Genomic DNA, 121,896 nt, shown 5'->3' with positions numbered 1-121,896 from the left:
GACATTCGGAATGCGTATGCGAACCCAGAATATTTGGTTGTCACTTAAGCAGCCATAAAAGTAGACGGATACTTTCAAAAGCAATGAAATTGGGACGTTGAAAGACGATTGTTATGTCAGTACTGCTGTTTGAACAGTATAAAAAGAAGTCGTTTTTGCATCGGATTGTGATTGGCGATGAAAAATGGATCTATTACTCTAAACACAAAAAAATATATGTGAAAACTGGCAAATCTGCCAAATCAACGGCATATTGGGGATTAGATTGAGTTATAATATCAGTTCGTCCGTCTGTGAAGGTGATATATTTTGGTGCACCTGTTTTTTTTGGCACCTTGACCCGGTTGGTATTGCAGACGCCAAATTATTCAAAATTAAGATACAAAACTGAAGTTTGGTACAAGGTATCGAAGTGGGAGGGGCGTCTATGAAGTATTTTGAAGAGTGGGCGTGGTCCTTCTCTCTTACAAATCACCAAATCTATATCAACCAAACTCGCTGAGGACAAGTTATCCCATCCACCCCTCGGAAAACAGCTGTTTAAATATCACAATTTTAAGATACTTATTGTTGACCTTTTACCTTAAATATTAGTCAAAGCGTCTTCTTCGGATAACAATGTATTCTGATGGCAAAAATTGAAAAAACCAGGCAATACCTGTCCTAGCCCCAATATACTTAATAAAAGAATTTCAAACTCATTTGTCCTTGGTTGAGTTTATATCCCATACATATATTTTATTTAAGTTAATTAGGTTGAATTTAATTTAAGCATCGCGGACACGAACAAAATGTTGCAATGAAATTTTATAAGTATTTATGACCTATGGTATAAGTTAATAAGATACCAAATATGATTTATTCGAATATTGTATTTCGACCACATTTGCAACATTTCTATACCCGACCTTATCTCTTCCCTACTTTTTTTTGTTTGCTATTACAAAATTCTATTAAATTAATTAAAATTCAATTAGTTTTTTAAGGAATTGTTATCAATCAAGAAACTTTTAAAACAGCAAATGTGAAAATGAAGACCAATTTACTTGTTTAACATTTTTAGTAGATAAAGAATATTGAAAACATTAATCCAGTTGTAATTGACACCCATATACATAAGTCAAAATGAAATATAAATAAGTTTGTGTAAAATAGTAAAATGTTAAATAATAATAATGCAAAACCTTTTAATCTCACTACTACATCTCTTACGCAACAAGCGATTGATTTTATATTTTACTTATAAATTGCCGTAAAAATTACTCTGCTTGCCATATTTGAGAAACCTCAATAACTGTGGAACTTAAGGTTTCGGTTTGAAATTGCATTGGCTTTTATTTCATATTTTCCATAATCTCCATAAATCGGATAATGTGAAAGTTAAATTGTGGCGAACATAAATAAAATATCAAGTATTTATTTTGTAAAAATTTATCTTAAGCAATTTTTTATTCGCTATCAACTATACAATAGTAAATAAACATAATATGTTATTTACAAGAAATATAAATAATTTTTGTTCTCCAGTTGATGTTAAAATTATTTAATACTCGTAAATACACTTTTAATCATTTTATAAAGCGATATTCATACATGTAAATATAATTTACTATAGAATGGGGTGTTTTTTTTTGGAATTTAGCTATAAATATTATTGGTTAGTGCGCAACAGTATAATAGAAGGAACTAAATACAAAAATTTGGCCACAGTACATATGACCAGACTTCAAACTCTTTTAGCAATTATTTGCATTACATATCAAAAAAAAAAAGTAATAATAATAAATACCTACATATGTATATAAAGATACTGGTAATTGATTTTATTTCGTAAAGTATACAACTTATGGAAATTAATTTCTTATTGACTAGTAAGAAGTGTTTATTTAAAATCACTATATATGTATGTATATGTATACACACGGCCATGTGTGTCTGCGTGTTAATCATGCACATGGTCTATAATGGATGTACTCTTATTTAAAAAGCCAAAGAAAGGGTAAAATATTATAGGTATACTAAGGCTGTGGCCAAACAGTAGAAAATGAAAATTCTGACAGATGAATGTGAAATTTTGACGTTTTTCGTTGTGAATCCGCAGCTCCCGAGCTCGGTAAAATTTTGAAAACTTACAAATATGAATACAGCTATGCATTCAGTTATGTTATAGAATATGTTATAAATTCTTAACTATTAATTTGTTCATATTTCTATTTATTCCATTCAATACAGAAATGATACTCTAAATGAGGAAAGTTCTTGACTCTCTTTAGCCGAAATATTGCAAACTTAAATTAGGATCAAAGAATTAAGTAAAAATATTATTTTTGTAGTTTATTAAAAGATGTAAATGTATTTAAGTATATATAAAGACATAATTATGTATGTACATATGTGTACCGAATGCAAGAAGCGTGGTAATAGCCTAGCACGTTGCCTAAAATTTTCTATCAAAACAAGTTCAAATTAATGAAGTTTTTTTTAGTTTCATTAATATTGTTATTAGCAAGCAACGTATTTGCTTTACATTTAATTCATTTTACGTATAAATTTAATAATTTAAATAACAAGCAAAAATTTGAACGAGGCAATTGCGTTTGCTTTAAACTTCAGATATCAAAATTTTCCTTTCCATTTGGCACAGCAAAATGTGGAATTTGTTTACACCATAGAAACTTTTTTCACCCCAACTCCAAAATGTTAACGTTTGGCACACAGCCTAAGTAATATATATGTATGTATTTAACGGCCAGCCTTTTCTAAATAAATTGATTTGTAACTTCGCTGAACAGAAATGATTATAGTGAAACGACTAGGTATTACTTTTATTAAAAAATTCAATTATTAACGACCGTAAAATCATTCAAAATTATGTGAGCTTCAAATAATAATGTTTTTCTGCATTAAAAAGTTGGAAGGAACTCAAATGAATGTGGAACACTGCTTTTTATTACTTCCAAAAAGTTCCAGCATTTCTGACTTAATCGAAATTGGAGTAGAGTTTTCTATAAATGAGTAACTATTTTTGAAATCACAAAGGCAGAATTAAGTAGAATAGTTTATGTAGACCCGAAAACTTTCATCTGATTAATTGAAGTGATACTGACGTCAAATAAAAATATTAATTATTTGTTTGCTTCTATTAAAACTACATTATAATACAATATCCACAAAAAAGTATAGGAATTTTGAGATAATTTTTCGGTACAACATTAAAAAAATTCATTATGAACTGCCGACCTCCTTTTATCGTTACCTTTGTAAGTATATACATCAATGGCAAATATACATATATGTATGGTTATAGTTAAGGTATACCACGTGATAAAATGGTATATGTTTATAACCGTGTGCTTATGTCTTCCTACATATGTACATTCCCATCGCCTAATAAAATATAAATTTTTAATAATATTAATCTACAATTTGAATATTTAATCTATTAGTAAGAAAGAGGTCGAAATAGACAAAACCGCACCAAAGGAAATATAGTTAGGTTCACCCTGTTTCGCTCGCAGTTACATATGGTGGGTACATGTATTTACAAAAATACAATCAAAATGTTGCTATATAAAAAAATCGAAACTATTTTAATCGTAATTAATTGTAAGCACTTTTATGATCTAACTTTGTTTATGGATATATAAAAGTACATAAAGAAGTATTATATCTTATAACATATTTAAATATATGAACCATTAAGTGCCAAAGGTGCCAGAAGTAACAAGTTCGGATTTAGGCGTTATGTTTAAATTATATCTTCTATGGTATATGATTATATCTAAATACATTTACAAAAATATTATACTCGTATTAGCCCATGCGCATAAGATAGGCTGTTTCGGTTGTGTAACGGTTTAATATATTTTCAATATGGCTATTGGCCGGTTGAGGTTGTGTTTTGATGTGTACATACAGTATAAACTTGATACTCATACTTAGTCCAGTTTTTGACATTTTTTTAAGTTCAACTGTATATACTTGTAGTAGTGTACTATACATATGTACGTATGTTCATAGGGATGTGCGTACTAGCATGAATGCATACAAATGTAGGCGGTAAATTCCCTGCCGTGGTTTTTGCATTGGACTGGTGCGCGTGCGCAAAAGCGGATGCTCTAGATTCTAGACTACAACTACTGCTATAGAAACGGTTGTAATATCTATAAAGCAACAACATATATATGGGTACTGATTAGCTCAAAGCTCTCTATGTGGAAACAGTAATGGATATATCTGCTACTCTATGGTATGTTGAGGTGAGCCATTGCCGCCGCCCATTATGAAGGAAGTAGGACTATGTGCAGATATGCTATCTAAATCCAGAGATCCTTCGCCTTTTTCTAGAACATTGGAACCATCTTGTTTCATCATCATACGCCTCCATTTTGCTCTAGCATTTTGAAACCATACCTACAAACAAATAAGAATTGGAATTAATAAATTAGTACAGTACTTATACCAGAATTAATAAATAAGAATATATTTTTTTATAAAAATATTGCGTTTATTTTATAAATCTCTAATTTTTATTTCTATATTAACTCAATAGTTAATATTTAATTACATATAGATAATTTATATTAAGATAATATTGACCTTTAAAATAAATTTTAAGTAGTTTAACTAACCTATAAATTTCCACCGAAGGTATAGTGGCCTTAAAGAAGCGATACAGCTAAATTTCGAATTCCGATTATACTCATGCCAGGCCAAAAGGCGATCAAGAGTATGCTCAAATCCTTCAGAAATGGGAAGGACCCGTCTTAGCAGTTTCATAATATAAAAAACTGCTGATAAATGTAAAAAAGGGTTCCTAACAAGCAGTCTTGGGGTGCAGACTTATCTTTGCCAAATTCAAAACGCCCAAAAATATACTTTTTTGGTCGATTTGATTTTGTGTTTCTAATGCGCTAAAACATATTTCACAAGATAAAATAAGGATGAAAATATCATGCATATCAACTTTAAATCATTTATCTCACGAAAAACAACATGTCGCGGGATATCCGTAAATATTTTACTTGATATTTTGCATAAGATATGTCATGAGTCATGACTCTATTCGCTTGACTTTATCTATAACATTATCGATATCATTTCTATGGAATTGGTATATAATGTAAATTCGAAAATATCGAGGCAAACAAATCGAAATTCATTGTTTATTTCTCCCCTCAAAAACCTTTTTCTGGAGCTGGAAAATTTTAATTTTAGGCCAGAAATATATAAAGTGTTGACAGTTTTTCTTGGCTCATCCTTCATTTTCCCATGACGTTACTATCAAGCACTTTGCGAAATTTTGGTTGGTTAGTAAAAAAGATAATATTTTACTTAGCATTATGTGCTCGCTATTAAAAATATAAAACGAGATATAAGGAATGAAAAAGAATTGAACAGGTTTGAGAAGTTCTGATATTTGATCTTTTCCTTTGTTTCTCAAAAGGAATATTGATTAATTTTAACAACCTTTTGATAATTAGAAAATTGAGCAATACTAAGCATCATATGGCTTATAACTACTGTAGCCAGATATCCTTATTTTGCTTTTCTCGCGACATGTTGCACATTGGGTTGGTGTTTTACGTGAGTACCTGCCGGCGACGGCCTTACCTCACGGTGCTCCAAAGCACAACGTTTCAAAATAATGCGTTGATTAGCGCCCAAAGCGAGCTATTTACAAGTATTACAGTTGCTTGTGCAACTTCTTTTTTTGAACAGCCACCACGAATCTCCCCAAAGGGCCAAACCCAAGGAGCAGATTGGACCGAAGTACAAGGGCATTCTGCTCCCCGTGGTACTAGAGTGTAGCCGAAGCTACTGCCAGTTGAGCTACCCATTACTCAATGACTGGTGATATTTGTCGCTTGAACTTCAAATGTCTCTTTATTTGGAATCTCATTTAAAGTCTATAATATCATTTCAAGCTGAGTATTATAGCTCTATTTCTGACATCATTACTATGCTGATATTTCTAGGCAAAGTAAAATAACAGTCATAGTGCATTTGGCTTTTAGTCGCCTTTTACGACAGGCATGCCTTACCGCGGGTAAATTCTTACCCCTACCAGCAGGAGGAACATTGGGCAAAATCAGACTACAACACCGATTACTTTCCGTATGACATTTTATTTAATTATATAAAAGTATTTAATCTTATAATACAAAAATCAAGCGCCCATGAAGATATAGGAATAAAACTTTGCACTGCGAGTGTGGCATCTCTCATCTAAAAATGGAATATATTAGACCATAATAATGACTCTGAGAGCAGCTTTTTCTGATAATAGTATGTCGTGATGTCAAACATTTTTAAAATCGGGTCAATACGAGGGACGCGAGGGGCGCAATCCGCATACGTGCGGAATTAGCCGAGTCAGAAAAGGCAAAAAAGTTTTTTAGGTGCTGAGATCTAAAACTGCTCAGCTACAGAAACAACAATTTTCAACAGCTAAGATTTATAGTGACGATATAATAAATTTTTACCTTTTTATTTATTAAGAGAAAACAACAAAGTTTTTTAGTTTTGAAAAGTGAGTCAGATAAGTCAAATGTGCTGGAATGTGAATTAAAATAATGATATATACGGCGGAATGGATTTAGTAGTAGTAGTAGTAGTCCATACAACAGAGCCATATACAAATATAGGTCTAAAAAAAGTTGTATAAAGTGTTTTAGTAATATACGGATCTCTAAATTCTTTAGACCAACGTTTAACAAAACTGAGGACAGCTTTTGCTTTCAAGACCATGCTATCAATGTGAATTGGTTAGGGTCCATATTAACTCCCAAATCAACATAGTTAAAAACTTGCTCTAGAATATGGTGCTGTATTACATAAGGAGAGGGGTGCAGAGATCTACGGGAAAAGCACATCGTCTTACATTTATTGAGATTCAATGGCAAATCATTTCTGAAACAGATACCTTTCCTCAGTTGAAGTATATGCTTTAAAAAGCTTTACGTCGTCAGCGTATAATAAAATTTTTGAGAATTCTATTACTGAAGATTGTTAATAAACAACAAGAACAGAATCGTGCCAAGATGACTACCTCGCGGAACACCTGAAGAGACATTAATTGTATCTAAAGGAGTATCCTCAAATATTACTCGTTGTGTTCTATTATAAAGATAATAAGCTACCCATTTAAGAAATCTTGGCTGAAAGCCCAGTAGATAAAGTTTATTAACGGAGAAATCGAAAGGGTTATATGGTCAGTGATGATAGCTTCAAAATATTTAGGTATAACTGAAGCCACTTTTATGCAAAGGAATTGTAAATGACGGTTTCCATGTTGAAGGATATACCGTGTTTAAGAGAGGAATTAAATATCCTTGTCAAAGGCAAGTAAATATACTTGTATTTGGCACTATTTTTTAGGAAGCATGAGGGTATCATGTCTGGGCCGTAACTAAAAGATGGTCTTAACTTATTTAAATTAAGTAGGATGTCTTCTTCAGAAATAATTGGAGCGTTAATTAAAAGATTTCCTATACAGCACGTGCTGATAGGAAAACGTTTTAAAAGAATTATTACAGTAGTTTGACCTGAAAAATTCTGCAATTGGATATAATATCATTTTCACTTGAAATTATAGATTTATATTTCATCGCTGACGGAAATTTGAAAATCCTGCGTTTGGAGTTGACGAAATCATAAAACGATTTTGGATTAGTTACAATATTCTTTTTTACTTTATTTAAGTAATTATTATAACATTTTTTGTTTAGGTCAAAATATTTTCAACGCAATACAGAATATTTAGAATAGTCGACAAGTGAACCGTTTTTTTCTGTTTTTCAATTTATATAACCCTTTCGAAAACCAGAAGACCTAGAAGTTTGATGATTACTATTCCGTGTATTGCCTATGATTATGACAGATATTTCCAAAGCAGGATGATACAAGTCCTCTGGTAGAATAGCAATTAGCAATTTAGCAATTTTTTCCTCAGTATGATTTCTAAGTTTAGGTTTAAATTCGCGTACAAAAGTCCCAGGTGGCCAGAATGAGCTATCTAAAATCTTTTCGAATGTTTCAAGAGATACGTCTATTTTAAGCGATGATATACTTCTATCATAATTCAAGTTGAATTTACGGATATTGATATCATCAATTTTTAAACGAGACGAAATGTAAGACTTAATGTCCTCCACCAAGGTACCTTTGAAAAGTCTAGAAATAAATATAGATTTTTAAGGTGGAACAACTACCAAATCCTACTAAGTTATAAGGGGGAGAGTCTGGAATTGTGAGACACTTATTACTATTAGATAGAGCTTTTGGGGAATTGAGCTCTTTGCTTATCACCTTGAGGGCAAAGAGAAGAGAGATTTATTAGGTAATTTGAAGGAGACGTAGTCTTCTGTACAGAAGAACTAAGTGTTACTTCATCAGAAGGACGTTTACACTTGGGAGCAGGTTTAGAGGATTCGTAAGAATTATTCAGGCACTTAAAAGATTTGAACAATTTTTCGTAGTGCCTAAATTTTTCGGTGAGGGTTTCAAGATCTCGACCGATTTCGTTAAAGCCATTGAGTGTCTGCCTATAAACTTTAAATAGATCGATTTCAATAGATCTACAATTTACACAGGACCAACGCAATCCCTTACAGTCGAGAATAGAATCTAAGATTCTACCTGTCAGTCCAGCATATTTAATATGGGCAAGCCCATCACAAAGCCAGCATGAAACGTAGCGATCTGACTCGCCTTTAATGTTACAGTTGGGGAAGTTTCACGACATAATAAACAACAAAGAAGATTAAATGAAGATCAATTAAAAGAGTAAGTAAAACAAAATCTAATAGATATATAATAAATTAGTGTGTTAATAAAATATTAATAATAATAAATACAATTAAGAACAAACTCAAAAGTAATAACAATTTTTTTTATCAAAGTTCAAAACCAAGACAGGTGTGAATAAAGAAGTAGATGAGATAAATAAAGAAAGAAAATAAAATAATATAAAACAAAATGAAATAAAAGCTGACTCGGCACCAAAAATACGAACATTTAAACTTTATGATAATGCACAAAACTTAAGAACATTTATACTTATCTTGCAACTCGGAATCAAATCACTAAATATTCAATTAAATCACTAATAAAAATCAAATAAAATTGAAGATTTTTGTTAAATAAAAGACACATAAGTTCAATAGATCAATATGTAAGATATCTTAACAAAATTAGCCTAATATTGGATATGCCATAGTTTAATGCTGAAAATGTCTGAAATTAGACCAGGTGTATATATATTAGGCCAAGTAAAAAGTTCGTTCGGTTTTTATTTAAGAGATGGCGTTATTGTCCATAGTACTAGTGTTACGTGTCATGTCATACTATACGGCGCTGAAATCGTGTTTATTCGCGCTAAAAGTTTGTCCTTGACAGTTTTTCGATTGATTGACTCAGTACGTTGTGAGCGCTTGTCAAAGATGGACACCAACAAAGAAAAAATTCGCTATATTTTACAATTTTTCTTCGATCAAGGCGAAATTAATTTAGTTTATGGGAACGATACTGTAAACGAACGTGTAGCACAAAAGTGATTTGCTAGGTTCCGTTCCGGTAATTTCGATGTCAAAGATGCACCACGCGTCGAGAGACCTGTCGTGGAAAATTGCGATAAAATCATGGAAATAGTGGAAACAGACCGTCACGTGACCACTTATTTAATTGCTGAGGAAATAAAGATAAGCCAGAAAACCGTTTGGAACCATTTGCATAACCTTGGATTCAAAAAGAAGCTCGATGTTTGGGTGCCACACGAACTAACTCAAAAAACATGATGGACCGAATTTCCATCTGCGAATCGCTGCTGAATCGCAACAAAATCGACCCGTTTCTGAAGCGGATTGAAAAATAGATCACTTACGACAATATCGAGCGCAAACGGTCGTGCACAAAGCTCGGGGAAGCAGCCCAGACAGTGGCCAAGACCGGATTGACGGCCAGGAAGGTTTTGCTGCGTGTTTGGTGGGATTCGCAAGAAATCATTTACTACAAGCTGCTCCCCTATGGCCAAACGCTCAATTGAGCCATCTACTGCCAACAACTAAACCGCTTGAAGGCAGCACTCATCCAGAAGAGGCCATCTATGATCAACAGCGGCCGAATTGTGTTCCATCAGAACAATGCCAGGCCACACACGTCTTTGGTGACGCGCCAGAAGCTCCGGGAGCTCGGATGGGAGGTCCTAATGCACCCACCTTATAGTCCGGACCTGGCACCAAGCCATTACCATATTCCTGTCCATGGCGAACGGGCTTAATGGTGAGAAGTTGGCCTCGAGAGAGGCCTGTGAAAATTAGCTCTCCGAGTTTTTTGCCAATAGGGACGCAGCCTTCTACGAGAGGGGTATAATGAGGTTGGCATCTCGTTGGCAACAAGTTTACGAACAAAACGGCCATATTTGACTTAAATCGGACAAATGTACACAAAGTTATCATCTTTTGAAAAATCAATAAAAAACCGAACGAACTTTTTACTTTACCTAATATAATATATACTACATATACGGGTACATATAATTATTGTCGTTGTTCTGGCCGAATATATCAGTCAGTGTGTGAGTTGTCTTCCTAAAAAAGCGTTAGTAATGTAATATTAATAAATTGGTATAAGGCGTGGTTTAAACTTCCTTAATATAGATTTTTCCGATTCTCTGGTTGATGTGTTCCACAAATTTAAAATTGAGTCCTTATGCAACATTTTTATACTCTTGCAACAGCTACAAAGTATAATAGTTCTGTTCATCTAACGGTTGTGCGTAACACCTAAAATAAATCGAGATAGATATATTATATATATAAATTTATATATATATAAATGATCAGGATGACTAGACGAGTTGAAATCCGGGAAACTGTCTATCCATCTGACCGCGCAAGAGATAAATTGATTGACTTGGGATATGTTGATGAAACTTGGTAAATTTGTTCCTTGGCATCTAAGGGTGGTTGACAGCAGATGATACAAAAGTCCTGAATAGACCATATTGTAAAAATTAGACAGGGGGCGTGGCACCACCTACTTATAGATGAAATTTCATATCTGTAGTGCATAACATTATCCCAACATCCTTATATTACGCAGTGAAAATACGTCCACGAAATTGGTTCCTCGCCTACTTACTGAAACAAATTTTAAATTCCATATGATTCTTTCACTTAGCAGTATACAAGGTGCGTTCCAAAGTAAACAGGACTTTTAAAAAAAAGACAGAACAAATGGTTTTATCGGCAAAATCAATTAATTTTATTCAAAATAGTCTCCTTCTGCTTAAATACAGCTTTTTGCACGGGTAAAAAGCATGTCGCATGTATTGATTTTTGGTCAAATAATCGGCCACAAGCGTCGATCGATGAGACGGCGCATTATCGTGCAACAAACGCCAACTTCCATCTTCGTGATATTCGGGCCGAACACGTCGAATACGGCGCACCAAACGCTTCAAAACTACAAGGTAGAATACCGCATTAACGTTTTGGCCGGGTGGAACAAATTCTTTGTGGACCCTTGGAATCATAAAAACAAATCAGCATTGTCTTCACTTTTGACTTCTCCAGGCGCGATTTTTTGGGTTTCGGCTCATTTCTCATTTATGTCCTCACGACCACTTTGAAAACGTTGAAACCACTCGTGCACTCTGCTATGGGATAGGCAATCAATTCATTAAATTTGTTTCATCAATTGAAACGTTTCGGTAAAAGTTTTACCAATTTTAAAACAAAATTTAATGTTGGCTCTTTGCTCAAAGCTCATTTTCGCACCGATGACAAAAACATACTGACACTTAAAGCGCAATAACTTCACTTCCAATAAATGAAATGTCATGAAATTTTTACTGGAAATGGATGGCGCCACTAGAGTTTACTTTGTTACTTTTTTACTGTTTACTTTGGAACGCATCTTGTATAAATAAAGCAACAATACAGATATTAGGATAAAATTTTGCAAATATTTCGGTCAATCTTTGCGATATTTTAATGAACACTAACTGAATATTGATTAAATTGGTTCAAACTCAAACCCCTAGTATGTGGTAAACGTATCCGCGCCTCCAGTTACTTTTCCGTTATATATACGTTATTTTAAATTTTGTCCCTTTAATTGAGTTTATATTTCATATACCTTAGTTGAAGATATCTGAACTAAAGTAAGCAATAATACCTAAATTAGTTGGCTTTTTGCCATACTGTAACAAAATTATGGATATCGGTACGTACCTCCCCCCACCACTAATATAATGAATATAGACATTGTGTTAGTAGAAAATTTGTCATTGGCTTTGATCTTGGCAAATTGCTAGAGTATAAAAGCTTCGGTTACACCCGAACATAGCTCTTTCTTATTTGTTTAATATAAAGTTTTGCCAACGCTGAAAAGTATTCCTTGCCCATGATGATTTCTAAATGCAAAATGTCGTTTCTAACTTAACTGAAGAATTACAACCCAGTGGGCATCCAAATGACGTTGTTACGAACAATATCATCCAAAAATCCAGAAAGAGATTTGGGATAACCGTCATACATTCAAATCCAAAACATTAACAGGCAATAAAGTAATGACGTCTACATTTTATCCATTAGCAGCAACTGTTTTAATTTGGGGTAATGGAACGGTTGAAGGACGAAATCGCGGAAAACGGTCCCAATTGAAAAATAATAAAGTGATGATTCATCAAGAAATGCATCGTGTCCACGACGGCAGAATTGCATTAAACTTATTTGCATGTTAAATTCCTTGCTTAGAGAATATGACGAGGTTATGCATGAAAATAGTAGGGAGAAAAAACAATGTTTTTTACCAGTGTTATTAGACGTCAAGAGTACGAGTATACCTGATGCAAAGAAATTTAGCGACAATGAACAGGAAATGGTCGAGACATACAAAATCGATCTCATTCATTGAAAGTGTTTACCTAAAGTGATATTATAGGTATATACGAGTACATACATATATTTCACAGATATAATTTATTGGCACCTTGATGGTATTTTGAAGCTTTTCCATCCTGTCGTAAAAAACACGTTTCTACATATAATGTTGCTTTTGCCGATTTGAACTCACGACTAGTCTATTTTTATACTCTCGCAACATGTTGCTACAGAGTATAATAGTTTTGTTCACTTAACGGTTGATTGTATCACCTAAAACTAATCGAGTTAGATATAGGGTTATATCAGGAAGATGAGACGAGTTTAAATCCGGGTGACTGTCTGTCCGTCCGTGCAAGCAGTAACTTGAGTAAAAATTGAGATATCTTTATAAGACGGTTGGTACTGCGCGTATGGGCGTAATCGGACCACTGCCATGTTCACAAAATGCCATCAATAAAAAACAAATTATTTGCCATAACTTAGCTCCACAATAAGATACAAGACCGTTGATTGGTATACAGGATCACATTAGGGAGGGGCATCTGCAGTTTCAAATTTTTTAAAAAAGGGGGTGTGGTCCCGCCCCCTAATAGGTTTAATGTGTATATATTCTAAACCACTAAAGCTATAATAAAAAAATTCACTATGAACAAATGTTTTTAGCACCTCTATCCACAGTGTGAAATCGGGTGACAACAACACCCACTCCCCAGACAACGGTGCTGTTAAAAACTACTAAAAACGCGATAAAGCAAGCACTAAACATGCCAGAGACATTGAATTTTATCTCTGGGATGGTATGAGAAGAATTTATAGGAACCGCGTTTAAAATTAGACAGTGGGCGTGGCACCGCCCTCCTTTAGGTGGAAACCCATTTCTTGGGATCTGCTTAACCGCTTTCAACCAACTTCGGTACATAACATTATTCTCATATTGCTATGTTATAGTGAGAAAATGGACGAAATCGGATTACAACCACGCCTATTTCCCATATAACTCCATTTCAAATTCCATCTGATTCTTTCACTTACCACTATGCAAATCAAGCAACAATGACTCTTTATGCCACCCACTCTGTATGCCACCTTGTGACCAAAATTTGTCTAAATCGAACCAAAACTGTTCCAGTGTGAGGTACATAATTGAAATTCATATAATAAAATAAATAAATGAAACTTTCGATAATAGTATGTTTTTGTGTCAAAAATGGGTTGAATGGTATCAATACTTCTTTTAGTATAAAATTTTGCCAACACCTGAAGTAATTTCCCGGGCTTTGATCCTTGCAAGTTGCGAGAGTATAAAATGTTCGGTTAAACCCGAACTTAGAACTTCCTTACTTGTTGCTTACTATTTATGTGGATAATAAAAGTATTATAAATTTACTTGTAAAACTCTCTTTGGCAGCCCTGTTTTTTGAGAAAGTTGTTTCAAATCCTTAGCATCCGGATTGTGGTTTATATTAAAGTAAGACTTCATCGTACGCAATTGGTGATGCTTAAAAGAGGTTCGCATCCGTTTCGTCCGGGAAGCAGTCATTTGAGATCCACGTCCAAAGTCTAAATATTCCGTATTTAAATCTATCGAAAATGAATGCGAAAGCTTATTAAATCTCGAGGAAATCTTCATTTCAATTAATAGTACTATTTAAAATTCAACCTTGTATGCAATAATAAAAAAGTTTACTTTTATCAATATACCTATGTGATTAACTCTCTCGTAATAATGTACAAACATATGTGTTATATATATATGCATTAGGGTGGGCCAAAAAAACTATAGTAATACTCTGAAAAATAAGTTCTTAGACACCTCTTAGATAGTCTCTCCAAATATGATCTCTTAATTGTAACGGGAATGTCCTCCGACTTACAGTTTTCTATATTTTTCTTATTATCAGATAGAAAAATTTAAATCTTGTTTCCAACTACTTAAAGAATATCTCGCTTCATAGATTTTGAAGGAAATTGAATGTTCAACAAAAAGGTCTCTTACAACTTTACTTTTTTCTTAAACTGAACCTTCTGAAAGATACTAACGATCGAAGTTTGATTATTTTAAGGTAAATATATTTCTTGTGAATAACTCAATGAAATAAAAATCATTAGAAATCGAAAAACTCATACATGAATACTGTGGGAAATTTACTGCTCTACAAAAGCGGTCCCCTAAAGCTCTGCCCTCCTATCCTGGCTGTGAAATTTAATGCTCGTGGCTCTTTTATTCAGTGAGTTATCGCACTTTTAGTAAATTTCAACATGGCCGTTATATAGAGAGTGGGCGTGGATATTATTTAATTTCCTCCATTTTCGCAGTGTATAAAGAGATGCTAAAAAGACGTCTTCTCAGCAAGTTTGGTTGAGATAGCTTCAGTGGTTTAGAAGATATGTATATTTAACCATTTAGAGGGTAGGGCCACACCCACTTTAAATTTTTTTTAAGCCCACAAGTGCCCTTTAACACCTGCACCAAAATTCAGATTTGTATCTTCATTTAGTGCTTAATTAAGAGACTTTATAGGTTTTCGTTTATTGGTGTATTATAGGAGTGGCAGTGGTCCGATTACGCCACTGCAATACCGACTCCTCATGGGTGACTAGGAATACGTGTGCCAAGTTTCATCAAGATATTTTAATTTTTACCAAAGCTATCGCTTGCACGAACAGACGCACGGACAGATAGTCACTCGGATTTCAAGTCGTCTCATCACCCTGATCATTATTCTATATACAAGGTGCGTTCCAAAGTAAACAGGACTTTAAAAAAAAAGACAGAACAAATGGTTTTATCGGCAAAATCAATTAATTTTATTCAAAATAGTCTCCTTCTGCTTTAAGACAACTTTTTGCACGGTCAAAAAGCATGTCGAACGAGTGTTTTAGCTCGTTGCCCGGTATGTCCGCTAGTATGCCGGTGCAAGCCTTTTGAATGGCCTCCACGTCTGCATAACGCTTTCCTTTCATCGGAAAATGCATTTTTCCGAAAAGGTAGAAGTCGCACGATGCCATATTAGGTGAATACGGGGAGTGGTTGATTGTTAAATGTGATTTTTGGCCAAATAATCGGTCACAAGCGTCGATCGACGAGATGGCGCATTATTGTGCAACAAACGCCAACTACCATCTTCGTGATATTCGGGCCGAACACGTCGAATACGGCTCACCAAACGCTTCAAAATCCCAAGGTAGAATACCGCATGAACGTTTTTGACGGGTGGAACAAATTCTTTGTGGACCCTTGGAATCATAAAAACAAATCAGCATTGTCTTCAGGCGAGCTTTTTTGGGTTTCGGCTCATTTCTCATTTATGTCCTCACGACCACTTTGAAAACGTTGAAACCACTCGTGCACTCTGCTACGGGATAGGCAATCCTCAATTTTTTTCATCAATTGAAACGTTTCGGTAAAAGTTTTACCAATTTTAAAACAAAATTTAATGTTGGCTCTTTGCTCGAAGTTCATTTTCGCACCGATGACAAAACATACTGACACTTAAAACGCAATAACTTCACTTCCAATAAATGAAATGTCATGAAATTTTTACTGGAAGTCGATAAAATGTAGCAGATTCTAACGCACTAGTCGACATATTGATGGTGCCACTAGAGTTTATTTGTTACTTTTTTACTGTTTACTTTGGAACGCACTTTGTATATATCCATATCTCCATATCAATCTTGATTAGTATTAAGAGATACAAACAACTTGTGGACTTTTTCGTTACAATTAAGAGCTCTTACTTGGAGAGAATTTTTAGAGGTGTTTAAGATCCTATTTTTCAGAGTACCAAGCGAAAAAAAGTTGAATTTTTTTTAGCCACCCTAATATATATATATATGTATATATATATACATATGAATGCATGCACATTTAAACTTAAAAACATTTCCATTAGTATTTTGCTATTTAATAGGTTAGAAGTATGAAACGTAAAAGCTTTAATTTGTTAGATATCGAAAATCGGTAATATAAATTATTCTTTCAGTATGTTTTACAAAGTCAAAAAATTTAAATTTGAGTACGAAGCACGACTCTTTAGTTGTACAACAAAATATTTAAATCGTAAACAGTAGAGTAAAAAGTGAGCAACGTGTGTCTAAACTGTTTTAATTTTTTGTATTACGTATATATTTTACTTTTATTTACCCATATTGGCAGTGAGTCCATCAATATCTTTAGGTTTGCGTTTCCGAGGTCTGCCTTTTTGCCGCGGCGCTTGCGTTAGTCCTGAGATTACATGTGAAGTTGGCATATATATGCCACTAGGAACAATACGAGAGGGATCTGAATGTGGACTGGAGGACTCATTTTGAGGAGAATCGAAGTCCGCGCAATATGCGAATGAACCTCCAAGTCTTGTTGACGCTGAATCGCCTTCGCGAGCGATGCTGTAATGAGTTCTGTAGAATTGATATATGTAAATGTTGGGCGTTATATCTTTATGTGTACATAATACCCCGAATATAAAACTTTACCTGCAGTATATAAGAGCATCTATAATTCCATATTGATCACCTTTGGTAAGTGGCGCATTACAAATCGTGCAACAGAAGCAATTTACGTGAAACACTAAGTTTCTGGCTCTCATTACTAATTCGGTCGAACTAATCGATGCTCGACATTTTGAACATCGCTTCGTCCCAAAGAAACTGCAAAAAAATAATTGAAAATTTGAATAACTCACAAACAATTTGTACTACAACCGTTGATGATATTAAGCTTTTGATTAAAACCAAAAATTAAAAGCTTCAATAAACGAATAATTTATGACGTTAACGCACATATTCCCATAGTGTTCTTATACTCTTAGTAACTCTCTAAAACCTTCCTAACATAATATGTTGTTGCCAATGGGTTTGTTTAATTATAATATTTAATCAGGATAGAATAGCTGTTGTTTATTCAGAATAGAAGGAAAAAATAAGCGCTGTTGCAGCGATCTGGAAGCTACTCAGAAATCAATAGTTAATCAGTAGAAATATTTTGACAATTTCGAATAAACAATTTAATATACAAGTATGTACCTCTAACTTTTGGATTGCTGAATATTAGCTGTAAACAATTTTGGTCTTATTAATATTTCATATAACTTGCAATATATTCTTAAATTTTGTAAAACAATATGCAAAACCATAAACTTTTTATATATTTTGCTTTTGTACTAACGTACGAGTATATGCATAAATATTTGACTGACAAAACATTTCGGTGATTGACTCAGAAAATAAAAGAATGGTTGTGGATTAATCGGTATCGTGTTATCCGGAATATTCTAACGAAAAAAACTGCTTACCAAACGTGTGGAATGTATACACAAACATGAATATACAAACATATCCATACATAACACATAGCACAATCCTTACAATACATTTAATATTAGTGCCCGCACGAACTTAGTCTTGTTTAAGTTGATTATTTAGAATGATACTTCCAAATCAATCACAGTAATTTTCGCACGTACAATGGCTATTATTCTCAGTTTGCCATTCATTTGTCTGCTACTAAATTATAGTTAAGTAAACTTATAACTTTTTTATCGGTCGACCATCAATATTTACTTATACACATATGTGGTATATATAATCTTCGGTATACACTCCTGTATTATTGAAAGCAATTTAGTGCATGCTACTGTATTTAACTCGCAACTCAAAAAGAAGCCCCATAAAGTTTACATATGCTATTATATAGCTATAAGTAACTGAAAATGTCCCTGTTGAATGATATTCGTATGATTATGATTTAATGTGGTAGTCTAAGCAGAATTTTAAGATGAAAGAAAAATCGTTTGCATATGAATACAGACTAAAATTGACTTTAGCTTGAAAATCGATATATTGTATAATGTATAGTAAAAATAAATCCATTAATTTTCCAATCGATGTATTAGTAATCTGCATTTCGCGTTGTATAAGTGCGGTTACGCTATATGGTGTTAGAAAATTAAGATTTCGTACTAAAAAATGTCTGCATGCGTCAAAGATGGACACCATTAAAAAGAAAATTGGCCATATTTTACAACTTTTCTTCGATATCGACGAGTCCGACCGTCGTGTAAATACTATTTCGGATATTCAGGAACTAAAAATTGGTTAACAAACAATTTGCAACCTAATAAAACATTTAAATTAGACTGGATATAAAAAGATGTATGAGTAGTCACATAGTGTCTTTCAAAAACTTCATGGACCGAATTTCCATCTGTGAATAGGTCATAGGGGAAGCATTTAGGTTCTTCAAAAGTGCGTCTACCGAGATATTTCAATCTCAGCCTGGCAAAGGCCGGGCAATAGAGAAGAAAGTGACTAGATGATTCCATCTCGTCTTCCTTCATACAGCTTTGACAAAGAGGGTCCAACATATCGCCTGAGTGCACCTCTTGGACAGTGCCCAGTCAGAACCCCTACCATAGCTGCGAGAGTGGCATTAAGTGCAAGTAGTTCGAAAGATCTCTTACAATTCACCTTGATCCAGAAGGATCTCGCAGTCCCACAAGTTCTGGTTGTTGACCAGCGCCTGCTTAGCCCACTGGAGATCCATAGGTCCAGCGCTAGACCGCAAGAGGACAATTTTCCGTCGAATCCGCTGTGATCGGGCACCCATACAAGTCTAATATGGAAAAAACTTGATGCTGTTACTAATAAGGTCATGCACTCCTTAACAAGTTTTGAGTGCACAGTTAGCGAGCTTAAAGCCAGTATAGCCGCTCGGCTATCAAAGTGAATACACACCTTTCTGAAGAAGGCGGTACTTTAGGAAGTATATTTCAATGTGTACCTGCCCGAAGTCCCTCATATACCCAGCTTCCCTAAGTCTAATAGTACATTTCGCTGTCAAGCACCAACCAACTATGTCTACAGGTGCGACGTGATATATGGCATTGAGTACAATTGTTGGTGTTAGCCTTAGTGCACCCCAAATGCCGATTAGGACCGCTCTTTGAACACGCATCAGCTGCTTAGATAGTGTAGTGTAGCCCTTCACCATACAACGACACCGTAAAACATTTTTTGCTTAGTTACGGTTTCATAGAGTCAGAACACTACTTTTAGTGAAAGGGGTCTCTCACTTCTTCCCAATTGCTCCTCCACAAATATATAAAGCGACCGATGCCTTCCTCACACCCTCTCCGATGTTTGACTTCCATGAGAGCTTCCTATCCAGGATAGTCCCCAAGTCGAAAATCGAATTCGACTTGGGGACTATCCTGGATAGGAATTCACTTCCGATGCAGTCGAAACGCTGAGCTGCCATGAGCGGTAACCAAGACATTCATTTAATACGAGCTGCTCCCATACGGCCAAGCTCTTAATTCAAACCTGTATTATCAACAATTGGAGCGTCTGAAGGTAGCAGCCGCCAGAAACGGCCAGCTTTGGCCAATAGGAGGAAATTTGTGTTCTATCACGACACCGCCACGGCGCACACTTCGATAGTGACTCATCAGAAGCTGCGAGAGCTTTGTTAACAGGTTCTTATGCATCCACCTTATAGTTGGATTTGGCCCCAAGTGATTACTATCTGTTCCAGTGTATAAATAATGATCTGGTCTAAAATTCCCATGGAGAGAAGCTTGTCCCAGTTTGTTGCCAATATGGACGTGGGTTTCTATAATAATTCTTTATTTTATTTATATACATTATATTATATTATAATATTTCATAGAAACTTACTGCTCACAATTAAAAAAATTTTGAACATTTTATTTTTTTAAAAATAGTAGTTTGAAACATAAGCGTTATGTGGGAGGAGGGTTCGGATATCATCAGAATTTAATATATTATATATATATATATACATCGCTTCGCTTGTTCCAAAGAAGCTATAAAAATTAATTAAATAATTAAATAACTCACAAGCATTTTGTACTACACAGAAAAAATTATATTCAGTTTTTTATTAATACCAAAAAATAAAAGCTCCAGAAAACTATTAATTTATGACGGAAACAAAGGAAAAATGAAGCGGATTGTTGCAGTGATCTGAAAGCTACTAAGTATAAGAAACAAGAAGAAAAATCAGAAAAGAAATAGTTAATCATTGATAACCATTTCGACATTTTTGAATAAACAAACTAATATGTTCTTAACTTTTGGATTGTATACAACAACAATAATAACCCTAAGTTTTTATATATTCAACTATCAATAGCCTAATTCGCTGTAATAAATGAGTATTTAAAAAGGACAGATTTAAAAGATAAGAATTTTATACGAAGATTTTTTTTTTTGCAATTTTATTTTTTTGATATGTAGATGCTTTAAATAAGTAAAAAATCAACACTTTGCTCGAATATGAACTGCCTATGTTGTCCGACAACTATGACTCTGCAATAAATAAACAAATAATTTATGAGATTTGTCATTGTGAATGCTCCTGAAAACAGGGCTACAGTAAAAGCTCTTGCTAAGATAGTGTGTGTTTATTAATTATACCACAATGTTTGTAACTTTCAAAAGAAAAAAAGCAGAGTGAATTTAGCCATGTCCGTCTGTATATACGATAACTAGTCTCTCAGTTTTTGAGATATCGGTCTGAAATTTTTAACACATTCTTTTCTTACCAACAGGCTGCTCATTTGTCGGGATCGCCGATATCAGACAGCTATAACATATAGCTGTCATACAAACTGGACGCTCCCAATAATGTCTTTGAATGGAACACTTTTTTATTTCACAAGTTATCTCTATGAAATTTGGCGTAGAGTATTATCCAAGGCAAAGCTACAATCACAAACATATTGTTCAAAATGGACCACTAGCTTATATCTGCTACTTAAATTGACTGATCAAAATCAGATCCCCCTGCGGGTAGGTATAAGAATTTACCCGCGGTAACCTAAATGCTGGAAGGACTGAATTTCAGTTCGAAAAAGAATTTTTTCAATTGTTTTAAAGTTACTGTACAAAATTATTAGGGATTTTAATATATTTTAGGAAGATAGCATAGAACCGTTAGCCACGTATATAATGCGAAACATGGACATAAAGAAATATAAAATATGCATGTAACCATACATAGTGGCACATGTACATTTAATCTGCATACATGCAAATGTTTGAAAATATAAATACTTTATACAAAAAATATGATGTTAGTTCCTACCAAGTTTCCTCTAGCGCCAAAAAAAAACTCCCTACCAATCTGCTTGTCCGGTTGTTCGCCACATCCCCACCCGAGAAAAATGAATTATTATTATTGCCATGTAAAAGAGCAGGCAAGATGTCAAAGTGACATCTTTTAATATATGATTATGCCTTTGAGTGCTCGAAATCTGATATGTGCGCTCGCTCGTGATGTCGCTACCCTCACAATTCACAATGAAATTCCCACACAAGCATGTGCATATGGACGGCTATATTGTACAGATTTATGTACATGTTTTATTTATATGTATATACATACATACATACACATGTGTAAATATATACATATTTGTATGAATTATAGAACTGGCAAATTCTGCTCTTGAAACTGTTGCTGTAGCTGCAGTTGTGTGGTTGCTGCTGTTTCTGGTGACATCGAATCGCCCGCCAAGCGTGAAAACAGCAATGAAGCAACAAAGCATTACGGAGATGGTGAATGAGTCTAATCTTGTCTGGCCTGATGTGTCTACGATTTCAGTGTGGAGCTTCTGTAGTGGTCGTGTACAAGTGCCTGTTTGACTTTTCTGTTCTACTTGGTGCGGAACGAAGAGGCGGGAAGATATCTGATGCAAAATATGTAGCTGATGTGTTGCGTTTGGAAACAGTAAAACGCAAATTCATCTTTGTGCGATTCGGCAATAACAGCACCAGGTATTCAGTTGGATACTTCGCTGTGGGCACTAAGGCAGGCCAATCGGATGCTTTCATATTACACGATATTATTATTATTTTATATACATAAGGGGTTCTAAGTTCAGTGCAGTGCTTGTGTACTCCTTCAGCAGGTGTTTGAATTGCTTGCTTCATTAAGATACATATCTCATATATAGACTGGTATATGCGGTATAAAGTTGACCGGAATGATTATTTTGGGAGTTTTCAATCAAAATTGGAGCAGTATTTATATCAAATTGTGTTTTGATAGTTTTGTTGATGCTTTCTACTGTAAAGTCAAGTAAGCTTTAAATTGTGTCGAGCGGACGCGATGAAAATTTTATGAAGTTAATCTGGGTCTGGCCCTTTTTTAAGGGGTTCACATGGAAATTTCTTCTGTCCCAATTTATTGATAATTTTAATATTTTTGCAGTTATTACTTAGAAATTTATTCAATCGGACCACGCCTGCGAAGACATATATGTATAACCAAACAGAATTTCTTCAGCTTATTTGATTTTGCTATGTTTAACCAAAATAATTTTTGGTAAATGGTCTGAGGTAAAATAAACACGGTGCAATTGCCTTTATGAAACCGTGCTATCTTTTTCATTAACTGAGGCAGTTTTTCATTAAATAAGAAGAAGTACGGATACGGATTTTCTTTTTCCAAATAGTCGATTGTACTAAGTTGATGTATATTCCAAAATATAGATGACATAACTTTTTCAGTTGTTAATGCTTTAGATTCGATCCACCGCGTACAGTCGTTGTTACGATTAAACTCCAAACATAGCTTAGAAAATCAATACGTTGTTATGCTTGGTCGATTGTGAGTTTGAAAAGCACTAATAATATATCTTTTTGCTCTATAATAATCCAGCAACTGTGAAACTACAGGTAGCCTTAAAAAGTTAGTTCCATTTTTATAGTAAATGAATTAAATTCTAACAGCGTTCATTCATCAGCATGCTGGAATTTTTTTCCTTGATATTTTTCTTTTAATATGAATATTTAAAGCCGTGAGATTACAAAAGATATCTGGTCAAAGGTGAATAAACTCATTACATTTTTAAAATTTGCTAGTTTATCTAATTTTACACACAAATTAGATAGATTTGAAAGCAAAATCATATTTATTCTATATCCTTATATAATTTTGGGATGCACCAATTCGATTCGGTCTCCATTTTATTTAGTTGCTCACTATTAATAAATTGTGGACTCAATTTAAGTCCATTCGCTGATTTTTACGATAGTTTTAACGCAAATATTGCTAACTCATTTTCGTTATCATATTTATTTATTTTAACATCATAAATAATTCAGATGCATATGGCCAACTAATTCACTATTTCGTTTTTGCTTTTACGCTTCAAATAACTAATCGCTTCATGATGAGTTGAGGAACGAAGACACGACAATTTCTTTTATTTGTTCTTTATTACTTTTTAATACTTTTCAGAATTACTTAGACCCGTTTAGTTTACGAAAGTATCATCTACATATTTTTCTAGTTGCGTGATCGACACTATTTTACCATACTTCGAAACAATATTTCGTACTCATATCCTTAGATCCAAACAGCTGCACTAAGATCAATGCCATATACTATAAAACTAAAAGTATTATTTTCTGTAGTATTTAAATATTATATGTACCTACAAAATGCAAATGACTACTTATAGTATGATCGTATAACTTGTTAAGCGGATCAGCAAGCTTTGCTTCCTGACTTACGCTATCAATCGTAAGATGAGATATTTGTGGCAAGCGTCACAGGATTTAGCAAGGATTCGATGTGATTGCACACACGCATATGCTTAACACACGTGCAACCACAAAACCAGTGACAGTATATCCCACTGAGCAGCACAGTTACAAGCGACAAAACAACTCACCGCTTCATAGCCTCTTGACAAGAGTCCACTGTTTAACGCAAACAAAAACTATTTTTTATGATTTCCCTTCCCCATTTCTGAGCATTTATACATATTTTCGTATATAAGTAGAAAGGTAAGTACGGATTTGGAAGCAAAAACTAGTAAAGGTGATGAAACGTTATAAAACTATTTCATGTGTTTTCTCAATGTCCCGTGGTGATAATTTTTAGCTATATGTATTTGCCGTTTACTGAATATTTTAATTATACAGGCTCCTGGCATATTTACACATCGTTTAAATTTACACAGGCGTGGAAATGTGTGTAGAAGTATATTATTTTTTACACATATACTCATCATACAAACGCATTCACAGAAATATGGGATATCCTGCAGAGAAGCAGCAAACTGGTTAGAAATTTTACCTCTCTACAATTAGAAGCTCTTGTCTGAAAGATCACTATAGTGAAAACTATCAGCTTTATAACAATTATAAAACTATTTTCTGATGTACTATTTCATTAGTCATCTACACATTTTTTGCCTAAAAAATATCTGGCATTTGTATGGTAAAACTGCAGTCGGCTGACCAGTTAGGCTTTTAACATATAAATAACAAGTGAGGAAGGGCTAAGCTCGGATGTAAACGAACATTTTATACCTTCGCAAAGTCAAACGGTATACTCGTTTGAGATTACTTTATATATTTTGCTTGATTTGCATAGTGGAAAGTGAAAGAATCAGATGGAATTTGAAATGGTGTTATATGGGAAATAGGCGTGGTCGTAATCCGATTTCGTCCATTTTCGCACTATAGCATAGCCATATGAGAATAATGTTATGCAGATCCCAAGATATGGATTTTCACCTAAAAGTGGGCGGTACCACGCCCACTGTCTAATTTTGAGCGTGGTTTCTATAAAGTCATCTCATACCATCCCAGGGATAATATTTAATGTCTCTGGCGCGTTTGGTGCTTGATTTATCGCGTTTTAGTAGTTTTTAACAGTATCGTTACATGGAGAGTGGGCGGAGTTGTCGCCCGATTTCAACTATTTTCACACTGTCGATAGAAGCATATGCACATTAAGCATATAAGCTGGCGGGACCAAGCCCACTTTTAAACATTTTTTTAAACTGCAGATGCCCCTCCCTAATGTGATCCTGTGTATCTATTGTAGAGCTTACTTATGGCAATTTATTTATTTTTGATTACATTCGTTATGTGGGCGTGGCAGTGGTCCGATTACACCCATCTGCAATACCAACCGTCTTACGGTACTAAGAAACATGTGTACCAAGTTAGATAAAGATATCGCAATTTTTACTCAAAGCAACAGGTTGCGAGAGTATAAAAATATATATTAAACTAGATTTAAAGTAATTGTAACTAGTTTATTTAAATGATGGGATGTATATGTACAAATACGAGTATACATACGAGGTCTGTTCAGAATATAACGTCAATTTTTATATTAGTAGCCGCTAAGGTTAGACGTGTTTTTATGTTTTTGGCAATTTTCGTTTGTTAAAATCTTACACTTCGTTGCTTGTTCGTGAATTCTTGGCCAAAAGGAATACTGTAACTATGCACAAGCTTCCATATTCACCAGACATGGCTCCGTGTGACTTTCTCCCTTTCCAAAAATAAAGAGATCCTTAAAGGGCCTTCGTTTTAGAAAATAGATGAAAATCGCCAAAGGAGCTAAAAGTTATCTCAAAATTCCAGTTTGACAACTGTTTCGACGATTGGAAGAAGCGCTGGCATATATACATAATATCGAATGGGGACTTTTTTTAAAGCGATAACATTAATATAGACGAATAAACAAAAATTCTCATTATTTTTTTGAACACACCTCCTATGTATTGATATAGGTAAATTTCGACCATAGCTGCATGAAACTATAAAAGAGGTTATATTTAGATTTCTAGGCTTGATAGTATATTTGAGTGAATATGGAGCAGACTTCAGCTAAGACCATATGACTACCAATATGTCAAATATCTACATATTATATAACAAAGGATGAGCAACACGGAACTTTAGTAAAGCTAGTCTGCTATACAACTGTACCATATGTATATATCTAATCGGATAGGACTATTCTGCCTTCAGTGACCGATTTTCTAGGCTTCCGAAATTTTGTACGTTTTTGTAAAACTAAAAGAAAATGTGCAAGATTATTTAGACATCAAGAAATTGAAAACAAAAAAAGCATGTTTACCTAATGTACTCATATTAAAATTTATGAATACACAAAAATTAATGGCCTCTTCCATAAAGGGCCTGTGGTTGCCTGAGAATTAACGTTCACTCTTACAGAGGAAACAATTAAATTTAAAAATTTATAAATGTCCATCTATATGCGGTAGTGTGTGCATAAAAACTGTCGTAAAATATTTAAAGCCAAAATTTTTGTTGCTTTTAATATTAAGTGGACATGGTTGAGTGGCTTTTACAACATTTTACACAGGTAAAAGAGTTCTAGATAAGCCACAAGTTTAATTAATATTATATAATATATGCACATAGAACGGAGTGCAGAGTTTAAAAATTTTTGTTTCGACGTGTGTGTATGTACTTACATCGAAAGAAGAAAATGTCTTAATTTTAATTAGAAATCGTAGCCACAGCTGTGACTTTTTTCAAACGCGCGATTTCTTCCCCCAATGTTGCGAATTAAAATGTAGTGGGTCTAAATAAATGCGATACTTGGTTTCCAAATAACCAAAACGTAATCAAGAATAAAAATAATTTGAGCTAAATACTTTTGATCATTGCTTCATAAATGTTAGAATACCTTCGACCAATGTTGAGGGTTCAACGTGATACTAAGATCTACAAAAATGTATACACATACCTTCATTTATTACGTACGAGACAGGCTGAACAGTTTTTCGTAACATATGCATGTATTATATAATATTTTTTAAGGGCTAAAAGTGTCAGATTAACTTTATACATGACATATAATGCTAAAGTTCACAATCTAACTAGATTTTATCTATTTAATATTTTGTGACATTGTAGATTAGAAAAGCCTTTTTTTGTCAAAATAATAAATACCAAATTTCATGGATATGTTTGCTATTAATCAATTACAGATAAAATAAATACATATTTATTATACTTGTTAAAAATTAAAACAAAATTTCCTTTGATCTTATGTACAATTATATGTCATGGATCGTAGCTAAAATTAGCAACTAAATTTTATTTTTATTTTAGTAATAGTATTTAAATTATCATCTTACTATATGCATAGAAATATATAATACGAATGCGCTTATAATTGACAATTTATTTATCGTGAACATTGGGCGTATTTGGTATGGAAAGTGCTCCAGTTCTACACATTTCATATAACAGAGTCATATAAGTCAGAAAACTCATAAGAGTGATGTTTTATTTTTATACTCTCGCAACCTGTTGCTACAGAGTATAATAGTTTTGTTCACCTAACGGTTGTTTGTATCACCTAAAACTAATCGAGTTAGATATAGGGTTATATATATATAAATGATCAGGATGAAGAGACGAGTTGAAATCCGGGTGACTGTCTGTCCGTCCGTGCAAGCTCTAACTTGAGTAAAAATTGAGATATCTTTATGAAACTTGGTAGACATGTTTCTTGGTACCGTGAGACGGTTGGTATAGCAGATGGGCGTAATCGGACCACTGCCACGCCCACAAAACGCCTTTAATCAAAAACAAATAACTTGCCATAACTAAGCTCCGCAATAAGATACAAGACTGTTATTTGGTACACAGGATCACATTAGGGAGGGGCATCTGCAGTTAGAACTTTTTTTTAAAAAGTGGGCGTGGTCCCGCCTCTAATAGGTTTAATGTGCATATCTCCTAAACCGCTAATGCTATAATAACAAAATTCGCTAGAAGCAAATGTTTTTAGCACTTCTATTGACGGTGTGAAAATAGTTGAAATCGGGTGGCAACTCCGCCCACTCCCCATATAACGGTACTGTTAAAAACTACTAAAAGCGCGATAAATCAAGCACTAAACACACCAGAGACGTTAAATTTTATCTCTGAGATGGTATAAATTGGCTTTATAGGAACCGCGTTCAAAATTAGTCAGTGGGCGTGGCACAGCCCACTTTTAGGTGAAAACCCATATCTTGAGATCTGCTTAACCGATTTGTCATAGTGCGAAAATGGGCGAAATCGGACTACAACCACGCTTACTTCCCATGTAACACTATTTTCAATTCCATCTGATTCTTTCACTTTCCACTATGCAAATCAGGTAACAATGATTATATCGGGGTAAAACTTTGCTTGAATAATGCAATTAATAAATGCCACCTTGCGGCCAAAAATTGTCTAAATCGAACCAAAACTGTTCAAACCCCTAAGTACTAAATATATGGACCCCATTGCCTATAGTTGACCTTCTACCGAAAATATCAGTCAATCCACAAAGAAATCTCAAACGAGTATACCATTTGACTTTGCGAGAGTATAAAATGTTCGGTTACATCCGAACTTAGCCCTTCCTTACTTGTTAAACAAAAGTTTCAATCGTGTTTTAAAATTTTGTATTACTATTTTGATCAAGGTTGTGAAACTGATGTTAGTAGCTGGGCACATTGTCCTTATACATACCTGTTGATTGTTTACTTACACACATATGAGTCTTTATGAACAGATCACGCTAACAGTTGGGGAGACAATGAGGGGTTGTAATTATCTTTTATGATTATTTCATCAAAACAACTGAATCAAAAAAAGGTTACTTAAGTTGCACCGAAGCTAAAACACCCTTTAAGACTTCAAGATTCCATAAAAGAACTTTAATTTGATCGGCCAATAATCCGTGCTAAATTTTGTGAAGATATTTTTTTGATCATTCAGTTTAATGGAAGCAATATGCTATAGTGGTCCGATCTAAACAATTTTTCCCAAGATTTAATTGTTGCTTTGAGTAGTAATTCATTTCTAATTTCGTGAACTTATGGCATCTCGTTAAATAAAAAAGTTTTATATACAAGGACATGATTTTGATCGTTCAGTTTGTATGACAGTCAGGGCCGGCCCTGGACAATTTACCGCTCTAGGCAAAATATAAAATTCGCCACCCTTACCTTAAGAAAAAAAGTTATAATTTTTGAAAATTATACAGCTCATTTAATAAAAAAATGTGGCACTCGGGGACTGCCAGGGTAAGGCTAATGCATAGCATTTTTTATCAACTTATGCAATTATAATTATTTATTTTTTTTATGCAGTTTTTTTCTTTAATATAATTTCAAGTTTTTTCTTTAATATTAATTCAAGTTACACTTTTTGAGCGTGGTGATCGATAAGAAAAAAATATTTTTCTTTTATTAAATAAATGAGAAGTTAATATTGTTTTTATTATTATTGTATACTATTTTTATTATCTTACAGTACATGTAGTCATATACTATCAGCGAAGATAATTTTGAAATCGCCAGCCAAGATAAGTGGATATTTATTACCATTGATAATCCGATTGAAATAACTAATTTCAATTGTATTGTTCAAGTCAAACGAGATACTGTTCCACAAGGTGGGGTAGCTATTTACCAAAATAATAATAATGTTACTAATATAATATTATGACTCCGAATATTGAATAATTTATTTGTTATTAAATAAATTCCATATTTTAACTTTTGATTAAAAAAATTGTATCTTAAATATTATTATTTTTGAATCACCCTGCTCTCCAATTGATTTGTTCCACTTGAGATATGCGAAAATACACCTACAAGTATGCAAACATTTTGCGCATACCTTGTGATCGGGGTAGGTTTATTTCCGTTACGGAATTTCTTGATTCGGTCGCCGCGCTCAAAGCCCGCGATAAAAGCTATGCAATAGCTTAATAAAATTTATGTATATAGAGTACCTACTCATTTTCACTATTTTTTTAAAATTTTCTTCATTAATAAATGCACTTTGTTTCTTTATATTCAAAACACTTTATATAGAAATTTTACACGTACTCCCTGAACATGCGTTTGCCTACAAGCGTCTTTTCTCGACGATAGCAAAAGCTAAAAATCATAAATTGAACAACTTTCTGATGTTACTTCTGGAAGGTAAAAGTGTCAACCCCGCAAACCCGCAAACACAGAAAAAAGTCAAAAACTGCGAGACTCGTTCATAAACAAACAGACGGACATGGCTAAGGCGACTCAGCATGTCATGCTGATCACTTACCATATATACATATATATAAGTATGTATTGTATGTTAAGAAATAAATAAAACCCCAATCAGTATAGGCAAATACTAGACACTGGACCGTACACTACTGCGGAGCTTTGCTTTACCATTTATATTGCGGTGAAAAGGTAGTAAACAACTTTATGTACATACATATATATGATATAAATACGAATATACATTATATTATATATATACTTGTACAGTCGAGCTTTTATATTACGAACTTCTGTATAACAAAGTTTTCTTTATAACGAATTAATTTTCAGTACACTGCCGTTTCATTAAATGTTCAGTAGGTTTCGCTCTATTTTCGCTTCTATACTACGATTTTTTTCACCCCCATAACCCGACTTTTTCTTGGTTTTCAATCTCCCTGTTACGAATTTCGCTAAGGTCGTCCAAAATCAGTTGTTGTTCGGAAACTCTTTATGCTGTGCGCAAACTGATATTGCAAGGTCGTAATGTGACCTATTGTGAAATTGAGACAACCATAGGCATTAGTGGGACCAGCATACATTTATTTATGCATGAACATTTGACTGTTAAACAAATTTGTTCACGTTGGATGCCACACAATTTGTCAGTCTTTAAAAAAAATGCTCGTATCGATTGGTTGAGAAAAAATACGATAGCGGTGCTTCGAAACACATCTATAACATCGTGTCAAGTGATGAATCGTGGATTTACGCGTATGCGCCCGAAAGTAAATAGCGGTCGATTGTATGGGTGGTTCTAGATGAGCCGAATCTAACAAAAGTTAATCGCGCACGAATCACTTGTAAGCAAATGGTTGCCTCTTTTTTGGAAAAACTGGATATGTCGTAACCATACGACTAGAACAACACAGAATTCCCACAACAGCCGGTTCTGCGGTACCGGAATTGACCTGGATTTTATCCGGCCAAGGGCTGTTATTTCGGCGATCTAACCCTGTTTGGATCGGTGAGTTTTAGATTAAGTTTGTCGTCATTGGAGAAACGCCTAGTAGCAGGGTTGCTCCGTATCCTCCTGACCCGTGCTGGCATCGAGTCCAACCCGGGCCCCGAGAAATTTTACTGCTGCGTTTGCGCTAAAAGGCTCCATCCAAACTCCACCTCGGTTAGGTGCAATACATGCAATGGATGGAGCCATCTTAAGACCTGTTCAGGCCTTAAGACACACAGGGAGTGGACCACAAGTTACGTGGCCCCATGCTGTCAACGCAATAATGCGACATCTGCCTCAACGGCTGTGCAACCCGCACCATGTTCACGCACTGCGCTGCCACTCCAGTCGAGTGGCCAAGATAGGACCTCCACGGCCCTAAGGAGCTCACACAGACAGCATGACTCCCAGTCTGACCAACCTCCTTATCACCCAAACGGGGACTAGGTAGCCGTTACAACAACAACAACACAGAATGCAAAATTCTCAGGGGTACACAACCATTTGTTTGCCAGTTGTCTTCCAAGAAGTCAGGAAAACCAACCGCCGAAGACGAATCATTCTTCACCACGACAATGCGAGCTCTCACTGCTTGACTAAAACAACTGCATTTTTGAGCACCCAAAATATCGTTTTGATGTATTATTCTTCGTATAGTAATGACTTGTCACTGAATGGCTTTTTTTTATTCCTGTACGTAAAAAATAAACTACGAGGTTAACGTATTTTTACACCTCAACCGATAGAGCGATTTCGACCGTATATAAGAAAATTAATACCGCCGAACAGTTAAATGACGAACAATGTTTACGGTTTTTCCAAAAGAAAATTTTGGATAAGCCAAAAAGTGACAGCACACATTTCTATAGGAGTTTCGGGAAGAAGTGAAATACGAAGAATTGCTCTTATTCTTTGCGATAAATCAAGCGTGTTGAATTCTTTTTTAAAACATCTCTTTTGTGTATAAATTTAACTTAATGTGTTTAGGTTTCAAATAAAACTTTATTTTTAGTTAATTTTAGTTTTTCGATTATAAAATATCCATGAATTAGAGAAAGACGCACGCAGAGCTATTGAGGGGAGCCGGCATGATATCAAGTGAAATTTTGTGTCCATAATCCATTATATTTTTTGCTGCACTCCTTTTCTTATATTTTTCCATATTATTATAAATTATTTTCATTGAAAGTTTCACATTTATTAAAGAAACAAAAATTATATTATCTACTGCGCAAAATAATTTTTCATTTGTGATAGATTTACAGTCATAACAGAGAATTTCAGCTTTGATAGTAAAGAAATATAATTAATCAATTGCAAATACCGAAATGTTAAAGAGAGATACAAACTCATACGTTTGTTTAAATCAGGTTTCGTACACTACTTTTGAAGAAATGAAAAAATGATTGTCGCTGTTCTTGTAGGGTTTGCCCCATATTGAACCGGTAAAGTTTTGAAAACACCCCTGCCAGCCACGAGAAAATACTTTTCTCTTAAGTTTCAACATAATTACAACATAATTTTATAATTATGTAAATTTATTATTTTGTCGCACGTAAAACACGTAAAATACCCAAAGCGGTCACGGGCTCTCAACTTTATACGGTTTCACACGAAGTTGAAACGACATTGGAGCAAATTAGCAGTCTGAAGATGTTGATGGCCTTTGTGTCAAAGAACTGCTCGAGTTTATAGAGGGAGTCAAGGTGGAATGTCATCATCTGGTAGAGCTGCAAAACTATCGATAGCCGGACCACTCGATAGTTGCGCTAGTTAAAAAAAATACTATCAATGAAATCTATAATATCTGGTATAAATTAAGAGACCTTGCCTTTGTACATTTCATTTTTATGAAATAAGCTTTGAATTTATTTATAAAACAAAACGTAAACAATAACGGAAAAACAAAAGAATTAATAAAGTTACATATACAATTTTTCATGTTACTATATAAACTGCTCTGAGAACTGACGAGTTGTAAAAATATAAATTTTCACTTATTCAATGTAATATAAGAGCAATAAATTTGTACTCATAATACGTAACTAAAATACAGGAAAATCATGACGCCAAATTCTGATTCTGTATGAATAAGTGAGGTTATGTACAGCGGCATTTCAGAATATTAGACTGACACTCCTTCTAATGCATCCAAAACCTAATTAAAGTGTAAAAAATTGTTACATTTAATAAGATGGTCTTTAGTGCTACCATGTTATTCAAATTAGAATTCACTTTTGGTATTACCAGACAATTTTAATGTCTAGCTATATTACGAGAAGTTTTGCCATTTTATGAAAATTGTTGGTAAGTCTAGTAATTTATGTCTTAACCATCGATAGTGAGACAAAAGTAAAACTATTGATAGTCCCATTGATTGTTTTGCAGCACTATCATCTGGTACAAATTATGGGAGAGGTGCATTAGTTGAAACGTGACGTCATCGATACGCTTTTAAATGTGTCAGCAGACATATCGCTTAAGAAAGACAACGAATAGCAGGTCACGCAAAATTAAAAAACATGTGGAGAGGGTTGTAAAGGGCCGCATACGTATAAGGGCTGGAAATAATATGTAAGACGAAATTATTTCTATTATTTCAAGTACTTATAGATAAGTATAGGAATTAAGATTTAGAAATTTAAGGTTTAACCCTTTCACTACCGTACTATAAGCAGTAGGTTTAGAAAAAAAGAATACTTTTTTTTGGATAGGTATAATGTCTAGAAACCGATAATTTTATACTCTCGACACTTGCAAGGATTAAAGCCGGGAAATTACTTCAGGTGTTGGCAAAATTTTAGATTAAAGGAAGTATTGACCCGATTCAACCCATTTTTGACACAAAACATACTATTATCGAAGGTTTCATTTATTTATTTTATTATATGAAATATATATCCTTCACATTGACCAATATTTTCGGTAAAAAGTTAACTATAGGCATTGGGGTCCTCATATTCAGTACCTAGGGGTTTGAACAGATTTAGTTCGATTTAGACAATTTATGGGCACAAGGTGGCATACTTTAAACGCATTATTCAAGCAAAGTTTTACTCCGATATAGTTATTGTTGCTTGATTTGCATAATGGAAAGTGAAAGAATCAGATGGAATTCAAAATGGTGCTATATGGGAAATAGGCGTGGTTGTAATCCGATTTCGCCCATTTTCGCACTATAACATAAAAATATGAGAAGAATGTTATGCGCCGAATTTCACCTAAAAGTTGGCGGTGCCACGCCCACTGTATAATTTTGATCGTGGTTCCTATAAAGTCATCTCTTACCATCCCAGGGATAAAATGGCGTATTTAGTGCTTGATTTATCGCGCTTTTAGTAGTTTTGAACAGTACCGTTATTGGGAAGTGGGTGGGCTTATCACTCGATTTCACCTATTTTCACACTATCGATGAAAGGGCTAAAAGCATTTGTTCTTAGTAAATTTTGTAATTATAGCCTTAGCGGTTTAGGATATATGCAGATTTAACCTATTAGGAGGCGAGACCACGCCCACTTTTTAACAAAAATTTAACTGTAGCCCCTCCCTAATGTGATAATGTATACCAAATAACAGTCTTGTATCTTATAATGGAGCATGGGGATGGCAAATTATTTGTTTTTGATTAATGGTGTTTTGTGGGCGTGGCAGTGGTCCGATTACACCCACCTGCAATAGCAACCGTCTTACGGTACCAAGAAACATGTGTACTAAGCTTCATAAAGATATCTCAATTTTTACTCAAGTTGCAGACGGACAGACAGTCCCCGGATTTCAACTCGTCTCTTAATCCTGATCATTTATATATATATAGATACAAACAACCGTTAGGTGAACAAAACTTTTATATTCTGTAGCAACGGGTTGCGAGTGTATAAAAAAATCGAGTGTCCTTGAAAAGGAAGATATCTCCTGGGATAATATGTTCTCTTGGGTTATTTACATCGTGTAATGGGACTAAATATCCCATCAGTAGTAATTATTCTAAAATAAGAAAAAACATGTTTTATTTTTAACTCGGTTTTTTTATATTTTATTTATAAAATTTAGCAACGACCCTTTCACCCAAAGTTGCAGATGCGGCTGGGGAGTTATCTTTACTAGTGTAAATATACGGTTGCCTTTTACTTTTAGGAGAGCCAAGTGCTCATTTGTGCACTGTACAATGAAAATAAACAACGATTCTGGCAATTGGGGCCAATATGATGGGTTTAATCTCTTTAATAATACAAAATCGATAACAAAATAAGCCTTATCTTCACCAGAGAGTGGTAGATGGAAACCCTCACTCCCCAAGATTTGTGAATTATTTCAATTCTCTGTATCATTATCAGAGTTGCTAGAGGGTTTATGCATTTCTTCATCTGAATTTGGAATATACTCGAAATCGGACGCACTAAAATCGCTGAGGACAGAGGCGCTGTATCTAGCATCGCAGCCATTTCGTTTGCGTCCAAACTTCCATCAAAGCTTCTTCTATTTATTCTAAAAAATTGTTAAACATAAAAATAGATTGACTATTTATATTATATTATATTATACTACTGTGCACCAGTGGGATAATATAAGGTTGGCCGTTATTTCCCTTCCGCTTTTTTGTCTTTTGAATTTCGCAGCTATGTACAAAGCGCTACAGAGCTCGTATCTGGCAACACTATACATAATTTGAATGGTCTTGACATAACTTACAAAACAACGCTATGCATGATTAGTTTGGATATTGCGTTCAACAGTTATAGACGTGTAAACATGGAGTTCACTAACGCCGAAATTCGCGCTATTTTAAAGTTTTTCTTCGTTAAAGGCAAAGCCGCTAGAGAAACGTTCCGTGAGATTAATGGTGTTTTGGGGGATGGTACTCTATCACTTCGAACCGCGGAGGAATGGTTTCGACGATTCAGAGCCGGTGAAAACGACACCATGGATAAGCCAGCCGGCGGGAGACCTGTGACGACAAATACCGATCAAATCATGGAATACATCGAGTTAGACCGGCATATGGCATCTCGTGACATCGCCCAGGAGATGGGAGTTAGTCACCAAACCATTTTGAACCATCTGCAGAAGGCTGGATACAAAAAAAAGTTTGATGTTTGGGTGCCGCATAATTTGACGCAAAAAAACCTTCTGGACCGAATCAACGCCTGCGATATGCTGCTGAAACGGAACGAACTCGTCCCATTCTTGAAGCGGATGGTGACTGGCGACGAAAAATGGATCACATACGACAATATCAAGCGAAAACGGTCATGGTCGAAGGCCGGTGAATCGTCCCAAACAGTGGCCAAGCCGGGATTGACGGCCAGGAAGGTTAAGGAAGTGATTACCACCTGTTCCTGTCCATGGCGAATGCCCTTGGTGGTGTGAAGTTGAACTCAAAAGAGGCCTGTGAAAAGTGGCTGTCCGAATTCTTCGCAAATAAGGAGGGGGGCTTCTACGAGGAAGGTATTATAATGTTGCCGTCTAGATGGAAAAAGATCATCGAACAAAACGGCGCATATTTTAACTAAATCCGATCACTGTAACACTTTTTATAAAGCATTGAATGAAGAGCAAAAAAGCGGACCGTAAATATGACTTGAACCGAAGAACATATTATCACGATTCAAAAAAAAAATATATATATATTTATTTTGGAACATTTTGTTGCTCACGTACTTAATTTTTATATTGTACAAAACACTTTCATATTCACGCAAAATGCCGTTCAACACTATAAGCACTTATTTTCATCCAAAAATCCACGAACTTTATAAAAACTCGTGTTCAGTAAATAGATGATTCTGGCAACTAATTGCTACAAAAAACAAGGCACCATCATTAAACAAATCAAAGAGAGACGACTAGTCACAGAAAGTTCTTATAACCAAGGGAACCTTTTCTTAGTCAAATAGAGTACAAACTGAATTTTTGTCCGTTTTTTAAATTTCTGCTGCAATGTAATAAAGTAGTGCAAAGGTTAAACCACGCATTTGTGGACCAAAATGTATGCAGTTATAACTGTAACAAGCTTAGTTGCCACTTTTATTTAAATTATTTGCTATTTAAATTTATTAAAAATAAAAAATAGATTAATAAATCAAATTTTAAATATGTGCTTAAAATTTTAAGAACTTTTTAAAGTACAATTTCGAATATTCCGAATCCTGCGTCAGTTGAAGATAATCAGTTCAGCTATATTTTTTGTGTATGACATTGCGATTTAATTCCATTTGTTGGCGTATAATAATATTTTAAGTTACAGTAAAAAACGCAAAAAGCGCTCGTATGTCAAAACTTTCTGAGTAAGTATCAGCTAAATTTACATTACAGCTAAATGGCCGAGGTTCATGGCCAGATGAAGCAGTAGAATTCGGGTGTGTCATTTGACCGAATTACCTTGAATGTATATGGTCCATTTCCAACCAATAATGTTTATAGAAATATATATGTTTTGGTAGTCAATGACTATTTATAGTCATACAGAGGTATATCCAATTCCTAATCAAAAGGCTGCACCAGTAGCGGACGTATTCATCAACAAGTGGGTAACGAGATATGGTTTTCCAAAGGAATTGTTGTGATCAAGGATGGAATTTCGGATCAGCTCTCTTCAGGAGATGTGAATGAAAGTGAATATCCGGAAAACATGTACAACTGCATTACATAAATAGTCCGATGGTATGGTAGAGGGATTCAATTGAACATTTCGGGAAAGTGGTAGACAAATATCAAAAAAATTGGGACTTCCATATATCCTTGTTCCTGATGGCTTATCAGTACACAGCGAAATTCGTAGTTGCCAGAATGTTTGAGTGGTAAAGTTTTGGTAATGAACTACAATAGAATGCTGCCGTGTTAAGAATAAATGAGATATAATTAAGAAGTTGTAAACTCAGCTAAAAATTCAGATCGATATTTTAAAAACTGACGGACTAGTTTGCATATAGCAGACGTACAACTCAGCTCATCACACTGAGCATTTCCTCCTGGGTGTTACTAACATCGTTGCAAACTTAATATACCCTATTCAGGGAATAAGGAGAATATTTTTTTAACAAAACAAGGAGACTTTTACTTACTAAATTAAATTTTTCAAGTTTTTCAGCCCTGGTTTTCCAATTTCAGCCTTATGATTGAAACAAATACATAAGGATATCTTCAGTTTCATTCAAGAGATTATAGAGGCATACTAGAAAATTTCCTGACTAGTTTGTTGTTTCACTTGATTGATAATACCATATAACACACACTTGCCATGTTGCATCAAGTGGAGCGAAGCGAAATGGTGAACCAGATCATGGATATGCCCCAAAGTGATATTTGCATAATATAATATATACCATACATAAATATGTTGTACGTACCTTAACATGTATACATATACATGTACGAGTACATACTCACATGTTGTGTTTGGGCAGATTCGATTTTGAATAAGTACGAGTATACATACGTACTAATATAAATAGATCTTTGTATGTATACATATACGTGTGTGCAAGTATGAATATGCTTGGAATTATCGCTGTTCACAGTTGGGTATTTTTGAATTATGGAGCGGTAATAAATGTCACGAGAATCATTTAGGAGGAAACACGAGTGATGAGCATGACTTGCCAAATTTATTACTCCATTGAAGAAACAGAAACGTTTGGATGATAAACATTTTGATTTACGTTACCGCTAAGTCCATCAATCCGTAGCGAGGGTGATACGCCTATGCTTTTGATTGAGCGTTGTGAAACATAAAATCGAATGAAAAGATTCTCACATTATAAGCGAGCTACCACCTACTAGATCTAAATATGTATGCATTATATTGTTATGATGATTCTTCATTACTGTACTCTTTCCAAAAATAGTAAATAAAAATCTATAGTGTCATAGTGAAACACGTCTCTATAAGAAATGGTATTTAAGATGATGCGCTGTCATGAGTACCATATACGCTCCCTGATATCATACAAGTATTTACTAATAATAAGAGCTTATTTGTCTATGAAAAAATTTCGCGTGTGTTGTGTAAATTATAATTTTTCTTCGTGGAAAAATAGGACCTGTTTGGTTTTTCAAAGCCAGGCTGTTAGCATTGGTCACAAATGCGACTATGCCGATGAACTTGTGAAACTCAGACGGTTGCAAGGCGGGGCAAAGCGCTTGACAGAATGCACACGCATCAGTTGCCGGGCAAATTAATGTCTTCGTCGCGCTCTGCTTGGCGCACCGCTGCCGAAACAAATGTAAACAAAATTTTACTTCATTACTGCATATGCATACCTACTATGTACATACACATGTACTATTGGGCGCTGTTGTTAAAAGCTGCGCTTGCATTGCTTGCGAATGTATTCATACTTTTGGCATAGAAATTTATTTCGCGTGTTTGAGAACAATTTCATAGATGTTGTGTTGGCATGTAGTTCCACTGTTTATCAGCAATTCATCAAGAAAGCGGCAAGAAAAATAAATGCAAAGGTTTGGAAATATATAAGGCATGCGCTTCTGAATAGTTGCTTGCAATATTTCAGAAGCGCATGCCATTATCTTTTCTGGTATAAAAAAGTTGCGATACGAGAAGAAAATTATTGTATAACCATTTATTTATATACAAAATTTTTTTTGATATTTTAATGGTTTGCAATAAGATCGGGTAGATTCCATTATATAATATAATAGCCTCTGTACGAAGCATTCTTTTTATTTTATAATAATTGGTCATGTAAGAGTTATATTTTAAGATTCCAATTACACAATGCATACAATCTCGATTTATTCCCTTACTGATCATCATCTATCACTATTTAATAACTTAATGTTTTCATTGTAAAAATCAACTTAGAATTAATGAAATACGAGTATATTATACTAATTTGAAATCTTCCCGATATATTTTAAATCAGTGCCTTTGATAATGGTAAAAGTGAAGTGAAGTGAAAGAAAAAGAAAGAAATTCATAGTGTTTTGAAACCTTTTTATTATATCAATTTCCGGCAAAACACCTATAGGTAAAAGTTATAAATATAGCAAAGTTGTAGGTAATAAGAAGATCTAAAACTTTTATATTTACACCTTCTTCCCATAACCTCAAAATTTATGTGATGTTTTTATCTAGTAGATCGAAAAAATTATAAAATTTTCCCTTCAAATTATCAGATTTTTTAGAAAGTACGCAACCGTTATATTTGATAAAATCTCTACTGTCTGGTGGTATAAAAAATATGTACATATATACTACGGCAAACTTTTTGAGGAAATGCAAAACAAGACCCCACTAAACAGCTTCTACTACGAAATAATAGGTAGATCAAATAAAAAAATAGCTTTGAATAGTATATTGGATAACGATTTTGAGATTTTTTCCTTCGTTTCTCACATTTTTATTTTAATATTTTGCGCGTAAAAATACACATTAAAGTTATCATGATTTTTAATAATAATATTCATATTTTTTGATTATTAATTATACGTGTATTATATAGTCACTTATTTAACTATTTCATTCGAAGTCGAAATATTTTATACATTTCAGAAAGTTAATTCTTCGTAGTCACTTTTCGTATGAAGTACAAAAATAGGAAGACATCGATGATATTCACCCAGACTGTGTGATATTCATATGCATTTTGGTTCAGTAATTAGAAAATTCTCTAATAAACTCACCTATAATAATCATTCTTGCAGTAAATGTTTCCATCTCGCGAATAACACGATGATTCTCGGTCTAACGGTTGTCGGCAAGCGTGACATTGTAAGCAATTTACATGCCATCGTTTATCAACTGCAGAGAGGTAGAAACGATCCTGTAAAGATATTCGATATTTAAAGATAGAAGATACATATATAATAACTGTTTTTCAAGCACAACACAGTGTATTCGCATTAATTCATATTCAATGTAAATTTGTATTTAATGTAATGTAATGTGATGCATTTGCATTACATAAAAAAGTTCTTTTATTATAACATAGGTATAATTGTATTAAATATTGTAATTTCAACGCTTTGATGTTATTTGCTGTATTAATCAAACTGTAGGTATATAATAACATACCATTTATGCATATACATTAGCGTATAACATACGTGTGTAGTGGTATCACCTGTATGAATCGACCGCAACCAGCGCAATCTTCTAGGCTTCGAGGCAGATTTGGTGTTTCATTCGTGGAGTCTGGACTACTTGGTGGACCATATGGCTCCGTTTTAAAGGATATTCTCGAGGTAGTTTCCTCATTCACTTCCAAACAGTTAGGCCGCGCTCGACTTATTGCGTATTTTAGTGCAGATTCGCTGAATAGTGTTCGGTCTGCGATTTCATAACTATCAGAAAAAAAATTAATTTATACGTATGTACATATCTACATACTTAAATGATGGCCCGCTAATAACTATTTATTTGCGAGTAATTACAAACCTTTTAAATGGCTCATTAAATGTCGAACTATAAGGCTTGGTATTGTGGTCACAAAGTTCGGGACAGGAAGAGCAAGATCTATAAAGAAGACGATTGTTATTTACACCTGCAGCACTGCCGCAATGAGTGCTCCCTTGATGTGCTACAGGTGGGGTTGGACTTTTTTCTCTCGCACCTGGCCCAAGAAATCTTGCGCTCTGCTGCTGCAATTTTAAAATACATATACTCAAACTATTAATATTTTAAGAAAATAATTAAAAGAATATTTCATAATTTTGTAATAATTTATAAAACATTATATCTGGAATAATAACAATATTAAATGAGACCCCAAGTTTACCGTCTTATTCTCTAATATCTGTATACATTCCCAATAAGGGTTGAACATTTTTTGGGTTAACTGTGTGATCATGCTAAGCAATAGTAGTGCTTAGAATACTACTACTTATAGTACTTAGAATACTATCAACTTTTGTGAAAAAACGGGTATAACTAAACATTTCAAACTCTCGCAATGTGCAAGGAGTAAAGCCAGGTAATTATTTTCAGGTAAAGGTGGGCAGGAACAAATTCCTACGAAACCCTTAAGTACCAACGGACACGTGTACCAATCTTTAACGCGATATCTCAATTTTTACTCATGTTATCACTTGCACGGACAGATGGACATAAAAGCTTTCCGTCGGCCAACTGATCATCTTCTAACCACGCGCTTGAAGCAAATTTCCAAAAACGTAAAAAGGTTATTCCAAGGGTTCAACGTGGTCACCATCCAACTGCTGTAATGGTTTGGTAGGGAGTCTCCTCGCCACTTCTGTGAAAAAGGGGTTAAAACTATGGCAAAAGTGTACCAGGGATGTTTTAGAAGGTGTGGTAGAGCAGTTAAGCAATACTTTCTTCGATGGAGAGCATTGCATCTTCCAGCTAGATTCAGCTCCAGTCTTCAACGGAAAAAAACCACCCGGCAGTGGCATAAAAGTAATATTTCTGGTTTCATAGCTGCAGGTGATTGGTCGTCTGAAAGTCCAGATTTGAATCCATTGTACTAGTTTATGGTGAGAATTGGGAAACATGGCCTCGACAGGAATTGCCACAGAAATTTGGGAAAAATGTGTGGTTCGGGCAGCATTGGCAGTATAAATAGAACTATGCATGATGCTATTGATTGAGGGCTTGTGTGAAAGCAAAAGGTGACCATTTCGAATAAAATTTTGTACTTCGCTCATTTAATATATGCATTATTAAATAAAATTAACTTTATTAAAACATGTGTTATAGCTTCATTTTTGTAACAGCCTGTCTGTTTTATAACTTATTGCAGGACTAAGTATCTCTATATCTATTTCGATTGATTTTAGAGGTAACAATCAATTATTAGGTGAACAATACGGTTATACTATGTGCAACATGTTACGAGCATATAATATGTAAGGAAGGGCTAAGTTCGGGTGCAATCGAACATTTTATTCTCTCGCAACTTGCAAAGATCAAAGCCGAGAAAATAAGTTCAGGCGTTGGCAAAAATTTACATAAAACAAGCAAACGCGTTAACTTCGGTTGCACCGAAGCTATAATACCCTTCACAGGTGCGTTTTTTATAGCAAAAATGAGTTTAAAGAGATTTTTATCATGATTTTGCATCTGTTTATATGGCAACTATATTATGTGTTATTGTGTTTTAATCTGAAAAATTTCTTCGAAAATTGCATTGTTGCCTTAGACAATAATCCAAGCCTAATTTCGTGAAGATATCTCGTCAAATGAAAAAGTTTTCGATGCAAGTAGTTGATTCCGATCGTTCAGTTTATATGTCAACTATATACTATAGTGGTCCGATATCGGCAGTTCCGACAAATGACCAATATTCGTGAGAAAAGAACGTATGCAAAATTTCAGGTCGATATCTCAAAAACTGAGGGAATAGTTCGCAAATATACAGACGGACGGACATGGCTAAATCGACTTAGCTCGTCACGCTGATCAATTGTGTATATTCTTATACTTTGTACGGCTTCCAACTTTTCCTTTGGGTGTTTCGTGGCAAACTTAATATACCCTGTTAAGGGAATAGAAATATTGCGAAAGAATTAAACATTCATTGTTCAACGAAATCGTTAATGGAATACAATCAATTTTGGTATCTTATCAACTTATATTGAAGGTCATAGACTCCCTTAGTTTATTACTATATTTTACTTCACATCTTTAAATGAGAAATATATGATATAAACTCAAGCTGCGAGTAAATTTTGTAAAATTTCAAGTTGATGTGGAGAAATCAACCAGAGGATCGCAATTCATCATATTAGGCATATAAGGTTTAGACCATATTAGGCGCCAAACAACATCAATTTTTAAGAAAATTTGTTCATTTAATATTATATTATTAAAGTATACCATATTTTATCAGGTGGAAAGTTGAAAATTTTTATATAAGTTATATTGGGGGCAGATAAAGGGATGGGGTGTTTGTATTTATTTTGATGACATTGCTGAGGTATACTTGTGAACATATTTTCAAGCAATTTTATAAATATATTACTCAAACACTGAACGAAATGTTAGAAAAACGAAAATTAATATATGTATTATATAGGGGTTCAGATAATTCCTTTGCCAATTTCACATATTTTCGGCATTAAACTATAGTATATCCAATATTATACGTTCAATTAATTTTTTAAAGATATTTATGGGGTAAGGTCAACTGGAAATTGGAATATAGGAGTAGTATTCACACATTTTAACAGAGTAAAATGCTTCCTGAGCTTCATTAAGTTACCAAAAATCATCAACAATATATGCCGAGTAAGGTCAACCGGATGGCTGGGGCAAGTTTTCGCCCGATTTTACTCATACACAAATATGTACTCATATAAGACACAAAGATGTTAATATAAAAACCCACCCAGTTAACTTTATTAGGATAGCTAACAAGTTCGAAAATATTTCGATTAGGTATATGGGGCTAGGGGAAATATTGACCCGATTCAATCCATTTTTGAAATACAAGTATACTATTATCAGAAAGCGACTGTCTCCGAATTGGAATCATATATCAGATTGACCGTTGTTTCCGGTGAAAAGTTAGCATCAGGCACTGGGGTCCCCATATTCGGTAACTGGGGGCTTAAGCAGTTATGATCCGATTTTGACATTTTATAGACTTGAGATGGTATTTCTCAAAGGCACTATTTGCGCAAAGTATTATCCCAGTATATTCATTGGTTCTTGATTTGTATACTGGAAATGGAAAGAGTCAGATGAAATATAAAATTGTGTTATATGGGAAGTAGGCGTGGATGTAGTCCGATTTCGCCCATTTTTACACCTAACCATTGAAGCTTACAAATTATGCTATGTACCGAATGGTTGAAATTGGTCGAGCAGCTTCGGAGATATGTGATTTCCCCTAAAGGTGGGCGGTGCCACGCTTATCATTCAATTTTGGCATCGGATCCTATACCATCCCGGATATAAAATTTAATATCTCTGACGAATTTAGTTATTTATCGCACTTTTAGCAGTTTTCAATAAAGTCGTTATATGGGAATTAGGGGGGGTTATCATCCGATTTCTCGTATTTTCACACTGTTATAAGAGGGGTCGAAAATATTTACCCTGTGCAAATTTGGATCACATGGCTCGAATGGTTGGGAGATATACACAGTAAACCTATTAGGGGGCGGAACCCCGCCAACTTTTTAAAGATTTTTAAACAGTAAGTGCCCCTCTTTAATGTGATTCGTTGTACCAAATTACAGTTTTGTATTTTAATTTGCTGCTTAGTTATTTCAATTTTTAGGTTTTCCAATAACGGCGTTTTGTGGGCGTGGCAGTGGGGCTGAATATGCCCATATACAATATCAAACTTCTTATGGAACACATGTACTATGTTTGAACAAGATATCTTAATTTTACTTAAGTTACAGGACGGACAGACAGACAGTCACCCGGATTTCAACTCATCTCGTCATCCTGATCATTAATGTACAAGTATATATATATAACCCTATACCTATCTCGATTAGCTTTAGGTTATACATACAATCGTTAGGTGAACCAAACTATTATACTCTGAAGTAACATGCTGCAAGAGTATAAAAATGTTAAATTCTACTGATGATCGGAAATGAATTCGTCCCATCTTCTTGAACTGCATCAGAAATACATATGTATATCATAAATATATAAGAGAAGTAAGTGCTATATATTTTTATAGTATAGAGGAGATGAGAAATACAAAATAAGTTTTAGCGAGTTGTAAAAGAAAGAAGGAAAGTGTCGAATGTGTGTTATGTATAGTTTATGTATTCTTTATCAATAGAGAAAGTTAATATAAAGTTAGCTGCCAAATCGATGAAACCGTATCGTTGTTGAAGAACATTAACAAGTAGCTTCGAAGAAAGTCACAAGAGTATGCCTTTTACAATGCCAATGATTTGAAGTTAACTTCAGAATCATAAAATGTATTATTAATTCTGCGTAACATCAACATGAGGATTCTCGAACAAATTAAAAATAAAATACAGGTTGGTTGAAAAGTTGGTTAGTCTCACAAAGAAATAGCACTAATAGCTCCAATTTTTTTTCTCAAGTTCGTATATCTGTCGTGAGAGCACATGCAAAGTTACAAGTCATTCTGTCAATTTATTATTTGTTTACAGGCCTTTTGAAGTTCACGTGTCCGAGTATTTTTGTTTTTATTTAGAAAAAATTTAATATCGCGCAGTGATAAGATTCTTTGTTTTGAAAGGTTTAAAGCAAAGGAAATTTATGAATAAATTTAGAAGTATATAATGTGTCCTCACCTTGAAAACGCACCGTTGAATTTTAGGCTGGTGAATTAAAACGTGGTCGTACTAGGCTTGAAGACGATCCACGCGAAGGACGAACAAAAATCGCAACCACACCAGAAATCATTGAGCAAGTTCATAACATTGTAAGTGAAAATCCAAGTTTGACTAAGAGTGAAATTTCTAATGCCATAGGCATCTCAGACGAACAATACTTCATATTTTACATTGAGAATTACGTATGAAAAAGCTGTTTGGAAAGTTAGTGCCGCGATTGAAAACTAATTTCTCAGCATAATTTTGAGTGTTTTAAACAGAATAAAACCGATTTCTTGCGTCGTTTTATAACTATGGATGAGATTTGGATCTACCACCATGATCCTAAATTGAAACAAGAACGTTTACAGTGGACTGAAGCTGGTTGCTTGAGCTGTATTTACCAGATTTGGCCCAAAGGGACTACTACCATTTTACTTACTTACTACCTTTATTTTGCAGAGCTGCCGCAAAGTCATTATGAAGATGGCTTAACATCGCATCTTTAAAGAGACCAACCCCTGCTTATGAAGGCACTTTACTACCAGTTCCACGTTAAAATAACTCTGTTCAAAGTGACAATACTTTCTGCAACCACTACACATAAAGTCGGAAATCATAAAAAGCCTTGTGAAAGCTATGAAGAAGGAAGGCGCAGGCTTTCAGTATCCCGAAAAAAAAATTCTCCGAATCAGTGGCGGAAAATTAAAAGAAGGAATTTCGTCCCCAAATATGCAAGCTTATCACGGATAAAGTTTTTAATTCAAAGTTGAATAAAGCAGAAAAAAGAGAGCGAGAGCTGAAAACTACTTTCTGCTTATTTACCACTTAAAAGTAATTATTTGGACTCACACGTAGATTTCTTTCCTGAACATCTTGGAGCGGACGCTCATCTGATGGATGATGAAATGCTTCATCAGGATAATCGGACTTCTGCCACGCCCACAAAACGCCACTAATCAAAAAAAAAAAATACATTGCCAAAACAAAGCTACACAATAAGATACAAGACTGTTATTTGCTATACATTATCACATTAGGGAGGGTCATCTGCTGTTAATTTTTTTTTAAATAAGTGGGCATGGTCTCGCATCCTAATAGGTTAAATGTGCATATAAACCGCTAAAGCTATAATTACAAAATTCACTGCGAACAAATTCTTTTAGCACTTTTATCGACAGTGTGAAAATAGGTGAAATCAAGTGACAAGCCCGCCGACTCCCCATATAATGGTACTGTTAAAAACTACTAAAAGCGCGATAAATCAAGCACTAAACACGCAAGAGACATTAAATTTTATCCCTGGGATGATATGAGATGACTTTATAGGAACCACGTTCAAAACTAGACAGTGGGTGTGGAACCGCCCAATTTTAGGTGAAAATCCATATCATGGGATCTGCTTAACCGACTTCAAGCAAATTCGGTGCATAACACTCTTCTCATATTTTTATGTTATAGTGCAAAAATTGGCGAAATCGGATTACAATCACGCCTATTTCCCATATAACACCATTTCAAATTCCATCTGATTCTTTCACTTTCCACTATGCAAATCAAGCAACAATGACTGTATCGGGGTAAAACTTTGCGTGCATAATGCGTTTAAAGTATGCCAGCTTGTGACCATAAATGGTCTAAATCGAACTAAAACTGTCCAAGCCCCTAGGTACTGAATATGTGGACCCCAATGTCTATAGTTGCCTTTTAACGAAAATATCGGTCAATGTGTAGATTTAAGATTGAAATTCATATAATAAAACTACTAATTACTAAGTCTTTATGAAGTACAGACTTTTAACTCGTTTATTTCCCAATGATACAAACAATCGCAATGACATCTTTATGAGCAGAGTTATTTCAGAAATTACATAATATTATTTTTCACAATAAAAAGTCAGTACAAAGATATGTAAATAGTATGATTACAGTAGAAGGACACTTTGAGTTGGCAATGATCATCCGGTGTGCTGTAAGGTACCTTAAAAAAAAAATAGTTACTGAAACATGTAAGGAAGGGCAAATTGTCCATTTCATTCAACCAATTTGAGCAATAAATACGGTATAAAGTCATCTAGAAAGTCGGAAACCTTTATTTAAGTATATTGGGACTAGATGAGTTTTGAGCTGATTACATTTACTTTAAACGGTATATGCAGCATAAATTCAACTAAAAGTTTTAAAATATTTATATTAGGTACGTAGAGCTAGTGAGATTATTCATTCGATTTGATCCATCTTTTAAACCTGGGCACAATGTTATAAGATATTCACCTTCTCTGTATTGCATTAAGATATGTCACAGCATTACCGATATATTCTCATCTCATATGAATTTGCCTTGGTTTGCAAATTTGCAAATACATATTCTATATATGTGTGTTGGTAACACCATACCATATGTATGTGTATGTACGAAAAAACCAAGCTAAATTGTTGGGAATTAGAAAGCGCGCCAGCCGTATTATAAAGGTAGTGCAATTAACACTGGAAAAATAAGATTAGCCCAGACAGGAGAATTCTAAATTTGGAGGTGTCACATCATCGCAGTCATTCTGACATTTTTGCTTATTTCGTGTACGAACCTACGTATTTTTGAGTAATTAATTTGAAAATATCCTAGTATAGTATTCAAGCTTTGTACGGAAAGTTGTTATACTCTCGCAACCTGTTACTATTAGACTATAATTGTTTTGTTAACCTAACGGTTGTTTGTATCACCTAAAGCTAATCGAGTTAGATATAGGGTTATACATATAAATATAAATGATCAGGATGAAGAGACGAGTTGAAATCTCTTGACTGTCTGTCCATCCGTCCGTGCAAGCTGTAACTTGAGTAAAAATTGAGATATCTTTATGAAACTTGGTACACGTGTTTATTGGTACCGTAAGATAGTTGGTATTGCAGATGGGCGTAATCGGACCACTGCCACTCCCACAAAACGCCATTAATCAAAAACAAATAAATTGCCATAACTAAGCTACACAATAAGATACAAAACTGTTATTTGGTTGGATCACATTAGGGAGGGGCATCTGCAGTTTAATTTTGTTTTTAAAAGTGGCCGGGGTCTCGCCTCCTAATAGATTTAATATGCATATCCTAAACCGCTTAAATTATAATAACGAAATTTACTGAGAACAAATACTTTTAGCACCTCTATCGACAGTGTGAAAATGGGTTAAATCGGCCGACAACTCCTCCCACTCTCCATGTAACGGTACTGTTAAAAACTACTAAAAGCGCGATATGTCAAGCACTAAACACGCCAGAGACATTAAATATTATCCCTGGGATGGTATGAGATGACTTTATAGGAAACACGTTAAAAATTAGACAGTGGGCGTGGCACCGCCCACTTTTAGGTGAAAATCCATATCTGCTTAACCGATTTCAACCAAATTCGGTGCATAACATTATTCTCATATTGCTATGTTATAGTGCGAAAATGGACGAAATCGGATTACAACCACGCCTATTACCCATATAACACCATTTCAAATTCCATCTGATTCTTTCACTTTCCACTATGCAAATCAAGCAAAATACAATATATAAAGTAATCTCAAACGAGTATACCGCTTGACTATGCGAGAGTATAAAATGTTCGGTTACATCCGAACTTGGAAGGGCTTGTTTTTCATTTATATTTTCAAGGGGATGTTTAAATACTTGTAGATACATATGTATGTATCAACAAATAAGATTTATGCGTGACAGGAAATAATAATTTTTAAATTTTAATTTCGAAGTTTAGATGTCCATTTTTGGTAATCTCCCAATTTATTTCTGGGTCCACATCAATGTTAGATAGAACGCTGTTATTAAAGACGTGAATTTGTGTAATAATACCTGTCTTGTTTTCTATTAACTTTTCTACTAATTCCAATAATTGTCACATTTAACGATTATTGATCTCTTGTGTTTAATTTGAAATATGTGAATTTGATACGATACATTTGATTCAATGTTGGGAAGCGCCCATATTTTATAAATATTAATTGTACTATTTTAAATGTTTTCAAATGCTTCACATGATTTCATTTGTATAGTTATACTCCTAACAAGAATATTTACGATTTTATATCCTAAAATAGCATAGTTTCTGACTATACTAAGAGTTATGTGTGAAACATTTTTTGGGCAAAGAATTCTGCCTATGAATTTAACATTCTTGAGTTGACGAAATTATAAACTGGAGTGAACCAAATTAATACGTTAATATCTCTTCAAGGTGTTCCGTTATTCAGAATAATCCTCTTATCAAACTTCTAGCTTCTGTACTCGGTTTAACTTTGCAAAAGTTAATTTTAACAAGAAAAAACGTTAACTTCGGTTGCGCCGAAGCTATAATACCCTTCACAAATACAAAGGCCCCTTACAAGAACTTGATTCCGAACGTTCAATTTGTATGGCAGCTATATGATATAGTGATCTGATCTGGCCAATTCCTGTGGAGAATAATCTGTTGCCTTAAGCAATAACTCGTGCCTAATTTCGTGAAGATCGTTAAGTTAATATGGCAGCTATATGCTATAGTCATCCGATCTATGCAATTTCTTCGGAGATTAGATTAATGCTTTAAATAATAATACATGCCAAATTTCGTGAAGATACCTCTTCAAATGAAAGAGTTTCCCATACAAGCACTTGATTCCGATTGTTCAGTTTGTATGGCAGCTATATGCTATAGTCATCCGATCTATACAATTTCTTCGGAGATTAGATGAATGCTTTAAATAATAACACACGCCAAATTTCATGAAGATACCTCGTCAAATGAGAGAGTTTTCCATACAAACACTTGATTCCGATTGTTCAGTTTGTATGGCAGCTATATGCTATAGTCATCCGATCTATACAATTTCTTCGGAGATTAGATGAATGCTTTAAATAATAACACACGCCAAATTTCATGAAGATACCTCGTCAAATGAGAGAGTTTTCCATACAAACACTTGATTCCGATTGTTCAGTTTGTATGGCAGCTATATTCTATAGTGGTTCGATATCGGTCGTTCCGACAAATGAGCAGCTTCTTGGTAAGAAAAAGACTTGTTATAAATTTCAGATCGATATCTCAAAAACTGAGGGACTAGTTCGCGTATATACAGACGGACGGACGGACGGACAGACGGACATGGCTAAATCAACTCAGCTCATCATGCTGATCATTTATATGTATATTTTATAGGGTCTCCTCCGTTTCCTTCTAGGTGTTACAAACTTCGTGGCAAACTTAATATACCCTGTTCAGGGTATAAAAAGTTAATAACATGGCCTAATTATAATGGTGATATTGAATTGCGTGTCTCGCATATTAATAATATTATCACGAAATTAATTGAAAAGTATGTTTCAATAGTAATTGTTAATAAAAGTAAAAGCCCGTGGTCTTCGAAAAATAAATTATATAAATTGAAAAACAGAAAAACTCGAGCTTTTAAACATTTTAAAAAAACCGGTTCACTTATCGACTATTCTAAATATTCTGTATTGCGTCGGCAGTATTTTGACCTAAACAAAAAATGTTATAATAATTACTTAAAAAAGTAAAAAAGAATATTGAACGTATCCAAAAATCGTTTAATGATTTTCAAATGAAGGATTTCCATATTTCCGTCCGATGAAATACAAATCTTTCATTTCAAGTTATAATGACATTATATCCAATATGTTTGCAGAATTTTTTAAGTCAAACTAATGTAATAATTTGTCTAAAACAGCAACCTGTCAGCACGTGCTATGACCGAATACTTTAATTAACGCTCCAATTATTTTTGAAGAAGACGTCCTACTTAATTTAAATATGTTAAAACCATCTTTTAGTTACGGCCCAGATATGATACTTTCAGCATGTAGTGCCAAATATATTTACTTGCCTTTGACAAGGATATTTAATTCCTCTCTTAAACACGGTATATTTCCTTCAATATGGAAACAGTCATTTTTAATACCTTTGCAAAAAAGTGGACTTAGGTAAAACAATGAAAACTATAGTGGTATCACAAAACTATCAGTTATAATTAAACATTTTGAAGCTATCGTCGCTGACCATATAAAGCTTTTTAAATCATACTCTTCAACTGATGAAAGGTGTCTGGTTGCATGGTGTGATAGAAATGATTTGCCATTGAATCTCAATAAATGTAAGACGATGTGCTTTTCCCGTAGATCTGTGCACCCCTCTTCTTATGTAATAAAACCACATAGTCTAGCGCAAGTTTTTAACTATGTAGATTTGGGAGTTAATATGGACCCTAAGTTTAATTTTAGTCTTCATATTACTACCATGGTCTTGAAAGCAAAAGCTGTCCTCAGTTTTGTTAAACGTTGGTCTAAAGAATTTAGAGATCCGTATATTACTAAAACACTTTTTACAGCTTTGGTTAGACCTATATTGGAATATGGCTCAGTTGTATGGAACCCTTCGAACTAAACGAACCATTCCGCCGTATATATCATGATTTTAATTCTCATTCCAGCACATTTGACTTATCTGACTCACTTTTCAAAATTAAAAAGACTTTATTGTTTTCTCTTAATAAATGAAATTTTTACCTTTATATTATCGTAGCCTTAAATCTTAGCTGCTGAAAATTTTTGTTTCTGTAGCTGAGCAGTTTTCGAACTAAACACTTAAAAAACTCTATTGCCATTTCTAACTCGGCTAATTCCGCAATCATCGTAATCGTTGGGTTATTATTATTATTATTACCCTTATTATTCATAGTTTATTAATTTTCATCCAAAGTAAGGGGCTCCCTTAATTTCATTACTATACATCATTGATAATAAAATGTTAATTTAAAGGTCAATATCAGTATCAGACCTCACTTTATTCGCCTACTACTTATCAGTAGTCCTGCCATAAGCTCCAATACAAGTTCAGGCTGTTATAAAATAGAAACTTGATGAAACTTTTAATAAAGATAACTCTGGTCTACATTGATTTTGTTACCCTAGATATAAAACCAACCAACCAACCATCCAACTTTAAAATTTTCCATACTAAGCTTCGGAAATTTTCTACAATTGTAACTTAAACAATATCCTTTCACGTTCAACACATTGACACATTTTTTTATCATTACCAAGGCCGCCGAAAGAAAAACCGGGTCCAGGGGTAAAAATTCTTCCCTACAAGAATATTTCTAATGCTTGATACATTTTATTAACTATCTTCCCGCTTACTACATCAAAATTTTTGAATAATAAGTAAAATACCAAGAGTGTTTTATTCTCTCATCACATCTTAAATTTGCTTTTTGTTGATATTGGGTAGAACAAATTTGTTTTGTATGATTTTGAAAATCAATCATTTATATATCAGTTCATACATAGACCTTTAGTCAAGAATATTTTTTCAAATTATTCTGAAATATATAAATATAGTTATGAAAAGACTTTAAATTCAGTTCATTCGAACATTTATTTATCAATCTAATTAATGAAAAAATGGTTATTTTTACTTCTATTGAATATCAGGATTAAGTTTTTATACATGCAGTTTAAAATCCTCCAATCTTCAATTATTTGGAATTTGGAAGTGAGCTTTTCCAGCTTTGGCGGCAGCGAATGTCGATAATAGTCGGGAATCTAACTTCTTAGCTAATTCTGCCTCTAGGCAGAGTGTAGCTGTGACGAGCATGATCGATAAAAACTTTTAGTCCTTGCTAAAGCAATAAACATACGTTGGCCATTTGAAACAGAAACGGGTAAAGGGACAAATATTATCAAAGCGATGCACATATTTGGGAAAAAAAAATTGAAGACATTCAATAAGTTGTTCAATAGTTCAATAAGTATGGAGTAGGACGGATTTCAAAATTTGCATCGTAACCGTGTCTGAAGTTAATAGCTTCATTGTACAACTTATCATATACATCAACGAAATACTTTTTTGCAAAATTTTTTGTAGCTGCGTTGAGTTCATCTTCTTTCATATCAAGGAACTGTCATAGGAATTCAATTTCTTCTTTACTGCAATTTTCATCCACTTCTTCATTTAGGTCGTTTCCGTGTTTTGCTTTTCTTGCTTATGTTAAAATCGTCTCGACATGTAATTTCTCTGCAACAATTTTGCATTCATTATAAATTGCTTTCCACTGGTCGGGCAGTAATTGTAAATCCACTATTTCTATCTTCAACGTCGATGCACCATTGATTCAAGGATTTTAAACCATATGGAGGCTATTAAAACGCACTCGGCTCGACGAGTTTCTGCCGTAAGGTTGAGGTTTTTAACTTCTTTCAAAGCGTTTAGGGAAAGCCCGGGAAAATTTTTCGCAAATGGCTTGACGGCATCGATTCTGGCAGATCCCCTTGTATTAGAAAGACAGTGAAGTGACTTGGCTATTTTGGATTTCAGAATTTCCCAACGTTGTGTGCTGCCACTGAAAGTATTGAAACATTTAGAGAACTTCGGGCTCGGGCGGAATTAGATATGCCGTTATCTTAAAAATTGGAGCACATTCAATATTTTCATGAATCGTAATCTGGATACTTGAATGCATCAAAATTTGCTAAAATATTCAGGGCAACAAAAAATTTTCATTTTGTAGAGTTGTGTAATTTGTATTAAATAATGCATATATAAAATGAGCGATGTACTAAATGGTGAATGGTGAACCCTTGGAATAACATTTTTGTGCCTTTAGAAGCTTTTGAGTACATTTTATTTTTTACTAAGGTATATCACACATTGCCCGATATTTTCAGTAAAAAATAACCCATAGGAAATAAGGTCCTCATATTTGGCTCCTGGGATGTTGAGTTATAAGTTATGGTCCGAATTTATTTATGGTTCAGTTTAGTTTAGCAGAAAGGTGCCTGACCCTCCCGCCACTATTTTGCAAAATTGGGTTCCAATATCCGGAATTTAAAATCGTGTTATATACGGAGCAAGCGGTGTTGTAGTCCGATTTCACCTAATTTCAAATTGCAACATATTGATGTAAAAGGAATATTAAAGTTAATGTTTAATGTCGATTATTTTGGTATACCTAGCTATAACAAGTCTATCCTCCTTTATAAATTATTTTGTTAACATTAAAAAAACTAAGATAAAAAATTTTTAAAATTAAATTTGGTTTCAGGCACATCACTTGATGATTTTAAAATTACAAATTATGTGAGCAGGTTTAATAAAACATTTAATTTTGATCAAGTAATTCTGAAATAATCTGTGCTCACAAAAAAAGGAATATTAATAAAAATAACTTAAATATTCTAATAATGAGTGGGTCTTCGGTCTTTTCGGTTTTGAATCAACCATCTTTTCAGTCTACTCAACAGTAATTTTTCCCCATTCATCTATTATGATTTCTTTTAGCCTAGATTTGCTCGTAATTGTGTGTTTCTTTCTGTTATAGTTTCTTTAGTTTTTTAACTGGTGTTATCGTGAAGATGTTGACAGTTGTTTTTGAACGTTATAAAAAAGTCACAACCTTAAAATTTACGAGGAATTATTGTCTTACTGAACTCAAAAATCGTTCTCTAGAACCGATTTTTTGCACTTTGTCCTATCCATAGTGGATTCAATACATATCAATACATAGCTGTCCATAGTGGACCCGATTTTCAACCTTTGATGCCAAAAATACAAATCTAACACTTGTCAGAGGATAAAACTTTCTCCCAAAACTCTAGTGGCATATTACCACAATTTTGGTACTTGTATATCTCGGGTTTTTATGAGAAACACGCCATGTGTTTGCTTAGAAGGACGAAAAAAAGGCAGGAGGAAATCTTGGCTTCGAACAGATTTTTCCAATAATTTATAAATTATTATTTTAATTTGTTTTTTATGTAAAAACGCGTTTTTGTTTAAATTTGTCGTGTTTTCGATACAATAACTTTAATTTCAGAAGAGAGTATACATTTAACACATGCATCTCTTTAGTGCAGCAACAAAAGTTGTTAGCCTCTTAGCTTACTGATACCCAAAATAAAATTTGAAAAATTTCAGTAATTTAAGCAATGAATTCTGAGATTTAAAACTGCAAAACGGTTGTTTTGCAAAGGAGCCTCCGCCCCTGGCTAGTATACAAGTATAAGTATATAAAGTAAATCTGAATCTATCTTTATTACAGTGCGTTCAAAAAATAAGGTTTTCGTTTTCTAAAGTGTATGTAGCGTTTATTGGTAAAATGTTGTAATTATAGAAAATTCATTGTTTTGTTATAGCTGACGTTTATTCAATTCCTTCTCCAGTCACCCGCGTTATTTATTATAGCCTGACATTTTTGCAACTTGCAGCTAAACTTCCCGCATATTCTACCGAAGCGACCTCCAGGTATGTTGGAGTAGCCGTATGAAATATTTTGTTGACGTTTAATGTTTTCTTGATACTTTAGCTTTCATTAAATCCCAAAAATCCTCTATTGGATTGGCGTCTGGTGACTGTGATAGCCAATCTAAAGTAACAATTTGGTTTTCTTGTTTTCATTGAGCACAGAATCATAGAAGCAGACAGTTTCGGATCATTGGCTTCTTGCAGTATCCTATCAAGGTTATTTTTGCCCTTTAATACAATTTTATCATTTTAACGCTTTTCTGTAAAGCACCTCAAGGCCTCACATCCATTTAGGATGCTTTGAAACGTTTCTTATATTGAGCCCTCATTTTTATACCCTGAACAGGGTATATTAAGTTTGCCACGAAATTTGTAACACCCAGAAGGAAACGTCGATACCCTATAAAATATATACATAAATTATCAGTATGATAAGCTGAGTTGATTTAGCCATGTCCGTCTGTCCGTCTGTTTGTATATATACAAGCTAGTCCCTCAGTTTTTAAGCTATCGAAAATTTTGCACCTGTCCTTTTCTCACTAAGAAGCTGCTCATTTGTCGGAACGGCCGATATCGGACCACTATAGCATATAGCTGCCATACAAACTGAACAATCGGAATTAAGTACTTGTTTGGGAAACTTTTTTATTTGACGTAATATCTTCACGAAATTTGGCATGAGTTAATTTCAAAGGTAAAAATATAATTCCCGAAGAAATTGTTTTGATCGGATGACTATAGCATATGGCTGCCATACAAACTGAACAATTGGAATCTAGTGCTTGTATGGGAAACTCTTTCATTTGACGAGGTATCTTCACGAAATTTGGCATGGATTATTATTTAAGGCAACAATTTAATCTCCGAAGAAATTATTCAGATCGGGTGACTATAGCATATAGCTGCCATATTAACTGAACGATCGGAGTAAAGTGCTTGCATGAAAAACTCTTTCATTTCACAAGATATCTTCACGAAATTTGGCACAGAACATTATTTAAAGCAATAGTGCCGGCTCCGAAGAAATTGTACAGATCGGATGACTATAACATATAGCTGCCATATTAACTGAACGATCGGAGTAAAGTGCTAGCATGAAATAAGGCAAGAATATAATCTCCGGAAAAATTGTTTTGATCGGATTGCTATGTCAAACAGCTATCATATAAACTGATCGATCGGAGTAAAGTGCCTGCTTAAAAAAAATTATTTTTTATTGCCGATTCACGAAATTAGATCTGAATCAAGTTATTGTAAGGAACCTTTGTACCTGTGAAGGGTATTATAGCTCGGTGCAACCGAAGTTAACTTTTTTTCTTGTTATTATTTCACGGTTCGCCATGACACATTAAGAATATCGAAAAAAAAAACAGACCGAAATGTAGGCATCAGTGAGCGTATTTGAACACGTGTTAATTTACAAAATATAAAAACAGTTTTCGGCGAATTGATCGCGGAAAAAAAAGCGCAGCGGTGAAGGAGTTACAAACAACATACAGGTATATTATTCAATAGATCTGGACAAAGTTTTTCAATTTTTATAATAAATTCCAAAAAGGGCGATTTTTTAAGTTATTTCCAATGTCAATTTTAACATTCGTGTATATAGCATAATAGAAATCTGACCATGAATTATTCCAGCCTCATTATTCTAGCCAACTTTATGCCGAATATGTCGCATAATATGTGAGTTTAATTAATAAAATTTTGTACAAATATTTTCTAGAGTATAAACATAATGGGGTACAGTGCTATACATATATTGATGAAATTTCGTCGAATAACGAATGTTGAATATAAAGGTATACTTAATATACACATAATGTTCGATTGCACCCGAACTTACACCTTGCACCACAGGTAATGTTGCGATTCCATATTTCCAAAACTTGAGACTTTGCCTCCTTATTTACGTGCTCCAGGGCAGGGTATAATGGGCTATACTATATATAAATACTATAATTACTCAGCTAAAACTTGATTTAAAACTATATAATTCCACTTAATGATAAAATCTGGCTACCGTACTGAACATCAACTCAATATATCAAATTTCACCTAATCGGTAGAGTTTATGTAACCTATATCTCATCTGAGAATGATTTTAATAAAATTTTAGATGTTGCAAAGTAATATATAGCAATAAAACTAAGTGAGTCGATTACCTTCAATATAAGTTCATATAATACCAAATTTGTTTGTAATCCCTTCACGATTTCGTCGAATTTCTTTCGCAACATTACTTAACATGAGTAATTGCAACCGTCTAATAAATTTGATTTTTAGTTGAAATAATATCATCACTCAACATCTTCATATCAGATCCAGACATATTCAGTTGGAATTTATCCACTATATATTACCTTGATTATATTACACCATATAGTTATATTGGTCAATGATTAATTTAATTCGCCCGCTCCCACTAAACCCACAAACTTAGAGCGGTACGACAATTTTGAAATCAGAGCTTTGTAGTTATGTATATACATATAATACATATAGGTACATATGTACATATAGTTCGCAATCTGAAGCAAAAATGAGCATGAGTGAGGGAATAGATTTTATTTATATTGTATATTCACTTATTTTATGAGGCGCAGGAAGTATTGGCTATTTTGGCTAAACTTGTGGCAAAGAAGCATAAGCAAATATTTTCTTTACTTGTTTCTATTCTTGAAATATTATGTTATACACAGTTTTCATTCCTAAATAATTTAAAAATAGAGCGACCAAAAAAGCGTTACTATACAAAGAGAGGAGTATCACACAGGGATCATTCGTTACAATAAGTACCTGCATATTCTTATTATATGTACTGTAAATTGTGAATACATATACTCGAAAAAGCAAGCTGTATACGAGTTGTCAGTAAAATACTCATTCTATATCATATAATGATAACATTTAACCTTAGCGCGAGATAACAGAAAATTAATAAACACAAAATGCAATTTGGTTTTAAAACGAGAATGGCCATGCTAATGATAGAAACAGTCAGCGACGCATAACTGTAGAGTGAATCGGCGGGTACGATCAATCTTATGAGAGCGCAATGTAAATGAACACTCATCGATGTTTCTACCGTCTGCTTCAACAGACCGTACGGTAGGATATTTTGTAGTAATTAAGAAATGAACTTGAAATATTGTCAAAATAACTGAAAATCACAGTCGAATGCATTTATTTATAAAAATTTTGACAATTTTTAATAGTTGGATTTTAGTTTTGAGCTTTTACATTATGAAAAATTATAACTAAAAAACTAAATGTGTGCAAAATCGTGTGTACAAATTGAACAATAGCAACATTGGTGAAATGAAAATAAAAGAGAACAAGTGATTTCTACGTTGCCACTACGGGCATAATTTTTGACAAATTTTGTTTAATATCGCCTGTAAGTACGCAAGGACAGAATGTCGGTGACTCTTTCTTCTTTCATAGGTGCATTTTTTATAGCATAAAAGGAAATAAAATGTTCATTATCTTGATTTTTATCGGTCAGTTTGTATAGAAGCTATATGCCATAGTGATAACATCGAAAAAGTTATAGAAACAGCGCCGTTTTGACATCAGAGAAATAGCATCTCTCAACATCTCTTATGAATATTATGGTAGACTCAACACATTTTGGTTAATGTTTTGGGTATGAAGCATGTGAATGTTAGACACATATTAAAAAACCTGAATCTTTTGGAAAAGGACGTCGAGTAGAGGTCGCAGAGGAGATGCTTGACAACGTAGCTGAGGACCCTAAATTCTTAAACGCATCATTCATTACTGCTGACAGCAATCTAGAGAATGGCGCTTCAAAAATGAGCCGAAACCGAAAAAACCTCGTCAAAGTGGATCAAAAGTGTTGCTTATCGTTTTCTTTGATTACCGTGGTGTAAATTCATTCCACTGTATCAAATAGTCGGTAAGGAATACTACTTGGTCGCTTTGAGGCGCCTACGAGAAGCAATTCGTTTTTAACGACCAGATTAGTGGGCAGAAAATTCATGGATTTTCACAAAGATAATGCGCCGTCTTATTCTAGCATGATTGTGACTGAATTTTTAGCCACATACGAAACGAGAGTCGTGATGAGATATATTTTCATACATATGGTATATAAGCACCATCATAGAGGTTAAATTTAATATATTATGTACCTTGTTATGATACTGGAGAACATGTTTACAGGCACTTAACTGATACACTGACTGACATATTCGCCATTAAGTCTGCTATAATGACGAAAATCATCATAATTAATAAATGGAGCTGGGGTAATTCGTGGATCGATTTCACACATCATGTGTTGCCTTAAATAAAAAAAATATTTTACATATTGACCGATATATACGGTATAAAACCAACCGGAAGTCAAACCTATTTTTATATTAGGTGTATGGGGTTAGGGGTAGTATTAACCGGATTATATCCAGTTTTGGTAAAAAGACACTGAGTTGCGATCCGATTTCGACAACTTTTCGACGTGAGCCACTATTTGAGCAAAGCTTTATTCCGATAACCGAAAGAATCAAATGGTATTAAAAAATTTTGTAACGTGAGATGTAGGTGGGGTTGTAATCCGAATTCGCCTGTTTTCACAATGTAACACAGGAATATTATTTGATTGAAAGTTAAGTAGCTACTGGATTACATCTAAAGGTTGTTGGTGTCATGCCCATTGTCCAATTTTTACACCTGCTGTTATGAGGCACATCATGTAGTTTGTGAAATTTAATGTACTTGTATATGACGTATTTATTTAGTGAGTCATCGCACTTTTAAAAGTTTTTATGTATGGATGGAAGTTGGCGGGGTTAACACTGATTTCATCTATTTTCCTCTCTATTTTCATTCGCTGCAATAGTTTACAGCTCTGTATCTTAATTTTCGGCTTACCTATTGCATTTTTAGGTTTTCCATTAATGGCGTTTTGTGGGCGTGCCAATGGCCGGATTCCGCCCATCTGCAATACCAACTTCTCTTTGGTACCAATGTTATTACAATTTTAGATAATGTCATTTTAATGACCTTTTACTTGCTAAGTAAATGATTCTCTGAGCAACTTAGCCACTGAGCAGTTGCAATTCTATTTGTTTCATACACATTTACAAAACTCTACGAATGGTAGTATGTAATTTCCACTGTTCTAAGTTTTCTCGTAAAAATTGTTAACTAAACCTGGAAATCTTACCTAAATTTGAGGTTCAAAACAAAAAAATTTTCTACCAATATTTTTTTTTGTGAGAATAGTTGCGGCTGCCGTCAGTACTACGACTACGTAGCAACTGATTTCACAACAGAGATTTGGAAGCGGCTTAAGACTTTATAGAATATATGTAGATGAATACCAAAAATAGGATAAATAGCTCTGCTTGACATATTTATGTAAAGTGAAAGTGAATGTTACGTAATCACAAATATCTGGAATATAGAATAGAGCTTCCACAATAAAATTTTACAATACATATAATTATTATTCGAGGCGTTTAAGTTTTGTTGGGATACGATAATCAGACATACAGTAACAGAGAATCATAGGTTAAGCAAGGGATACAAGAGGGTTTAAAGATGAGCGAATACTAGACGGAATATCTCCTGCTAACAAATAAACTGTCATCATAATGCATCTTTGAAGTTTTATTCAATGTTGAAATCCAACATAAAGTCACTCCAGCCTAAAATTATATAGTGATATACACATGTATATAAATTTGAACGTAGAGGTCATGCATAGAAGCAGAATAAGTTGTAAAAATAATGTTGAAAATTATTATCTAACGAATGAACTTTGATTTTTCGATTTCGGATAATATAGCACGAAGTTATAAGGGGCACTGCAATCCTCATTTTTTCCGAGACGCGTTCGAATAGTTTCTGCCATCGTTGTAATTGTTAATATTTATTCGTAAAAGTTTTATATACCATGCTTCGAATATCGTACTTTAATCTACCATTGGTTTTTAAAAAAGATATGTTAACTGTGTCGTCCCAAAAAATTCTTAAAAATGTGCTTGTTTTTGCTCGAATTAACCGTACTCCCCGCTTAAAAGATTTACAGTACAACACTCACGAAGAACACAAGAAATGTATAAGTAATATGTATTTGGTACCAGTCATTATATCGTACAATAAAACACTCACGAAGAACACAGGGAATGTATAAGTAATATGTATATTTTACCAGTCAATATTCTCCAACAATCAGTAGATACTTGGGTCATTACTCTGGAAGACATGACGGAGTATTGAGGCGTAACGTGGTGAAAGAACCAAAATTCATACTATTCGCACAAGACATTAATATTATCTATGTATGCTTATTACTGGAAGAAAAACTGGTATGTTCAAATTGGATTCAAATACTAAAAGTAGTTTAAAGATCCCTTAAAAATGAAAAGCAATACCTACTTTTGTGTGTTGAAGAGTTTCGAAAAAGATATTAATGTCAACCAAAAGTACTACAAAAGCGACGTGAACATAAAGCATAAAGCCGGTCTATTATTAGTGAGCGAATGTAAAATGTTGAGATATGATCTAATATTTATAGTAAAGAACCATATATATAAATGTTTCAAAGGTTCAATTATAAAATTTTTTCTTTAGTCTTAGGTTAAGAGTCATAAATCTTATCACATTTATAGTGATCAAGAAAAATCGTTAACTTCAGCTGCACCGAAGCTCTAATACCCTTTGCAGGTTCATTTCTTATAGCAACTACAATATATACCTATATTACTAATACTGAAAACACAACCGGCCCACATTTGCATTTTGCAAATCATTTTAGCCACTTTGTTTGATATAATCAACATTCATGTCGAATTAAGATTACTTTATAAGGAAAAAATATCTTCCTTCGTGGCAAACTTAATATTTATTAAGGGTATAATATAAGTGAAAGGGAAGCGTTCTACAGTTTATACTTGCTTTGCTTAAAAGCGACAGCGGCAAATTACTCTCAAAAATTCTTCATGCCCATAGATTTTGAATGGGGCATAAGTTAATAAGCGCGGCGGCAACGCTGAGCGTTGAAAAACTAGATTATACATCACGTAAGAAGTTAAGTTGGCTGCAGAAATGAGGAAATCGATAACTTTTTTGAAACACTTCTTGACGCGGGATGTTTTATGTTTGCATAAATGGATGTAAATATTATTAATAAATTAATTCGTTTTGAATTTCATTATTTCAATTATTTTGAACTGATTTGACGTAAAGTTGCCGCTTTATTTAGGTAGGCTGCGTCGGGGTTAACGCTATGCCGTAGAAAACTTTTATTTAGGTATGCCAGTTTAGTATTTTAACTAAAAACATCCGATGTGCTTGAGATACAATATTTAACAGTGTTAGTAAATTGAAGCATATATTCATGTTAATCAGTATTGATCAATCTTGAAGGCTTTAGGTAAAAGATGGTTTTAATTGAAATTTCAACGAGTTTGGATGTGCTATATTTTCTAAAATTTTAAAACCAACTTAAATATACATATATGGATTTGCCAAACTTACCCAATGCATCACAGGGCGCTCTTCGGTGCAGACGCCCATGTGCGTCTTTTGGAATATCTCAAGGTTTGCTGTCAAGGATGCTTAATAACGGTGTTAATTCTCGTCTTTTCAATAAACCCACGATAATAATTCTTGCACTAAAATGAGATTTTTACCCTAATACTGAATCCACGTAAAATGCCGAGATACGACAGCTGACACCTGTGGTAAATCGCGCAACTAATTTTTTGGATACCCAAAACGCTGGCGCACTCATCCAGCCTCTTTAACCATCAAAGGTAATTGTGCGTATACAAGTGTTCGATTTTTGAAAATTTTCAAATTAACAATTTTGCTTTAATATACTATGACTTGCGGTGGCGTCTCACTGTACGAATCACTTGATGTGGTTTGATTTTTTTCACGTTTATATGCCTTCGTAGCTGGTCTTGTCAAGTTTTCTCCTGATATATAATATATTAAAAACGGCGGTTATATATATACATATGTATGGGTAAATATCAAGAACTACTCTTAAAAACTAAGTAACGCATTAGAGCTTCAAACTCTTACAAATTCTCTCGATTGGAATTGGCCACAAGGCGACAAACAGATTATTTACCAATCGGTTTGATTTATTTGACTATCTTTTCTGTATTTATTTATTTGTTATTAAGCACCTACTGTTTGGAATTCTTACCATTTCAGTTTCTTCTCATATCCGAATTGATTCATTTTTATAAACCAATATAGGTACATAAAGATATTATGGACTTGAACGTTGCTTTGGTTGTTTTAGCTTGATATACTTATTTATTTAACAATTCAATTTCATTGCAAATATCAATGAGTATATAATGGGCCTTGTCTCACGTCTCATTTGCGAATAAATATGTATATACATATGTAGCTATGAACGGCAATCTGAAGACGGACCGCCGGCTCAAAAGCTTTGTTTTTAACCAATCGAAACTTTCGCACTACCAGGCGGGCGACAGGAACCTAAGCGCCTAAATGCAAGCGATACTGACAGTTTAAAATTCATTTAAGGTACATATTAATTTATGACTAGACCGTTGTGGGCGCCTTTGCTTAGCAGTGCGCGGATTCTACTAAAAAACTCAACAAAAACAACAACAACCACAGTAGCGATATCGGTGCGTCAAGTTAAATTGGATTTTTAATGGCAAATGCCGACTACTAAAATATTGGCTGAAAGTGGACCCTGTCGACTGTCCGTTTCATTAAATAAGATTTTACCTTGTGATAAAATGTCATTTTAATATTTATGTACATATGTGCACGTGTGTATAAATGACCGTATGTATGTATTAATATGTTTGTACGTATTTATGCTTAATACCTAAGTAAAATGTTCTAATAAGCGTCCAGTTCTTTGGTTAAACCTAATCTCATCGGCATGATGCATAATTTACTAGAAACTACCCGCTGAAACTAATTATGAAAGAATGTGCTTCTGCTTGCTTATGTATATGAGTATATTAGCAGATAGGTTAGTATTTTCTTCTTTGCGTAAAACGTTAAATTATATATGTACATATATGTAAATCCATACATACGTATCCAAACATACATATATATGTATGTATGTATGTTGCTTTACATTCATCGATTATTGCAATATCCACCATTATTTTACATTTATGAAGGCTACTTTCGCCAATTTATTTATTTCATATTTCAACACTGTAAATACTTTTTCGTTTGAACATTTAGTAAGATCTATAATTTCGTGTTTCATACTTTCTTATCGATATTAAACTACACAAATAGGTAGTAACATAACTTTGTCATATATTGGCGAATTTCTATTTAGAAGATATTTGAATATAAACTTTCAAAACGATGTATGGTACATACAAGTATATACGTACATACAATTTGCCCATTAGCATTGCTGCTCACCTTTTAAAGTCATTGTTACATATGCTTGCCTTTAATTATTAAAGTAAATGCTTCGAATTTATATGTATATTAAATACATATGTACACTTCATTAATTTGTTAATAATTTTTCTGTTTTCACTAATTATTTCGTTTGTATTTCCATAAACGCGTATTTATTGTAGATACATGTACATATTGCGGCGGGTTAATTATTTCAATCTATGCACAAACGCACATAGTCGATCTCACACCCACGGCCGGTTTCTTTTTCGCTCGAAACTTTTGAAAGGTTTCAAAATACACTGCCGACACTAGCTGGACGTTTAAAACTGATTTGTCGTGAGTGGTTTTGGCACGTTAAGTTTCACTACCATGATTCGATCGTTTCTGCGGTGTGCTGTGCTCGCCAGTTATAACTGTTCGAAACACGGTACGGAGAGCACTTTTACAATTTCAAACTCAATTCCATTGTTGAGTCATGCGCGCTACATCACATAGGTTTTATTAGTTCACCGTTCTTCGAATGTGAGACGACTACTGCATGTACAGTACTTTTTCGGACAGCCACCATCACATCGCCGCTCCACGTAATGAGTGAAAACAATTTTAGCTCATGCTGACTCAAAGACAGCTATCGCATTTTGACACATATTGTACACTTATAAGCATCTTTTATCGTATACGATTGGCGTTGGTGAACTTCTATTGATCGCTGTTTCGGCAAAGTTTATAGATTTGTCTTGCTTGCGCTTATGATTCTGTTACGCTTAAGGGAAGAAGTGAATGTTTAAACTATGCAGAGAAGGTTATAAAGCATGCCATGTTAAGTTACTGGTTTGCTTGCGTATTTACATTAATATGGATGGATATTTGCGTTCAACGCTTTGGATATTAGGGAGGCGTGGTGTTCGTTCTGTTGATTGTGCTCGGTGCCAGTAAGGTTGAGCAATTTCACTCATTCACCATATTATTGCCAACGAAAGGCGACTAAAGTTTAGAGTCGTCTGTATCTACTCATTCCTGTTGGTGTGACTGAATTGAATTGAACACACAAAAAAATGTATTGGGGCTTATATTCACATAGGTGTGTAAGTAAGTGTATGTATATAGAAATGTATATTATTGTGCAAAACATTGCAACCCCAGTAATCACAATCTGCCTAAGATGTTTGGTAGCTAACAGAAGGTAGCAGGTTGTGGTCAGAAGCAGCATAGGTATGAATTATGCAGCAGCAGCAACAACTGCCGCGGCACCATTGCCACCGGTGATTGCGGTGGCATCATTTCTTTGATATAGCAAAGAAGAGACATATAGACGATGTACTGTTTCTGTTATTTGCGTTGTTATCGGCGTTGTTGGCTGCTGAATACTTACCCACTTATTTTTATTTGCACTTGTGCATCTACCTATGTATATAGTATTTATTTTAGGTATGTATGTACATATGTATGTGGATATATTTAACTTTTATTATTTCTCTTCATTTTTCAGCATTTTGTTGCTTTTTGCGATTTTTCTACATTGCCGGGTCGCTACTGCTGTCATTTCTACTTCTACATCCACTGCGCTTATGCGGTTCATGCCTTACCATAACAATTGTTGTTGCCGCCTATACTCGCAATGCTAAAGCTTGCCAAAAGGTACTGACATTACAATCGTCGTTCGCCCGTGTTGAAGCTCTTGTGCGATTGACGATGACTACTTTGGCGAATAAAAAGAAAAGTATATATATAAGAGCGAAAAAGTGAGCCGGAACATACACAAACTACAATCAAAGTCATTGCAGGACTATGCGTATATTGCTACATAGCAAATTTTTATTTGTTCATACCAGTTTTGTAAAAGATATAATACTTATAATACTTATATGGATGTAAAAAACAGTACGCTCGATGATTCCTTCTTTGTATTCCTACTTCATCATGAATCGGATTTTTTATTTCATTATTTGTTCGTTAAAAACAAAGTATTGAATTTATATTGAATCCATACTAAAATATTGATGTGTAGCTCAAATCTTCTTTAAATAGCACCAAGAATTTCACAAAAACATATCTACATATATGTAAAGTTAAATACATAAATTATAAAGTACAACTAAGATGAAATTCTAAAAATCTGCATACAAACGTGACGGCCGTCGCTGAGTAGGGTGGTAGGGAGACGGTCACGAAAAACGACGTTTTCGGATGACAATTACAATACATAGAGATTTTATCAAAAAGTCGTCTGTAGCTATCCAAAGACAATTGGGTGTAGAAATTTCTTCGAGAACTGTTGCGCGTCGCCTTTTAGAAAATAATCTCTTAAGAAGGTCTTCCCGGAAAGCCCCAATGTTGACAAAAAGTCAGCGCAATGATGAGCTCGAATATATAGATATTACTTAATATAATAGTATAAATTTACACACCTTATACGCTTAACAGTTATTTAGACATTATCGTCACCATTATTAAAGTCAGTTGATTATCACTGCTGATTTCACATTTTCTAAGTTAAGTTTTTCTTTCGTAAAATAGACGATGAGAGGAGAATAAGTTTTTAAGGAATACAATTAAATATTTTGTCCCAATTTATATTAGGTTGAAGAACATATTATACATGATATATGCTTTTATTTAGACCCGTCTTTACATTATTAATTGCAAAAATCAACGATTCAAAGCTAACCATCCTCAGAAATATGCTCTATAATATTAACCTCTTTCCAATGGTTACTTCCAAACTAGAACGAAAAGTGTGCAAACGGAAAGTGAAAAAAAAGTTATATGCACCAAATTTAGTGAAAACATTGCCCTTCATATAACGGTTGTCTTCGACTTTTCTTAAAGTGTAATACACAATATTATCAGGAAAACACGCTCTCTGAATTACATTAAGATAACTCGCATCTTGAGCGACATACGAAATAAAGTCAACCGGAAGTTCGAAAATTTTATATATATATTGGAAGTATTGACCAGATTTTGCTCGATTTCAATAATGTGTCTAACAGATTGACCGACATTTTCGGGAGAAAGGGAAAGTTATTCATAGGACCTGTGCTCCACATATTCGGTAAATGGACAAATTCTACAACTTTCAAACGTTAAATGTAACACTTCAAATGACTATTTCTGCAAAGTTCTTATACATTGTAACGAGAAGTGATGGAATTTAAAATTGTATTAGCTAGGAACCGTACAATGATTTAAATTTTCGTTTTCAAGTCATGAATGTAGAATGACCATACAATGTTGTGCATCAAATTTAGTTGAAATTGCCATATATGTACATATGTATGTCACCTAAATACTATAAAATGAATATATTAAATTAGTTTTGTTAAAATATCTCCCATTTTGATCGATGTGTACAAAATATAATCAAGCGGAAGTTAGATAATCATTATATTAGATTTAGGGAGCTAGGGGAAGTACTAAATCAATCTTACTCAGTTTTAACACCAGAACACAGTATTATCAGAAAATATATCTGCTTCATTTAGTGAAGTTATCTCACATATTGACTGATATTTTATGTACAAACCTGAAAGTTTCCATACTAACTACTTCGAGCATTTAAAATGCATAGGCCGACTTCGGACATATCTAGGCTTTTGACCACACTAAACGGCTGAAGTTTTAGAAGCCGCTTGGAGATCATCTTGAATAACTCTTGACTTTGATCTGGTAGATATATTAATTTCCCTTGACATAAAATCTGTTTTTTAAGGAGATTTCTGCGAATGCATTCGCGAAAAGTGGCCACGCGAAGGCGACCACTTCTCTTTCTGTCATCAACTGTAGACGTTTGGGGAAAATGATCAATAGTCCGTTAAACAAACAATTCTCGAAATAATAAGTTTTTTGAGAAGCTCTCAAATTTCACTTGGGCCTTTTTCACACTTATGCAAAGCAATCACCGCAATGCGATTTTCTTTAGTTTCACACTCCGCTGTTAATAAGGGAAAGCAAACACTGAACAAATTATTATATTACTAATAAAGACTGAATGCAAATTATAATAAAAAAGTAAGGAAAGGCTAAGTTCGGGTGTAACCGAACATTTTACATTCTCGCAACTTGAAATATCAATGCCGGGAAATACATTCAGATGTTGTTAAACATATTTATTAATAAAATGTTACGAAAGAATTCAACATTCATTGCTAGACAAAATCGTGAATGGAATATAATCAAATTTGATATCATATTAACTTAATGTATATTGAGGGTCATAGGCTCACTAAGTTTCATTACTATATTTTGCTTTACGTCAACGAAAATATATTAAAATGAGAAATATGTGATGTAATTTCAACCGAAGAGACTAAAATTAATATAATGAGATGATATTACGCTTAAACCAAAGTCTAGACCTATTTCAGTCATATTCAGCGGTAAACTACATTAGTGATCCACTTAATTTCATTAAAGTATCGCTAATTTTGACCAGCCTAATGGCAGAAAAAGGTTTTGGCTGATTGCATTAACTTTTTAATTTGCTTAAATATACTCGAGAATATAATTTTATTTTATAAATATTGTACAAAACCCCCACACGGAATCACATGTTCGGCATAAGGTGTGTTAGAATAACATAAATTATTATACGTATGTAGCAAATGGGGGTTAAGGTGATTCGTAGACTAAATTTACACATTTTCGGCACTAAACTATAGTACATCCAATATAATACTTTCAGTTAATTTTGTTAAGATATCTTACACATTGACCGATATACATATTTGGTATAAGGTCAACCGGTATATGGGAGATAGGGGTAGTATGGACCCGATTTTATCTACCTTTGGCTATACCACATACTGTTAACAATAAAATACTCCCTGAATTTCATAAAGTTTTCTCATACTATATATGGCATAAGGACAGCCGGATGTTCGAAAATCCTGATATTAGTTATATGGGGGCTAGGGCAAATTTCCACGCGATTTTATCCATTTTAGCCAGAAAGATACATTGTTATTAAAAACCGGAATTTCGAAAATATTTTTAGTAGGCCTATGGGGGCTAAGGGACGTATTGACCTGATTCAATCCATTTTTGACATACAGCGACTCTCTCCGAAATTCAATAATGTTTCACAGATTGACCCATATCGCCGGTAAAAAGCTAGCAACAGGCACTCGGCACCCCATATGTGGTATTTGGGGACTGATCCAATTTTGACAATTTTTATTGACATACCTTCAATATACTATTTTTGGAAAGTTGTATCCGAATATATTAATTCGTGCCTCGTTTGTATACTCAAAAGTGTAAGAATCATATGGAATTTAAAGTGGTTCTATATGGGAGGTAAGCGTGGTTATAGTCCGATTTCGCGAAATTTCACAGTAATGTTATGTACCGAATTTGGCTTAAATTGGTTGAATAGGTCTGGAAATATGTGATTGCCCCTAAAGTTAGGCGGGACACGCCCATCGTTCAATTTTCACATCGGCTTCTGTAAAGTACCATCCTGGATATAAAATTTAATGTCTCTGATTAGAAAACTGTAAGGCGTTACAATTAAGAGCTCATACTTAGAGAGACTTTCTTAAAGGTGTCTAACATAAAAGCATATTTTTCAGGGTACCAACGGGACAAAACATTTGATTTTTAGACCCACCGTAATATACAAGTAATATATATATATACAAGTATATTATATCTCTAATATATAATATCAAATGTTCTTCCTTCCTCGTTAATTTTCTGTTAGTTTGAAATAGTTCGACAAATAACATTTTTTTTTTGTACATTTTGATGTTTTCTAAGAGTTTATATCGTTTAAATTGGAAAATAAATGATTGAAATTGTTATTATTGAGATAATCGCATAGGTTATTAGCATAAACCATACGGTTTTTTTTGTCAAACCAAATGTCAAAGATCTAACGTTTCTATCAATTGTGAGTGCTACATGCAAATAATTAGCAGATTTTTTGGACAGCGAGGAAGCAAATACATTTTACTGTCATCGGCAATTTCCAGACCTAAATTTATGTAAGCAAACATCAACCAATCCCCAGAAATTCATTTCAATCATGCACGTAATTATTTACTAAAAATTGTACATTGTAATCACATATGTATTAATGCATTCCATTTGTTAGTCAAGGAAAATAGTTAAATATGCTTGGCAATGGTTCTTGAGACAAAATAAACATACACAAATAAATATACTTATGTACATTTTAATATTTATTTATGTAGTACATATAACATTTTGACACATTAGAGATCTAACAGTAATAACCAACATGGTTCTATTTTGCCCTCCTTAAAATAGATTTACATTTCTCCCTTGACCTCGTCGAAGTCCCAAACTTCCCTTCGTTATTATTAACACATATTTCAAATATAATATTTTAGCATATGCTCATAACGTTATTTTTAACGGAGCAAATTAAAAAACTACGAACACCGTATATTTCACTGGATCAACTATTGCCAAACTATTGTCAATATTGGACACAATATGCCAAAATTTGGGGTATATTAAGTTTGCCACTCTATAAAATGTATATATAAATTATCAGCGATGAGCTGAGTTTATTTAGCCATGTCCGATGGGCCGGCCCGAGGCAATTTACAGCCCTAGGCAAGTGCCGAATTCTCCGCCTCTTCTAAACCTATTTTGCCTTAACAACAAAATTTAATAAAAACATATAATTTTTGAAAATGATTCAGGTCATTTTATTAAAAAAAAACACTCGTATTTCAAAGGCTTAGCATAAATATATCCGTATCGCCGTAAAAAATTTGAAACGATATCGATTAATAGTTTGAACAAATATAATTAAAAACGGTCAGTGGTGTACTGTTATAATTTTTCTCTCTTGAGTTTTGCGAAATATTAACCTGTAGTCATATATACCAACTACCATATTGTGTTCTATATGTGTATGTTCACTTACATAATACTGGCGCAAATAACGTTATTTAAAGAGCTTTTAATGCCATAATAGCTTTGCCATTACTGAAAGCAGAAGGTGATCCGTTCATCATTCATCATTTATAGAATAGTTATGGAAAAACATTTTCTTTTCGAATTAAAAGAATAAACATTATTAGCAAAGCCGAAGAAGACAAAAATTACAGGTAGTTTACTTTTATTTTTACCTTTATGACTATTTTCATGTAAGCAGAAATTTTCTTAAAAAATTTAAAATTAATCAAATACTTCTATTTGGAATATACAATGTGTGAGTTTAACATTACTTTACATGACTGAAATAAAGTGGTTTCAATATATTTAATGAAATGAATCCTGCAAGTTTAATATATCCGTATCCTCATCTAAAAAATGGGATTTGTAGCCTCAAAGTTGATGTTTTCGTTGAGTCACAGTTTTTCATCCTGTTTCGCAGCAAAATTACATACCCACGTGTATTTATGTACCAGTAGGTATATCTATGTACGTATGTAGCTAATCCTTACACGATTTTGTATTCTACATGTATATATGCATGAATGTGTATACATATGTATATGAAAGCTTATGCTATTGTAGTATAAGCCACTTTGGCCTTTGCATTTGTATAAATATGCGTAGAAACGTATATACGAGGTGTGTTCAAAGGAAAAGGTGAGGCACAAGCTGTATACATTCGATTATCAATATATTGTTTTTGTTAAAATCGGACACATATGTTTATCATGTGCTTGCATTAGGGGCCAATTTCGATTAGTAGTTTGTTTTTGACAACAGAAAATGTTAGTCACGTTTTTGTGTGCTCTTCGATTTTTGACTTTTGAAAGAAATGGATCAAAAAATTGATAATAAAAGTGCTCCAAGGCACTTGAAATGTTTACTAGTCCACTTTGTCTCAAAAAAGTGTTTATAAGCGGTACAAGAGCTTTACAGAAGGCCGAGAAGATGTTGATGACGATGAGCATCCAGGAGTGCGACCACGTCAACAAGCGAAGAAGAAAACATCGAAACAAAAATTAAAAATTTGTTCTCGAAAATCGTCGAATCACTATTAGCAAAGTTGCAGAGGATGTTGGCATATCAATCGGATCATGCCATTCAATTTTCTCGAATGTTTTGGGCATGAAACGTGTGGCAGCAAAGTTTGTTCTGAAATTGCTAAATGCACCAGCTCACACATCAATGCTTATTCGTGATTTTTTGGCCAAAATCAAAACCATAATCATGCCTCAACCACTGTATTCACCAGATTTGGCTCCCTGCGACTTTTTCCTATTCCCAAACTGAAGAAACCAATGAAAGGATAGCGTTTTACAACAATTGATGAGATCAAGTTAGAATCGAAGAAGAGAGTGCTCGATAATTGGGAAAAGCGTTGGCGCAAGTGTATTATATCCGAGGGGGATTTCTTTGGAGGGGTCAAAACAGATATTTATGAATAAATAAGTACTTTTCAAAAAAATTTTAAATTCACCATTTACTTTGAACACACCTCGTATGTATGTATATAAGAAATAAATATACCCATACATTTAAAAGTATGTATGTACATACATATTTTTAAAATAAAAATCATGGATTGACGATGAACGAGGACGAACAAGCATAAAAAAAACGTCAAATAAGTGTACGTATACACAAGCAGGCGAACGTTAAAAGGAAAAATGGCCACACCCAAAAAAGTAAAACATTGAGTATACTCTAAACTGCGCAAATTTTTTTACATTTGTATGAGTTTTTAAAAGAAGTTCGCTTCCATCGAATGTATACCACTTTTATAACAATACCTTTGCGTGTACGCATATGCACAATGTTTTTACTTTTACATCAACAAATATAGTGTATATACCACTCTCAGCAAAAGCGACTGCAGCATCAGTAGAAAACCGTTTGGTAATTTAGATGCCGGAGTTTTTGAAATAACATTGTTTCCACAAGGTAGACATATATTTCTCTCCGTATTTTATTCTATACCGTTTAAATTTATTTTACAAAATTACTTATTGCATGTTGTTTTAACTATTATAATTTTTGTATTTTATATGAGCATTTTTGCATAAAAAGAACAAAGATGCACAATATTAATTAAGTTAAATTTAAACAAACAAAATCCTTTTGACATTTGGTTAATTAAACTATTTTGATGATAAATAAAATTATAAAACTCCACTTTCCTGATTATACCCTGGATAGGGTGTATTAAGTTTGCCACGAAGTTTGTAACACCCAGAAAGAAACGTCGGAGACAATACAAAATATATAAAAGCGTGACGAGAGTCATTGAGTCGATTTAGCCATAACCGGCTGTCTGTCCGTCTGTCGGAAATTTGCACACGCCTTTTTTTCCCCAAAAGCTGCTTATCTGTGGTAACCGCAGATATCCGACCACTATGGCCATTATCTGCCATACAAATTGAACGGTGAAAATCAAATTCTTGTGATTGAAACCCTTTTATTTGACAAGATATCTTTACAAAATTTCTCTTAGATTATTGTCCAAGACAATGCTAAACAAGAAAAAACGTTAACTTCGGTTGCACCGAAGCTATAATACCCTTCACAAATACAAAGGTCCCTTACATGAACTTGATTCCGAACGTTCAATTTGTATGGCAGCTATATGATATAGTGATCTGATCTGACCAATTTCTGCGGATCTGTTGCCTAAAGCAAGAACTCGTGTCTAATTTCGTGAAGATACCTCGTCAAATTAAAAAAATTGTCCATGCAAGCACTTTACTCCGATCGTTCAGTTAATATGGCAGCTACATGTCATAGTCATCCGATCTATACAATTTCTTCGGCGATTAGAATATTGCCTTAAATAATAATCCCTGCCAAATTTCGTGAAGATTTCTCACCAAATGAAAGAGTTTTCCGTACAAGCACTTCATTCCGATTGTTCAGTTTGTATGACAGCTATATGCTATAGTGGTCCGATATCGTCCGTTCCGACAAATGAGCAGCTGAGCAGAAAAATTTCAGATCGATAGCTTAAAAACTGAGGGACTAGTTTGTATATATACAGATAGACGGACAGACAGACAGACGGACATGGCTAAATCAACTCAGCTCATCATGCTGATCATTTATATGTATATTTTATAGGGTCTCCGACGTTTCCTTCTGTGTGTTACAAACTTCGTGGCAAACTTAATATACCCTGTTCAGGCTACCATACAAACTGAACAATTGGAATCTAGTGTTTGTATGGGAAACTCTTTCATTTGACGAGGTATCTTCACGAAATTTAGCATGGATTATTATTTAAGGCAACAATTTAATCTCCGAAGAAATTATTTAGATCGGATGACTATAGCATATAGCTGCCATATTAACTGAACGATCGGAGTAAAGTACTTGCATGAAAACCTCTTTCATTTCACAAGATATCTTCACGAAATTTGGCACAGAATATTATTTAAAGCAATAGTGCAAGTTCAGAAGAAGTTGTACAGATCGGATGACTATAACATATAGCTGCCATATTAACTGAACGATCGGAGTAAAGTGCTTGCATGAAAAACTATTTCATTCACGAGGTATCTTCACTTCTTTGGCACAGAACATTATTTAAAGCAATAGTGCAAGCTCCGAAGAAATTGTACAGATCGGATGACTATAACATATAGCTGCCATATTAACTGAACGATCGGAGTAAAGTGCTTGCATGAAAAACTCTTTCATTTCACGAGGTATCTTCACTTCTTTGGCACAGAACATTATTTAAAGCAATAGTGCAAGCTCCGAAGAAATTGTACAGATCGGATGACTATAACATATAGCTGCCAGATTAACTGAACGATCGGTGTAAAGTGCTTGCATGAAGAACTCTTTCATTTGACGAGGTATCTTGACGAAATTTGGCATGAGTTATTTTCTAAGGCAAGAATATAATCTCCGAAAAAATTGTTTTGATCGGATTGCTATGTCATACAGCTATCATATAAACTAAACGATCGGAGTAAAGTGCCTGCTTAAAAAAAAATTTATTTTTTATTGCCGATTCACGAAATTAGATCTAAATCAAGTTATTGTAAGGAACGTTTGTACCTGTGAAGGGTATTATAACTTCGGTGCAACCGAAGTTAACGTTTTTTCTTGTTTCTTGTTTTACTTGCACTTAATAATGACCAGTATCTAACAAATACTGTCTTTACTTTAGAAATACTAATAAAATAAAACTACAATCAAATCAAAAGTTTTGAGTTATTGATCCGCAAAATATAATACTAAGGATAATAAACCACGTCGATCTTCTATCTTAGTACGACCAAACATGTTTAGAGGTTATAGGATCACAATGTGTGTATATGGTATATTTGATATAGGAACACATTTTCCCACGGTCAAATAGTAAGCAAATTTTAAAAGAGTTGTCGTAGATGCATCGAGTGTAGTTTTCGTTGTAGAAATTAGTTCAGACGTCTATCATTATCTGCCGTTAGGAGATAGATATTAGAAAATACTCATAAAAGAGTACTAACCCAGTGGTAGTGGTAGTGCGCATTACTATGCAGGATTTTCAATCTTCATTGGTACAGTTAAATATAGATTTCCAAATATAGATTTTCGAATATATATATATACAAGTATATTGTAAGATCTTTCTACAATAATCTTATCACAGCGTGATTACATAAAAGTGCGAACCCTCACAGTAGACAGTTGTTTTTTAACGAAACTTAAGTTTGTAAGTTCATGCTAGTGAATTTTTTATTCGCATGGTATATTAAATGTAAAAGATAATATCTTTGGATTTTTCGGACATCGTCATTGATCGCATTGAATACTTTCAAAGCTTGAAAGTTGGGCCGTACAATACAAGTAGTTCTATATTATTCGTATAATCAGACATTTTTGACCTTTCGTTAAACGGATGAGTTTACAGTTTCATTTAACTTTACTAAAATGTGCCATAATTGTTTTCAAATTTTCACCATAATCATAATTTCCGTCGTCTTCCTGAAATAGTTCCTATAAAAAATCTGTTACTCATTGTTGGAGAAATAATATAATATTTTGTAACTTTGTACTCGTATGTGGATACTTTTGTTTCTTAAAAACATTTATTTTACGTCAATTTAACTTATGTATCTGTACAATTATGATTGGCTTTGAAGTCTTATATATTGGCAGTATGTTGCACAGAGTTTTATAAATGTTTACACAAAGATTATTTCAGAATTCTAACAGTAAATATTAGATGTAAACTTAAAAAAATTAAAATACTCAGAATTAAGAAATGTTAATTTTATAAGGCCTGGATGTCGGAAAGTACATCCATCTATCTGTATAAGCAGTAATTAGTATACAAATTATGATCCCTTGATAAGAACAGGTCCAATCCACATTTAAGACCCCTAAATAGTAAGCGTTTAAAGCCCGGGAAATTATTTCAGGTGTTCGCAAAATTTTAGATTTTATATTAAAAGAAGCATTGATCCGATTCAGCCTATTTTTGACACAAAAACATACTATCATCGAGAGTTTCATTTACTTATTTTATTATATGAATTTCAATTTTATATCTTGCACATTGACCGATATTTTCGGTAAAAAGTCCACTATAGGCACTGGGGTCCACATATTCAGTACCTACGGGCTTGAACAGTTATTGTTCGATCTAGACAATTTTTGGTCACAAGATGGCATACCCTTAACGCATTATTCATGCCAAGTTTTACCCCGATACAGTAATTGTTGCTTGATTTGCATAGAGTGGAAAGTGGGAAATAAGCGTGGTTGTAATCCGATTTCGCCTATTTTGGCACTACAACATAGAAATATGAGAATAATGTTATGTACCGAAGTTGGTTCAAATCGGTTAAGCAGGTCCCAAGATATGGGGTTTCCCCTAAAAGTGGGCGGTGCCACGCCTGCTGTCTAATTTTAAAAGCGGTTCCTATATAGTCATCTCATGCCATCCCAAAGATAAAATTTAATGTCTCTGGCATGTTTAGTACTTGATTTATCGCGTTTTCAGTAGTTTTTAACAGCACCGTATCCTGTATGTCAAATAACAGTCTTGTATATTATTGTGGAGCTTAGTTATAGCAGTTTATTTGTTTTTGATTAATGGCGTTTTGTGGGCGTGGCAGTGGTCCGAGTACGTCCGTCTGCAATACCAACCTCCCTACGGTACCAAGCAACATGTGTACTAAGTTTCGTAAAGATATCTAAATTTTCACTCTAGTTAGAGCTTGCACAGGTGATACATCAACCGTTAGGTGAACAAAACTATTATAATCTGTAGCAACATGTTGCGAGAGTATAAAAATTAAAATAGTCTTTATGATTTATTTCTTAATACCTGAGAAAATAAGGAGGGTTTTGAGCTTATAATAGTTAAGAGCAACTCATTTGATTTTGGGGCCTGACAAACAGAAACTTACACCTATAAATTTTGTTTTGATGTTTTGTTTTCATTGAACGTAAGGACATATAATTTTCTATACTAAATATGTGCCCTTAAAGAAGTAGATATTTATGAAGACATACGTATATGCATAAAAACCACAAAAACTGCCACCTTTGCCAGCAGCAATGTTTTGCACCACTAAGCTGGTAAAGAAATATCCTGATTGGCTAGTGGCAGTAGATGGCAGCGAACATCGTCACCCTCGTTGTCAGCCATCGGCCGTATGTATCACACGTTAAACCACCGCATCATCACATCAGCGAAGCAAACAGCATCGCATGACCTATCATCCGAGATCGTGGTCGAAGTCGAGAGTGCATGGAACAATTGAGCGACCGCCAATCGTCAGACGTCGCGCGTCGTCCAACGCATGTCGCTCATTACCCTACGGTTGGCGGTCGATAGCGATGCGCTACCTTACAACCTCTCATTGCGTTCGCTTACGATGACCTAGTGGTGTTGCATGTGCCTGGGCCGGCTAGTATTTAGGTACCGGTTGGTATCATAAGGAAATAAAGGTAGCTTGAAGATGGGTGGTAGAAACACATGCTGTATACGGCACATATGCACCCAAACCCGATCCACTTACGTACGCACGCTACTATTCATTAATAGATCATGTAATGTGTACTCATATTGGAACGCCGCTTAGTGGTAATGTAGTAGTGCAGAGAACTCATGCGTATAACGTATCTGAAGTGATTTGTAAACAAATTAAGGGCGTGCACGTGTCAACCTCGTTAAACTTCCACTTAGGATACCTTAAGCGCCGCCGAAAGACGTTCGAACCGTTGCGACGGTAGTCCAGCCGATATACTAGCAGATAAACAGCCGCAAAGAGTGCTGCCACACTACGTACACACATGCATATTCTTCTATTTACGTATGTAGTTATGTGTGAGATGTTCTCGAAATCTGCACTTTCAGACGTTAAATTACATAATACTTACTATGTAAAGGAAACCAACAATCATAAGTTTTATTGTACGTACTGATGATAAGCTAGAGTGATTAAGCCTTTGTACTTGTAGTACATACATATGTGTGTATGTTATATTCGTGCATACATGATGCTTTGTCAAATATTTATTACTCATGTTTACATAAGTAGACACCTAAATTTATTATATTCAAGGATTGATCGCACTTAATCCCTTCTAATGGTGAGGACCAATTTTTTATTATATATTATATTAAATAATAAATTCTCTTTTTAGAAGAAACCAAAAGTAATGCTTTTTATACTCTTACAACATGTTGTAGATGGGCATAATCAGACCATTGTCACACCCAGAAACGCCATTAAACGAAAACTTATAAAGTTAACATTTATGTTAGGTGAACAAAACTATTGTACTCTGTAGCAACATGTTGCAACAGTCTAAAAATATCCCCGATACAGTGTTTTTTCGACTTTCCTCCTTATTTCAAACCGTTTATGTCGTATTAAATTTTCTTAAAAATTATGTGGTTTACCGCTGAAAATGAATGAAATTAGTCTTGACATTAGTTTTAACCTAATATCCCTAATATAGTGATTTTCATCATCTGATTGATGTTTTTCTATTAAATTTGAAATATTGGATTGAGTTTATAGCACATATATTAGTTTCTCATTTGAAGTTGATTTTAATATAAATATCTGGGAAACTAAGTGAGCCTTCGATCTATAGTATAAGTTAGTCAGCTACCAACTATGATTGTTAAATTTAAAAAATTCATTTGTATTTTACGATATTTATCTTTAGTAAATGTTTTTCAACTATAATCTAATAATCAATTATTGTACTGATATATTCATAGATCCTGTCAAGTTATAGAAAAAAACGTCCGTATTATATGTATGTATGTATATGGAAACATATTATACAAACATACAAAATAAAACTACAAGTTAAATATCCCTCGACTTCTATTTTCTCTCCCTTTTGACACCCTTACTGATCGCATCGAATACTTGAGAATTCATTTGTTCGAGCGTCGATAACAGTAAACTATATATTCGTCTTTCTAACCGGTTTATTTTTATGTGTACCATGATAATACTTACTACTTCCGTTTAGTCAAGGATTGACCCTTACAGTAGTACTGCGTTTTTTCTTGAATAATTAAATTTCATAAATATTTTTAAATAAATTTCGTGATCATATTTAAATGATGTGTAATTTATCATTAACAATTTTTAACCATTTTGGCATTGATTCCACCAGTTTTTGGTGACATCTGGGCTTTTTGCTCCCCAAATTCTCAATGATTCAAAATAAAATAAATCAAAATGCTTACTCATACCATGTAGACCAAAGTATACATACACACTACTGTTTGCATGGTTCTGAAAGTACAAAAACTTTTTAGAAAAATGTGTTGATACAGTTTTATTCTAATCTACGATATCTTACATATTGACTGCTACATACATAACCAGGGCCCGATCTAAGGGCGGCAAGCCGGGCATTTGCCCAGATCGATACTTTTAACAAAATTTAAGTCACATCATTAGATTTGCGTCTTGGGGGATTACCCTTCTATATAGACATGTTCTCGTGATTGGTACCTATTTTCCTATTAAGTAGATTTATTTTTATCTATTAAGTCAAAAATTATTTAATAAGGTTTAATTTTGATTTACTTTTTTACTGTTGCGCTCATTTATTTTTGTACCGACAATTTAATACGTCGAAATTTAAATTTAGTTAGTTTCATACCATTATTAAGAAGTGTCTCATTGGTGATAAGTTCTGAACTCCAAGTTCCGAAATTTCTCGGATAATATTTGATATTACGGATACTACTCAATCGGAGTTTTAAAAATAAATTGAAAAGTACTTGATACCTATCAATGTCGATAGTTTAGTTTCGATCCTTTTCCTGGTACCGATAAATCTGATACGCTACTGGTATCGAGTAAAGTATCGATACTTTTGAAATTTTGTGTACTAAGATTCTTCTTGTACTAAGAAGAAGAAATACTTAAATAGGAAATAAGGAACCAACTAGACTAGAACTTAGAAACTACAATACAAAAAAACATCCGAATTTTCTGCCGATTTTACATTTCAGAACTGACAACTTGCAGTCTATTTTTTGTTTGATGGTGATTTCCCTCAAACTTTCGGAGAAATATTTAGCTAAATTCGTACAACCCGATATTTTAGGGGAATATTGTACTAATTTTCCATTTCTTATTTAAAAGACTCCTAGTAAAAATGTTCCTAGAGACAAATTTTAGTCATATTCGTGAATAATGTAGCGATTAATAAGTGATACAGAATTAAAATGTTTAATCTCTTTATATGAAATATATGCTAAGTCTACAAGTTGGTTCTATTCTTAAATTTAAAAGTGACGTGAGTTTTTTTCGGCAGATTAATCATATAAATATTGAACACACCTTGCTAAAAAGTGTACTTACTTTTTGTTCCTTTAAGTAAATAGTAAAATAGTTTTATTGCTGATTTCACCATCTCCAGTCATTGACAGTTGTTGTATGAGTTTGAGAGTTCTTATTTGACAAATAGGCTATTCGGGACTATAACAGGTGGTGAATTTAATTAATTTGATATCGCGATTAAAAAATATATCAATTTGTGTGAAATTTGCACTCATTTGAATGGCCTGCTATTTTGTTATTTTTATACTCTCACAACTTGTTGCTACAGAGTATAATAGTTTTGTTCACCTAACGGTTGTTTGTATCACCTAAAACTAATCGAGTTAGATATAGGGTTATATATATATAAATGATCAGGATGAAGAGACGAGTTGAAATCCGGGTGACTGTCTGTCCGTCTGTCCGTCCGTCCGTGCAAGCTGTAACTTGAGTAAAAATTGAGATATATTTATGAAAATTGGTACACATGTTTCTTGGTACCGTAAGACGGTTGGTATTGCAGATGGGCGTAATCGGACCATTGCCATTTTTTTTAAAAGTGGCCGTGGTCCCGCCCCTAATAAGTTTAATGTGCATATCTCCTAAACCGCTAAAGCTATAATAACAAAATTCACTGATAACAAATGTTTTTGGCACCTCTATCGACAGTGTGAAAATGGGTGAAATGGGGTGACAACCCAGCCCACTCCCCATATAACGGTACTAAACCAAGCACTAAACAAGCCAGAGACATTAAATTTTATATCTGGGATGGTATAAGATGACTTTATAGGAACCGCGTTTAAAATTAGTCAGTGGGCGTGGTACCGGCCACTTTTAGTTGAAAACCCATATCTTGGGATCTGCTTAACCGACTTCAAGCAAATTCGGTATACAACATTATTTTCATTTTTCTATATTATAGTGCGGAAATGGGCGAAATCGGACTACAACCACGCCTATTTTCCATATAACACCATTTTTAATTCCATCTGATTCTTTCACTTTCCAGTATGCAAATCAAGCAAGAATGATTATATCGGGGTAAAACTCTGCGTGAACAATACGTTTAAAGTATGCCACCTTGTGACCAAAAATTGTCTAAATCGAACTAAAACTTTTCAAGCCCCTATGTACTGAATATGTGGACCCCAGTGCCTATAGTTGACCTTTTACCGAAAATATCGGTCAATCCACAAAGAAATCTCAAACGAGTATACCATTTGCTTTGCGAGAGTAACAAATCCGAACTTAGCACTTCCTTACTTGTTTATTTTTCAAATACTAATATTATGCAATTAGCTAATTATTTGCTTCATCTTTTTGACGTGTAATTTGTAACAGCTTACAAATTAAATTGGTGCTTAAAACGGTTTTTAAGCAGCAACGGCTCCGCGACCGCGTTCTAGATAATTTATAAAAAACATGAAACCGCCGGAAAAAGGGTACATGTACTTTATGGAAGAACAATATACTATATTAACTACTCTAACTAGAAAGGCAACTGCGTTCAGGAAAAAAGCCGCCAAATATGACGCCCCAAATCATTCAGAAGCTGAAGACATCATTCAACAAGAAGGATTGGCCATATACATATCTGCAAAAAGGAGTTTTGGTTCTTTTCAAACATAAACACCATAAAAACGATAAAATCGTATTTCGCCGACAAAGCCCCTTCTCATTATGCAAATGCAACATTGGAGGTCTTGGTCAAGAAGTTCGTGCCTAAAGAAAAGAATCCTACAAACTTACCACAATGCCAACCGATTGAGGACGTTGTTGGAGAAGTCAAAGCTTTAGTGTATAAAAATGATTGGAAGGCTCAAAATTTTAAGCAGCTGACACGTCTCATCCGGAAGTGCCTTAAGGGGTTACATGGGTTTCGTCGTGTAAAATACGGCCTATTTTCAATAATGTTTTTTTATATAAAAAATTGTTTATTTAATTCAAATTTTTTTACAATACACATTTAAAGAATAATTTCTGAGATTTAGAAAAAAAAATTAAAACTCCGCCATTGTAACGTCATTTCCGGTGACCCCTCGAAAAAAAGGTGCGTCCGCATTGTCAGCATAATCCTGACAGGATCTTTAAAATGAAAAAAAAATATATGTGTTTCAGTTAAGACCATAAACTCGTACTTGAACGAAGGAAAAAAATAAGTTCAAATTGGAATATTGGCAGACCTTTTTTCAAAACAATGAAAATTTCGGTCACATTTGCTCGACATTTCTTATTTTTAAAATAGTTGTAATTGAAAAAAAAAACCTTCGTCCAAAGTAAAGTGACAATAAAGCTGACCTCGAGCGCGCAACTTTTCAAAGCTGTATCTCCAAAACTATTACTGATATCAACTTAAGAATTTGGGATAATATTCCAGAGATGTTATAGAATTATCCTTAGGCTGGGTATACGCCTGGAGCAAGTATTGCCCCTATTTCATTCTCTCCAGGACACTCTACAATGAGAAAGAAATATCCTCTGTATTTCAATAATCTATCTGACAGATTGACCAATATTTTAGGTAAATAGTTTGCGCTGCGTATGTCACCGGAGTCCTCACCTTAAAGGCACTATTTGTGCAAAGCTTCATTCCAAAATCGTCATTGATGCTTTATAAATGCATAGTAAAGTGAACGAAACATATGAAAACTAAAAGTTTAATTTTAAAATTATTGCATAAAGATTTCAAGGCAACGTATTGAAAAAGGTTCAATTGGTTGCTGGAAAATGCGGTTTCACCTAATTTTTAATCCGATTCGCACGCATTCTTCCTTGGTATCTCTGTTATAAAATTTAGTGATTCTGCTTTTTTTTCATAAAAAAAAAAAAATTATAATAATAAGAATTATACGCACACCAAATACGAGTTTCAAAAATTTTGGCCAAAAATGAAATATTCCTATTTACATTACTAAATGTTAAATACTTTAACATCTCTACATGAAAAATTGTTAAACGCTTTGTGAATTTACTTCAATGAGTATGAATTTTTAGAATATCATGATAGCGATTAGACACAAAATTGTTATTTGGTATGACGAATCGCATTAAGGAATGGTATCTGCATATCTCCAAAGCTAAGGTTTAGCTATAATTACCAAATTTTCTCAGAAAAAATCCTTTTAGTATCCCTAATGACAGTGTGAAAATAACACCGCACACTCCGTTCCCACGACAGTCGGGTCTACGTAACCGGAACGGACCCGGATTTATTCCGGCTAAGGACTGTCAACTCGGCAGAATTCTGTCGCTACAACAACAACAACACCGCACACTCCCTATAAAATGGTTTTGTTAAAAGCTACTAAAATTGCGATAAAATATATGGGATGATACAGGAGGGCTTTATTCGAGCCGGTATCGAAATTAGACAATGAACGTGGCACGGGGGGGAATATTTTTGTGATTTGTGCCAAAAATGGGTAATATCGGGTCAATACCTTCCTTACCCTCTATACACTTAATATAAATATTTTCGAATCTCCGGTTGACTTTTTACTGTACCTATCGGTCAATATGCAAGAAATCTTAAAGAAATCCATTAAAAACTTCTTTATAATAACAGTGCATATTCTTACCTAAATTGCATTAAATCGAGACAATACTTCCAATACTTTAATATAAAGTTTTGCCAACTACTGAAGGTATTTCCCCGGCTTTGATCCTTGTAAGTTTGCGAGAGTATAAAATGTTCGGTTACACCCGAACTTAGTCCTTCCTTACTTGTTATATATATACGTCTCTCATAATTATTATTAAATTCAATTTTTATATAATATCTATGGCCCAATCAGCGAATTGTTTAATTTAATTTAAAAAAAAATTTCGTTTTCATGCGAAAAAAATACTGATTAAAATCGATTAATTTTCCAAATGATAAACTTGTTTAATATCTCATAGAGAGATGGCTTAAATTAATTGAATCATTGATATTTCGCCGACAACAACTTGACAAAAAAAAAAACAAAAAAACAAAAAAAACTTTCATAATGTTGATAGAGGTGCTAACAACATTTGTTTTCAGTGAATTTTCTTATTGTAGCTTTAGCGGTTTAGGAGATAGCGCATTAAACCTATTAGGGGGCGGGACCACACCCACTTAAAAAAAATTAAACTGCAGATGCTCCTCCCTAATGTGATCCTGTATACCAAATAACAGTCTTGTATCTTATTGTGGAGTTTAGTTATGGCAATATATTTGTTTTTGATTAATGACGTTTTGTGGGCTTGGCAGTAGTCCGATTACGTCCATTTGCAATAACAACCGTCTTACGGTATCAAGAAATATGTGTACCAAGTTTGTTAAAGATATCTTAATTTTTACTCAAGTTACAGACGGACGGACAGACATTCACCCGGATTTCAACTTGTTTCTTCATCCTGATCATTTATATATATACAATATAAGCCTCTATCTAACTCGATTAGTTTTAGGTAATACAAAAAACCGTTAGGTGAACAAAACTATTATACTCTGTAACAACATGTTGCGATAGTATAAAAACAATGGTGGATACAATAACAATTTATATTCATTATGAAAAGTTATCCATAGCAAATAAAAAATGTATGTAAGAATGTAACATTTATTTTGCTTATATTATGTACAATACATATGTATATATATGTCGAAGTCGAAAAAAAAAATATATATATAATTCAATTGAACGATAGCAAAATTTAAAAAATGTATTTATTTTTACAAAAATAGTCTTTAATTCGGGAAATTGTTAAACATTTCAAACTTTGTTGTATTGCGATTTTTTGTAAATCCCTTAGTAAAAGCAAGTATAGTAAAGTATTCATAAAAGCCGACTTCGAATTCATATAGGTTACGGGTAGCAATTTGTTTTTTAAGGGCTCGGGTTCTGAGCCTTTCCAATTACTAAAAGTGGTAATTTCTTGTTTTTCGGAACATTGGCGCACGTTAAAAATGTCTCTCTCTTCCTGGTGCAGATGCTTAATATAATGCTTTTATATATTTTTTTTTGTATAAAATATTTAAGGATTTGAAAAGGCACCTTAGTTTTCAATAATACTATCCATACGTGAAAAAGTTAGAATTTTATTGATCGAAAATGTAATTTACATGATTGTGTATTAAATTTTCAAAATTTGGAGGCGGCAGAAGTTGATTAGCCTATAAGCCGCATTTCTGTAAATCCGCAACTGTTCTTCACCCATGCGTAGTAGCAGGCCGGGTGGTTGCTGATATTATATTTAGTCTTGTGCTGATGTTTGTACACAATTTAGGTGTCTGTCGTGATAAATATAAGCTTCAAATACTATAAGGAATAAAATATATTAATGGCAGACATGGTCATTTAGTTTCAAAATTTTATTTTTTTTGGCATTTTCAAATATGTCTGCCAAAAGTTAGACCGCGCGATAACTGTCTGCCAATAGTATTTTTCGCTAGTAATAATATTATATTATATTTTCAAATTTTAAAACGGCGTGGTCAAATAGATTTAAAATCAGCGAAAAATTTATACATGTCTTACTTGCACACTACCTGCGTCCGCCACTTTGGGCTTAGTGAGTCCCCATCTCATGTAGTGTAGGTATAGGGACCTCAACGTACAAAGACTCAGATCTGGTCAAATACATATAGGTATCTGACCATGTAAGAGCCCACTATATACCCAATGTAGGAATTTTAGATCTTCTGGTTGATTATATACCGTATACCTACATCGATGAATATATGAAGGATATTTTATTAAATTAAGTAAACATTTATATGCAAAACGTAGCTTGGTGCTAAAAATTTATGAAACTTACATGGATATGAGTTAGTTAGTGAATTATCTAAGTAAAATTCGAATTTCCATTAACATATGTAGGTGTTTTGATTCTGATATTGTTTGTCATTTCTTCACATTTTTCTCCTACAGTGGCTAACATTCGTAAGTCGGGCAAGCTATCAACATATCTTTGTTACTTTTTTATTTTAATATTTAAAATTAATTTTTTTAACTTTATACCCACTACAATTACTTACTTATAACGCAATATGTGCCTGCAACTATTAAAGCCGTACACATTAGTATAACAGTACAAACAAAAGAAGTGTGCTGTAAATAAGATCAAGCGTTACTCTCCAGCGAATCGGACAAACTATACCAGATGCTGAAGCAAACGGACAACCCTGCGCTGTCATGTCTTCGGACGCATGCGCAATAGTGTTATGATTCATTCTTAGTGGAGAAATTCTTTTTTTCGCATTAAAAAACGTTGGTGTAACCCTTTATTTTTGTGTTCTAAAAACTACTAATTGTATATTCGGTTTTAAGTCATATAATTTAAAAATACAAGGATAAAGATATTTTTCTTCAATTGTCATTTGAACCATTCACAGTGGCAAAACTGATCTAAAATATCCGTATACTCTCTGTACGAAGTCAAATCGATAACTTTGTTCTTGCTTTTTTGTCAAGAGAACATAAGCGAGGAAAGAAATGGCGAATCGAAGACAGCTATTAATAAAATAGAGTTGGTACTCGCTGGGAAATATTCCCGAATAAATAATCTTTTAAAACCATTTATCCTTTTTTATACTCTCGCAACCTGTTGCTACAGAGTATAATAGTTTTGTACACCTAACGGTTGTGTGTATCACCTAAAACTAATCGAGTTAGATATAGGGTTATATATATATAAATGATCAGGATGAAGAGACGAGTTGAAATCCGGGTGACTGTCTGTCCGTCCGTCCGTGCAAGCTGTAACTTGAGTAAAAACTTTATGAAACTTGGTAGACATGTATCTTGGTACCGTGAGGCGGTTGCTATTGGAGATGGGCGTAATCGGACCACTGCCACGCCCATAAAACGCCATTAATCAGAAACAAATAAATTATCATAACTAAGCTCCGCAATAAGATACAAGACTGTTATTTGGTACACAGGAACACATTAGGGAGGGGCATCTGCAGTTAAAATTTTTTTTAGGTTTAATGTGCATATATCTTAAACCGCTATTGCTATAATAACAAAATTCCCTGGAAGAAAATATTTTTAGCATTTTTATTGACGGTGTGAAAATAGTTGAAATCGGGGGGCAACTCCGCCCACTCCCCATATAACGGTACTGTTAAAAACTACTAAAAGGGCGATAAATCAAGCACTAAACAGCCAGAGACATTAAATTTTATCTCTGGGATGGTATGAGATGACTTTATAGGAACCGCGTTCAAAATTAGACAGTGGGCGTGGCACAGCCCACTTTTAGGTGAAATCCCATATCTTGAGATCTGCTTAACCAATTTCAACAAAATTCGGTAAATAACGTTATTTTCATATTTCTATGTTATATTGCGAAAATGGGCGAAATCGGACTATAACCACGCCTATTTCCCATATAGCACCATTTTCAATTCCATCTGATTCTTTCACTCTCCACTATGCATGTCAAGCAACAATGATTATATCGGGGTAAAACTTTGCGTGAATAATACGTTTAAAGTATGCCACCTTGTGACCAAAAATTGTCTAAACCGAACCAAAACTGTTCAAGCCCCTAAGTACTAAATATGTGGACCCCAGTGCCTATAGTTGACCTTCTACCGAAAATATCAGTCAATCCACAAAGAAATCTCAAACGAGTGTACCATTTGACTTTGCGAGAGTATAAAATGTTCGGTTACATCCGAACTTAGCCCTTCCTGACTTGTTGGAAATAATTTACGTATCTTCAATTTATTGCATACATAAAGTTGTCAGCTGTATTCATTGCTTACTTTGTCTGTCTGTAAAAAGAGATGGCTCAAGGAATTTGTTCTTGAATTCTTGGCCAAAAACAATACTGCAACGATGCCCCAGCCTCCATATTCGCCAGACTTGGCTCCGTGTGGCTTTTTCTATGTCCAAACATAAACAGAAGAAAGAGGTCCGTCGTTTTACAAGCATAGATCGCATTAAAAGTGCATGCACTAAAGGCTATCCCAAAAATCGAGTTTGAGAAGTGTTTCGACGATTGGCAGAAGCGCTGGCATATTTAAGTGCATAATATCGAATGGGGACTATATGAAATCCGACAACATTAATGTAGACAAATGAATAAATATTTTATTTTTACACTCGAAGTCATTATTTTTTGAAGACATCTCGTATCTGTGCGAGTTCAAGATATCACTAAAAAATTAAGCGAAATATCCATGTCATCATGGTTTTTCAGTAGTTGTCAGAATTGCAAACCAATTCTTATTTTTATCATAATTAGTTGTAAATATTCATTGGAATGAAAAAAGTAGTATTAAAACAAACAGTTATTGTAGCTTTTATTTTATTAGGGGAAAAAAGTGTCAAAAAAACAAATAAGGGTTAAGTTCGGGGGTAACCTAACATTTTATACTCTCGCAATTTTGAAAGATCAAGATTTCAGGTGTGGAAAAAATTGTATATGCAAAAATGCTGAGTAAGAATTCAACATTCATTATGCGATGAAATTGTGATTGGATTATAATCAGGTTTGGTATCCTTTTAACTTATGTATGTTATAGGTTATAGACTCACTTACTTTTACTACTACGTTTTGCTTCGTGTCCGAGATATTTAGATTAAAAGTCCACCAGAGAATCGGAAATCATTATTTTGGGCGTAAGATTTCATTCATATTCAGCGCTATATTATATTCTGACAAAACATAATATTACCAGAAAAAGAAACTTTCAGAGTTTCATTGACCAATATTTTCGGTAAAAAGTCACCTATGGGCAGATATTCAGTATCTGTGGGCTAAAAAAGATACAGCACGCCCACTTTTAAAAAATTTTAAACATTATTGCTCCTTCCTAAGTCGTTCCGCTGTACTGAATTTCAGTGTTTTTACCCTTGCAACATGTTGCTACAGAGTATAATAGTAGTTTTGTTCACCGAACGGTTGTTTGTATCACCTAAAACTAATCGAGTTGTATATAGATTATGTACATAACCTATATAAATGACCAGCATTAAGAGACGAGTTGAAATGCGCGTGACTGTCTGTCCATCCGTCTGTGCAAGCAGTAACTAGAGTAAAAATTGAAAAATCTTGATGAAACTTGATACACATGTTTCTTGGCACCATAAGAAGGTTGGTATTGTAGATGTTCGTAATCGGAACATTGCCACGCCCACAAAACGAATAAATTGTCATAACTAACCTCCACAATAAGATACAAGACGAATCGCATTAGGGAGAGGCATTTGCAGTTTGAAAAACTTTGAAAAAGTGGGCGGGGCCCCGCACTCTAATAGGTTTCGTGTACATATCTCTTAAACCGCTAAAGCTATAATTACCAAATTCATACCTTTTTAGGACCCCTTACGACAGTGTGAAAGTGGGTGAATTCGGATTATAAATTACTAAAAGTGTGATAAGTCTAAAAATAAATGCGTCAGAACCACACAAATTTACACCCGAGATGATACGAGAAGGCTTTAAAGAAGTCGCTGCCAAAATTGGACTTGGCCGTGGCACCGCCCACATTTAGGTGAAAACCCATATCTCGGGACCTGCTCGACCGATTTCAACCGAATTCGGTAAGTAACATTACTTTAATATTCCTTTGTTACAGTGCGATATCGGAATACAACCACGCCTACTTCTCATATAACACAATTTTAAATTCCATCTGATTCTTTCATTTTCGAGTATACAAATCAAGCACCAATGAATATAACGGGATAAAACTTTACACGAATAGTGCCTTTGGTGTCTGCCATCTTATGACTAAAAATTGTTTAAATCAAAGCAAAAATATTCAAGCCTCTACGTATCGAATATGTTGCTCCAGTTCCTATCGCGAACTTTTTTGGTCAATCTGTGAGATATATTATAGAAATTCGGAGAGAATCGTTTTATGATAATAGTATGCCGGTATGTCAAAACTGGGTTGATATACCTAATAGATTAAGATTTTCGCACTTCCTTTACTTGACTTTAACCGCATACATCGGCAGATATGTTAGTTATCTTAATAAAATTAAGATAGCGTTTTTTTCTAATAACGGTAACGGTAAAAATGGGATAAAATTAGGTGAAAACTTGCCTAATATCAGAATTTTCAAACACCCTGTTGACTTTACTTCTTATATATTGGTGATGGTATGGGAGGTACCTTAATAAAACTCGAAGAATATATTTTCTGTTAATAATATGTAATAATATAATATAAAATAAAATCGTATCAATACCACCCCTATATATACCTAATATAACATGCTCAAACTTCCGGTTGGCGGATGACGTTTTTCACAGCAACTCAATATATTAAATTTAGCCTCATTGGTTGTGTTTATGTCAGATATATCTTACTTGAAGATGATTTTAGTATAATTTTCGCTGACGGGAAGTAAATTATAGTATTAAAATTAATTGAGTCTATGACCTATAATATATGTTAATAAGATACATATGTATTGTAAGATAATACAAATAATATAATAATAAAAACAATATTAACTTCTCATTTATTCAATAAAAGAAAAAAAATTGTTTTACTATCGATCACCACGTTCTAAAAGTGTAATTGAATTAACATCAAAGCAAAAAAAAAACAAAACCGCATAAAAAATAAATAAATAATTATAATTGCATAAGTTGATAATAAATGTTATGTAATAGATTTACCGCGGCAGTCCCCGAGTGCCACACGTACTTTTTTGTATATGTATGTATGTAATTTTGCCAAAACCTGAAGGTATTTCCTCGGCTTGGGTTCTTGTGAGTTTGAAGAGTTTGAAATGTACGATTACACCCGAACTTAGACCTTCCTTACTTGTTCGTTCGGAATCAGAAACACGTTTACAAGTTTCATAAAGATATCAAATAGGCGGACAGAGAGTCCCCAATTCAATTCGTCCAGTCATAGTGATCATTTAAATATATATACATATAACTTTATATCTACCTCGACTAGTTTTACTATGTATTACAAATAACAGTGAGGTGAACAAAACTATTATACCTACTCTGTTGCAAAATGTTGCGAGAGTTTAATAAAAAGAAAGCTTTTTCGGAGTTATGGTAATCCGCTTGATCTCTGTGGTAAGAGGAATCAAAAGTAGTATTACATTTAATGTAAAAAGTACATATTTATCATATCTGACTTAACCCATTCGGGACTACTGGAACAATATGTACAAACAATTTTCAAACTTCTGTATTTTTATTAGTTTTTAAAGTGATCGCTCTTAGTATCCAAGTATTGCACAAAAAAAAAAAATTAAGTTAAAGATCAGGATGTACATACATATATGCAAGTTGACGATGGATTTCCTAACCTCAGTAAAATTTCGTTAGTTCGATCGACATTTTTTTTCAGTAAGAAATAATATAAAAGTGTACCTTTGAAGCGTTAAGCACTGTTACAATGTGTGTTATGAATGATTTTATAAAAATGGGACTTAAAATCTTAATACTTTTCGTTGGGTGGGATATACATATGTATAATCCCAATCGATTTTTGAGATTTCGAAAACAAAACTAAATCTACAATAAAGAAATATACGTACTGGGATTATGCCACACCTATGCTAAAATATTTTGTTATAATTATCTTGGGTTTTTAAACAAAACCCCGTCCCGAAGGAGTTAACATGATTCGTGAACCCTTTGAAAATCTATTTAATTCAATAATCATTTGAGTTTTCGTTTTTTCCTTATATTTTAATAAATTTTAAATTTTTTCAAAGTGTTTTTATGACATAGGTATAAAAATAATTTAAAATGTAACATGTGGAATCTGTCAGTTTTGAGACTCTTGGATTGTTTCTGATAGCAAAACAGATACAATTGGTTTCCATGTCACTTGAACGCAATCAAAAATCTGATTGAATAGTGATTAAGTTAGGTTAAGAGGCTGATATTTGCAACAAGATCACGAAACATCTGAGTTGGATAGCTAAAAACTTAAGTCTATTATGATGTCAAAACTTCTAAGTATTGATGGAACATCAAACCAATAGCATCTGCTACTACAACCTTGCATCACTCACAACATTTAAATATGGGTACATACATACCACGTACATTGTTATGAACTATGTATGTTGATACTTTTATAAGCAAAAATAATTGTGTTAAATGGTTTTTTAATTAATCTGTTTTTATTCCCTGAACATCCAGAAGGAGACGTCGGAGATCCTATAAAATGTATATATAACTGATCAGCGTGACGAGCTGAGTTAATTTAACCATGTTCAACACTCTGTATGTCTGTATATACGGGAACTAGTTCCACCAAGTTTCCAACAAGCTGCTCATATGTCGTAACCAACGATATCGGCTACTTTGGCAAATATCCCAAATAACTGAACGATCAGAATCAAGTTTTTGTAATTTGGCAAGATACTTATTTACACAAAATTTCGCATGGATTATTAACCAAAGCATTACTACAATACCATATTCTTATATACCATAGAAACTTTTTTAGTCTTAGAGGGTATACTCGTTAAAGTTTACAAATTATAATATGTGTTATTAAGGTGCACTCTACATACTTACATATGTATGTACATATGTGCACAACTTGGCAATAAAGTGAACTAACGGAATTCTACTTTACAAATATATATTATATTATGAATCGTAACACACTTGAAAGTCAGCTAAAACACGCTTGTGAGCGTGTGCATGTCACTAAACTCCTTCTGGACGTCTGGACTCATTTTGATGAAATTTTTTGTGTGAGTTCAAGGGGATTCGAGGATGGTTTAGATTCACAATTTGTTCCACTGGAAAATGTTTATTTAACTAATTTTCCATTTATAACTAGTTGTTAATTTTGGAATGTTTTACATTGAATCCGGTAGACTGCGCTACCATCGCAGACGTTTTACATAGAATTCCGCACAGACTTTTCTCGCGGCTAATTATACATACGTTGCGTGCTCGAGAGTAGGAAAACCATTGAATTTATTTGCTTATACCTCTCAAGGATTAACCAAAAATATTGTTGATCTTATGGCATTACGATTAATTAAGTTTTTGTAGATAATTAGCTCTAAGAATAAGTACCTATAACGGGTATTATTCAACCTTTTCACAATCAATTAAAACGACTTCAAGTTTTCATTCAATACAGCTTCTACAATTAACATCTCTGAAAGCATTCTAATATACATCAGACACGCTATCGATTGGTCGGCTTGTGATAAATATATATGAATGACGTTAGATATTGTAGTAAGTTTCTAATAAAAATGTTCATCAAACCGGTCTAATTGTTATAGCTAATTTCAAAAAGTTTATATTTAAGGCGTGATACACTGGCTCCCCTTGATACCTCTTCGAAACTTTATATTATGAAATGTTGCATAAGAAATAGTTGTATTAAAATAAAGCTCAAAAGAAGACTCACTCACTGAAAGACATATTGTGCATAAAGTCTGCTGGGCTAACTCATATCATTATATATGGATACTGGTGTCATTCGTGAACCGATTTAAAAAATTTTTGGGGTTAGACTAAAGTTGAAGCTAAAGCTGAAAGTTTAAAATTCTTATGTAAGCTATATGAGCTTTGATATTACGCCATATAAGTACAAGATATAAATGCTTTATGAAATTCATTAAAATAGCTCACAGATTGACCATATATAAGTTTTTAAGACAATAATATAAGTTTTTAAGACAAGCTGATATTTTAAAATCCTTATATTAGGTATATGGGGGCTAGACAAAGTATTCACCCATTTTATCCAATTTAGGCCCAAGGATACTCTGTAATAAGAAAAAGATCCTTTCTGAAATTCATTAAGATATCTTAAAAATTGACCGGTATATAATATGTGGTATAAAGATAACTGGAATTTCGAAAACCTTTATTATACTGTTATCTCAAAAACATTCTTTCCGAATTTTAATAATATATGTATGTACGGGGTTAACATATTCGCTATCTAGGGGCTTTAAAGGTTATGGTCCGATTTTAAGAAATTTGCTTGATTTGTATACTGTAAAGTGAACGAATATAAAATTTATATATATGATTGTTGTCTGATTTCGCCTATTTTGACACCGTAATATAAGAATATCAAGATTATTTTATATACTGAATTAGGTTGAAATTGGTAGAGTAGAACCTGAGATATTGGAAATCATCGAAATATGGGATGTTCTTATATAGCCTTTCGTTATATATTGGCTGTGAGTTGTAATGCCTCTGGCGTATTTATTAAGTGTTAGTTTTCAACATTACCGTTCAATGAGGAGTGGGTGGTGTTATGTTCCGATTTCACCCATTTCCACACCGTCTCAAGAGTTACCCTAAAGATTTGTCCTGAGCAAATTTGGTTGTTATAATTTAAGTGATTTATGAGATATGTACATTCAACTGCGATCCCCTACACCATTACAGGTTTATACCTTAATTTAGAGCTTAGTTATGGCACTTTATACGATTAATGCTGTTTTGTGGGCGTGTCAATTGTCCGATTCCGCCTATATGTATGCAATATCAACTTCCCTTGAGTACTAAGGAACATATGTACCAAGTTTCTTCAAGATATCTCAATAGCGCTTGCTCGGAGAACAGACACTCAGAATTCACCTCGACACATCATCCTGATCATTTAAATATATGAATATCTCCATATCTATCTCGACGAGTTATAGGTGTTACAAACAACTGTTAGGTGAACAAAAAGAGAACATACCTCTGTAGCAGCGTATCGCAAGACTATAAAAATATTGCGAAAGAATTTAAGTTTCATTGTCCAACGAAAAGGTGAAAGAATTACAATCATGTTTGGTATCTAATTATAAGTCGTAGACTTACTTAGTCGCATTTCTATATTTTGCTTCATATCCGAGATAATGGTATTAAAATCAACCTTGTTAACTTAAATTGGTTTATATTTTACACTTTTGGACACTGTCAGAGGAGAAGAGCGGGGTCACACCCACTTTAAAAAAAATTTTAAAATCAGAAATGTCTTTCCCTAATGCGATACGTTGTGCTAAATAAAAAAGTTTGGACGGTCATTCAACTAGTTTTGTCATTATAATCATTTATATATATGTATAAAAGTCGGTATCTATATCGATTAGTTTTAGCAGATACAAACAACCGTTAAGTGATTTGACAATTTCTCGGAGATACTAAAATTATTATTTTTAATACAAAACACAAAAGAGATATTGTACAGAAGCATCAAATACATATAGTTTATCGAAAGGAGTTACAGCAATTATTGGCACTGATAACTTCTCGAATATTTTAACGAAATGTGTGCGGCCACTTTTAACATATACAAAACTTGCTTTTGGAAAAGGTCCTAAGTATTTATTTTTCATACTCACATTAACTTCACGACTGACCTAACATACTTGTAAATAAATGGATTGGTGAACCCATCAGCAGTTTCGTGTAGGGTAATAACATAGGTATAATTAAATTTGAACTCCTTTTGATATTTAAAATAAAGCCAAAGTAATCTAACATTTATGGCATATTTTAATGTATTAAATCGATGAAATCAAATTAATAAATTCTCTTTTAGTTATAAGGAGAGTTATGCTTTTCGGAATAGTTCCATTTTTGTCAAGAATTTACAGTTGTAAGCTGAGATTTTCACTGCAGTTACAACGTAAGCCCTTTTCAGTATTTGTTTAAAAGTACACTACTGATACACTCGGTCCTTTTAATTGTTAACAATTCCCATTAAAATAATATTTACCTCTGAGGTAAATCAATATACATGAGTTATTTTCCCCGGAACTGAGCGGTTGATGTTTATTTATCAAATCATTGAACATGACGAAAACCGAATATGACATTTATTTAATTCATGCCCATGATTTTCAACGCGCTATGTAATTGATAAACATCTCCCCCAGTCATGGTTTCGCATACATAAATATATACGAAGATGGATGTATTTGTGTTTGTAGTACATAAACACATCGTATACATTCAAACACAAATATGACCCTTACGAAAACTCGGATACAAAACTTGGAGAGTAGCTCATGTAACAAAACACAATGGGAATTAAAAGGGTGGTGGTGACAGAAACCCCGTAGGCTTTTTTCAAACCTACCAGTGCTAGTGCGATTTCCTCAGGGGTTGCTTAGTAGCCAAATTGTACTTTCCAACGAAGTGCCTGGTGAACAGCAGGTCCTGTTTCAACGTGGGAGGACAACACACAACACTGTGAGACAAAGCAAAGCTTTAGTATATGGTTATGTAAATACATACATACATATGTAGCTATGAATTAAGATGTCAAAAAGCAGCAAGCTTCTACAGTGGCGAACCGTGAATTAAACGACCCCGTAATGTCTTCTTGACGCGGATGTCATTTGAGCAAATAACAATAAGGCACAGTTACACGCATATCAAAAGAATTTTAGATGATTATCACAGCAATGAACACAAATATTGCCGACACATGTATCCGTTTATTTGCCATGACTTCTTTCTTACAACGCCACAAGTGCTCGGCCCATATTTCATACTCCCCATGAGAGTTGTACTACTGTTCGGCAATCATTATCACTGCTACAACTACTTACCAGTAATGCTTACCATATCACACACCCCCTTAGCATTCAGCAGAATAGCTGAAGGGTTTTAGTGAAGTAACGGATATTTGGATTCCGCATAATAGGTATGTATGCAGGCGGCCAAAGCCGTTTACACCGAGCAGTTGACATATTGTCTGCTAATCAGTTCCGCGTCAATTTAGGCTGGTAAGAGAGAGGGGTGCCTGGTACGGAACAAACGCTTTAGTGTTCCCTTGGTATATGTTCAAACTGTGCTGATTGTTTTTTTTTTTTTTGTTCTTTCCTTTCTGTATAAAAAAACGTACAACAAGCTTAGACCGCAAATATTTGTTGATTCAATTAGGGAGTTTTGCAATATGCTGCCCATCATATCTTTATAATCCCAGGCTAGTAGTCGAATAGGTGCAGTATTTACGTCTTACAGTTTACAATCATATTTATATGCTTACATGCGCCTTTAATGTAAACTATGTAGAACTGCGTTCAAAGTTTGTATGCGTATAAATATATTTATTTCATGATATGTATGTATGTAGGTATGAGCTTTTGTATTTGATAACATACATTTTACAAATACATTTTGAAATGAAATTATAAATAAATTTAGCATATTCTAACTCTAAATTCCTTCCCCTACAAATATTATACATGTATGTATGTAATACGGAAAGAATATGACATTTACATACATACATATATTTATTTATATGTATAACAAAAATCTGAAAATGAGATAAACTTGAACAAAAATGTATCTTGATAAAACTCGGTTCATATGCAAAACTGATGGTCGATATTAGAAAGTAGTAACCAAAATTTTACATATCTAATATATGGACTTTCAAACATCAGTGACAAGAAGTCACTTCAGCATTTATACTTACACTATGAAAATTGGTAAAATAAGATAATAACCAAGCCCACTCCCCGTACAACGGTTTTGTTAAAAACTACAAAAAGTGCGATAACTCACTGAATAAATGCTCTACAAGCAATAAATTTCACAACCAAGATTGTATAGGATGGCTTCATAGGTTCGGTTGTAAATTTTGACAATGGACGTGGCACCGCTCACTTTTAGCTGATATCTTATATTTCACCACACTTGACAATTACAATCAAATTCGGTTATCTTAACATTCTTATGTTACAGTGTGGAAACGGGCGAAGTCGGACGACAACCACGGCTACTTCCCATATAACAAACATCTTAATTTCTCACTTTATAAGTAATATACAATTCAAACATTAATGAAGTTTTCATAATACACCTTTGCACAAACAGTGCCCTCAAGTTATTTCATCTTACACCCAAAAGTTGTCGAAATCGGACTATTTTTGTGATGACAGCATACCTTTGTGCCGAAAGTGGGTAAAATCGGGTCAATACATCCCTTAGCCCCCACATACCTGATATAAATATTTTCGAAATTCCGCATCTATCGGTCAGTATATAAGAAATCTTAATGGAATTAAGAAAGAATCCCTTTCTAATAATACAAGTAGTGTATCCTTTTGCTTAAAATGGATGAGATCAGGGCAATACTTTCCCTATTTCCATATACCTAATATACGGAATTTTAAACCAGCTTGATTTTATACTTTACATACTTGTATTATTCAATCTGTGAGGTTTCTTAATGAAATTCAAAGGGCATTCTCGTAATGATATGTCTTAAAATCGGATCAAAATATTTCCTAGCCCCCATATACCTAACATAAGAAAATTGGTAAGAATTATATAAGACTTTCAAATTTCCATTTGGAATAATATATAAGATATCTTAACCAAATTAAATGATAGTCCAGAACGAAATTGGAATTTCCCATCCTTTGGTTGATGTTCTGCTCATATTCCCCATATATTAAATTTAGCTTTGATTGAGTTTGTATCACATATGTATATCTGATTTTAGTTAATTAGGTTGATGCTAAGATTAATATTTCTGATATGCAAAATGTAGTAACGAAACCTAGTCAGTCTACAAGTTATAATATATATAAGATAATAAGATACCAAAATTGATTGTAACTGATTTGGTTTCTTTGGTATAATGAATGTTGAATTCTTTCGCAACATTTTTATACTGTTGCAACATGTTGCTACAGAGTATAATAGGTTTGTTCACCAGTTGCTTGTATCACCTTAAACGAATCGAGCTAGGTATAGGGTTATATATACATGTATAAATGATCAGGATGACATGACGAGTTTTAATTCGGGTGACTGTCTGTCCGTTCGTCCGTCCGCCTGTGCAAGCTGTAACTTGAGTAAGAATCGAGATATTTTGATGAAACTTGGTACACATGTTTATTGGCATCGTAGGTAGGGAGGTATTGTAGATATACGTAATCAAACCACTACCACGCCCACAAAACGCCATTAATCGGAAACAAATAAATAGCCATAACTAAGCTCCACATTAAAATATAAGACTATTATTTGGTATGACAAATTGTAGCACCACTACCGACAGTGTGTTGAAACTGGATAATAACCCCGCCCACTCCCCATATATCGATTTTGTTTAAAACCACTTAAAGTGCGATAAATCTATCAATAAATGCGTCAGAGACATAAAATCTTACACCCGAAATGGCAGAGCCGCTGTCAAAATTGGACTTTGTGCGTGGCACCACCAGGTGAAAACCCATATCTTGAGATCTGCTTAACCGTTTTCAACCAAATTCGGTGCATAACATTACTCTTATATTTTTATAAAAAAATTTAAATTCCATCTGATTCTTTCACTCTCCACTATGCAAATCAAGCAACAATGTTTGTATCGGGGTAAAACTTTGCGTGAATAATACGTTTAAAGTATGCCACCTTGTGACTAAAAGTTGTTTAAATCGAACTAAAACTGTTCAAGCCCCTAGGTACTGAATACGTAGACCCCAATGGTTGTAGTTGACCTTTTACCGAAAATATCGGTCAATGTGTAAGGTTAAGATAAGTTAATGTGTAAGATAAGATAATTCAAATTCGTATAATAAAATAAATAAATGAAACTCACGATAATAGTATCTCTTTGTGTCAAAAATGAGTTGAATCTGCTCAATACTTCCTTTAGTAGAAAATTTTACCAACACCTGAAGTAATTTCCAGGGCTTTGATTCTTACAAATTGCGAGAGTATGAAATGTTCGGTCATGAAGTTTTGCCAACACCGGAAGGTATTTCCTCTGCGATATATTTTTTTGAAATGAAAGTAATTACATCTTTAAAATTAGACCAACAATATTAATTCCTAATTTGCAAAGTTAACAATTTTTTGGCAGATTGGACATCGGATAGAATGTGAAAAACCTCTCCTTTAACGAGTTATTTTCACTATCGGTATTACAATCCGACACTACACACTTCAAAATCAAAAATCAGTAAAACTGTACCATAAAGGAATTTGTTGAGACAGACGCTGTTCAAATATAGAAGCGATCGTTGATAGTGGTATTCTCCTGATTCCAATTTCTACAAGTAGTAAAATCTGTCATTTATTTCAATTTTTAAATGGAAAAAACACTATGAATTGAAATCAATTTATTACAAGTAAATCTTGGCGAATGACCTTGATGCAATCAATCTATCGGGTACAAAATTATTATTTTTCTGGTGGAAACTACCAAGTTTATTAATATCATTTCCAAGCCATGCCCTGATGAGTTAAAGCGCTGCACAGCTACATATATGTATGACTTTTTAATTACATTTGTACGAGTATAAACATACATACACTCAACTATAAGAAGTACGTACATGATGTTAGCCCGTATTGTCCGACGTGTACAGAGTGCATAGAAGACTCTGAACACGTATTTTTTCAGTGCCCCCGCTTTTTAAATATTAGGGAAAAGTTAAAATCTACTCTCGGCGGTAGTGTAACGGTGGAAACTCTGACAACACATATGTGTCAGTGTTCTGAAAAATGGAAAGCTGTCAGCGAAGCGGCAGCTCTAATTATGACAAAACTGAGATACTTGCAACAGATTAGGAGTCAGTCAGTCCGTGCCGTAGAGGAGACTTAAATGTCCTTTTCTCTCCCATGAAGTAATACTTAATCCGGTGGTTCCGTGGGAGAGATATAAGATGGGAGTAGGTTAGGTTTAGCGGATTAAAGTTCCGCACTTCGGCTTTTGATGCTTCCCCCTACTATAAAAAAAAAAAAAAAAAAAAAAAAAAAAAAAAAAGAAGTACGCTTTAATACATTTTTATACTCTTGGAATATGTTGCTGCAGTGTATAATAGTTTTATTCACCTAACGGTTGTTTGTATCACGTAAAGCCAATCGAGATAGATATAGGGTTACATATGTAAATATATAAAAGTGATCAGAATTACGAGACGAGTTAAAATCCGGGTGTCTCTCTGTCTGTGTAACAAACACAAAACAAAAACAAACAAAAACAAAGAACAAGTTTGTAGATGGACGTAATTGGACTACTGCCACGCCCACAAAATTGCAATTTGGTAAATAGGATTGCAGTAGCAAGTGGCATCTGTGGGCTAAAAATTAAAAAAAAAATGGGCGAGGCCGCGAATCCTAGTGGGTTTAATGTACATAGCTCCTAAACCCCTTAAGCTACAATAACAAAATTTGGTTAGCAGACACCTTTTGAGAGCTGCTACCGACAGTGCGAAAATGGATAATAACCCCGCCCTCTCCCCATATAGCGGGTTTGTTAAAAACTACTAACTAAAAGCGCGATAAATCAATAAGAAAATGTTTCAGAATGGATATGGCACCGCCTACATTTAGGTGAAAATCCATATCTAGGAACCTACTCTACCGATTTCAACCAAATTCGGTATGTATAATTATCCTGACATTTCTACATTACAGAGTGAAAATAGGTTAAATCAGACAAAAAGCACGCCTATTTCCGATGTAACACAATTTTAAATTCCATCTAATTCTCTAACATTCCAATATACAAATCAAGAACTAATCTATGTATCCGGATAAAACTTTGCACAAATATTACCTTCAAGGTATTTCATCATATGCCCAAAAATTGTTTAAATCGATCTATAAATTTTCAAGAACCCAGACATCAAATATGTGGACCCCAGTGCGTCTGGCTGATTTTTTGCCGAAAATATCGGTCAATCTGTGAGTTATGTTATTGAAATTCGAGGGAAATGTTTCTTTGATAATAATATACCCTTGTGTCAAAAATGGGTTGAATTGGATCAATACTTCCCTTAGCCCCAATATACCTAATATAATATAAAGATTTTCAAACTTCCAGTTGACTTTATTCCACATGTTGTATCAGCCAATGTGCTAGTTATTTTAATAAAATTGAGAGAGCGTGTTTCTTTAGGAATAGTGTATATTTTTGCCTAAAATGGATAAAACCGGGCGAATACTTGCCTTAGCCTCCATATAACTGATATTCACGATTTTCAAAGGTCCGGCTGTCTTCACTCCATATACATATACCCGTATGTTTCTATTTATATATTTATAAAATTGTTTGAAAATTAATTCTCAAGTATACTTGAGCAATGACCAAAATTAACGCTATTAGCTCTTCTATTTCTCTTGCCCCTAATGATTTTAGTATAATTTTCACTGACGGCAACACCTGAAGGTATTTAGCAGGATTTGAGGTTCGGTTACACCCGAACTTTGCCCTTCCTTACTGGTTTAATAGAAACTTGTAAGAATTATACACATAAAGAAAATGACAATGCCAAAAATTAAGATGGTCTGCTTTCGCTCTTGAAATGACTAGCGATTTCTATTTCCATTATTTACTTGTTTGTTCATTTCACTACAATTGTGTTTGTGTGTGTATTTTTATACTCTCGCAACCTGTTGCTACAGAGTATAATAGTTTTGTTCACCTAACGGTTGTTTGTATCACCTAAAATTAATCGAGTTAGATATAGGGTTATATATATATAAATGATCAGGATGAAGAGACGAGTTGAAATCCGGGTGACTGTCTGTCCGTCCGTCCGTGCAAGCTGTAACTTGAGTAAAAATTGAGATATCTTTATGAAACTTGGTAGACATGTTTCTTGGTACCGTAAGATGGTTGGTATTGCAGATGGGCGTAATCGGACCACTGCCAAGCCCATAAAACGCCATTAATCAAAAACAAATAACTTGCCATAACTAAGCTCCGAAATAAGATACAAGACTGTTATTTGGTACACAGGATCACATTAGGGAGGGGCATCTGCAGTTATTCACTGGAAGCAAATATTTTTAGAACTTCTACCCACAGTGTGAAAATAGTTGAAATCGGGTGGCAACTCCGCCCACTCCCCATATAACGGTACTGTTAAAAACTACTAAAAGCGCGATAAATCAAGCACTAAACACGCCAAAGACATTAAATTTTATCTCTGGGATGGTATGAGATGACTTTATAGGAACCGTGTTCAAAATTAGACAGTGACAGTCAACCAAATTCGGTACGTAACATTCTTCTCATATTTCTATGTTAGAGCGGCGGATTGCCCTTTGAATTACTGTCAGCGTCTATTGGTTGTACGCATACCTCAAAAAAATGCTCCCCGGTAAGAAATTTCGGTCGAATGAAGAGGTTGTCACTGAAACTGAGGCCTATTTTAATCTTGATAGAGATTATATTGATGAATAAAGCCAATTCTGAATAAAAAAAAAATGTTTGCGTTTTCTTTGTTAGGCCCGGGACTTTTCAGCCCATGTGTTACTTATACTATATTTTAAGTCCAATAATGCATGTTTTTGTTCTATGCCACAGAAGATAATTATTATGCTCCACTTTGAAAATACCTAATCATGCTACAAATGTACACATAATCTGCAATGAAATATTACACTAGTCAGCACAAATACTAACTTTACTACTAAAAATTTTTGACTAAATAAATCGGCATTCCTTCAACTAAAACATAGACGTAGAGAACATAAACAGCATACAAAATTAAATAATTACAGCGAATATACAATTACATACATTAAACTATTTTGAATCATATCTATTTCTGATATTTACTAGTTTGATATTTTAGTTGAGCTTGCCCGTTAATACCAGTTGTAAGGTATTGTAGTTTATAACTAGTTGTTTTTCATACCATCTCTATCGTCTTACGTTACATTATTTGATGAGATTGCTTGATTTGATTAAAGTTTCTTAAATGTACGAGTATTTTCTATAATTTTTAAAATATTAAGTTTGCCACGAAATTTGAAACACCCAGATTAAAACGTCGGATATAAAATATAATGTACATATACATATAAATGATCAGCATCGCGAACTTCGGTGATTTAGCCAAGTTCGTCTGTCTGTACATATTTTTGTTATGAAACTTTTTTATTTGTGAAGGGTATTCCACCTTCGGTGCAGCCGAAGTTATCGTTTCTTCTTGTTTAACTTACATATATACATATCTATTTTCAGTTCAATTGTGTCAAAATATTTCTTGCTACTGTTTTCCACATTTATTATTTCCTGTTGTGGTTACCTGTCCATTAATAATTAAGATATACCCAGTTAATAATGAAATCAACAATGACATAGAGAAAACTCATATTTGTAAAGATTCAAAACACTAATAAAAAAGGCAGATATTGGAAGTTTATTATATTGTATACTATGGTAGCGTGCGAGTAGGTCAAATTCTTTATAATCGCTCATATTTTTATTATGTTCAATTGTATACGCACGAACATGTATATGGCATATTCATACCCCATAGATATATGTATAATTACTTTAGTGTATCAGTGGGGCCCCTCAGTCGCAAATATGTTTTGGTTTTAAGCTTCTAATTTTCAAGTTATTCTGTGGTACTATAAGTTTTGTTATACCCTTGCAACATGTTGCTACATACAAGAGCTTGTAGTATAATAGACGGTTGAACCTAAAACTAATGGCGATAGATTTAGAGTTATGTCTATATTAATAATAAGGTTGATCATTGCAGATGGTAGGAATCGGACTACCATGCCTACAAATTACCGTTATTCGAAGATCTATAAAGTGCTGTAACTAAACCGCAATTGAGAGACATTAAATTTTACACCCAAAATGTTACCGAAAGGCTTCATGGGTGTACATTTTAATTTTAGAGTATATAAATCAAGACGTTATCGAAATGCAACTTTGCACACGAAAGTATTTAAGGTATGCGATCTCGCGTCCAAAAATAGACGAAATCGGAGTACAACGTTTCAATTCCCCAGTCGACCTTACACCGTATATACGGGTCAAAAGAAATTAAGAGAGCATCTCAATCTAATAAAAGTATGCTTTTCTGCATGGATAAAACCGGGCCCAAATACACTGTAATTTCTTGAATTTATAATATTAATTTGTTCTCCATATTTCGACCTAAAATCGCAAAAAACCCTAATTTTTAAACAAAAATTCTCAGGTTTAAATTTCAGATTTTTTTAAAAAGTCAGTAGGTTTTATATTTGCTTCTCTACTTTCTTATGGTATAAAAAATATATACATTACTATGGTAAATTTTCTCAAAAAATGTAAACAAAGACCCTACCGAACGATTCAAAGTTGCTTTTTTTATTTCATCTAACTATTATTTCGTAATATCAACCGTAAAAAAGAAAAAAAAAACGTTAACTTCGTCAGCACCGAAGCTATACTACCCTTCACAAGCGCGTTTTTTAAAGCATAAATGAGTTTAAAAAGATTTTGATTTTGAGTCTGTTTATATAGCAACTATATACTATAGTGTTTCGATCTGAAAAATTGTTGCCTTAGACAATCCAAGTCTAATTTCGTGAAGAAATATCGTCAAATGACATAGTTTCCCATACAAGCACTTGATTCCGATTGTTAAGTTTGTATGGAAGCTATATTCCATAGTGGTCCGATATCGTCCGTTCCGACAAATGAGCAGCTTCTTAGTGAGAAAAGAACAGGTACAAAATTTCAGATCAATTGCTTAAAAACTGAGGGACTAGCTCGTATATATAAAGGCAGCCGGACAGACAGACGGACATGGCTAAATAAACTAAATAAATTTTCTAAGTACAAATCCTTTAAGAACCTCTACCGACAGTGCGAAAATGGAAGACCCCATATAACGGTGTTGTTAAAAACTACTAAAAGTGTGATAAATCTGTAAATGAATGCGCCAGATGCATAAAATTTTGCCCCCGAGATGGCAGAGCCGCTGTAAAAATTGGACTTTAGGCGTGGCACCGCCTGCCTAATAAACCTATATGAAAACCTATAAATCAGGACCTACTCGACCGATATAAAACAAATTTGGTTGGTAATATTAACCGTAATATTTGTTACGGTGTGAAAATGTGCGAAATCAGGCAAACATTGCACCTTCTTTCAATACAACACAGTTTTAAATTCCATCTGATTCTTTCACTTTTCAGTATACTACAAATAAAGAACCAATCAATGTGTCCGGATAAAACTTTGCATGAATAGAGGCTTTAAAGTGTACCACCTTATGATCAATATATGGACCCCAGGTTCCTGTTGCGAACTTCTTAGCGAAAATATAGGTTAATCTGTGAGATATATTATTATAATATAATAGTATGCCCGTATATCAAAAAAATCAAATTGAATTGGATCAATAATTCCCTTAGCCCCCATATACCTAATAGAAAGATTTTCGAACGTAATTTTTCCTTTTTTTTGATTGATTTGATGATGATTTTAATATAATTTTCGCTGACGGGAATTCTTTTTCTTTCTATAGCCTATAATATAAGTTAATAAGATAAGATACGATTTTATTGCAATCCTTTACGATTTCTTGAATGTTCTTACGTAATGTTGAACTATTTCGCAACATTTTTGAAATAAATGCTTGATTTTTATATGACAACAAATCAAATGGAATTTAAATTTGTATTACATGGGAATGTACATTTTTATACAGGAATGTCAAAGAATCAGATGGAATTTAAATTTGTATTACATGGGAAGTAGGCGTGGTTGTAATCCGATTTCGTCCATTTGTGTATCTGTAACATAAATTTTATTGCAATCGGTCAAGTAGATCCCGAGATATGGGTTTTCACCTAAAGGTATGCGTTGTAACGCCCACTGTCCCATTATTGTATTGGCTCTGATAGAGCTTAGCTAATTAGTTATCGTTTAAATAGTTTTAGTCAAAAACGTTATATGGAGAATAGGCGAAGTTTCACCCTATTTCATCCATTTTCACACTGTCTGTATTTTTATCGAGTGCTTTTTATTATTATTGCTTTAGTAGTCGGGGAGATATGTACATTAAACCTATTTGAAAGCGGGGCCACACCCACTTTTTCAACATTTTTTTAAACTACGGATGCCCCTCCCTAATGCGATTCGTTATACCAAATATAAGTCGTATATCTTATTGTTGAGCTTTGTTTGAGGGCGTGACAGTGGTCCCATTATGTTGTGGTCTCTACTAAATGCTTTAGAAACATACCCGTGATAGCACGAGCCGGCTTTATAGGAGCCTGTGCCAAAATTTAACGATGGGCGTGGCACCGTCGGGACCTGCTCACCAAAATTCGGTACATAACATTATACTTATGATCCTATATTACGTTGTGAAAATGACTATTTCACTTTCTAGTATACTTGTACAAATCAAGAACCAATGAATACTTGTATAATGGGCTAACACGTTGCACGAATAGTGCCTTTATGGTATGCCATCTTGCGTCTAAAAATTGTCAAAATCGGACGATAACTGTTCAAGCCTCCACATACCTAATATGTGGACCCCAGTGCGTATGGCTGACTTTTGAAAATGTTTTTTCTTTTTGATAATAATATACTCATGTGGAAAAAATAATTGAATCGGGTCAATACTTCCCTTTACATATCGTAATATAAAGATTTTAAAATTGACTTTATACCATATATACCGCCTAATGTGGGGATGAGTTTTCTAATCGAATTAAAATTGTTTCTCAAGTATACCTAAACAATATCAAGAATTAACATTGACATTGAATGTTAGGTTGGTTAAAATATGTGATATTTTAATGAAATGAAGTGAACAATGTTTCTTAAAAGATATAAAATTATATTAGTGGCTTGTCGCTCAATATAAATAAAAATGATCTTGGTCTAAACCTCATAATCCTCGATCCTTTGGTTGACGTTTTTCACATCAACTGAATATATCTTATTTGAGGATGATTTGAATGTAATTTAGGTCAACCGGAAGTAAAATTTAGTAATAAAACTAAGCCTGTAACCTGCTAAATGAGTTAACATGATACCGAATTTGATTGTTATTCATTCACGATTTCGAGTTCGTAGATGGGCGTAATCGGACCACTGCCAAGCCCACGAAACGCCATTAATCGAAAACCTATAAAGGGTCATAACTAACTAACTAAATATATAAAATTGTAATTCAGCACAGCTGATCGCAGTAGCAAGAAGTACCTGTGGGTTAAAAATTAAAAAAAAAACAAGTAAGGAAGGGCTAAGTTCGGATGTAACCGAACATTTTATACTCTCGCAAAGTCAAATGGTATACTCGTTTGAGATTTCTTTGTGGATTGACTGATATTTTCGGTAGAAGGTCAACTATAGGCACTGGGGTCCACATATTTAGTACTTAGGGGTTTGAACAGTTTTGGTTCGATTTAGACAATTTATGGTCACAAGGTGGCATACTTTAAACGCATTATTCAAGCAAAGTTTTACCCCGATATAATCATTTTTACCTGATTTGCATAGTGGAAAGTGAAAGAATCATATGGAATTGAAAATTGTGTAAGCGTGGTTGTAGTCCGATTTCGCCCATTTTCGCACTATGACATAGAAACATGAAAAGAACGTTATGCACCGATTTTGGTTGAAATCGGTTGAGCAGATCTCAAGATATGGGATTTCACCTAAAAGTGGGCTGTGCCACGCCCACTGACTAATTTTGAACGCGGTTCCTATAAAGCCAATTTATACCATCTCAGAGATAAAATTTAATGTCTTTGGCGTGTTTAGTGCTTGATTTATCGCGCTTTTAGTAGTTTTTAACAGTACCGTTATATGGGGAGTGGGCGGAGTTGCCACCCGATTTCAACTATTTTCACACCGTCAATAGAAGTGCTAAAACGTTTGCTTCTAGTGAATTTTATTATTATAGCGTTAGCGGTTTAGGAGATATGCACATTAAACCTATTAGAGGCGGGACCACGCCCACTTTTTAAAAAAAGTTCTTACTGCAGATGCCCCTCCCTAATGTGATCCTGTGTACCAAATAACAGTCTTGTATCTTATTGCGGTGCTTAGTTATGGCAAGTTATTTGTTTTTTATTAATGGCGTTTTGTGGGCGTGGCAGTGGTCCGATTACGCCCATCTGCAATACCAACCGTCTCACGGTACCAAGAAACATGTCTACCAAGTTTCATAAAGATATCTCAATTTTTACTCAAGTTAGAGCTTGCACGGACGGACAGACGGACGGACGGACAGACAGTCACCCGGATTTCAACTCGTCTCTTCATCCTGATCATTTATATATATATAACCCTATATCTAACTCGATTAGTTTTAGGTGATACAAACAACCGTTAGGTGAACAAAACTATTATACGCTGTAGCAACAGGTTGCGAGAGTATAAAAATGGGTAAGGCCTCGCCCTCTTAGAGATTTAATATACATATCTACATATCTATTGAATTAAGATACAATAACCAAATTCGCATAGTAAAAAATTCCTAAGTTCTTCTAACGACATTGTAAAAACGGACCATAACGGTTCTGTTAAAACTACTAAAAGTGTGATAAATCAATAAATAAATACCCCAGAGACATTGAATTTCACATTCGAGACTGTACAAGAGGGCTTTATGGGAACCGGGGTCAAAATAAAGAATATTTCAGGACCTACTCGACCAATTTCAACCAAATTTGATATGTAATATTATCCTGACATTCTTATATTTTAGTGCAAATATGGGTGAAATCGGATGACAATGCCTACTTCCCATATAACAAACTTTTAATTTCCATCTGATTCTTTCACTATCGGGATAAAAATATGCCCGAATAGTGCGCTGAAAGTAGATACCGAATATATGGACCCCAGTTCCTACAGCGAACATTTTATCAAAAGTATCGGTCAATCAGTGCAATTGAAATTTGGAAAAAGTCCTTTCCTGACATATTAAATAGAATCGATGAATACTTCCCTTAGCTAATATAAAGTTTTGCCAACGCCTGCAAGTAAGTCCCCGGTTGGCGTAGTTGTAAGTTCAATTTCAACAAACATAAAGCCTACTCACTTAGGGGTCGGACCACGCCCACTTAAAAAACAATATTTTAACTGCAGATACCCCTCCCTAATGTGATCCTGTATACTAAATAACAGTCTTGTGTCTTATTGTGGAGCTTAGTTATGGCAATTTATTTGTTTCTGATTAATGGCGTTTTGTAGGCGTGACAGTGGTCCGATTACGCCCGTCTGCAATACCAACCGTCTCACGGTACCAAGAAACATGTGTACCAATTTTCATAAAGATATCTCAATTTTTACTAAAGTTACAGCTTACACAGACGGACGGACGGGTAGACGGATAGACAGTCACCCGGATTTCAACTCGTCTCTTCATCATATATACAAGTATGTATATATAACCCTATAACTATCTCAACAACAACTAATACAAACAACCGTTAGGTGAACAAAACTATTATACTCTGTAGCAACATTTGGCGAAAGTATAAAAACCCACAAACTTAGTTATTTCAATTTTTCACCTAAAGTTTGAGGTTGTGCAAAAGTTATAGATATTTTCATTATCACTTTTAACCCTTAAATATTCAACTACTTCCTTTTCCCGACTTCAGATAATGCTTGTTATTTTACCTTTCTTTTCAGATGGGTTTCAACCTATTTTGAATTTTTATTCTTTTTTATCATTTTTAAAGGTTTCTGCACTAGTTCATACTTGTAGATACCGTCACAAGAAGTGTTAGCAAAACGAAACTATGATTTAAGTATATAATATGGTATACAAATAAAATATATAACACATTTAGTAAATTATTTCATATTTTATTTAAGCAAAACAAAACAAAGAAAATGTGTAAAGAAAATAAGCCAAAATGCTGCTCTTAAATTTTTGCGCCCTAGGTGAACTTGCCTATATGGACGGGCCGGATCTGATTACAGTTTTATGTCTTAATTTTTGGTGGTGGTCTGGACTGCTTTAGGAAATATTTTTACATATATAATTGTATTAAGATAACCACACATTACAAATATTTTCAGCATAAATTCAGTCAGGATAACTGCAATTATCGAAGAGCTTTGGATGTAACCGAACGCAAAGCTCAAAACGAAAGAAATATTTTCAGGTGATGGCTGAACTTTACGAGGGTTGCCTTTTATATTTCGGGATTAGAGAACAACCACAAATGTTAATCACCGAAAATCGCTTTATTGTATTTATAAATATTATCCACTAAGATCTATACACTTTTGCATGCGTTTGAACCAATTGTCGATGCAATTTTGCCACTCTGATTGAGGTGTCTACATAACATGCGTTCTGAACGCATCAACGTTAATCTCTTAGCTTATTTTTTACGTACGGAAATAAAAAGAAGTCATTGGCAACTGCCAAGTTGCCAGTTGGATTTCCTGATTTCTTGAAAGACAACTGGCAAACAAATGGTTGTGTACCACTCAGAATTTACTGTTCTGCTTTGTTCTAGTGGTATGGTTGCGACATATCCAGTTTTTCCAAAAAACAAGGAACCACTTGCTTGGAAGTGCTTCGGCCACGAACAACTTTTGTTGAATTCTTCTCATTTGGAAACAAGCTACACTCGACTGCTGTTTACTTTCGGGCCTGCTACGATGTCATAGATGAGCACCGTATTTTTTAACATCTGTCTCGACCAATCGACAGAACCTTTTTTTGAGCGATTGACAAATTGTGAGGGATCCAACGTGAACAAATAATATATATAGTTGTCTCAATCTCCCGATAGGTTACATGACGATCTTGCAATTTCAGTTTACGCACGGCATCAATAGTTTCCGGAACAACAACTGATTTGTACGACCTTCACGAAATTCGTCTTAGAGTGATCTACGACCCCGATTGAATTCACCATACCATTGATAAATACTGGTCTTTAATAGGGCTTCATCGCCAAAAGTTGAATTAAGTTCATCGATGCACTGTTGCAGAGTTAATCCACGTCGAAAGTTGTAAAAAATAAGCACTAAAATGTTCGCAATTTAATTTAATTTTTGGTCCGATATGAATACTTTAAATTATTGTAAACAACACGTGTCGTATGTCAAAACGGTCTATATATATTTATAACATCAAAAATTTCAAAATTTACAAAAAAGTTGTGAGTTGACAAATCCCGAAACCTAAAAGGCAACCTACGTATATTAAAAATGGTTGCAATGATATTCAATATTCGTTATTCAAAGAAACAGTAAATGGATTACAATCATATTTCCTAACACATTAGGTTCATTACAATATTTTGTTTCAAGTCCGAAATATAAATATATATACTTAAATCGATTTAAGTAGGATTAAACTTTTCATACATATCTACCAATATCCATAGTTTGTACTACCGAAGTTTAATTTGCGTTAGATATCTTCTCTTAAGATATGTGCAATTAGAGCTCATCCAGAGGACGGAAATTATTATATTGAGAATATGGGAGTTAGGCCAAGGTCTAAACTGAATGTATCTCTATATTGGGTATCCTTATATTTAGTAAAGGCGACTAAGGAAGTATTGACATTTTTTCAGTTTTGGCACCAGAGCACATTATCATCAAGAAAAAGAGCCCTCTGAATTTCATTAAGATATTTCAGAGATTACGGAGCGATTTTTATATGACAGGTGCCACACTTTGGTGCTTTTTGTTATTATACTTGCTGTTATACTTATACATCTACATGGGATACATCCCATTTTTAATAATTTTTAAACTTCATATACAAAAGTTCGTTCTACATATGTACAAATTTAAATGTTAATTCTAAAACAAATTTAAAATTGTTCTCTTGTATTTTTCAATCCGTTAGTTGGAATTAAAAAATAAAAATAAATTTTTAATCCGGTATTCGGCATTAAATTTTTTTTTAGTCCCCAATTTGGGATTACATATTAAAGAAAAAAATTCAAATGTTATTTCAATTAATTTTTAATCTATTATTTGCATTTGCATTATTTAAGTAAGCGGGTACCTTGTGTAATAAGGTAACCGGTTGAAAATTTCGTCCAGTAATTTGTATTGTTATTAAATACTATTCCAAGTGTAATATATTTATTATTATTTTCATTTTGTTAATACAATATATATATATGTATATATGTCTATATATTATTGGGTTAGCTTTCTTGAACTGGTGCTGGACTTTATCATATATGTATGTATTATAAATATATGTATATTCTTATGTGCATATTCATATGTAAATTGTTCGTGAATGTTGAAACATCGTCGGTAGCTAAACATTTTGCTTAGTTATCATATTTTCAATGGCACATAGGCGTATTTTTTTTTTTTTTTGTAAGTGAAACAAAGATATAAAAAAACTGAAATTTCTTTGTGGGACCCATTTAGAACCCTTCCAAATTCTGTCATCCCAAATAATTTCGCAAGAAATCTGCTAAGAAACCAATAAGCTATTTAATTAGTATCACACATATACATATTTCCGAAACCACCGTTTGCATTTCAGGCCAATTAAGGTACGATATTGCTATTGATATTTAGATCAAATAACCCTTATATTTCTTGATGAATGTTATTTATGTGCGACTGTTCAATGTACGTATTTCACGCGAGCGTATGTGAAAAACAAGCATTTATTTACCAGCACGCTTTATTTGCAAACGGAAGTGGCAAATTCCAAATATACATATGCACATACGCGTACGAATATATTGTATCTAGAAAAATATGTTGCTAAAAATATTTTTGTATGGATTTATGTAATTGTACCCTAAACAGATTATATTTAGTTTGCCACGATGTTTGTAACATCCAAAAGAAAACGTCAGAGACCCTATAAGTATATGTAATATATAAATGATCAACGATCAGCGTGAGGAACTGAGTCGATTTAGCCATGTCCGTCCGTCCGTCTGTCTGTATATATGTGAACTAGTCCCTCAGTTTTTGAGTTCCTATTCTTACTAAGAAGCTGCTCATTGGTCGGATATATGAAAAGCTTTTTCATTTGACGACATATCTTCAAGAATTTTGGCACGAATTATTGTCTAAGGCTATGGTTCGAATTCCGAAACAAATTTTCAAATTGGACTACTATAGCGTATAGCTACCATATAAACTGAACGATCGAAATCAAGTTCTTGTATGGAAAGCTTTTTCATTTGACGAGATATTTTCCAAAATTTTACGTGGATGATTGAAGAAATTGTTCAGATTGGACAACTATAGAATATACATAGCTGTCATACAAATTGGACGATTGGAATCAAGTTTTTATATGGAAAACTTTTTTATTTGACGACATATCTTCACGAAATTTGGCATGCCATGTCACCCATATTCGGGTAACACCCAAGTTTCGGATCGAGCCGAGTCACCCGTATTGGGGTGACGCTTATTTGACTATTTGCGATTGATATTCGTATGTGTTTAAAAAGATATTTCGCAGAGGAAGTAACAAAACTATTGAGTAATAATAATAATATAAACTATATTTATTAATATAAACTTATATTTATAATAGAATTTCATTTATATAAACTATTGTAATGACAGTAATTCGAACATGGTTTATTAAGAAAATTATGTAGAATGTAAAACTTTAAAACATTCTATTCAAAGGTGGGGTTGGTCGGGACAACTTAGACAATAAGTTGTTGTTTTCTGTATATTCCCTCATGTCTCTGATAAAATATCGGTGGAAATACCCAACAGAATATGCTTCGTACATTCCGTGTACGCGGTACGCGTGGCCTGAAGAAGATTTCACTGTAACACGCGCGACAGTCAACGTGTTAATATGCCGAGCGCTAGAAGTTAACTTTCCTTACCATTCTTATAACAGATAATTTTTGTTGTACCATAAATATGTATATAAATACAGTAGATACAGACAGTAAAGTAAACAAGAAAGGAAGGGCTAAGTTCGGTTGAAATGCTAAGGAAAATTGTACATTCAAGTGTTGGAAAAACTTTATATTAAACAAGTAAGAAAGGGATATGTTAGGATATAACCGAACATTTCATACTCTTGCAATTTACGAGAATCAAAGCCGGGTATATACTTTCAGGTGTTGGTAAAACTTCAAATTAAAAATTTTGTGAAAGAATTCAGCATTCATTCTTCGACGAAATCGTAAATGAATTACAATCAAATTTTGTATTTTATTAAGTTATATTATAGGTCATAGACTCAATTGACATAGACTCCATTCATATAATATAGTTTCATATATTTTCGGCATTAAACTGTTAAATATTATACGTTCAGTTAATTTTGCTTAGATATCTTACATATTGACCGATATATACCATATAAGGCCGACCGGAGTTTTAAAATCTTTTATTAGATATACATATAGAACATAGGAGTAGTACGAACCAATTTTATCTACTTTTGACATTACTACATATTATTAACAGAAAAATATGCTCTCTGAGTTTCATTAAGGTACCTCACATGCCATCAACTATATACATATAAGGGGTAAAGTCAGATTTTAGCACTGCAATATGGGAAAGTCAAAAAAAGTCTATGTACCAAATTTAGTTGAAATCGGTCATTGTCCAATTTAGATACCTGCTCCCATAAAATCCTCTCATGCCATCTTGGATGTAAAATCTGAATGTCTCTGTCGCTCTTAGTTACTGATTTATCGCACTGTTAGTAGTTTTTAACAAAACCGTTTTATGGGGAGTGGGCATGGCTATCATCCGATTTCACTTATTTCATCACTGTCGCAAGAGGTATCGACGTAATTTGTCTTCTGCACATTTGGGTGATATAGCTTGAATGGTTAGGGAGATATATACGTTTAACCTATTAGGGAGCGAGGCCCCGCCCACTTATTTTTAAACCAAACGACCCTTGTTAATGCGATTCGTTGTACCAAATGACAGTTTTGTATCATAATTTGCAGATTAGTTATGGCAATTTATAGGTTTTCGATAAATGTCGTTGTGTGGGTGTGATAGTGATTTTAGATGACACAAACAACCCTTAGGTGAAAAAAACTATTATACTATGTTGAACATGTTGCAATAGCATAAAAATGTTGCGAAAAAATTCAACATTCATTGCTCTAGGAAATCGTGAATGGATTACAATCAAATTTGGTGTGTTATTAACATAAATTCAAGGCCAGAGGCTCATCTAGTTTTATTACAATATTTTACTTCACGTTAACAAAGAATATATTAGAATCTTTATTAAATAATAAATATGTGATATAAACTCAACCCAAGAGGATAAATTTAATAAATCGATGTCAACCAGAGGATCATCATATTAGGGATATGAGGTTTAGTAGTATTGGTAGTATTGAACATTTTTTATATTTTTTGGCAATACCACATACAGTTAACAGAATTAAATGCTCCTTGAGTTTCATTAAAGTACCTCACATACCATTACCAATATATCTGGAGTAAAGTCAGCCGGATGTTCGATAACCTTAAAATTACTTATATGGAGGCTTAGGCAAGTTTTCACCCGATTTTATCCATTTTATGCACAAAGATAAACCCTTATTAGAAAAACATCCTCTCTCAATTACATTAGTATAACTCACATATTGGACATAAGCGGTATAAAGTAAACCGAAAGTTCGATTTTTATCAGAATATATTTATTAAGGCTGGTAAGAACCATATAAAATTTAAAAGTCGCCTATTTGCATACTGTAACAAAGAAATATTATAATAATGTTATGAATCGCATTTGGTTGAAATTGGTCGACTGGCTCCGGAGATATGTGATTTCCCATCGTCCCATTTTGACATCGCCTCTCATAAAGCCCTCTTATACGATCCCAGGTGTAAAGTTTAATGTCTCTGACCTATTTAGTTATTGATTTATGGCACTTAAAACCGTTTAATGAGGAGTGTGCAGGGCTATTATCTGATTTCACCTATTTTCAAACTGTCGTAAGAGATGTTAAAAGGATTTGTCCTATGCACATTTGGGTGATATAGCTTGAATGTGGCAACGTATTTCAAGAGTATAAAAACATTTTGCGAAAGAATTCAACATTCATTATTCGATGGAAGTGTGAAAGGATTACAATCAGATTTGATATATATATGTTACTATCAATTTATACTGTAGGCGATATACCCACATTGTTTCATATCAACATTTTTCTTCGCGTCCGAGATGTTTATTATAAAATCAACATAATTATAACAAATGATATATACAGTGGATCACAGCTTATTTGATACAGCAGTCGATATAAATTTCGAATCCCAATATTTTTTAAACTGAAAGGAATATTGAAAAAATTTAAACGCTATATTTTAGAGTAAAGAATTTCATATATATAATGTACTTCATTTATTTAAAAAATATTTTATTTTCAACTATATGTACATAAAATTAAAATTACTGCTAAATTTCAGGTCACAGCTTATTTGATACAGATATTTTTCCATCACGAGGCGCCAGCTTGTCGCACCGCATAACTGTATTTTATTTTGCCATGCATATTGGCGTCGTTTATGATTAGTTTTAAATATTTTTTAGTGTGTTATAATAAACCATGGAGACAGCAAGTGCGTTTATATAAAAATGGGTCGTCGTACAACAATTGAGCAGCGTGAACTGGTCATAAACAAATTTAAAAACGGTAAATCGGTTCGACAAATTGGTGAAATTGTGAACCTTAGTGCCTCCACTGTACAGCACATCATTGAGCGATATTTACATGAAAATCGAGTGGAAAGTAAAGGCAGAAGTGCGCCAAACAAAATTTTTAGTGCTTCCGAAGAGCGCTATATTGTTCGAAAAATCAAGGTAAACCCCAAACTATCAGCTCCAAAATTGGTTGTGGATGTTCATCAGGAATTAGGAAAATCATGTAGTGCTGAAACTATCCGCCGCGTACTCCGCGAACATGATTTTAATGGTCGAGTTGCTCGTAAGAAACCATTTATTAGTAAAAAAAACCAAATATGTCGACTAAAGTTCGCTCAGGAACATGTTTGTAAAACCCATGATTTTTGGAACACGGTTATATTTTCAGACGAGTCGAAATTCAATATTTTTGGGTCCGACGGCATGTCTTACGTTTGGCGAAAAAAGAATAGAGAGCTAAATAAGGAGAACCTAAGAGCTACAGTGAAACATGGCGGTGGAAGTGTGATGGTTTGGGGTTGTATGTCCTCAGCCGGTGTAGGAAATTTGGAGTTTATTGAAGGGACAATGGACAAAAATATGTACCTTAATATCCTGAGAAGTAATTTGCTGCAAAGTGCCGAGAATCTTGGTATAAAAGAAAAATTCCGCTTTTATCAAGATAACGACCCAAAACACAAAGCAGCAGTCGTTCAATCCTGGCTCATATGGAACTGTCCCCATTTGATGACACCCCCGGCACAGTCACCTGATATGAATGTTATTGAAAATTTGTGGGCTTTATTAGACAAAAACATTCGAAGCCACAAAATTTCGAACAAAGAGGAATTGAAAAGGGCGCTACTAGAGGAATGGCAGAAAATTACCCTAGAAACAACACAAAAGTTGGTCCATTCAATGCCAACCAGGATCCAGGCTCTTGTTAAGGCGAAAGGCTTTCACACAAAATATTAAGAATTTAAGATTGAAAGTGATTTGTTTTTGTTATTTTAGAAAGAATTGAACTGTATCAAATAAGCTGTGACCTGAAATTTAGCAGTAATTTTAATTTTATATACATATATTTGAAAATAAAATATTTTTTAAATAAATGAAGGACATTATATATATGAAATTCTTTACTCTAAAATATAGCGTTTAAATTTTTTCAAAATTCCTTTCAGTTTAGAAAATATTGGGATTCGAAATTTATATCGACTGCTGTATCAAATAAGCTGTGATCCACTGTATGTATG

At 33.8% G+C, this 121,896-nt stretch overlaps 1 protein-coding gene across 6 annotated transcripts; it reads right to left on the bottom strand.

Annotated features, from left to right (window-relative positions):
• Positions 1 to 435: 435 nt before the first annotated feature.
• ap (apterous) lies at positions 436 to 67,171 on the bottom strand. Of its 6 annotated transcripts, none has more exons than XM_014240142.3 (9): positions 66,636 to 67,171; positions 64,762 to 65,204; positions 42,121 to 42,323; positions 41,807 to 42,026; positions 41,367 to 41,506; positions 17,367 to 17,540; positions 17,038 to 17,291; positions 14,278 to 14,471; positions 438 to 4,413 (listed from the first exon to the last, which is right to left on the bottom strand). In XM_014240142.3, exons 2-9 carry the CDS (start codon positions 64,798 to 64,800, stop codon positions 4,240 to 4,242), a joined length of 1,398 nt encoding a protein of 465 aa, XP_014095617.1. In that variant the 5' UTR covers positions 64,801 to 65,204; positions 66,636 to 67,171; the 3' UTR covers positions 438 to 4,239. The 6 variants fall into 6 exon arrangements, with proteins under 6 accessions (XP_036228494.1, XP_014095617.1, XP_036228481.1 ...); XM_036372588.2 differs by having other exon boundaries at positions 66,667 to 67,171; XM_070107862.1 differs by lacking the exon at positions 66,636 to 67,171 and adding an exon at positions 66,321 to 66,581.
• Positions 67,172 to 121,896: the final 54,725 nt, after the last annotated feature.

This window comes from Bactrocera oleae, chromosome 4 (genome assembly GCF_042242935.1).
Source record: "Bactrocera oleae isolate idBacOlea1 chromosome 4, idBacOlea1, whole genome shotgun sequence".
Lineage (NCBI taxonomy): Eukaryota > Metazoa > Arthropoda > Insecta > Diptera > Tephritidae > Bactrocera > Bactrocera oleae.
This window is presented reverse-complemented; position numbering and strand designations above follow the sequence as displayed.

Excerpts from the sequence above, each read along its gene's own strand:
- ap (XM_014240142.3), bottom strand. The coding sequence starts at position 64,800 with ATGGGCGTCTGCACCGAAGAGCGCCCTGTGATGCATTGG. Across the intron at positions 17,292-17,366 it reads GATGCTCTTATATACTGCAG|AACTCATTACAGCATCGCTC; the intron begins GTAAAGTTTTAT and ends TCAATTCTACAG. Across the intron at positions 14,472-17,037 it reads TGGACTCACTGCCAATATGG|ATTTAAATACGGAATATTTA; the intron begins GTAAATAAAAGT and ends CATTTTCGATAG.